The 144,179-nt window shown below is 40.4% G+C and overlaps 3 protein-coding genes and 2 long non-coding RNA genes across 15 annotated transcripts; 3 read left to right on the top strand and 2 right to left on the bottom strand.

The window, feature by feature from the left end:
* Positions 1 to 11,502: 11,502 nt before the first annotated feature.
* On the bottom strand, positions 11,503 to 45,728 carry LOC111769097 (uncharacterized). Its single transcript, XR_002801862.2, has 5 exons — positions 45,007 to 45,728; positions 17,428 to 17,658; positions 17,294 to 17,336; positions 15,885 to 15,971; positions 11,503 to 12,973 (listed from the first exon to the last, which is right to left on the bottom strand). It is a non-coding gene; the product is annotated as an uncharacterized lncRNA (long non-coding RNA).
* LOC138919267 (uncharacterized) lies at positions 12,611 to 44,921 on the top strand. The gene is made up of 3 exons (XR_011429302.1): positions 12,611 to 12,998; positions 31,027 to 31,126; positions 42,711 to 44,921. It is a non-coding gene; the product is annotated as an uncharacterized lncRNA (long non-coding RNA).
* Positions 45,729 to 47,932: 2,204 nt separating the features above from the next.
* CCDC80 (coiled-coil domain containing 80) lies at positions 47,933 to 83,225 on the top strand. Of its 4 annotated transcripts, none has more exons than XM_005601991.4 (8): positions 47,933 to 48,892; positions 49,544 to 51,447; positions 59,419 to 59,575; positions 70,848 to 70,984; positions 72,224 to 72,372; positions 78,813 to 78,916; positions 81,571 to 81,651; positions 82,722 to 83,225. In XM_005601991.4, exons 2-8 carry the CDS (start codon positions 49,555 to 49,557, stop codon positions 83,066 to 83,068), a joined length of 2,868 nt encoding a protein of 955 aa, XP_005602048.1. In that variant the 5' UTR covers positions 47,933 to 48,892; positions 49,544 to 49,554; the 3' UTR covers positions 83,069 to 83,225. The 4 variants fall into 4 exon arrangements, with proteins under 4 accessions (XP_005602048.1, XP_005602045.1, XP_005602046.1 ...); XM_005601988.4 differs by having other exon boundaries at positions 47,972 to 49,131; XM_005601989.4 differs by having other exon boundaries at positions 47,972 to 48,941.
* A 10,470-nt stretch (positions 83,226 to 93,695) lies between these two features.
* SLC35A5 (solute carrier family 35 member A5) lies at positions 93,696 to 113,176 on the bottom strand. Of its 6 annotated transcripts, none has more exons than XM_070243839.1 (8): positions 112,924 to 113,063; positions 111,867 to 112,015; positions 109,103 to 109,204; positions 107,495 to 107,593; positions 106,033 to 106,163; positions 103,443 to 103,510; positions 96,576 to 97,356; positions 93,696 to 95,209 (listed from the first exon to the last, which is right to left on the bottom strand). In XM_070243839.1, the coding sequence occupies exons 5-8, from the start codon at positions 106,108 to 106,110 to the stop codon at positions 95,141 to 95,143; spliced, it is 996 nt and encodes a 331-aa protein (XP_070099940.1). In that variant the 5' UTR covers positions 106,111 to 106,163; positions 107,495 to 107,593; positions 109,103 to 109,204; positions 111,867 to 112,015; positions 112,924 to 113,063; the 3' UTR covers positions 93,696 to 95,140. The 6 variants fall into 6 exon arrangements, with proteins under 6 accessions (XP_070099940.1, XP_070099939.1, XP_005602050.2 ...); XM_070243838.1 differs by having other exon boundaries at positions 106,033 to 106,166; XM_005601993.4 differs by lacking the exon at positions 109,103 to 109,204 and having other exon boundaries at positions 106,033 to 106,166; positions 112,924 to 113,176.
* On the top strand, positions 112,936 to 140,044 carry ATG3 (autophagy related 3). Of its 3 annotated transcripts, XM_005601995.4 has the most exons (13): positions 113,493 to 113,744; positions 116,485 to 116,526; positions 120,927 to 120,976; positions 123,757 to 123,827; positions 125,175 to 125,282; positions 128,602 to 128,651; positions 130,918 to 130,999; positions 134,687 to 134,721; positions 134,958 to 135,113; positions 135,689 to 135,772; positions 135,900 to 136,027; positions 138,079 to 138,147; positions 139,772 to 140,044. In XM_005601995.4, exons 1-13 carry the CDS (start codon positions 113,673 to 113,675, stop codon positions 139,851 to 139,853), a joined length of 1,029 nt encoding a protein of 342 aa, XP_005602052.1. In that variant the 5' UTR covers positions 113,493 to 113,672; the 3' UTR covers positions 139,854 to 140,044. The 3 variants fall into 3 exon arrangements, with proteins under 3 accessions (XP_001503039.1, XP_005602052.1, XP_070099941.1); XM_001502989.6 differs by lacking the exon at positions 135,689 to 135,772 and having other exon boundaries at positions 112,936 to 113,744; XM_070243840.1 differs by lacking the exon at positions 123,757 to 123,827.
* Positions 140,045 to 144,179: the final 4,135 nt, after the last annotated feature.

The following is a 144,179-nucleotide window of genomic DNA, read 5'->3' on the forward strand; positions in this document are numbered from 1 at the left end:
ATTTATTACCTACTCTGTGCCAAGAGCTGGGACTTTAGTGGTCCATGAGATAGTCACCAGCTGAGCTTTAAAAAACTTACTCATATGTGCTTGGGTTCCACTTAATACCACACGCAGATAACATCTTATTGCATGCTAGACACTGTGCAAAGAGCTTCATCCTATGAAATACCCACAGCAGCACCATAAGGAGTAAATTTGTCGGTTTTATTTTGTAAGTTGAAACTCCAGAGGTTGAGTAACTTACCCAGGCTCATAGAACCAGTAATGGGTGAAGCTAGGATTTTACCAAGCTCGAACTCTTGCCCAATGCCCTTAATTTCTACACTGCATTCTGCTAGTTTGGGATCACAGATACTTGCACAGTGCCACACTTAAATGTCTGTGGATTTGGCCTATTCTTTCAGGGCAGTGCTGCAGGGTTGGCCTTGTGAGTGAGGAGAAGATAGTGACATAGGTGATGATAATATGATGGATTACACATGGCCTGAAATTCTGCCTTTGGGATTTACTGTGGGAGGTGTCTAATTATCCTATTTTTCTTTTCTCTTTCAAAGAATGCATAACTCTAGGGTACGGATGGAGGTTCACTCAGGGCCGAACATCTTAATGATAATTGTTTTTATCAGTCTTTTTTCCTCTCTGGAGATAATGAGTGTACTAGGAGAAGGGAATTTGGAAGAGTGCTTGGAATGCTTGAGGTCCGATGAGTCTCCCATTGCCATTCAATCCCAGGGCTGTCCCCAGGACTGTTAGATGAGTGTCTTACTTGAAAGCCATTAGACTCCTGTGGACCTTATGTTTGGCGAGGCATCTGTCTCAGATCACAGCATATCCTCTGGCCATTACTCAGCATTTCTGGGAAACTCTCCACCCATCTGAGTTTGCAATAATCTTGTTTGGCTGAATCGCCAATCAAAACAACATCACCCTCCCTGGTCCAGCATGTTTTTCTTAGCCTGGTAGAGTCAGTTCCTACTGATGTCACACAGGGGATTTGGAGGGTTGCAATTATAGTCGTTCAAGCTATACGAGGGACTATGACAGGGAACCTACTTTCTCCCCATGTTGGGAATTCTCTACTGTCAAGGGAAAGGCACATCCCAGTAAAGCAGAGACCAGGGGATTGGTTTCAAAGACACAGCCATTTTATTGTTCAGGTCTGCAAAACATAAGCATCGTCTCTTCTGGGACACTGCCCTTGTAATTCAACTATTGTCTAAACTCTAAAGCCCTGGAAGTTTTGTTTGGTTTGTGGCTCAGCAATTACACTGTTGCTGTCAATCCCCGGGCAGACACAACTCTGTCTGGTTGGCAGGACAAAGCCCATCTTCACTGGGAAATGGAATAGTTTCACTATTTGAGCCAGTGAAGCTCCATAAGAGAAGGAAAATGTTAATTTCAGACTATAGGTTGCTTTCTTTCTGGAGCAGACCCAAGGATAGAAAAGGAGAGGCACCTTCTGGATAGCGACCATTTGTTTTGAGTCTGAGAACTATTTGCATTTTTTTAATCTGTAAAGAAGCAGAAGGCAGAATCAGATAAAGTCCAGGTGGTAAAAGGATTAAGAATTCTCCAATAAAATAAATTCTAAATCCGACAATCTTTCAATCTATCCAAGAAATTTTATATCTTACCCACTAATTTTCCTTCCCGAAGGTTAGCATAATAATAACTGATATTTACATAGTGCTTACTCTGTGCCAGGCATTAGTCTAAGTGGTTTTCTTTTTCTTTCTTCTTCGTCTTCTTTTTTTACACACATTGAGTTTTTAAATTCTCGCAGCAACTCTATGAAGTAGGTACTATTTTATTCCCATTTTTCAAATGAGGCAACTAAGGCACAGAGAAGATCAGTAACTCACCCAAGTTTCACAGTGAGTAGGGGCAGAGTCAGGAGAGGAATTCAGGCAGTCTAGCTCCAGAGGCTTAAGATATTCCAAACATTCTCACCAGAAAAAAAGGGAGAATTTAAAGGCAGATAAAGTAGCATCAGTCATTTCTTTCCTTTGATCTAGGTGGCCATGTTTCATATTTGAGTGACAAGAACTAATCCACAAAGTTCCACACAGCATGAATACTCTCTGGCTCTGGAATCCAGTTCTCCATCCCTTTGTTCTGACCCCTCCCTCCCTGGCCTGCAGACTACTCCAGAGACAGCTGGTATCTACGGGCTGTTTATGTTTGAAATGATGCTGGGGAACATGGCATGCGTCCACTCGTAAGAAAAGACACCCGAGAGTGGAGCCCTCAGTCAGGGTTTCTGGGTGGATTGGATCAAGTCATCATTTCAGATCTGTTATAGGAACCCACACGTGGACGCTGGTTAGACAGTATGTCATTTTCCAGAACTCAGCACATGATTGCCAAATTTCTATTCAAAGGTGACATTCTATGAAACACCAGATGTTCTTTGGTGTCTGACTAAAGTTAAGCACAAAAACAGCCACGGATCCATAAGAATAAAACAATATTCTCCCCAGGAAAGTTTTCTGTCTCAGATCACGCACTAATAACTGAGTTAACCAATTCAGCTAGATCACAGCGTTGCAAAGTGAAGACAACCGGCTATAATGGAAAGAGATGCTAGTTAGCTGAGCTCATCCAGGTTACAAAATACATCTTTGTCATTAATTTGTTTTATTTTGTGTTTTACTTTATGACTCTGTTTTCCCTATGGACTATTTTAAGAGCTTTTAATTTATATTCATTATTTAATATTTCACATCATAGATTCAGGGTGATTGCTTCCAGTTCCAAGATCCCTGAGTCTAAGAGCGTGGACACACGTTAGGACACCCCCGGGCCAGTCATCTTGTTTTGTGAATGAAAAGGCAGAGACTCAGTCAGGTTAAGGGACTTCGTACGGTCGAGTAGTGAATGAGACGGTGGGAGATGATGCCTCACAGCTCTCCTGGTGGTTAGAGCTCAGCTTCCTCCAACCAAAATTGGTGATGGGGAGAGACAGTGGAGGGCAGGAGCTCTTCAACACTAGCTTCATCCCTCCTCCAATCCTAGAGGTAGGCTACCCTGTTGTGAACACCAGGAGCCATATTGATGACTTGGGAAGTAGAAGGGTGAGACAGGGTGGGACATGGGGTATTCATCGTACAGGGACTGCTTCCAGGTCCTGTCTGCCTCGTGGTGGATTTCAGTCCTCAACTTCAAGTCACTTTTCCCCTAAAGCTTTCAGCCTTTGGGATACCTGCATTCTGTCCTTCTCAAGGACAGGAGATAGTTTTGGGGCCTATAATTACAAAGGCTTCACAGTCTTGGTCACAGGCAAAATAGATTTTTACTTTTTTCTTGATTGTTTTTGATAGGAACAGATTGTTTTTTTTTACTTAAAAGCAGTTAAGGGGTCTAAATGGCATCTGTATTGCTTATATCCTGTAATTATCTTGTCCTATGTAGGAACCAGCCACAATGTGAGTGTGTATTTATTTATTTGTATTTATATATGTTTCTGAATCTAGGGTATCAGTTTCTGAATCTAGGAAAGAAGTTCGGGTGAGTCTTATTTTTATGTCTCAGAGTTTGAACTAGAGTCAGATTGAATTACATGGTGATCCAACAGTTGAATTTAATGATAAACCACAGTCCATGTGTCGATGTAGAGATTTGTTTCTTTGCAATCTTGTTCCATTTTATATGACTCTTTCTTATGCACAGCTTATAACTAGATACTGTTTCCCCTAACTTGATATTTAGTATGAAGTTAGGCTTTCAGAAAACATTTAATTTATGTTCTTTTCATTGAGGCAGAGTCATACTATGGGTCAAACATAATCGTAACTGAGATATCTTTCACTTGGTAGCAGCTGCTAAAGGAACACAACACAAGAAAAGTGGAATATTTTTATTTGTGGCAAATATCACAAGGTCCTCAGAAGCTGGGTTTACTTTTCCTGTTTCCAAGTGTTAAAAACAGAGCCTCTAACAGTTTCTTTGACCTGACACGATCATGTGGCCTGCCAAAGGAGGGACGTGCAGACTGTTCTGGAGGCCAACGTGTTCTCTTTACCTAGTTCACTTCCCTTCTATTTGCAGAACTCAATTTGGTCTCAACTTCACTGGCTCACATTTTTCCTCAGATAAATAGCCCAAAGTGGGCTCTGAATCATACTTGACTCAGAACGACTGAGCGCACTATTCTATGAACTCCTGTAGCTAAGGTCTTCAGAGAATAAGGAAAAAACACCCTGTTACGAGCGGGAATTTCACTGAGACTTCTGAGGGAAGGGAACGTTTGCTTGTCCTAATTTCCAGAGTCGGTGAAGGGGATGATGGCTAGATGCCAGATAAGGAAATGAAACCTGTCATGAAAAAACCCCACCATCAGAAATCCAACCACATCCATCCTAACACTCGTTTGAATTTTATAAAACAGCTCATACAAAGTAAGCTGATAAGTTTAAGCATGACATTCCTATCAACTTAGGGCACTAATATGCCCTTCAGCTCCACCAACCAGAGAAATAAGGGCATTCCTAACATTGTCCCAGCCAAATGATCTGTGTTCTGAGCCAGGAAGAAACCCAGACAGGAAAGTTGAGTCCATCCCTCGTTGACTACATGCCACCTGCAGAAGCCGACTGAGCTTCAAAAGAAACTCCAAACAGCCAAACAGCTTGACAACGCCAGACGGTTATCTCAGCAACCTTAACTTAGACTTGGCTTGGAGGGTGTGTCTAGATCAATAAATTTCAAATGATTGAAATCATACAAAATACGTTCTCTGACTGTAGTGGAATAAAATTAGAAATCAGTAACAGTAAGAAATCTGAGAAATGCATAAATATGTGGAAATTAAACAACATGCTCCTAAATAACCAAGTGGCCCAAAACCACCAAAACTGACTCAAAAAGAAACAGAAAATCTGAACAGATCTGTAACAAGTAAAGAAAAGTTCAGGACCAGATGGCTTCATTGGTGAACTCTACCAAATATTTAAAGAAAAAGTAACAGCAATCCTTCTCAAACCCTTCCCAAAAATAGAAGAGGACAAAAAACTTCTCAACTCATTCCATGAGGCCAGCATTACCCTGACACCAAAACCAAAGACATTACTAAAAAAAAGAAATCTATAGAATAACATTCCTCATGAATATAGATGCAAAAATTCAAAAAAAGGGCCAGCCCCATGGTCTGGTGGTTGGGTTCATGAATACAGATGCAAAAATTCAAAACACAGGGTCAGCCCCATGGCTAGGTGGTTGGGTTCAGCATGCTCTACTTTGGTGGCCAGGGTTCATGGGTTCAGATCCCAGTCCTGGACCTACAGCACTTGTCAGCCATGCTGTCACAGTGGCCCACATAGAAAGCAGAGGAGGTTGGCAAAGATGTTAGCTCGAGGCAAATCTTCCTCAGCAAAAAAATAAAAAATAAAAACAAAATGTTAGCCATACAAATCCAAAAATATAAAAGGGATAGTATGTCATGACCAAGTTGTGTTTATCTAATGTGTTAAGTGCTGACATAACATTAAAAAATCAATCAATGTAATTAACCATATTAACAAACTGAAAAAGAAAAACAAACCATGCTGGAACAATTGGATACCTTTAAGCAAAACAGAACAAAACAGAAAAAGAACTTTGATCCATATCTCACACCATATGAAAAAAATTTAACTCAAAATAGATCATATACCTAAATGTAAACCAAAACAATAAAACTTCTAGACAGAACATAGAAGAAAATCTCTGGGGCCTTGGGTTAGGCAAAAATTTCTTTTATCCAACATCAAAATCACTATCCATAAAAGAAAAAAAAGATATTTTAAACTTGAAAATTAAAAATTTCTGCTCTTTGAAAAACAGCATTAAGAGAATGGCAAGTCAAGTCACAAACTGGGATAAAAGATTTGCAAAGCACGTCTGAAAAAAAACTTGTGTCTGGACTACAGAGAGAATTCTCAAAAGTCAATAATATGAAAACCAACCACCCAATTTTAAAAAATGGACAAAATACTTGAATGGACACTTCATTTCATCGGAGAAGATAGATGACAAATAACAAGATACTCAGCATCGTTAGTCATTAATGAAATGTGAATTGAAATCACGAGATAACACTGCACACCAATTAGAATGGCTAACATTAAAAAAGATTGACCCTATCAAGTATAAATGTGGCTGTAGAGGACCTGCTGGTGGGAATGTAAAAATGATACCACTACTTCAGAAAACGGTTTGGCAGTTTCTTAAACAGTTAAAAATATGTGTACTCTATGATCTAGCCATTTCTCTCTTAGGTATTTACAGAAGAGAAACAAACACCTAAGTCTACACAAAGGCTTGTATACAAATACTCATAGCAGTTGTGTTTATAGTAGCCTGAGGTGGGAAACAACCCAAATATCTATCAACAGGCACATAGATACATTGTGGTATGTCCATACAATGGTATACTTCTTACTCAGCAATAAAAAGAAATGAACTACTGATACATGCAGCAACAGGGACGGATATTAAAATAATCACTCTGAGTGACAGAAGACAGACAACAAAGAGCATGTATTGTATGATTGGATTTATATAAAATTCTAGAAAATGCAAACTAATCTGTAGTGACAAAAAGCAAATCAGTAGTTTGCTGGTAACAGAGAGGAGAGGGGGGCGTGGAGCACTGGGAAGGAGGGATTACTGAGGAACACGAGGAAGCTTTTTGTTCATTTTGCCAATTTTGATGATGGCTCCGTGTGTATATATTTTTTTTTCTTAAAATTTACCAAATTGCATACTTTAAATGTGTGCAGTTCATTGTATGTCAATTATACCTTGGAAACAAAATTTTTCTTAAATAGAGAATTGTGACTGATTGAAATTTAAAAAGATAAATTCAGTGATCAAAAAAATGAAAGTTTTGACATTGCAGCTGAACTCCTTTATTCTTCCCATTATTAAGTAATAATAAACAGATATACTTAATGTAATCTTACCATGAACTAGGCATAATTTTAACTACTTTACTTGTATGAGCTTGTTTAAAACTCACAACATCCCTGTGAGCTAGGGAACCCCATTATACCATTTTATAGTTGGGGAAACTGAGGCATGGATAGACTTAACCAAGGACTCACCACTGAAACTAGCAAAGCCAGCATTCAAATTCAGACTACCGGGCTCTTTCGTGTTCACGCTTGCCGCCTGTGCTACACTGCCTTTCAGACAAAGCTCTCAAAGGGCTGCTGAATGAGCTTTCCGCTCCAAGGAGAAATACTGGGACTAGGAGAGAGATGTTCAGGGAGCCAGGGAGGAGGGCTGAATGAGGTCCAGAAAGAGTCACCCAGCATTGAGCTCTAAGTGTTAAGTAGTCCAGATCGGACTATACGCCTGTCCTGCAAGGGCCCACATGATTCCGTGCATGAAGGTCACCGTCTGTGTCAAACCGCCGAGACCTTGACTCTCCCTCATTTACGTGGGTCGACTGTTCCTGCCCCAGACCCACCTGATGCTCGAGGCCCTTCACCAGCTTTCACAAGAAATTCAACCACGCTAAGCACATCCAGAATTTTGTTTGCAGTTTTCATGAAGATCTGGGCATTTGTGAAAAAGGCTCATGGCATTTACTCCATTCTCCACCTCAGGCCACGATCTGCTTCTCTAAGCCTCTCCACCCTCCCTTTCCCAGCCAGCCTCCTGGCCGTCACTCCTCATATTTGTCCGGCAGTGCTTGGTCTCAGTCTGCCTTTCATTTTCCTTGTCCACTTAAAACCTAGGCCACTGCTTTTACCCTCCTCACAAGCTATCAAAGCCATTTCTTCCTCAGGAAATTCTCACGTCAGCTGCTAAGAAGATAAACTTGTCTCCATATTCTGATAGGAGCTCTTGGTGGACTTCCCAAGGCAGCCCTGACTATGTCTTGCTGTTGTGAGCATATCCGAAAGAAATCCCTGGAGAACGGGCAAGGACCTTCCTCCCAGATAGACTCTCAGCCCTTGAGTACTGCAGAGAAGGCCAAGGCTCAGTGCCCCTCAGGAATCTGCTCGGAGTTTCCCCAGCTGATACTGGATATCCCCCGGTGGCTAGCTGGCTCTCCTGCTTCATGTGCGCAGTTCTGTTAGGGAGAAGATAAAAAGGCTTGCACACTTCTCCCGTCCCCACGAGCTTTGTACAGCTGCCTCACTTGGGCTTGCAAGGCGTAGTTTCCAATGTGAAGGCGGCATTGACAAGAGGGGGCATTTTTAACTCAGGATCTCAGGTCTCCAAGGGTGGGAAAGACAGAACTAGGATGATCTCAGCCACGGGTCTGGATTGCCCCGGCCACCCCCTCTCTGTGATTGCATGTGGGAGAGGATGGGGTGGAAAGGGAGCAAGAGAAAGCAGATGGGGCCTCCCTCCAACCCTCTGTGCAGTGTGAGGTGTGGGAGCAGAATAAACACTGCTCGGGAAGTGAATTCCCCCATGGGACGGTCTTCGCTACGCCTCTGCTTTGCTGGGTCGCCCCCTCACTCTGGCGATGACTAAGCTGATTCATTCGGGGCACATCCATTTTCAAAGGGAGAGAAAGAGCGAGGGCCTGAGACAGAAGGGGGAAGGCGCCGGCCACGGGGTGCCCTGCCACAGCAGCAGAGGTGGCGTTAGGGCGGAGGGACCTGTAGACATGTCTTTTGATTAGCAATCACAGTGTTTTGCAAAGGCCTGAATTCGTTGCCAACATGTTTTTTCTTCTTTTCAACGGGATTATTTTACGTAAAAAAATCAGAATTCATGAATATCAGCTGATCTGGCACCCTCACCTGTGTTATTTTAACGGCTTCCTAGCAGGTCTCCCGGCTTACAGTCTTTTTCAAACCCAGCAGCCCAAGGGGTCCTTTTACAATGTAAATCAAACCGTGTCACTCCATTGATCAAAATCTTCTCCTGAGGTGTGATCTCAACAAGAGTCCCAGAAATGCTCCGCAAACCCTAGGGGGAGAGTGCCACCCCGTTCCCCTTCCATCGCCTCCTCTTACTCTTCGTCGTCTTCCTCTTCCAGTAGTTGACACAGATTCAAATCCTGGCTGTTTTCTGTGTGTCTTTGGGTAAATAACTAACTGGTCTGTGTCTCACTTCCTCATCTGTAGAATGAAGCTCATAATCGTATCTTGCTCGTAGGGTCATTATGAGGAGAAAACAAGTTAATATTTTAAAAGTCATTAGAACAGCCTGACACAGGATCAGCTCCATGGCTGAGTGGTTAAGTCTGTGCTTACCCCTTTGGTGGCTAGTTCGCCAGTTCACATCCTGGAAGCAGACCTACACACCACTCATCAAGCCATGCTGTGACAGCGTCCCACATAGAAGAACTAGAATGACTTACAAGTAGGATATACAACTATGTACTGGGGCTTTGGAGAGGAAAAAAAAAGGAGGACGGTTGGCAACAGATGTTATCTCAGGGCCAATCTTCCTCACCAAAAAAAAAAAAAAAGCATGATACACAGTAGGAATGAGCCTGTGGTTCCCTGCTCCAGCCATGCTGCTTCCTTGATGTTCCTCAAACAAGCCAGGTCTGCACCTACCTGAGGGCCTTTGCAAATGTGCCTCTCTCTGCCCTGCCCTGACGACACCCGAGAGATCTGTTCCCTCACCTCCTTGAAACCTTGCTTGCCAGTATTTGGCATGAATCAAAAATTCAAAATTCAAAGCAAAAGTGGACCAACAAAATAAAAGCCAGTCAGGAAGAAATGAAATGAGTATTGATTGAATTCAGGAAAGAAATGGAAGAAAAAGACATAATTATCTCACAATGAAGATTCAGTTACAAGGTGGCTAAAGGAGAAGAGATTCAAATAAAAATTTAACAAGGAGCATTGAATAAAGACTAGAAAATAACTAAGAGACTTAAAATGTGTGGTAATTTTTTTTCTGGAAAATGATGAGGACACTTAAAAGTTGTCAACTAGATATGGATCAGTATTGTCTAGTTTAGGATTTACCAAATTATTGTTCTAGATATTTCTCTGAGCATCCAAGACGGGCTTGTCACCATCCCTGGCTATCAGAAAACCTTTCTGCCGGTACTTCTCTCTGCTTCTTCCCCCAGTCCAGGCTGAACTGTTCTGTCTGGCCCTGTGGCCGCCCAGGAAGCGGGACCCTCGCTCCCTGTCCTGGGTCTAAGCCAGGTGAGATGCACCCACCCCCAGGCTCCCAGACCTTCCAAGCAGCAACTCCTGCCACACACCCAGCTCTCCCACTCCCCCTCCATCCTCCTCCCCCCCCTCCAATCCCCAGGTCTCCTTTCCACCCTTCGCTGCTCCTGAGAATCACACTCCTTTAGTTCTGCTCTGCATGTCAGCAGTTACTACTTTCATTCATTCACAATAAGGTTTATTTTAAGCAATAAGTACTTAATATTTTTTTTGCCAGAGAATTCTGAACAATTTTAAGGATTTTTTTCTTATTTCCAGAGAACTCTAAACAATGATAAATGGAGACTTTAGTATGAACATTTTAAGTGATTACCACCTATTCAGAGACAAAGAGAGGATGCAGAGGACCACTCTCCACATTCCCGCTTTGCTCCCAGGGGAGATGGGCTACTTAAGAGGGTCCCTCTCGGTAGTTTGGAAGACTGTGCCTCCTGACCCATCCTGCCCTTGGCCGTGCCCATTCTGGGCTCCGTGGCACTGTGGGGCTGTGTAGGGAGGCCTGGTCCAAACTGTAAGAGACCTCTTATCTCACTCCTGGCATGAATGCCCTTCCCACTCCATCCTGAAGAAGTGAGGCTTAAGTCTGGGAGACCCAAGCTCACTAACGTGGACTCAGAAATATATAAGCTGTCAAGGGGGTGCAAAGGAGTGTCATGATTGAAAAGGTTTCAAAATACTAAAAATGTCCGAGTGGGAAAGGGGAGCAAAAATACAAGAAGAAAACAAAGTCTCAAAACATATATGAAGATTTTGTTTGATGTCCTTTGAATTAGAGCTGGAGGACGCCTGGAGAGGAGAGAGTTGTTGGCCTTCCCCCCCGCCCCCCACCGCCCCGCCTGCCCCCAGGAGCCCTTTTTTTAGGGAAAGGAGGAGGACTTGTAGGCCTCAGATGTTGACTAATTTTTCTTTTCTTTTCAGGAAGCTTGTCTGCTGGAGTCCTCCTCCAACCGTTCTCTGCTCCTTCCAATGAGATCATTGTTTTGCTAACAAGTTTTGGGGTGGAAAAGAGTTCTGTGAATTTGTTCCAGAATAGATAGTGTCAATTTAACTGAGGCTCGCTCTTTGATTATGGAGTTGTCCCTCAACCTGAAACAAAACCAACTTCCCCGTTCGACCATATCCCTCTTCTCGCCTCTCTTTTAACCAGAAGCAGGTTTCTGTGACCAGAGTTGGGGGGCGGGGGGGGGGCGGGGGAAGCGAGCTGGCTCAGTGTTGCCACTGAAATAGGACCCTAATGAGCCTGGAAAGACCCTGGTTAGGATGTTCATTGTCACCCCCTCTGTCTCTGACCTGTGGTGCAAGGAAGAAAGAGCAGGAAACATGGTGCAGGGGAGACGGACAAATTAAGAAGCCAAACACCAAGAACATTCAAGAATGTTTTTTCACTAAAATTGGAAGTGACACACACGTCGATTCTATAAATACAAATTCTAGGGAAATTCTAAATTTGTACATTTTCATAGTCAAAGGCCACGTTAGTATTCATTTTTGTAGTTATGCAATGTACCACTTCCCCCAGTCTCTGTTCAACCCTGATACTGCTGCAGCCTGAGAGCATTGAAGATTCTACTACTTGAGTTTTGACTTTTGAAATGAGGTATGTTTGTAAATATACAGTAAACTGCCTTTGAAAATCCAGAAGTGAATGGGTTTCAGTCTGTCACTTACATTGAGAATACCAGGGTTTCTGGGGCATTTCTGTATATGCCCCCGCTCCCTTCAGATTTCACCCTCTGCTCTGTGGACACACCTGCTCATCTCTACTCTCCCTGCTGCCCTTGCATGGAGCCTGGCTACTGTTCACACTTTCTAGGATGTGTAGCAGAATAGTGGTTAATAGCACATTCTGAAGGCTGACCACCTGAGATCACATTGCGGCTTTGCCACATCGTGGCTGTGTGACTTTGGGTAAGTCACTTAATCTCTCTGTGCCATATTTGCCCCATCTCTAACACTCTGGGGGATAATTTAGTACTTATCTCATAAGGATGTTATACTGAATAAAATAAATTTATATATGTGAAGTGTCTACAACAGTGCCTGGCAATGTTATGTGAATGTTAGATATTGTTACTTTCCAATCCTAGAGTTCACATTTTTCCTCTGTGAGCCCCTCTTGGGTTGTTCCTCTCTCTGATAATCGAAACCCTCCCTGTTCCTTTTAAGAACTAAAGCTCCTTTTCCCTAGGAAACCATTGTCTGTCCCATGTACTCAATACACAGCATATACTACGTTATTGTGTTACTTATTTTCCCTTTTGTACCCTTTATCTGCATCAACTCCAGGATAGTAACACTCTTTTATGTGTTATGTATCTCCTGTGTCCTATACAGCGTTTTGCACACAATAGGTCCTCAAGTAATTTTTGTTATGCAGACTAGTGAAAACAGTGACAATGCACAATTTGGAAAAAAGGACGTAGCAGGAAAATAGAGAAACTATTTTGGGTGTGTTGGCTTCTGTTCTAACACTGAAGAATTCAAACAATCTATGCAAGCAAGAAGGCAGAATTTTCATCCTTTCTGGGTCAGAGCTGGGATGATCACACTTTCCTTTGTTGATATTACGGGGGTTTTATTTGAAATGTTGCCTCCGCTGACCACATGGGGATTTTCACTTATCCTCAAATTTGTATGATAAGGGAAAGATGCTGAATGCTCCAGCCAGTGCAATCCCACTTTAGCATTTCTCCCACAATAGTCTGCAAGTCGTTCTCCAGAAAGCTCTGCAGGACTTCGGCATGGGGGTGGCTCAGGCCTTTGTCACCACACATGATTATCCAGAAGGCAGGGACTCTGCATGGACCAGTGTGACGGGTGTTCCTGCGGGGATTCTGGTAGCGAGATGGATACACAAAGGTAAGTGCAGAGAGAGGGCGGAGAGAGACATGTGTAAAGGTGGCCTCATGCTTTTCCTGCTCAGATGGAAGAGCCTGTCTAGTCTGGCTCACTGAACGGATGTGGGTTTGTCCTGGGGTGAACTTGATGGGAAGACCTTGCTCTAGTTTTGAACTCAGTTCTTGGAAACCCGTGCCAAATTAATGTCTGTTGAATAAGAAATGAGTCAGTGAGTGAGTGAGTGGCCTTAAAAAGTCCAGGTTTGGTTTTAGGCCTTCAACTTGAAAACGTGAAAAAGACTGCCTTGGTCTGTTTGTCTGTCTCAGTGGCTCCGGCCACACCTGCAGTGTCTCCTGAGTTTTAGAATAAAATGGCGTCATAAACTTATACAATCTCTCAACCCAGCGCTCTAAGCCTTATTACAATCCTCTAATCCATTTTTAAAGTTGTCTAAGACACAAACATGATCACGTTACACTCACTCCTTCAATGGTCTTTTGCCAATTACAGAGAAAGTCCTGTCCCTTAGCACGGCATGCAAAGTGCACCATGTTCTCCTTCTGCCTTTTCTTCCCATCTTGTCTCTTACTGCTCCTCCATACAACATTCAAAATTCCATTTTTTGTGCTCCAACTATGGAAAGCTGTTTGCTGTCCTCCAATGTGCCTGGTTCTCTCAAGCCTCCTCACCTTTGCATAAACGGTTCCTCTGCCAGGCATGTCCATTCAGCCTTTTCTCCCTGGCTAATGCCTAGTCATTCTCCAAGCATCAGCTCCAGAGTTTCCTCCTGTATGAAGCTTTCTCTGGTCCCCCTCTAGGCAGAGTTAGGGGCTCTGTTCTCTACCTTCTCCCAGCAAACTTTGCTAATTTCTACCGTCACATACTTTCTGTCTCTCCAAACACAGTGACCCAGTTGAGGAAAAATATTCCATCACAGCACTGAGCATGATTCTGGTAGAGACTACTATTGTCCATAACTATAATTGTGGATTTGTAATATAGTGTAGTGGTTATATTATGGATATTGAAGTTAGTCTTGCCTGAGTTTGCATCATAGAACTTCCATTTTCTGTTCTGTGCCAGAAACCTTTCTAAGCCTCAGTTTCTCCACCTGTAAAATGACGATAATAATCATGTCTACCCCTTAGCCTTGTGTGAATATTAAATGAAATGCTGACTGGAAATGTCTTAGCACAGTGCCTTGATCACAGTGTGTTGTCAACATTGTAGTACAGGCGAGATAGAATTGGTTTTTGTTTCCTCTGCTTCAACAAGAAAGGAGCTGGGAAAGCACTTTGAATTCACTGAAGCCAGACTTAGAAGGAGATGAGGTTAGAAGCCTGAAGGTTGAAATGAGGTATGTTCTTTAGAATCACTGTAGGTGGTTACCTATAGAAGGTGATGGCCTCATTATCTGGGGGAAAAGGGATGGAATAAGACTCTTTCTTTTGAAGCCCAAACCCGGAGCTAGAGGGGAGAAGAGGAGGACGGGGTTCTGAGTCCCTGCGTTGGCAGACCGCTGAGCTAAACCTAACTCTGCTCTAGGTATGACTTGCAGCTAGAGTGGGGTGTGACAGTAAAAAGGAAGAAACGCTGACGTAAAAGTGCTGGAATTGAGAATTGGCCCTGTGACTGGGTACTGGGCTCAAGTCTCGCAGCCAACTTCTCCTTAGCTCTCAGTGCCTCACCACCCAGAGGTAGAATGGCAAGGTGGAAAGGTGCTGGGCTGGAATCCACTTGCCAGCCCAAGCTATTCTTATGCTGGAACAAAATAGAGAGTCCAGGGTCTTGGACTGGCTCCCATTACTGGCAGGTAGAAGGATAGGCTTGTTCATCAGTTCTCTGGGTTGAACTGGGTCGTATTAGTCACACAAGAAAATTTTGAACATGTCTGGGGGACCCCCTTGTTATGATATTGCCATTAGTGTTGAATGAGTGGATGCTATAAAGTGGGGTTGGTTTGGGATTCCCTAGTAGTGTCCAAAACGGGTTGGATGCACCACAGGGGTATGCAAGACAATCTACTGACGTGGGAAGAAAATATTAGAACTTCTATTTGTAATTTTTTAATCTATATAAACAAGAGAATAGCTGTTCGTTACTATTTAGTGTACAGATTAACCTGGGCTCCCTCACTGAGCCTGATTGTCAGATGGTCACATGTCGTGGACTTATGCGAGCTATTTCAGGGGAATGGTGGAACCTCACTCTATAGGGGAATTCACTGATTTGCTTGCTTTCAGAGAATTATTACATATTGTGGTTTATGTATGCCTGGCTAGTGTCTTTAAAATATGTAGTGTTGGGGCAGGCCCCATGGCCGAATGGTTAAGTTTGCGCTCTCTGCTTTGGCGACCCGGGCTTCACCGGTTCAAATCCTGGGTGCAGACATGGCACCACTTATCAAGCTATGCTGAGGCGGCGCCCCACATGCCACAACTAGAAAGACCCACAACTAAAACTATACAACTATGTACCAGGGGGCTTTGAGGAGAAAAAGAAAAAATAAAATCTAAAAAAAATAATAATAAAATATGTAGTGTTTGGTTTAATCTAGACAAACCTCACAAGATAGAAAAGTGACATAAAAAAGATTTCCACAGAAAAACCCAAAAACCAAGAAACAAACAATCCACATCTTGAAAATAACACCAGCAGCACAAACACAAGGCAACAATAAAATGTGTCAAAACTGTCATTTTCTTATGTGTAGTTGTTAAAGATAAACTGAGGCATATTAAACATTTTGAGTTTTAGCAAAAACTCATTTGAATCAGGCAGCATCCAATCCATCAAACAGAAAGGAGCCTGAGGAGCTGCACGGAATGAAAGACTTTCACAGTCAGAAGGGAGTAGGAACAAGGAAGTTATACTCGGCAGAAAAGCAGTTGGTTATTGCAAGCTTACCTTCTTGTGGGAGATGGCAGAGGTCTGTCGGGCAGGAGACCTAACTAGTGTTCATCAGGTGATTCCTGATTGACTCTAAGATTCCTTCTGTGGAAGAGCCAGAACTGGAATTAGGTTAAGTCTTGGTTTGGTGACGTGGGGCTTAGTGACTCCATTTTGGGCCTGTTGTCTTGTTTTTAACATAGTATAAACTCTTTGTCAACCGTTAAATGATGTAAAAACAATGATGATTTAAGCAGATCTGACAGTATGCTACATTGCAGATATTTTTTGTAGAAGTTGACTTCAATAACTTCTTTCAAGGTAAAGAAAGTATTTTAACAGAGTGAGAAAATAATTGCTTTTCAAAAGAAACCCACACTCTGAAAAAGGCTTTATGAAATGACGCTTCCATTGATAAGTGATTTTGTTGCTGAAAATGATTTAATGTTATCAGGAGTTATTCTTTCTCTACTCACCTACAAAATTTGAAAACAGAATTTTCTGAACTATTTTTAAAACCTTCCAAAAAGATCCAGGGTAGTTTTGACCCATTTGCTTAAAATATATAAAAGTGCAACACCTTGGAATTCACATGCAAGAAGAATTGACATCAGGACAGATGGCAGTTTACTAGCTAATGTCATTAAAAGCTTTGGCATAATTTGTCATGATTTGATTATTTACTCAAACTCTGGCAGCAAAGAAGAGTGAATGGAGGTGTCCTTCTACCCCACTCTCCTCTCATTATTAGACATCTTTCAACAAGGCAAAACAGAGTCCATCTCTCAATCAGAAAAATGATTTTACTTCTTCATCTAATATTTTTTTCCTTTCCTTTTCTCCAAAACCTTATGTTTTTCTTCTCTTTTCTCTGACACCACAAGATATAAGCCACATAGGAAGTATGACCACAACCGGTCATATTGTTTGCTCCCAAACAAGAAGTTTCAGCCACAGCTGCGTGAGCGCTTTTCTTTCTGGGACTCCACGTTGCTGGGGAATTTGTTTTCAGAAATAAAAAACTGGCCAGAACTCTGTTAAAATTGAACACAGTTACAGGTGCTCAGATTTTAGGATTTTCTATCCGTTAACTACTTAAATGAAAAATATTAAAACTGAAATTTCGTTTAATCTTCATGAGAAAATCAGAATTGTAACATTCTCAGAATTACATACACGCACACACACACAACCCCCTCTTGGAATTAAGAGAAGAAAGGAAAAATTACATTGATATATTTTCCTATATCTTTTATTTAGCAGGGTAGCAAGGGCCAACCCAGCACGTAATCCAGAAACTCTTTCAGTTTCTAGAAAAGTTACTCCTTGTCTATCTTTTCTTTAGAGAATCATGCCTACAGGTTGCAGCTGCAATGAATGCCAAATCTTCTGACTTATGAGCTGTTCTCACTACTGCCCCCACTTACCTCCAACTTTCTCCCAAGCCCAGCACGACATCCAAGCAGAGTACTAGGAAGGGAAGTGGGGAATTTCTCATTTAGGATTAGGTTCTTCTGAGAATAACATGGACCACTCCTCTCTCCCCACCAACAAAAAGTACCTTCATAAAGAAGTGTCATTCTTTCACGTAAAATAATTTCAGAGACATTAAGTCCAGAAGCGACGGCAACCTCACAGTCATCAAGGAACTGGTCTTTCTCCAAAGTTCTGCTCCAACATGCTTAGGGAGTGGTCCTTCTTCTGGTACAAGACGGTTGCTGGAGTTCCAAATGTCACTTCAGCAGGGTGGAGGGCAGGCAAAGGAAGGCTTTTCAGTCTTTAAGGAGAACTCCTGAAATATCACACAACACTTCCACTTATACCACATGGGCCAAAATTAATCACAAAGTAGCCCTAACTGGAAGGCAGATTGAGTATATATATATATATATATATATATTTGCTATATTCCAAGCTAAAATGTGGGCTTCTCATGACTAAAGAAGAAGAGAATAAATATTGAAAGGTAACTATCATCTCTGTCATACCTCTCATTCCTCCCTTTAATTATTTTATATTTTATCAAAACAGAAAAACCCATCTCAATTATGTAAAGGGGACCCTTTTGTACTATGGAATCTAATTCCTTTTGTTCCATTTCCTGAAGAATTTTGAGTTAGTGGCCCAGAAACCAAACTCCAGAGGGCTAGACTTCCATGACAGTTCATTCTCAAGGCGACTCATCTTTGCTCCAATCCAAAAACCAATCATTCCTGCTACCATTCTGTTCATTAATGATTCCACCCTCCCATTTTGTTATTAACAGCCAGAGAAACTGGAAAATCTCGAACATGTACTCAGGAGGCTGGAATTCTAAGAAATGTTACTCAAAGTTTGAATTATTTTAAAAAAAAGAAATTATAGGGCCTAACCACCAAATATCCCAGTATTTCCAAATTTCCAAATTTCTAGATATTAAGGCATTGTGAGATTCCAGCTACTTGATAATTGACCAATTAGCTCTTTATATGGATGTTCTGGCCTCAGTTTTTAAAAAATGATACTCCCTTCTGGTCAAATTCCACATTTTGGAAAAATCATCTTCTTAGTATTTCAGATTCTTCTGTAAGGATTTTGTGAACTATGTAGAATGTCTGCCATCTCTCATTTAATACTTGTTAAATCTACTTCTTTATTGTTGCTAACTTCCTAATTTATCTTCTTAGTATTTTTAGCATTATCTAAAAATCACGGGACTTCTTCTCAACAAGTCTTAACATTTCTAGAAGAATTTTTTATAATAAAGACTATGTATGCATGCATAAATGCATATCTCCTGTTTTGATCCCCAAAAAAGATCTTTGTGCCAGGAAGAGATGGAAAGAGCATGAAGATCTGCAGGAAATCCCAATCCGAGGCTGTGCTCAAGTGTTTCCCTCACTTGTAGTTTGTACACAACATTTCTGTTGTGGCCAATTGATCAAAGAAATGTACAGTGCTCTGGGCATGGTCTTTGTGAGATGTTTCCTAAACCCGCATTTTAGTTATTGAAATAGTTAGAGGAGTTAAAATTAATTTATTATGTTTGTATAAGATTTATTTATAACTTTCAACTGGTCCTCAGGTATTTTCTGGCTTATTCCTCATCAGTTGAAGATATCAATATTTTTCCTGCAGTGTTTTCCTTGTGGTTTTATTTTTTCTCTTCTCTTTCCCTTATTCTGACTCATACCTCCATGTGAGAAGAAGAAGAATGTAGCACAGAAGAACGCCAGAAGCACATAGAGAGTAAGAGAGAATGCCAGAGGTTATAGGGAGTAAAGGCTGTCATGACGCTAGTTAGGCAACTAATTCCTTCAAAATCATCTCCATTCGTTATATTATGCACTCACTGGGTATATCTTGCCAAAACCTGAAAGGTGAACTTCCTGTAGGTCGACCAGCTCTGAGGTTATGCCTGCTTAGAGCAGAAGGAGGCAGTAAATAGTTACTATGGAGGGAAATCCCAGTGGGAGAAGGGGACTAGAGGAGATCACAGATGGGCATTATTGACTGGAAGTAGGCAGAGCTCTACCAAGACCAGAACCAGACAACCAGCAGAATGATGTTAAACCTGATGACCAAGAAATGACAGTTAACATCAAGGTCCATGACAGTTGTAAATTCATAGAGGTCAGGACTAAGGACTACAGCAAAGAAAGGAAACTGCTCGTCACATGCAGGCAGAGGTGGCAGGGAGATGGATAGAGCTTTAGAAGCATTTGCAAGGACTGCTTCTCTTGCCTTGTGGTTCTTGAAGGATATTGATCTGTTTGGACCTGGGAACTCTGCAAAACCAATTGAAAGTGTGGCTATGGGGGCCCATCAAAGAAAAGACTACTTATTTCCTTATCTTCAGAAAAGGAACTTCTGTTCCTCTTTAAATTGATGCAACTACTTAGAAAACTCTATTTTGAAGGTACACCTTTAAATTTTTTACAGTTGGCGTTTCAATGGCCCAAACTCCCTTCGCAGATGTTTCTTTCAAGAGGGCCCTTGCTGTAAAAGTGCCTGACAAATTTGAAGTGAGACATAAAGACAGTAGTCAGAAGACAGGAGATGATGCCCTTTCAACAGTCATGGTTTTTTGTGAAAAATTTGGGTTCACATAAATATTTTGCATTGCAAGAGTAGCCACAGGAACAGAAATTTCTACAAAAGATTCTTTATGATGTCAGTTTTGGATTACATTTTGAGAGTAATTTTTCCATCCACGGACAATTAGATTTTGCTAATTTGCCATGTTTTTAAAAGCTTTCTTTAAATCCATATCACAATGACAGGAACATGCTATGGATATCAAGCAGGGCTCATGGGAATGGCATTAGAGCGCAAAGGTTTGGTCTTAAGGTGTTTAGTTTTGATCCAATACACTTTGTGAATGACTTCTCACCAGTAGTTTAGTAATTGGGATCTGCACAGAAAGAAAAATATGCTGTGACTAAAGGCACAGTAAGTATTAAAGATGCAAATTAGATCATGGATTGTAACGGCAGATTGAGGTAGATTTGTAAAGTATGAATAAACTGGACTCCCTCTTAGAAATGATGTTGAAACACACTATCTTTCAAAGGAAGTAGTTTCAGAACTGGCTTCCCAAATGTATGTTGAAAAGGAGAAGTAACATTTTGGTCTTGTGACAAAAATAAACCAAATACATTAAATAATAATCAGACACTATTCAATTCTCACCTTTGCATGCTTGTGTTAGCCAAACACAAAATTTCAAGCCCAATGACTTGACCACCAACCACAGTATAAACACTATGAAAGAAGATTTAGAAAAGTCCAGAGCTAAAGTTTCCCCTTTTGATTTTAGGAATGAAGAATGTTGTTAAATCAGAAGACAATCTTTTCCCAAATTTCACATAAAGAGAAAGGAGAATATTTGGGCAATTCAACGATAAATTTTTCATTTGAATTTTAATAGATATAAAAGTAACTCATGCTTAGAAATGAAAGCAATGATGTCTTCTTTTGCAAAATAGAGGTGATAATAATTCCTATATCATCAGGTGATTCACCTAAATAAAGTCCTTGAGTGAGGAGATTGCTCAATATAGGTTCATTTCCTCAATTCAAAGACACTGGTCAAAATATAACTATGAATATTCCTTTGGATCACTTAGGATAAAGTAAATCATGATGAAAATTTAATTATTTTTCACTCTTAGATCAAAATAGTTCTTTCTTTTCAAAGAAAGCAGAGAACTGCAGTAAAAGTAGAGAAATCTTTAGAAAATTACTTCCTCCCTTCCAAGAGTGCACCCCCATACACCCTCACACAAGGACACTACAGGACTTGGCTATAGTGACTAATACACTAACTACTATTTTGTAACTCTGATGTCTGCAATTAACAGAGATAAATATTTAAGAGTTAAAATAACTCTTAAAAATTTCTTTTTATAGAATCATAAAGGAGTTAAGGGTAAAAACAGCAACAACAGCAACAGAAAGACAACTTAAAGGCTCTTCATGGGAAGCTGGTGGTGTAATGGAAAATACCTGATATGTATAATCACAAGTTTGAGTTTTAATTCCAGTTACCCACATAAGCTCTTTGTGCCCTGGAGATTACATTTTCTTGCCCGGGAAATGGAGATGATACCTGGTGTGAGATTCAAATAATGAAATTTAGAACATTCAGCCCACTGCTGTCTCATAGTATTCACTCAGTCACTCATTTAGCAGAGGTTTTATGAGTTTTTACACTGTGTCTGACAGTGTGTTAGGCACTGAAAATAAAGCAGTGAAAAAATAGACATGGTTTCTGCTCTCTAGCTTAACAATATGGCAGAAGAGGCAGGCATTAAGAATGACACAAATCCGAGTGATGTCAGCAATGTGGCAGAGTGAGCTGTTCCCTTTAGCTCATCCCCTTTGAACTACAACTAAATAGACATCCATTGATCAATGAAGGATACCCACACAGCACAACAGGACACCTGAGAGACCCACACAGCTATACATCTGAAGGTGGCTTGACTACTCCCGGGGAGGTGGTAGAGACAGGCCCCCTTGGGGCCATATGCATGTGTGCAATGGCTCTCCCAGCTGGAGCACCATAGCACTGCTCTGGCCCCAAGGGTGGAAGCGTGCCTCAGTGTGACTGTGGGAACAGGTGATGGCATCTCTGAGTGCCTATGTGATTGCTTTTCCAGCTGGTGGGAGAGCCCACAGTGCTGCCATGATCCTCAGGGAGTGGCCCAGGCTTGAAACCAGTAAGGAGTCCCTGCCCATCAAGCATAATGGCTGGTGAGACCTAGAAGGAGATGGCAGCAGATCTGTGTGCCCAGGTGAATGAGGTCCTGACTTCCACAAATGCCCATAGTACCACTGTGGCCTCAAAGTGGGGAGCACATCTCAGTGGGACTGTGGGAGCAGATGGCAGCAGCCCCGAGCCCCCATGTGATCACTTTCCCATCCAGTGGGAGAGCCCAGAGGGCTGCTGTGGTCCCAAGGAGTGGCCCAGTCTTGGACAGGCACAGCTGACAGGTATCACAGTGGACTCAGAATACACAGCTCCTGCTTCCCTCTATCCCCAGTGGCAGCAGGTGGAATCTATGACCAGATACTATCACTATGTGAAGGCACAAATCCACCCCATCAAATAGTATGAGAAGTTATATTAATACTCCAGACCAGAAGGAAAAAGACAAACACCTAGAAATCAATCCTGAAGGCACAGAAATTTACAATCTAAATTACAGATAATTCAAAATAGCTATCATAAAATAACTCAACTAGTTACAAGAGAACTCAGAAAGACAGCTCAATGAAATCAGGAATAAAATTAATGAACAGAAGGAATTCTTCACAAACGAGATTGAAATTATAAAGAAAACCAATCAGAAATGTTGGAGATGAAAAACACAATGAGTGAGATACAGAAAAATCTGGAGTCCTTAAATAATAGAGCTGATATTATGGAGGACAGAATTAGCAATAAAGAGGATAGGAATATAGAAATGCATCAGATGGAGGAGGAGAGAGAACTAAGACTAAAAAGAAATGAAGAAACTCTCTGAGAAATATGACTCAGTTAGGAAACGCAACATAAAGATTATAGGTATTCAGAGGGACAAGAGTGGGAGAAAGGAGCAGAGAGCTTGTTCAAAGTCATAATAGCTGAGAACTTCCCAAACCTGGGGAAGGAGCTGGAATTACAACTAAAAGAAAATAATAGAACTCCTAATTACATCAATGTAAAAAGACCTTCTCCAAGGCATATATTAGTAAAACTGGCAAAAGTCAATGACAAAGAAAAAATATTAAGGGCAGTAAGGCAGAAGAAAATAACCTACAAAGGAACCCCTCACAGGCTTTCAGTGGATTTCTCAGCAGAAATCTTACAGGCTGGGAGAGAGTGAATGATATATTCAAAGTTCTGAAAGACAAAAACCTACAGCCAAGAATACTCAATCCAGCGAAAATATCCTTCAGATATGATGTAGAAATAAAAACTTTCCCAGATAAACAAAAGCTGAGGGAGTTCATCACCACAAGATGCTCGTCCCCCCAAGAAATGATCAAGAATGCCCTCATACCTGAAGAAAAAAGAAAGGGGTACAAAACCGTGAGCAAGAAATAAATAGGCAGACAAAATCAGAAAATTGCAGCTCTCTATCAGAACAGATTAGCAAATACTTAATTATGACATTAAAGATAAAGGGAAGGAAAACATCAAGAATACATATAATCACTTCATTTTAACCACAAACTCACAACACAAAATGGAATAAGTTGTGACAACAATAATGTAGATGGGAAAGAGGAAAGGGATGGAACCTGCTTAGACTAAGGAAATAAGAGGATATCAGAAAGTGGACAATCTCGTCTACAAGATCTTTTATACACACCTCATGGTAACCACTAAACAAAAAAACAGAACAGAGACATAAATGATAAATAAAGAGAAAACTGAGAAAACCATCATAGAGAGCCAAACTGAAATGACAGTCTGAAATACATAGAATGAGAAAAAGCGAAATATAGAACAAAGGGAAAACAAGTGATAAAACGGCAACATTTAGCCCTTATATATCAATAATCACTCTAGGGGCCCACTCAGTGTCACAGCAGTTATGTTTATGCACTGCTTTGGTGGCCCAGGGTTCACCAGTTCTGATCCCTAGCACGGACCTATGCACTGCTTATCAAGCCATGCTATAGCAGGCGTCCCACATATAAAATAGAGGAAGATGGGCTCAGATGTTAGCTCAGGGCTAATCTTCCTTAGAAAAAAAAATCACTCTAAATGTAAATGGATTGAATCCTCCAATGAAAAGATACAGAGTGGCTGGATGAATTAAAAAACAGGACCCAAAAATATGCTGCCTCCAGGAAACACATCTCAGTTTTACAGACAAATACAAGCTTAGAGTAAAGGGATGGAAGATGATACTCTAAGCTAATGACAAAGAAAGAAAGCAGGTGTTGCCATACTTATATCAGATAAAGTAGACTTCAAGATAAAAAAGGCAATGAGAGACAAAGAGGGGCAATATATAATGATAACAGGGACATTCCACCAAGAGGACGTAACACTATAAATATATGCACCTAACACAGGAGCACCAAAATACATAAAGCAACTGTTAATTGACCTAAAAGGAGATATTAACAGCAACCCAATAATAGTAGGGGACCTTAACACCCCACTTACATCAATGGGTAGATCATTCAGACAGAAAGTCAACAAAGAAATAGTGGAACTAAATGAAAACCAGACCAGATGGTCTTAGTAGATATATACAGAACACTCCATCCAAAATCAGCAGAATACACATTCTTCTCAAGTGCACATGGAACATTCTCAAGGACAGACCATACATTGAGAAATAAGGCAAACGTCAATAAATTTAAGAAGATTAAAGTCATATCAAGCATCTTTTCTGACCATAATGCTATGAAACTAGAAAACAACTACAAGAAAAAAGCTAGGAAAGTCACAAACATGTGGAAACTAAACAACATGCTACTGAACAACCATTGGATCAATGAAGAAATTAAAGAAGAAATCAAAAAATATCTGGAGACTAATGAAAATGAAAATACACCATACCAACTCATATGGAATGCAGCAAAAGCTTTCCTGAGAGAGAAGTTCTTAGCAATACAGGCCCACCTTAACAAACAAGAAAAGTCTCAAAAAAAAAGCAATCTTAAACTACACGGACATAGCTAGGAAAAGAAGAACAAACAAAGCCCAAAGTCATCAGGAGGAGAGAAATAATAAAAATTAGAGCAGAAATAAATGAAATTGAAACCAAAAAAACCGCTGAAAGGATCAGTGAAACTAAGAGCTGGTTCTTTGAGGAGATAAACAAAATTGACAAACCCTTAGCCTAACTCACTAAGAAAAAAAGAGAGAAGCCTCAAATAAATAAAATTAGAAATGAAAGAGGAGAGATTACTATGGATACCACAGAAATACAAAGGATTATAAGAGAATACTATGAAAAACTATATGCCAACAAATTGGACAATCTAAAAGAAATGGATAAATTCTTAGACTCATACAACCCCCCAAAATTAAACCAGGAAGAAATAGAGAATCCGAATAGACCAATTACAAGTAAAGAGATTGAAACAGTAATCAAAAATCTCCCAAAAAATAAAAGCCCAGGAACAGATGGCTCCTCTGGAGAATTCTACCAAACACTCAAAGATTTAATACCTATCCTTCTCAAACTATTCCAAAAAATGGAAGATGACAGAACACTTTCTAACACATTCTACAAGACCAACATCACCCTGATCCAAAAGCAAGACTAGGACAACATAAAGAAGGAAAATTACAGGCCAATATCACTGATGAACATAGATGCAAATATCCTCAACAAAATATTGGCAAACTGAATACAGCAATACATTAAAAGGGTCATACACCATGATCAAGTGGGATTTATACCAGGGATGCAGGCATGGTTCAACATCCACAAATCAATCAAAGTGATACACCACATTAACAAAGTGAGGAATAAAAACCACATGATCATCTCAATAGACACAGAGAAAGCATTTGACAAAATCCAACATCCACTTATGATAAAAACTCTCAATAAAATGGGTATAGAAGGAAAGTACCCCAACATAATAAAAGCCATATATCATAAACCCACAGCCAACATCATACTCAATGGGGAAAAGCTGAAAACCATCCCTCTAAGAATAGGAACAAGACAAAGGTGCCCACTCTCACCATTCTCATTCAACATTGTGCTGGAGATTTTGGCCAGAGAAATTAGGTAAGAAAAAGAAATAAAAGGAATCCAAAGAGGAAACAAAGAAGTGAAACTCTCACGGTTTGCAGATGACATGATTTTATATACAGAAAACCCTAAAGAATCCATCAGAAAACTATTAGAAATAATCAACAACTACAACAAAGTTGCAGGGTACAAAGTCAATTTACAAAAATCAGTTGCATTTCTATACTCTAATAGAACTCAAGAATACAATCCTATTTACAATTGCAACAAGAGGATTAAAATATCTAGGAATAAATTTAACCAAAGAGGTGAAAGATCTATACAATGAAAACTATAAGATATTATTGAAAAAAAAAAATCAAAGATGACATAAAGAAATGGAAAGATATTCCATGCACATGGATTAGAAGAATAAACATAGTTAAAATGTCCAGTATTTAAGTAGTAACCTAAAGCAATCTACAGATTCAATGCAATCTCAATCAGAATCCCAATGACATTCTTCACAGAAATAGAACAAAGAATCCTAAAATTCACATGGGGCAAGAAAAGACTCCAAATAGCTAAAGCAATCCTGAGAACAAAGAACAGAGCTGGAGGCATCACAATCCCTGACTTCAGAATATACTACAAAGCTACAGTAATCAAAACAGCATTATATGGTACAAAAACAGACACACAGATCAATGGAACAAAACTGAAATCCCAGAATTAAAACCACACATCTACGGACAGCTAATCTTTGACAAAGGAGCTAAGAACATGCATTGGAGAAAGGAAATTCTCTTCAAAAAACAGTGTTGGGAAAACTGGTCAACCACATGCAAAAGACTGAAAGTAGACCATTATCTTTCACCACACACAAAAATTAACCCAAAATGGATGGAAGACTTGAAGAGAAGATGTGAAACCATAAAACTCTGAGAAGAAAATATAGGCAGTACATTCTTTGACATTGGTCTTAGAAGGATCTTTTTGAGTACCATGTCTTCTCAGGCAAGGGAAACAAAGGAAAAAATGAAAAAATGGAACTGCATCAGACAAAAGAACTTCTACAAGGCAAAGGAAACCATGAACAAATGAAAAGACAACCCACCAAATGGGAGGAAATATTTGCAAATCATATATCCAACAAGTGGTAATCTCCAAAATATATAAAGAACTCACACATCTCGACAACAAAAGAACAAACAACCCAATCCAAAAATGGGCAGAGGATATGAATAGACATTTTTCAAAAGAAGATATATAGATGGCCAACAGGTAAATGAAAAGATGTTCCACATCACTAATCATTAGGGAAATGCAAATTAAAACTACAATGAGATATCATCTTACACCAGTCAGAATGGCTAGAATTGCCAAGACAGAAAAACACAAACGTTGGAGAGGATGCATACACTGCTGGTGGGAATGCAAATTGGTGCAGTCTCTATGGAAAGCAGTATGGAGATTTCTCAAAAGATTGAAAATAGAAATATCACAAGACCCAGCTATCCTACTACTCGGTATTTTTCCAGAGAACTTGAAGTCAGCAATTCAAAAAGACTTATGCACCCTTATGTTCATTGCAGCATTATTTTCAATAGCCAAGATGTGGAAGCAACCCAAGTACCCAACAAACAATGATTGGATAAGGGTGTGGTGTACGTATATACACACAATGGAATACTATTCACCCATAAAAAAGACAAAAATCGCTTCAGTTGCAACAACATGGATGGAACTTGAGGGTATTATGCTAAGCAAAATAAGCCAAATAGAGAAAGACAAACAATGTATGATTTCACTCATATGTGAAGATAAACAAACACATGGACAAAGAGAACAGCTTAGTGGTTACCAGAGGGGAAGGGGGTTGAGGGTTGAGTGTAAGGGGTAAAGGGGCACATATATTTGGTGACTGACAAATAATATTGTACAACTGAAATTTCACAACATTATAACCTGTTATGACCTCAATAAACTAAATAAATAAAAAGAATGACACAAATAATAGTTCGATAAATAAGTAAAAGTTAATTGCGACTAAAAGTTAGTTCCCTTTCCCTTCTCTTCATTTGTAATAAGGAGAAGATTTGTTCTTTCTATTTTCACTTGTGAGAATTGTATGAATTAATGAATGTGAATCCCTTTTGGAAATTCCAAAGTTCTCTACAAATGTCCATTGCTATATTTGTAACAAAAATTTAACAAGCACATGCTAATTGCAAGACGCAGGCTCTAGGGAAAATATAAAGATTAACTGGACACAGGTCTGTCTGCTCTTCTGAGAGAAGGTCAGACAACTGGGCACAGTGAAGTATAACTGCAGGCAGAAAGTGCTTTGAGACAGAGGGGGGAAAGTAATTGGCTATTTGGAGGAGGCAGAGATGGGCTCAGTTGGGAGGGCTCAGGGACGACTTTATGGAGCAGATGCATTAGAACTGGCCTGGACAGTTAGGGGGCAGCTGGACTTGGGGAGATGAGGAAACAGAATAAGCAAAAATACAGAAGTGGAAGAAGAAGGGAGAACAAAGAAATAGTAGGTGGTGCACGTTGGCTAGACTGAAGGAGGCATTAATGGCAGCAGTTGGCAATAGGAGTTTGGACAAGTAGTTTGAGGTCAGATCATAAAGGACTTTAAGCGCCAAGATAAAGAGTGTGATCTGTATTTTTGACAGCTGCAAGCTATTATAGGAATTTGAGCAAGACAATAACACAACGAGCTGTGAGTCAGGAAGAGTAATCATCCTACAACAGTGTGTCAGACGGATCACTATGACTGTTGATATAATTTTGCTGAAGGATTTGGAGATAGAGCTTTTCAAGTCTTGCATTTTGTTCTCTTGAAATCCAGGGTCCTGAAGCCATTAGAGTTGGAGTCGTCTAGGGAACTTGAAGCATTTTTGTTTTTGGTGGTACTGAGTCATGTAGAAGATAAACTTCCTCCTCTGAATAATATAGAACTCATAATATAAGTCCATAGAGCATATTTCTTTGGTGAAAATAAAGCACTCTTTGTAACCATATCTCTCATTTGCCTTAGCACGGGCCACATTATCTAAAATCCCCTATCATAGAAATAGGGAAGAGAGACACCAGGAAGTAAAAACAATTGTTCTAAAAACTAATCTGCTCTGACTCACCATTCTCAAAGGTACACACCAGACCCTCTGCCTGCTTCACACTCACTCAGGTCTGTGACTTTAGAATTCAGCAATGGCTGATCAAAGCAGTTTAATGAAACATCCCTGCTTCTGGAACTCCCATGGGCTGTGTGCACAGAACAAGCTGACCCTGACCCCATCTCTCCCTCCCCACCCACGAGCCTCTCAGAGCCAAAACAGCTGTGGGAGATGAGTGGCAGCTGGTCAGCCAATCAACAGGCAGCTGATGGATGACAGGCTCTATTTGCAACTGAACAGAGGTGCTGGAGGAAGCCAAGTTGCCCCACCCAGCTGGGTTCAGAACCTCTAGACTGAAAGAGAATAACAGATGTTCATTTAAAAACACCAACTACAAACCCCAAACAGAATTTTACTACACAAATACATGCCAGTGAATATTTGGAGAATAAGAACATTTTTTGCCAGCCCTCACAGGGCGTCTAGAAGACAGGCACAGAGAAAGGCCTACATATTTCTGATCTCTGTCACATTTCCACGAGGAACTCCAGAGACTGTGAGACACTGTCTTGGTATGTCCCTCGGAGGAGCTCCTGGGGCTTGTGCTGGGTTTGTTTAGAGCCAGGGGCCAACCTGGGACTGGGCTTCCTCTTCCTAAGACAAGGAGAACTAATTAAGTAGGAGCAAGATAGGCAGCTGAAGACTTTGTCCTATTACTTCATGGAAAATGTATCACATTCAATAAACACATTTAGCATGAATTTGCCAACATAGAGGAAAATGACGTTAAGCCATCAGATAAGCTTTTACAGAATTCAAAGTCTAGAACTTAAAATTATCTTCCTCCAAATAAGCAACCAGCAACTAGGGTTGGGCCCTCACTGAGGAGCAGATTATGTAATAAAGGGAGGCAGCCAGAGGTTAAGCCCTTTCTCCCAAGGATGAGCGAGTAAGTGAAAAACTCCCATAAAGGAGAAGGCTACCTCAGGGTCTGCTCTTCAAAAGCGACACCTTGCTGCCTTGGCCAAAAGGCCAGTGTGTTTATGGCCAAGGTGGGAGGTTATAAGCTCTACAAATGGTGAGGGAGGTGCCAGAAAGGTCTTGAAAGGTTTTTTGGTCTGGTCTTTGGGCTCTAGTCTACAGTTGTGGCTCTGTTTTATCTGAAACTGCCTTCAAAGTGTTCCTAGCTCAATTCCGAGAACACCTAAACCTCCACATCAGTACCAGGATTTCCTGACCGCTCAGATCTCTTCTGGGGCATTACTCTGTATTTAGGGAAGGACAAAATTGTTTTCCAGTAAACTGGACATTGTGCCTGTCCAGGGCAGTCTTTCTTGGTAACTTACTGTGAAGGCGGAGCCTTGGGTAGAGTTCAATTTACTTTAAGAAGCCTAGGTGATTCCTGTGAGGATTATGGGAGTAGAAATGGACTCCAAGAGGCATTCAGACTGATGTGCTGGACCCCAAAACACTAGAGGTGGGTCAAGAGGCTATAGCAGGGTTCATGGAGCAGAGGTCACAGGCAGAGCTGGGACAGACCTAGTTCTGGAGTAAATACCTGAGTCTAGGTATCCTGCATCGTTTAAAAATAAGACTCATCGTCACCCACAATTGCATTCAGTGAGTGACATCCCAGGGGATGCTTCCCACCTTGCATAAACTGTTCTCAGTATAATTAACTAATGGAAATATTTTAGATTTCTAAAGAAGCTTCGGACACAAGAGGCTTAGACTTTTCTCTTTTAGGTTGACATACATCTGCTATTTCTGCTGTGGATTTGTGTAGGGTGGGAAAGTTTAAATAATTTCTTAAAAATTATTAATACAATGCATCTCATTTTATGTGTTTGTTTTCAGATTATTTTAAGGAGCTCCCTTTGGAAGTACAGGAGGTCCTTGTTACTCAATAAAAATTTTATCTTGAGAGAAGGCCACCAAAATCAATCCATCTCAACAGGTACCAAATGTCATAGCAAATAGTTTAAAGTTTGTTTGCAACCTTATCTTGAAATCTGAGAGAAAAACATGAAGTTTATTTTATTTTAGATTTAACAAATTGAGTTGTAATTGCAAATGTGCACTAAATTCTTAGGATGATGAAAGACAGACTCAGCTGTTGATTTGGGGGAAAGTAAAATTTTCCTAAGAAAATTGCATAACATGACCTAGTATCCTTCGCTCACAGTTACATTCTTATAGCACAGTCCCAATGAGGATCACATTTTCAAGCTTATTCAATGTCTTTTCAATAGCTTAATTGATTTTCCAAAAGAAGTACTTTAATCTGTTGATATCCAAATAATTTTCATTTGAAGAACCAAGCATTTTTTCATTCTTGTTGATTTTCTCTTCTGCCAGATCCATTTGTCACTATCTTTGCATGTAATTTCAGCAGTTCCTCACCATTTCTTATCAGATGAAGGTGCTAATTGATGGGCAAAGTTGCTACATGGAAAACAATGTTCAGGAACTAACTTTGTAAGGAAACGGTCCATTATTTTTGCGTTACAAGGACACTTGCTTCTCTACCTTGTGCCTTTAGATGACAACTCCGATAACAGGTATTTCATGCAATTTTTTTTCCTTGAAAGGAAGCCAGGGCAATTATTGCATCAATTCATACATAGAAATTATAGAAACCGTAGACTCCCAGAACCTTCAAGTCTAAACATTCACCTGGCTTAGCCACCTAAGGTTTAAATTCTCTGCTAAGGAACTCCCATTTTAACACCTTCTTCAACAGGGAACTTACTGCCTTCCAAGGCACCCGTTTGAACAGCTTCATCTTTGAACAGCTCTGATATTTATAATATTTTCCTTATCGTAACCTGAAATGTTATCTAATGTTTGGGCATACAAAAGTACAGCTGTCAGGATGATGGAAAAACACTGTGGAGAAAAGGGAGGAAAAAATCAACTGGATTATTTTTTCCATTGAGGTAAATTGAGTTTGAATAGTTGGGTGAACCTTTAACTGGCTCTATTGCAGTTGAAAACACAAGAAAGAAATTGGTTCTTTTCAGCTTGAGTCAGATTGTCACGCTCTGAATATTTATAGAACAAATAGTTTCAAATCTCTCTCTAAATACTTGTGTCTTTCAGTAAACTGGGTGGATATTATTCATTTGACATCATAAAATATTTGTTTTCCAAAAATCTCTTAAAAATAACCTCTGGATTTGAAATATTGTTTTATGCAATATTTCTATCTATAATTACTCACTCATACAGAAATTGTGATTATTTAGACACACCAGCTCACCATGAATGGGTGTTCATGTGTCACGTTTTAATATCCATCTATTTTGAGACAACATTAAATGAAAAATAAAATTAAGCACAGTCTTTTCAAAATAATTACTTTATTTCTAAAAATAAAATTAAAACTATAATCTTCTTCTTGCTTTTTTTTCTTTTTTTAAGTTTTAAGTATAGCCAGGTTAATTTAGGTCCGACATGGTAAAAACAAATTCTTTCCATCTTATTCCAAGTTTATACTCGGGAAACTTTTTTACAACAAAGTCATTAAAACCCTTAATTAACTGACTCATTGCTCCTCAGTTTCCAAATCATGCAATTGTGCTTCTCTTTAACTGGAAGCAGAGGTTGTGGGGCTCTGCTTTCCCTTCATATGTGGGGATGTTTACTGTTTGATGTACCTGTGAGATGTGTGGAGGGTGTTTCATAGCTCTGGTGCATCTCGTGTAGCTCACGCCCACTATCGAGGGTTTTCTCCCTGAGGCCATCCATCCCCCTGGCTCCTCCAGGGCATCCTCCACATCACACTCATCTGTTGGCTAGAGTTCAAAACCTGCTTTGCAGAAGGAAATCTCAGAGTGCCAAGCTCCACTCAGGTATTATATTACAGGCATACAGTCTCATTACTCCTTTCAGCTTAATCCAACCTTACACGATCATCAGGTTTCCATGGTTACCGACAGGATCAGTGTCTATTTCCCAGCTCACTTCCAGGCCAGGGGAGCCTTGAGTTTTCTCCCTGAAGTTCTCTGCTCACTGTTGAGGAATTGGCAGCAGCAGAAATGAAGCATTGATGTTTTCTGAAAATTATAGTGACGGCCATTTCGGGGGTGGATTGGAGAGGATGAGTTTGGTGGTGAGAAGACAACTGGAAGACTTTCGAAGCCATAGAGGCAAAAGCCCAAATGAGACGAGAAGTGTAAATACTGCTTTGGCTTCTGATTTCATGCCAGATTGGCACGAAATACTTAAGAAGTGAATCTCCTTCCAATGTTTAATCACTTCTCTTTGTGTTTGGGGCTTAGCACCTCTCTGACTCTTCAGCTCCCTCCTATGTTGTTTCATGAACCTTTTGCCTTCAGCTGGAAGTCTGAGTTTATGATTGCTCTTCTCTTGTACAGGCACCATTTCCCCACTACTGGCTGAATATTAGCACTGCGATAGGCACGCTCATACATTAAAAATAACCATTCACAGTCCCTCATAGAGACAGAAAGTAGAAGAGTGGTTAGCAGGCACTGAGGAAAGAGGGGAACACGAGTTACTATTTGATGGGTACATAGTTTCAATTTGGGATGATGAAAAAGTTCTGGCGATGGTTGGTGGTGGTTTCACAACAATGTGAACGCACTTAATGCCACTGAACTATATACTTAAAATTCGTTAAAGTGGTAAGTGTTATGTTATGAATATTTTACCACAGTAAACAAAAAAAAGAGGGAGAACTTCTGGCGCAAACCAACCCAGAAGCTTGCCCCACTTCAGAACATTTTATTTGTGTGAGCTGACAAATTCCCTGTTGTTTACAGCAATTAGCTGTAGATTTTCTGCTATTTGAACCATGAAACACTCTAATAAAAGTCATCATTAGAAAAAAAATTAACCCTGTTATTGATATTAAAAAAATTCACATTTTTATAGATGAAGAAACTCAGTTCAGGGAGGATGAAAATTTGCCTGTTACACAACTAGTGAGCAGTGAACCTGGGATTCCAGTCTAAGGTTTGTTTGTGTGGAAATTTTGTGCTGCCTTCTCATAAGCAAAACAAATCTTATCCAATGGACAAAATCTCCAAATATGGGAAGTGTTCTCCAACCAGAATTTCTTTTTTCAATCTAAGTTGTTTCCCTTGTTTTTGATGCAGTCACTTACTCACATTTATTTGTACTGACTCTGAATTTTCCTGATAGTTAATGCCAAGGATCCTGCCAAAATCCACCATCACAAATTATTTATAAAGGGATCACATGCCTTTATCTTCCACACTTAACTTTTAAATAAAAATAACATTTACAACTTTGGAATGTCACCTGTTAACAGATTCAGACAAATTCTGCTTTGAACTTTCTAACTCACTTTGGAGACCACATTGTATTTGATCTTTATTCTGGAATTTTTGCAACAGACTTTGGTTAAAAGTATTTAAGTTCTAACAATACAGTTTTTAAACAGAGCTTTCTGAGATGTGGTTACAAACAAATGTGACTGTTTTATTAAAAAACAGCAGAGTTCAAATTAATATTACTGACTTCAGAGCAGACATCTTGGGAAAGTGTAGATAGGGATGTTTCAATTACTCATTCATTGAAACACATAACACGTACTTATTCTATGCCAGACACTCAGAGAATTTTTGAAAATCCATTATTATATTTCCTCCAAAGCCAGTTAATGAACCACGCAGGAAATATTACTTTATAGTCATCTACTATTTTGACCCCAACCAGAATTATACAATTTGATCATCTACTTCATTCAAGAGACTTGGCTCCTAAAGACTTAAGACTATGACAAAAATTCGACTCTAACTTCAAAGGTTGAAGAATCACAAAGTTGATGGACAACATGCCAGAGATTCCTGTACATGCAGCATATAACACCTTGACAGGGGTAGCACTTGGCGATGTCTGATCGCCCCATCTTAAATAGCACTTTTCTTCCTTCATTCCCTGTTACCTCTCCCTGCAGTGTTTCTCTTTAGGGTGCTTGCCTCTCACCATCTGAGAATAACAAGTTCCATGAGAGCAGAGACATTTGTCTGTTGCTGTGTTCCCAAAACTAGATAGCGTCCAACACATAAAAGGCGCTCCATAAACAGTTTTTGAATGACTAAAAGGAAGCTTTTTATTCATTCGAATAAAAGGAAGCTTTATATCACTTTACGTAAAATGTTTTGCCTCAAGTTCGCAATTCCATAATTCAATGCAAGTATAAGATTTAATTTGATGATTTATAGTGCTATATCTTCTGTTTCTACTTCTATTATTATATAAATAGAGATCAGGAGACCTTCTGGTTCATTAGGAGTGTAGATTTTTTCCTTCTGTTCTTTCCTTTAAAGTGATGTCATGGTGAGCACATGGAGCCAAGATGGCGCCGTGAGTAGTCCTCTTTGTCTCTCGCCCTTCGAGTCTACAATTATTTGGACACTGATCGCTTGACAAAGGATATCCAGACAGCATCTCAGGACGTCTGAGACACCCACGTGACTATACATCGGAAGGCGGATGGACTTTCCTCCGGGAGGATGTGGAAATAGGTGAAAACTCTCCGACCCCGACGGGCAGCCTAGTACCCGCAAGCGGCTTTCTTCCAACAGATGCCCCCAGAGGATCCACACACATCTAGGGCAGGAGCGAGAACACAACAGAGGAGCGACGGTGGAAACAGGTGACCAGAACCCTACCTAGAACCCCTGCAATTACTCCTAAACGCAGAGGGAAACTTTGGAGTTGCACACCTGAGCCCGTGGGGAGAGTCTCTCCCCGCCATTGGCGGGGAGACCCAGCCTGGTGCTCGGGGCGCCCGGAGGGTCCCAGAGAGAGACACGGAGGGCACGGATGTCTCCCAGCTGCCGTTGCCTGCCCCGTGGGACTAGGGATTGCCGGAGATCTCGGAGAGGACTGGGGCGGGGGAACTTTCAAAGGCCGGTTCTGCGACCCGGAGGGGAAGCGCCGGAGCTCCGCCAGGCAGCAGACAAAACTCTCTGTCTGCCATTAGCAGAGGGGCCACGCCCAGCATTCAGGGCTCCCGGCAGAGGCCCGGAGAGAAGCCCAGAGGGCGGGGCGACCCCCAGCTGCCGTTGCCCGCCCCGTGGGACTAGGGATTGCCGGAGATCTCGGAGAGGACCGGGGCTGGGGGAACTTTCAAAGGCCGGTTCTGCGACCCGGAGGGGAAGCGCCGGAGCTCCGCCCGGGCAGCAGACAAAACTCTCTGTGTGCCGTTAGCAGAGGGGCCACGCTGAGCATTCACAGCTCCGGGAGAGGCCCGGAGAGAACCCCAGAGGGCAGGGCGACCCCCAGCTGCCGTTGCCCGCCCCGTGGGGCTAGGGATTGCCAGAGATCTCGGAGAGGACCGGGGCGGGGGGAACTTTCAAAGGCCGGTTCTGCGACCCGGAGGGGAAGCGCCGGAGCTCCGCCAGGCAGCAGACAAAACTCTCTGTCTGCCATTAGCAGAGGGGCCACGCCCAGCATTCAGGGCTCCCGGCAGAGGCCCGGAGAGAAGCCCAGAGGGCGGGGCGACCCCCAGCTGCCGTTGCCCGCCCCGTGGGACTAGGGATTGCCGGAGATCTCGGAGAGGAGAGGACCGGGGCTGGGGGAACTTTCAAAGGCCGGTTCTGCGACCCGGAGGGGAAGCGCCGGAGCTCCGCCCGGGCAGCAGACAAAACTCTCTGTGTGCCGTTAGCAGAGGGGCCACGCTGAGCATTCACGGCTCCGGGAGAGGCCCGGAGAGAATCCCAGAGGGCGGGGCGACCCCCAGCTGCCATTGCCCACCCCGTGAGGCTAGGGATTGCTGGAGATCTTGGAGAGGACTGGGGCTGGAGAGAGTTCCAGAGACCCAGCTTAGTAGCCTAGGGGGAAACCCTACAGGCTCACAGCAGCCTTAGGGAAAGCCTCTGCACAGCACCAGTAGAAGGCACCCAGCCGCCAGCCACAAGGCTGGAAGACCCCAGGGCAAAAGCAGCATAGCTAGGTGTACTAACCACAGACTGTAGAAGATGCCAATAGCTCTCCTGCGACCCATAGAGGACAAGTGAGATTTGGTGGGTGCCGACAGCAACGGAGCGACAAATATAAGTGATCCCACCCCTGGCCGCTGGAAAAGCCCATAACACCGTTGCAGACCCCAAGGAGAGAGCGCATCTAGGTGGTCAACAACAGTAGGCACCTGCAGCCTGAAGCCCCCCTGTGACGGCCCCCACGGCAGAGGAGGGAATCCAAAGGGCCACTGTGGCTACGAAGAGGGGCCCAGGCCCAGTTAGCAACTACGGACAGGGTTCCTGGTTGGTGAAGTATAAACAGCTGCTCCCCCCACCGCAGCAGCTGAAACAAGTGAAAGGAGCAACTAAACTCTATCTCCATGCGGAGGCACAAATCAACAACATCAAGCAATATGAAAAAATACATTAAATCTCCAGAACAGAAAGAAAGTAACAAATACACAGAAAACAATCCCAAAGAAAATGAGATATATAACCTAAATGATGATGACTTCAAAACAGCCATCATTAAGATTCTCAATGAGTTAAGAGAGAATTCTGACCGACAACTCAACGAGTTCAGGAGCTATGTCACAAAAGAGTTTGATACGATAAAGAAGAACCAAACAGAAATATTGGAAATGAAGAACACAATAGAGGAGATTAAGAAAAATCTAGATGCTCTGAACAGTAGGGCCGATAATATGGAGGAAAGAATTAGCAATTTGGAAGATGGCAATATAGAATTGTTGCAGGCAGAGGAGGAGAGAGAAGCAAGACTTAAAATAAATGAAGAAACTCTCCGAGAATTATCAGACACAATTAGGAGATGCAACGTAAGGATTATAGGTATACCAGAGGGAGAAGAGAAGGAGAAAGGGGCAGAAAACCTATTCAAAGAAATAATGGCTGAGAACTTCCCAAATCTGGTGAGGGAGATGGATCTTCAGGTGACAGAAGCCAATAGATCTCCAAACTTTATCAATGCAAGAAGACCAACTCCACGGCATATAGTAGTGAAGCTAGCAAAAGTCAACGACAAGGAGAAAATATTAAGGACAGCCAGGCAAAAGAAACTAACCTACAAAGGAACCCCCATCAGGCTATCAGCAGATTTCTCAGCAGAAACTTTACAGGCTAGAAGAGAGTGGAATGATATATTCAAAAATCTGAAGGACAAAAATCTACAGCCGAGAATTCTCTACCCAGCGAAAATATCCTTCAAATACGATGGAGAAATAAAAACTTTCCCAGATAAACAAAAATTAAGGGAGTTCATTGCCACAAAACCTCCTCTTCAGGAAATCCTCAGGAAAACTCTCATTCCTGAAAAATCCAAAAAAGGAAAGGGGCTACAAAACCAAGAGCAGAGGAGATAAGTAGAAGGACAACAACAGAGAGTAGCAGCTCTACATCAGAACAGATTAAACCATGGGACGAGAAACAAAGGAAACTGAACAAAACCAGAAAACAAGACACAAAATGGTAGTGGTAGGCCCCCACGTCTCAATAATCACTCTAAATGTAAATGGATTGAACTCCCCAATCAAAAGACACAGAGTGGCAGGATGGATCAAAGAACAAGTTCCAACAATATGCTGCCTCCAGGAAACACACCTCAGCCCCAAAGACAAACACAGACTCAGAGTGAAGGGATGGAGAACAATACTCCAAGCTAATAATGAACAAAAGAAAGCAGGTGTCGCTATACTAATATCAGACAAGGTAGATTTCAAAGCAAAACAGATAAAGAAAGACAAAGAGGGACAGTATATAATGATAAAAGGGACTCTCCACCAAGAAGACATAACACTTATAAATATATACGCACCCAACACAGGAGCACCAAAATTTGTAAAGCAACTCTTAATAGAACTACAAGAAGACATCAACAACAATACAATAATAGTAGGGGACCTCAACACACCATTAACACCAATGGACAGAACATCCAGACAGAAAATCAACAAGGAAATAATAGAATTAAATGAAAAATTAGACCAGATGGACTTAATAGATATATATAGAACACTTCATCCAAAAACAGCAGGTTACACATTCTTCTCAAGTGCACATGGAACATTCTCAAGGATTGACCATATTTTGGGAACCAAAGCAAACATCAATAAATACAAGAGAGTTGAAATAATATCAAGCATCTTTTCTGATCATAACGCTATTAAACTAGAAATCAACTACAAGAAAAAAGCAGAGAAAGGTGCAAAAATGTGGAGACTAAACAACACGCTTCTCAACAAACAATGGATCATTGAAGAAATTAAAGAAGAAACCAAATATTATCTGGAGACAAATGAAAATGAGAACACGACATACCAAATCATTTGGGATGCAGCAAAAGCAGTCCTAAGAGGGAAATTCATCGCAATACAGGCTCACCTCACTAAACAAGAAAAAGCTCACGTAAGCAACCTCAAACGACACCTAACAGAACTAGAAAAAGAAGAACAAACAAAGCCCAGAGTCAGTAGAAGGAGGGAAATAATAAAAATAAGAGCAGAAATAAACGATATTGAAACAAAAAAGACAATAGAAAGGATCAATGAAACAAAGAGTTGGTTCTTCGAAAGAATTAACAAAATTGACAAACCCCTAGCCAGACTCACCAAGAAAAGAAGAGAGAAATCGCAAATTAATAAAATCAGGAATGACAGAGGAGAAATCACAACAGATACCAATGAAATACAAGAGATCATAAGAGAATACTATGAAAAACTATATGCCAACAAATTAAACAACCTGGAAGAAATGGACAAATTCCTAGACTCCTACAATCTCCCCAAACTGAATCAGGAAGAAATGGAGAATCTGAATAGACCAATCACAAGTAAGGAAATAGAAACGGTAATCAAAAACCTCCCCAAAAACAAGAGTCCAGGACCAGACGGCTTCTCTGGAGAATTCTACCAAACATTCAAAGAAGACTTAATACCTATTCTCCTCAAACTGTTCCAGAAAATTGAGAAAGATGGAGAACTCCCTAACACATTCTATGAAGCCAACATCACTCTGATCCCCAAACCTGACAAGGACAACACAAAGAAGGAGAACTACAGGCCGATATCACTGATGAACATAGATGCAAAAATCCTCAACAAAATTTTGGCAAACCGATTACAGCAATACATCAAAAAGATTATACACCATGATCAAGTGGGATTTATACCAGGGACACAGGGATGGTTCAACATCCGCAAGTCAATCAACGTGATACACTACATCAACAAAATGAAAAACAAAAACCACATGATCATCTCAATAGATGCAGAGAAAGCATTCGACAAGATCCAACACCCATTTATGATAAAAACCCTCAGTAAAATGGGTATAGAAGGAAAGTACCTCAACATAATAAAGGCCATATATGATAGACCCACAGCCAACATCATACTCAATGGACAAAAGCTGAAAGCCATCCCTCTGAGGACAGGAACAAGACAAGGGTGCCCACTTTCACCACTCCTATTCAACATAGTACTGGAGGTGCTGGCCAGAGCAATTCGGCAGGAAAAAGAAATAAAAGGAATCCAAATAGGTAACGAAGAAGTAAAACTCTCGTTGTTTGCAGACGACATGATCTTATACATAGAAAACCCCAAAGAATCCACAGAAAAACTATTAGAAATAATCAACAACTACAGCAAAGTAGCAGGGTATAAAATTAACGTGCATAAATCAGTAGCATTTCTATACACTAACAATAAACTAACAGAAAAAGAACTCAAGAACTCTATCCCATTCACAATCGCAACGAAAAGAATAAAATACCTTGGGATAAACTTAACCAAGGAAGTGAAGGATCTATACAATGAAAACTACAAGACTTTCTTGAAAGAAATAGGCGATGACATAAAGAGATGGAAAAACATTCCTTGTACATGGATTGGAAGAATAAACATAGTTAAAATGTCCATACTACCTAAAGCAATATACAGATTCAATGCTATCCCAATCAGAATCCCAAGAACATTCTTCACAGAAATTGAACAAACAATCCTAAAATTCATATGGGGCAACAAAAGACCGCGAATTGCTAAAGCAATCCTGAGCAAGAAAAACAAAGCCGGCCGAATCACAATCCCCGATTTCAAAACTTACTACAAAGCCACAGTGATCAAAACAGCATGGTACTGGTACAAAAACAGGTCCACAGATCAATGGAACAGAATTGAAAGCCCAGAGATAAAACCACACATCTATGGACAGCTAATCTTCGACAAAGGAGCAGAGGGCCTACAATGGAGAAAAGAAAGTCTCTTCAACAAATGGTGCTGGGAAAACTGGACAGCCACATGCAAAAGATTGAAAATTGACCATTCTTTTTCACCACACACCAAAATAAACTCAAAATGGATCAAAGACCTAAAGATTAGGCCTGAGACAATAAGTCTTTTGGAAGAGAATATAGGCAGTACACTCTTTGACATCAGTTTCAAAAGAATCTTTTTGGACACTGTAACTCCTCAGTTGAGGGAAACAATAGAAAGAATAAACAAATGGGACTTCATCAGACTAAAGAGCTTCTTCAAGGCAAGGGAAAACAGAATGGAAACAAAAAAACAGCTCACTAATTGGGAAAAAATATTTACAAGCCACTTATCCGACAAAGGGTTAATCTCCATAATATACAAAGAACTCACACTGCTTAACAACAAAAAAACAAACAACCCGATCAAAAAATGGGCAGAGGACATGAACAGACATTTCTCAAAAGAAGATATGAATATGGCCAATAGACACATGAAAAGATGTTCATCATCGCTAATCATCAGGGAAATGCAAATCAAAACTACACTAAGATATCACCTTACCCCCGTTAGATTGGCAAAAACATCCAAAACCAAGAACGACAAATGTTGGAGAGGTTGTGGAGAAAGAGGAACCCTCATACACTGTTGGTGGGAATGCAAACTGGTACAGCCACTATGGAAAACAGTATGGAGATTTCTCAAAAAGTTAAAAATAGAAATACCCTATGACCCAGCCATCCCATTACTGGGTATCTATCCTAAGAACCTGATAACAGATATCTCAAGAGTCCGTTGCACCCCTATGTTCATTGCAGCATTATTTACAATAGCCAAGACATGGAACCAGCCTACATGCCCACAAACTGATGATTGGATAAAGAAGATGTGGTATATATACACAATGGAATACTACTCAGCCATAAAAAAAGACGAAATTGGCCCATTCACAACAACGTGGATGGACCTCGAGGGCATTATGTTAAGCGAAATAAGTCAGTCAGAGAAAGACGATCTCTATATGACTCCACTCATAGGTGGAAATTAGTATATTGAGAAGGAGATCTGATCGGTGGTTACCAGGGAAAAGGGGGGGGTGGGGGGAGGGTACGGAGGGGGAAGTGGTGTACCCACAACATGACTAACAAAAATGTACAACTGAAATCTCACAAGCTTGTAATCTATCATAACATTAATAAAAAAATAAATAAATAAAGTGATGTCATGGTTAGGTTACCTTCTGGGGTTTTGCCATCTCTCCTTTTAACAGTATTTGCTTGGTACGCACTTACAATTTTTGTATTTTAACTATATGCAGGTGCTAAGAAGGATGCCAAATAAATGTAAGACTACTCCATGTTCTCAGAAGCTTAAAAATCTTCTTGGAAGAACAAGAACCATATTTGAAATAAAAAAGGATCAAAATAGAGATGCTTTACAGAATACCTCTCAGAAAGAGGAGAGCGGTTCACATTGAAGCTTCTGGGGAAACTCTATGGAAGAAATAGGACAGAGCGCAGACGTTGAAGAATGAGCTGAATGTGGACACATGCAGTGAGGACCTGCAGAGAAAGGGTCAGAGGTAACAGGTGGTTCAATCTGTGGGCGAGTGAAAACCACCATGTGCTCCTGCCTTCGTCCTGCGCACCAGCTGCTCTGCCCTATCCTGTACTCTTGTCATCTCCTAAACATTGTACGCCGGGCCCAGCACCACTCATCTCACCTATACTCACTCCTTAAGTGATTTCTCCCAGTCTCATGCTTTAGATAGCCTTCCAAATTTATAATTTCGGGCCCAGCCCTCCTTGAAGTCCAGACTCATGTACCAACAGCCTGCTCAGCCTCTGTACCAGGGGGTCTAAAGGAACTTCAAACAAAGCACGTGGTTGTCTTGCCACAACTACTCCTATCAGCTCTATCCAAAATATACACCAAAGAGGATGGCTTCTCTGCACCTACACTGCTCCTGGCACCCTGATCCCAGCTACGCGCCTTTCCCTTGCACTAGCACGTGATCTCCCTAAGTGACCTCCCTGCTGCCATTCTTGCTCCAGACTCTACTCTCCACGTAGCACCCACAGCCATCCCCTTAAATCATGTATCAGGTCTCGCTGCATCCTTGCTTAAAACCAGTCAACACAGCTCTTCTGGGACACGTGTGAAACAATTCCTGCTTCAATGCCTACGTACTTGCTGTTCCCTCTGCTTAGAATGTTCTTCCTCTCCTCCAATATTGAGTGACTTTCTTCCCTCACTTCACTTAGGATCCTTATCCTTGACCCAAATCTAAAATGGCCTCCTTTCGTCCATCACCTTTAACTCCCTTCCCTTTTAAAAAATCTCTTCCAAGCACATATCTAGGTACAGGTATATTTATTGGTCTATATTCTTATTGCCTATTTCCAACCACTGGAATTCAAGGTCTGCCAGGTAAGGGAGTGCTCACTGATATACCCCCAGTGACTAGAACAATGCCTGGCCGTGAAGAAATATTTCTTGAATGAATGAACTGCCATCCTGTTGGTTAACCTCTCCTTATGTAAGGTGATATCCTGAGTGATGTCATCAAAACCTGGGAGTGAAGAGTCTATACAGAGAATCCACAAGAGAAAGACTGGGCAATCGTAGCAGGGCAGGTGCAGGAGATGGAGCCAAGATGGGGACTGGGAAAATGAGGATGAAAGGACAGCCAGGCAATCCAGCACATCCTGCCAGACAGAGGATCTTGGACTCATGCAGACTCTAGCGGACTCTAGAGCCAAGAGAACATACCAAGCAAGATTTTCCAGGTGTCACACAGTGGCTGCCACGGGAAGCCTCTTTCTGGGGAGGGCCTGATCCAACAAAGAGAGAGTCTCCGACGCAAATGGACTCTGTGCAAATTGGCTACAAAATCAGCACTGGAGTTTTACATGAAGAGAAAGTCAGCAGCAGTGCTGTGGAGAGTATAACTGACTGATGCTTGTTTATCTTTTCCAATGGACCGTGAGCTTCTAAGGGGAAGAGACTGCCTGGTTCTCTATCATTCCTGGTACAAAGTCTGCACTTTCAGGGAACATTTGAGAGATGAGCTGAAAGAAGGGAGAAGAATTGGATCATTAGTCTCTTTTTGGCTTTACCTAATGGCCCGGAGAGCAGCAGCAGCAGCAGGATTTTCCCCTGCAAATCTGATTGATATACATCTTTTGTACGCCTTAAATTGCCAATGGCTAAGACTTTGAACCCAGTACTGTTCCCCTCTTCCCACCCTAGAACTAACTCCCAAAAGCAGCAAATTGATATGCCCACAAGTTTTACAATTCTCACAGAATAGCAACCAATAAAGATATGAACTTTGTTAAAAAGTTTAAATAAGCCATTAGGTCATTCACATATCTCCTTAACCTCTGCTAAGGCAAGATCCTTCAATTTGCTGGAATTAGGAGTTTGACATTTTCTTAATTAAACAACTTTCCATCTGGAAAAAAGTACCTTGAAGATTCCCCCCAATAAACTTTAATGTAATTAAAAATAAATAAATTAAAAAGAACATTGAAATTGTTCTTAATAGTTTTGGCCACTATCCTATCAGGTAAGTTTTATTTTTATGTATTTATTTTCTAAAGTATACTTACCTTTCAATTTTCAGTTAAACACGTGACCTTGTTGACACTTCAGGGCCAATTTCAGAGTGTTTCTTTTGGGGGATTACCCTTTCTCAGAGGCTCTCTGGGCTACAGCAGCATGCTGAGTTCACAGCCATCGCGGGCTTTCCCCTTGACCTTGCTGTTTATGTCTTTAGTTTGTCCTACATTGTGAATCCTGAGAAGGAGGAGAATTCTTTTTCACACTGAAGAACATATAAACATAGCTTAAGACTGAACGTTGATTAGAGTCTGAAAATGGAAAGGAAAAGCACATAGCCGTGTCCTCAATGTGAGTATTGTTTGTGTCTCTGCCACACAGGTGTGAGAAAATGGCTCTGCGATTTTTCCTGCTGGGGGAACAGGTCATGACAGAGCAGGAGAGGTGGTTTCCCGCCAAGACCACACCGAAGAGCTTGTAGTTTTCCCCCCTTTTCTTTTTTTCTGGTTTCCTCTTGAGCAAATGATTTTCTCAGGCCATAGAACGTTTTGAATCCAGTTCAGTAACATCCACTGAGTGTGACTCTGTGCAAGGGAACCAACTACACGTGACAGAAACTATGGTTTCTCCAGAGTGCCCGGGACAGCAGATTTCCCTGAGTCTTGGTCCCAGGTTGCTGAAGCCTTGGGTGAGTGTGGGTCTGGTCAGCTAGCACACCCCTTTCTGGATGCCTCCTTACAGTCACTTGGATGTTCATCAGATGACTACTCCCCAGCCCAGCGCCTCTAAAGCAATTCTATTTTGCACATTCTTTCCTTTCCTCCCTCCAAATTACTATGCAGACCAATGGCAGACACTTTCTCATCAGTGAATTCCTAAATTAGCATTTCTAAAATCTACTTTTGAATTTTGCTCCTTTTACCTTTCTCTGACTCAACATCAATCTCTCAAATCTCTCTCTCTCTCTCTCTCTCTCTCTCTCTCTCTCTCTCTCTCTCTCTCTCTCTCGTCTCTGCTAATCAGTTCTGTTTCTTTCTTAGGCGACAGAAAGAAATGGAAAGATCTAAGTGGGAGCTTCTTAATGCAGGGAGCTTTTTCAATCACGCACGAGAAATTGAGAATCATTACAAACCACGTATCATGATGGGCTTCTCCAGAAAGGGGTGGATGCTGACTTGCTTCCTAATTGCCCTTATCTAGCATGTACTCCCTGGACTTCCGTGCAGGGCGGGGGCGCTTTTCTCAGGTTCCAGGGACGGGTTCAGGCTCTGAGGTTGAAAAATCCTGAGCAGGGACGAGAAGCCCCCCTTTGCCCGCGTCTGGGTGTGTGCGCGTCTGTGTGTGCGCGCGCGCGGGTGAGAGGGGCGGCGGAGCTTAGGGAAGACGCGGAGGGGGGTTTGTTAGGTCGTCTCCCGCTTATGTGTTTAGCACGCCATCTAGTGGCTGAAGCTCACAGAAGGGAAGAAAGCCTGAGGCTCCCGGAAAGACATCCAGCTCAGGGATGAGCTGGCTTCCCCTCTGGGTGAAATCCCCTTCGCATAAGTGGCTGTATTCCAACTTTACCAGTACACAGGCGACGAATATTGTGTACATCGTTGAGAGGTTGGTGGAAGCCATGAAAAAGGATAAAAGACTTTAAGGACCTATTCAGAAAGGCAAAAAGTATAGCTACACAATTATTCCAGAAAGTAGGGCTCTGGTTGACCAAATAAATGAGACTCTTCTATGAATATGGGAGACACAAAAAGGAGTTGAAGAAAGAGAAGAGAGAGAAGGCGTGGGAAGGAAATGAAGGGGGAGGTAGGGTAACACAATACTGCGTAGACAGTTCTGAATCCAGGTTCAAATTGCAGCTCTCCCACTTCCCATCTGTGCCACAGTAGGCAATTATTTAAACTCATTAAGCCTCAGTTTGTCCATTTGTAAAATGGGGATCATCCCACCTATCTCCTAGGGATGCTGAGGGTTAGACCAAAGAATACATCAATGTGCCAAGCCCAGAGACTCCCATGAAAATGCTCGATAAATGGTAGTTGTTATTAGTAGGGAGAAGACTAACGGAAAAGAAAAGAAGGAGAGGAGGAGGCCTGGTAAGGGATAGGGTGGGAAATGTTATGATGTGAGGAAGGAAATAACATTGAGGACTGTCCAACTTGGCACAAGGCATTTGGCCAACTTAACAGACGAATCCCATGAGAGGGGAAATCTTCTCTGACTCCGGTGGGCAGAGGGTCTCTGTCTGAAGCCCGCTTTGTTACTGTATCTGTAAGTGTCTGAGAGGGCTCCGCAGGAGGGCTTTCCTTCTCGGCACCCCTTGGTCTTCAAGCTGTGGGCTGAGAGCCCAAGACTCAACTCCTTAGAGGTCTTCAATTCAGTCCTGATAGCTTGAGTGAAGGAAAGGCAGATGACCAGTCGGAGACAGGGCTGATCAAGGGGTAGCAGCTAGGGCCCAGGTTTTATTCAGTGGGGGAAGCTAGTAGCGTGGCCTAGCTTGCAAGGAGCCTTCTGGCAACACTGGCTCATCACTGTCTGTGGCAGTTAATACTGGCTGCATTCTCTTGGAGAGCCTAGAAGAAACACCTGTAGAACCTGAGGCATCTTCCCTCCCTGCTAAAGGCTGAATCCCCACGGCAGAGCCAGGAGGGAGATGCACAGAGCTGCCTCCGTCTCTCCTTTGGAACCTGATACGGCTCCTTCTAACGATTGCCGAAAGTCTCAACTGAAGCCTCTGGAGGGCAAAATATTGCAACACTTACAAACACTCATACACACTCATGCCCTCTGAAGAAGCTCTTAGCCTACCATCTCTAGCCAGAGCCCAGAACTGGAGACTACGATGCCCTTTCTCTGATGTAATGGCCGACCTCAATCTCAGGGGGAAAGAGGCCATCGCCTGCATTTCTAACCTTTTACCAGCTTCCTTCCATGCCAAGGAGAAACTAAGAACAAGAACACAGTACTGTAATCTGATCCCCAATTAGCATAAAATAAAAACAACCCAGTCATGTTTTCCACGGGCTTTTCCAACCTCAAACTAAACGCATGAAGCAGGGAGAAAGAGATAAAAATATACACGTGGAACTATAAATATATATACTGTCTGTGTATGTGCCACCAAGAACTCTCACTCAAATGAGAATCTGTCTCTAGGAAAACCAAGCAGCCAGATGCAGAAATCTGAGAATTTTCCCTTTCCGAAGTGCAGTGTGAGTACAGAAAGGAAGGAAAAGTATCCTGGTTACTGGGTATGGAAGGGGTTAAATCCTCAGCCATCCTATTCTAAAGTGATTTATGATGATGTGTAGTGTTTCAAAACTTTCCCCCACCCCGGAGAACAGCCCTCCCCCCATCCACCCCGCCATCACCATCGAGTCCACTCTCAACGTGTTGAAATGGGAAGGAGGCGGTGTTTTGCTGATCTGTTAAATTCTTAGTGAAGTTTCCTTGATTTCCAGTGGCTGCTGTTGTTTGAGTTTGGTTTGGATCAAAACTGAGGTTGTCCTGGCATTTCTGGGACTGAATCCAGGCAAGAGGAAGAAGAAAAAGAAGGAGAAGGAAAAGAGGAGAAAAAAAGGTGGGGAAAAATAAAGGGAGGAGAGAAGTGTAGGAAGAGGAAAAAAAGTCCTTTTTAACATCACATTCCTGTGTTTTCCCTCAGTCTGGAAAACATATTAATCCCAGTGCTTTTACGCTCGGAAACAAAGGGACTAAGCCAGACTGTAGGGGAAAGGGTGATAAGAAGGATCCTGGAACTCTAAAGAGAGAAAGAGCGAGATTCAGAACTAGCTGGGGCTCCACTGTAAGGGACGTCCTGTGTCTGTCGGCACAGGAGATTGGCACACACAGACACACGAGACCGCGCAGAGCCTACAGACAAATGGAGATGCAAAGCCTCAAAAGGACAGCTCCTTTCACTTCATCCTACTTGTCAAGAAGGTAAAAAGACACAGCCAGAAAGAAAAGAAGAAAGCAGCTCAGCCCTCAGGTCAGGACAGGCGGTGGGTCTGTGGTGCGATTTTGGGAGCTGGAGCTGCGGCTCACCCCCTTTGTATCGCTCAGCCTCTCAAAGGAGAGAGAGGGTTGGGAGGAAAAGTGTTTCATCTGGGAAACTGTCCTGGGACCACACTTCAGATTGCTTTTTAAACCCTCTGCATTCCATCTCCATGAGCCACAATGTAAGTGTGTAATCCTTCTGTCTTCGGTGTGTTTGTTTGTTTCTTTGTTGCTTATTGAAGAAATGAAATGGGAATGTAGTCGTAATTAATATGCTCAGTGTGCATTTTCTCTGGAGCATCAGTCAGTTGAAACAGTGCAAGCATGCTGAGTGCAGACCCGAGTTGGGTTTCCTGCTTAATGTAACTGTCTCTGCTAAGCACTGACAAATTACAGGGGTTTAAAAGCAACAGGATCTCATCCTATTTTCCATTCCCTGACCTCTTTCCTTCTGCTTTAACCACCCCTTCCCCCTCCCCTAGGCCAACAGAGAGAGAGAGAGAAAAAAAATGCCCAGCTCTGTTTGCAGTTAAATGATTTTCTTTCTTTTTCCCCCCTCCCCTTTCTGTCTTTTGACCCTGCTGCCTCCCAAAGAGGATTGCACAATGACATGGAGAATGGGACCCAGTTTTACCATGCTGTTGGCACTGTGGCTGGTGTGTGGATCAGAACCCCACCCCCAAGCCATGAATAGAGGGAGCCATGGAGGGCGGAAAGTGCCTCTGGTCTCCCCAGTCAACAGAAGGCCAGCCCGGTTTCTGAGGCACACGGGGAGGTCTCAGGGAATTGCGAGAAGCACTCTGGAAGAACCAAACCTCCAGCCTCTCCAAAGAAGGAGGAGTGTGCCGGTGTTGAGAGTAGCTCAGGCAACCGCACTGCCGGCCCCTTTGGGCATCAATGGAGCCTTGGTGAGACCTGAGCAGAGACCAACAGCCCGGAGCTCTCCGCGTGAGATGGTCCGAGATGAGGGGTCCTTAGCTCGGTCAAGAATGTTGCGCTTCCCCTCGGGGTCCAGCAATCCCAACATCCTTGCCAGCTTTGCAGGGAAGAACAGGGTGTGGGTCATCTCAGCCCCCCACGCCTCGGATAGCTACTACCGCCTCATGATGAGCCTCCTGAAGGACGATGTGTACTGCGAGCTGGCGGAACGGCACATTCAGCAGATTGTGCTGTTCCACCAGGCAGGCGAGGAAGGAGGCAAGGTGCGGAGGATCACCAGTGAGGGCCGCGTCCTGGAGCAGCCCCTAGATCCCAACCTCATCCCAAAGCTAATGAGCTTCTTGAAGCTGGAGAAGGGAAAGTTTGGCATGGTGCTGTTGAAGAAGACGCTGCAGGTAGAAGAGCGCTACCCTTACCCGGTCAGGCTGGAGGCCATGTATGAGATCATCGACCAGAGCCCCATCCGCAGGATAGAGAAGATCAGGCAGAAGGGTTTTGTCCAAAAATGTAAGGCCTCTGGAGTAGAGGGCCAGGTGGTGGCGGAGGGGAACAACGGTGGTGGAGCAGGGAGGCCAGGCCTGAGCAGTGAGAAGAGGAAAGAAGACCAGAGGAGAGCACACGTCCCGCCAACCCGAGAGAGTCGGGTGAAGGTGATGCGAAAACCCGCCACCACTACGGGGGCTCCCCCCTCACCTCCTCCAACCCCAAGGGCCACCACCCTGTCTCCTGCTTCAGTCACAACAGTGACTCGGGCCACCTCTCGGGTGGCAACTGTAGCTGTAAGACCTACAACCACTACAGCCTTTCCGACCACCCAAAGGCCCTGGACCCCTCGGGCGCCTCCCTTCTCAGACGCCCACAGGCCCCCAGCAACAGCGGAGGTGACCACTGCCAGGGCCCCTGTGGCCTCAGAAAATCTCTACCCTCCACCCAGGAAGGAGCAGCACAGGGAGAGGCCACAGACCACCAGGAGGCCCAGCAAGGCCACCAGCTTCGAGAGCTTCACGGCTGCCCCTCCCACCACCGTTGCAGAGCACAGCACAAGGGCTGGCGCGGGGCGGGTCCGGGACAACCGCACAGACAGGCGGGAGCATGGCCCCCGGGACCCAAACGTGGTTCCAGGACCTCACAAGCCAGCAAAGGGGAAGCCTCCCAAAAAGAAGGCCCAGGACAAAATTCTTAGCAATGAGTATGAGGATAAGTATGAGCTCAGCCGGCCTACTGCCTCTCAGCTGGAGGAGGAGCTGCAGGTGGGGAATATTCCCCCCCAGAAAGCAAAGGAGTCGAAAAAGCATGAGAAGCTGGAGAAACCCGAGAAGGAGAAGAAAAAAAAGATGAAGAATGAGAAAGCAGACAAGTTACTCAAGAGTGAAAAGCAGCTGAAGAAGGACAAGGCTGAGAAAAAGAGCAGGCAGGACAGAGAGAAGAGCAAGAAGAAAAAAGCGGGGAGGACAGAGCAGGAAGGCTTCCTGAAACCCACCACCAAACACCTCGCTCCCAGCCCCCGGAAGTCGGCCACTGACCTGCTGGGCTCCTTCGAAGGCAAACGAAGGCTCCTCGTAAGTAATCTTCTGCTTGGCATTGTTCTGTGGGCTGAGGCAGGGCGTGTTAACGTTCGGTTTGTTGTTTTTCTAAAATCACGTTGCTGGATGGCACACTGTGGCTGAACCTGTACCATGTCTAGAAGATCCAAGGAAGAGCAGCCAGGCCAGCAGCTCCTTTTGGTTAAGATGCTCTGAGAACCTCTCTCCACACAGACTCACAGCCCTAAGGGACAGGCAGTGACAGGGGACCTGAAACATGAGCCCAGGGAAGCACCTGTAGTCAGTTTCTTCCAAACCCGTCACTACCACCCCCTATCCTTACTCCTCTCTTTTAAGGGATAGTTCTGGATACAACTTCCTTTTACCAAGTTCAAAGGACAAAGGAAGGAGGAAGGAGTTCCTAAAATGGCATGCATTGACTCCAGTCACAACTTAGGAAAAGGGTTTCTCTCTGCGTGAACTTAGGAACTTAGAAGCATGTGGATGGGGAAATGGCAAGATTCCTTCTTCCCCCCTGATTAGGTCCATATCAAAGATAGGAAGCAGAAAGTAAGGCAGCCTGGGTGGGAGTGGGTATGACCGGGAGTGGGGAAGGGTCCTTATTGGTGTGACCCTCACAAATACTTTTAAAACCGCTTGGCTAAAATCTTCTCCCTTAAAGGCTGCCTCCTCCATCACTGCCCAACTACCAGTAAGAAGCCAGAAGGATGGAGAGTGGGGCACTGGCTTAATTGCTCCCATTTCCAACACCCTAGAGACATTGCTGAATTTGGAGGCAAGATGTCATGTCAGTTTCTCCTGTGCCTCTATAAAATGAGCATGTCTGTGTGTGTGTGTGTGTGTGTGTGTATGAAAAAGGAGACAAGCAGTCCTTACTTCTGCTTTGCCTGGTTCTGAGTACCACATGTGTTGAGCATGTCACATGTCCATCTCAGTAACTCTCTCTTTGGGCCACTACTCGCCACCATTCGAAGAATGATGATAACAGAATCTAGTCAAACCCAAGGAAGACTCTGGACAGGAATAAGCTCCATCCTAAATGTAAGGGCACTTCCTCAGTGATATGACAATGGCTCTTTCTCCTCTCCATGTCCCCTTGCACCTCTTTTAGTGCCCCTCCAAGATTTTACACCTAGCTTCTTAAGGCTCTCATTTACTCCAGACTGTCCAGGAGGAGAAACGTCTGATCCAATTACTTCAGAGAAAAAGGTCAGGAAATTAATGTTGCGTAATGTGAGTCAGGAAGGATTTTCTCAGATACCTGGGTGGTATGAAGCCATCTTGCACCGTTAAGGACAGCATCTATCCTACTGAACGGACAGGGTGATTCCTGGCCCTGCATTCCTGCCACCAAAAGAGACAGGCACTCTTCTCTCAAGGCATCTTTCAGAAGGTCTTTTACTTTTTCCAGTTTGGCCTAAATGTGGGTTAATGATGTAAACAGAGCAACTCTGGTGTCCATTTATCTGGTTTCAAAAAGTTTAAATGTGCATTTGAATGTTATTCAGAGCAGAGTCCCTTGTGGTGTTCATCACGGGAGGGGCATGTCCCCAAATTCTCTTAGCTGTTCCATCCATCATGTATGTAGGTCTTAGAACCAAACCTAAGTTTTGGTTGATTCTAGAGGTTGTGTGTGTGTGTGTGTGTGTCTTGTTATATACTTTTTGTATGTTGTTACTCATTTTTAACCAGAGCCTTAAAGTAACTATATAAACTTAGGTTAGCAGAGGATAGGCTGGCTGGTAGAGTAGTTTAACAGCTGCTTGGTTACTCCCAGAGGACATAAATTTAAGTGGGAATGTTCCAGTCAGAACCAAAAAGCATCACTGATTTCAGAGAAGAACTCTACCTGGTACTGGAATGTTTGGTAGACAAGCCGTGGGGGCAAACTGCCCTCTTTAGGGTGTGGGAAAGCATCGGAGACGTGCTCTCCTCTTGCATACCTGGGACTTTGTCCTGCCTGCTAAAACACATCACCCAACCTGGCCGTTTCACCAGCAAGGCAGGCCAAGGGCTCCTCATGGACAGCCTTTAACCAGGGGAAAAATAAGCTTGGGTAAAATGTCGGGATTGTAATTGTGCTCCCATCTGGCGAATACTTCCATTGCCCCTAGTTCGTGAGTGAAAAGAAAGGGTTTTCCTACTATCTCCCTGATATTAGTCATGCTTTTCATTTCTCCCTCTGTCTTTCCACTCCCTCAGTCAGGGGTTTGAAAGCCCAGCTGGGTCTTTTTTGCTTTTAACAGCATCCCTGATCATAAATTTCTAGCAAATGAAACTCCAATGACAGCTTCTACTGATGTCACGTGAGGCAAAACAGAAACCAGCTGGGATTGCTCATGGCAGTGTTGTTCTTTGGGGCTGGCAAGAGAGCCAGGTTTGTTATTAGAAAGAAAGTACAAACAGGAGCGTTTCAGTCTTGCAATCCCACGTGTGCCCAGCTCATGATCATATCAGAAATGTGTTTTCTGAAGAGCTAGTCATGTCTAAAACAACAATAGATTAGAAAAGACGCGATGAAATAAACATGATATAAAATCAAAAGACGGAGAGAAAAGAATCTGTTTCACTAGGCAGCGAAGAGACTAGTGTTTCTGATGAGAGACTGCTGGTGCCGTTTATCTTTCTTCCACTCATTTTTCCTGTCAGACATGGCTGATGTTATTCAGGAAGTTCAGTGATTCAATTAGTAATCACTAAGGCTTAGCGCCCTCCAAGCTGTATGGCTGACGCACACCTCCAACTGGCCTCAGCCTAACCAGTGTGCTCAAACTGAAATGGGGTTTGCGTTCCAAGAAATCGTGCAGGTCTTTTAACTCATTTTCCCAGTTTTTCAGTGACCTACTGCCCAACTACAACTTATCTTATATGCCTAGTGCTTTGCATTTATTTATATCATTATTTAGATGTGAAAACCTCACGTAACTGCTACCTAACCAATTTCATAGAGAAACATAGGCAGCAAGGTTTTAGGTTGTAACTGGGTGAACAGCATCCTAGAGCCTTCAACGGAGTTGCCTGTGCATCCTGGTGTCCTATTCATACTCCTATTCTCAGGCCGGAGGTCAGTCCTTCAAACCCCCACCTCTCAGCCTGTCAACAGAAAGGGGCACATCCTGCAGGGCACTTGGCCGAGACCGTGTGCTTTAATTTTCACTGCAATCCCATGAAGAAGGATTTATTAACTCCATTTACAGAGGAGGAAACGGAAGCTCAGAGAGGCTGAGAAGTTTCCCAAGCTGTAGAGCTAATATGAGGCAAAGCCAGAATTAGAACTCAGGTCTGTTTGGTTTTAAAGTTCATGCTCAAGCTGCTCCCCGATTCTGCCTTCCTGTGGGTGTGAGCTTCCCGTGGGCACATGCCATAAACTCAAGGGGAAACTGAGAAATTATCCTGCCAGTTAATCAATGCAGATGTTTTAAAATTCATTTTCAACCTTGAATTACCCAGCTAAATGGTAAGATGTAGCAGTTGTCAACATTTTGTGCTAAGCACAAATGTAGAGGTTTTGCCTTTAGTTATTTAAGATTAGCACCTGAGCAACAATCTGTTGCAAATCTTTTTTTTTCTTCTTCTTCTCCTCCCCAAAGCCCCCCAGTATGTCGTTGTATATTCCAGTTGTAGGTCCTTCTGGTTCTGCTATGTGGCATGCCGCCTCAGCATGGCCTGATGAGCGGTGCTAGGTCTGTGCCCAGGATCTGAACCGGCCAAACCCTGCGCCATCAAAGCAGAGTGCATGAACTTAACCACTCAGCCACGGAGCCAGCTCCAAGTTTTTCCTTTAATACCTAGCTAGTTCTCTGTACCTCAGCTCTCTGGCTTTCCTGGCAGTCAGTCAAGAACAATAGATTGTATCCCAGTTAACCTTATCCCTCAAACTGGTTGGTGCCTGTTTGGGGTGACAACAGTGAGAATATAGATAAGATGTTTGTCACTAAAACATTGGACTATGTGGAGTACAGCTGACAAGCTGTCACTTTGTGCCCTGAGATTTACCTGCTTGTCAATTAACAAGAGGCCTCATAGTGTTGAATTGCAGTGATTCAAGTTCAAGTGTAAGCATTCTTTGGAGACTGAGTCTCCTGTAATTCAAGTGGGTTAGTTCTTTCAACCTTACCTCAGGAATCTGGATATTGCGATAATAATCTACCTATTTGGTTTAATTTTAGAAAAGGACATAAAGCTCTGCTTTACTAAGGCAGACTACTAGCTTGAATGTTATTTTTTCAGAATCCTGTAAAGATCTAGTGTTTTGAGCCTAACCCAGTATTTAGAATAATCTGAGCCTTACAATACCTTCCCCTAGCATCTTCCCATTCCTGTTTGCTCCCTTTAGTTATGCAAACTGGCTTCATTACACTCTGAGGCTCCTTGTGCCAACACACAGTTAGAACAGAAAAGTGAAAAAGAATCACAACACAATTCTAAATTCATGATACATGCCCTGATTTATCACCACCCAACGGGAAAGAGGCCAAGTGCCAACAATAGTGTTTACTGAGAAGCTCTAGGATGCTCTTTTTAGGAAGAGGGGATTGGAAATAGTTACCATTTTAAATACTGTTTGAAATACTGCCAAGCTAGAAAATGAATGGGATGGAGCCATCAATACACGGGGAAAGAGTGTCAGAACTTGTGCTGAGCATCAGCCTGCTCTGCTTTCCCTGATGCAAACTCGACAGGCAGATTCAACGTAACGGAGAGAGTCTTTACCAACTGCATCTAGGCGTTCATAATCCGGGGACCATGTTCCTGAGTCCCTCCCCTCTCCTCTGACTGGATTATCTGTATAACCTGAGGGAGGGGGCCAGCATGTGTGCTCCTACCACCTGCACGGCACTGACAGGGCTGGGGCTTCAGAACCTTGAAGAACTTATACTCTAGTCGGGGAGGTGTGACATAAATATGAAATAAAATAATAAATTGAGGAAATATATAAATTCCAAGTGAGCAGTGCAGACTGTAAGAACAGTAATTAAAAGAAGAAAGTGGTGATTGTGGGCTAGAAAGACTTTAAGGAGGATGCTACACTTGAAGAATGGCTCAGGTTCAGATATGGTAGAGGGGAGGGGAGTGGATTTGACCTTTCTAGGTGGGAAGGGTAATAGGGCCAAGGCTAGAAAGGAATGTGGGTGAACTATTCAGAGGCAACATACATGTATGGTGCTCCGGTGCACACAGCCTGTACACATGTATAGTTTTTTTTTTCTTTTCTGCTCAATTCTCACTACTTAATGAGGTTGGCGGGGAGTTATTCCATTGTAAAGATGAGAAAGCTAAGGTTCATAAGATTAAGTGGCTTTGTTAAGGCTACAGGATAGCCAGGGGTTGAACCAGGACTAAAATGCAGGCCCTCCAACTTTGGCTACAGTCACTCTTTCTCTTTGCCACTCTGCCAAGAGTCCTTTCATATCATAATTTAGACAGTCTGGCTACGGGGTGAAGAGGTCACGTAAGGGAGGAACAAGAGGAAAGGTTAGCAAGAGAGAACCTGGACCCAGGTTGTGGAGGGCAGGAAGATAGGAAATGAGTCATGCAAAATAAATGTCACCTCAACAGTGGGTTCAGCCATCCTTGGGCGAAGGTCCTGAGGTGAAAATAAACATCAGAGCTCTTTATTTATTTAAGTGCGATTCCCACTGGGTATCCATGGCCTAGGGTCACTGTGTTCAGAGAAAAGGGGGAGAAGCTGCCAGGCATGGGAGGATGAGTTTCTGTATGATTATGTATTGTCCGAAATCCTCAATTATGCACAAGGGGAAGAAAAAGACCAAATGGAGCTTTGAGGACTCTTGAAATCCTGCCATATCAAGGGCTGTCAACAGACTTTAAGGGTCCAAGGCAGAGTACGAGATGAATGAAATGGAGTCTCCGTACAGATTTGAAGTTACAGAGGCAGGTAATTATCAGTCATCTAGTGTCTGGGCATCTGTGCCCTGAGACACCTCTAAATGTATTCTAAATCTGGGCTTATCCTTGGTTTAGAATAAGGAGTCTCAAATCACTATCAGTAAATCTCTTTCTCTCACCTTTGTTTTTGACTATTTTGTGTTGTCACTTAACCATTCATTTTATTTATTTCAAAATAGTGTGTAGGTGAGCAAATAATAACCAGAAAGAAAAACCTAAAACATAGCAACTAAAACTAAAACTCCACGATTTGGGCTACCATCAAAACCTGAAGAAATATTTCCAAATGTCATCTAGCTAATTAAAAACTAGCAAACAAAGCAAAAATACCATCACCATATCTTTTTATAGCCACCTTAAAATTTTTTTTAAGGCTAAGGATGAATCAGCGAATAAATTTTTGGAAATTTTCTCTTTTTCCTCTTGGGAAATTACACTTCTAAAACAGGCCCTTCTTACCCACTCTGTTCCTCTGAACGGGCATATAAATACAAGATCAAAAATAAACTCAATCAGGTCTACTTAAAATAAATAATGATCTGAGAAAAAAATAACTTCATCCCTGAAAACCTTTGTTAATGTTACACTCAATGAGTAATAGAAGTTTGTCAAGCAGAGAGACCTCTTAGAAGGGAAAGCTTCAGGCAGCAATGAGTACATCTCTGACAGAAAAATCAACAGCAGGATCAAGCTGGGACCAGATTCATTCACCATTTTGATAAAGTATTTGGAGAAGGTTAGCGACATGGTGACTTCCCCTCTGAAAAATGCCAGGCTAATAACTACAAACTTCAGAAATATTTTATAAGGTTAGATGAGTAAGTAAAGAAGTGGCTGATAAATTTAAATGTGGTCTGATGCAAGAAAGTGTATGGAGGCTGACCTCTGAGCTCGGCGATGGGTGAGCAAAGCGTGAATAGACAGTGTTCATTGTAGACATCAGCCTAGTGAGCTATTTGAGGTCAAAGAGATTGACAGAGACCTGGTCATCATCAGAATAAAATTTTACATCCTCTCACCTCCAGGTGAACAGCACTGTGCCCACCGACTTGTGGAGTATGGTACACAGTTCTGGTTTCTGTTCAGGAAAAGCCTGATAAAATTGGAGAAGGCTCCGGAAAAGGCAACAAAAATAATCAAGGGAGTAGATAGACTTTTATATAGGGCTAGATGAAAACATTGAGGCATTCGTAGAGAGAGGGTTCAAGAGGAGCTCTAAAATATAGGGCTATCCTCTTTTATCTAAAATAATGCAATATATGTTTTTCCAGATGGCTGGTGGCTAAATCATCTCTTTCTGTTGTTCTTTCTTTCCTCTTTTTCCCCAGAAGAAGTCAGGGGTTCACAGTGAGCGTGAAGGACACAGGGGCTAGATAAAAAATACCAGGTCTGAACTGGAGAGAAGGCAGAACTGAAAGCGTGAAAGCCATACGGTTGGAGGCCTCCAAGATCAAAGATGTCCACCTCGGGGTCTGTACAGGCCCCCTGTGACAAGGGATATATTCTATGTGACAAAACATAGGCCAAAAGGCCATGGTAGAAACTTTCTACAAGATATCCTAATAAAAATCCTAAATCATAGAATGTTCCATTGTGCCCAAGACCTGGTTATGAAACCCCCTCAACCCTGTGGGACATGAAATAATCATAGAAATCACTAAATTCATGAAGGTCTGAGCAGCCAATTAGGAATAATGAAGATCAAATGAGGGAGGGGAGATAGCATTTATTGAACAATTATTACATGCCAAATATTCATGCGATGCTCACAACAGCCTTGCAAAATAAGTATTCCTGTGCAGAGTTTGCAAATGAGAAAACCAAGCTGCATGGAGACTAGTAAAGAAGGTAAACAATGGAAGCATGCAGAAAATTCTAAGCTGTTTGGAGCCATTTAAAAAACCCTTCCAAATGGTCTTTTTTGGTCATAATTATGCTAACTGTCCTACAGAACAGTATAGTTTTGTTTAGGTGAAATCACTACCGGTGCTCTATGACAAATCATCCCTTTGGGTTTTTCCTCAGTATGAAACTATCACTATGAATTAATATTTGCTTGCCTTCACCCACCTCCAGCTGATCACCACTCCTAAGGCTGAGAACAACATGTATGTGCAGCAGCGAGATGAGTATCTGGAAAGTTTCTGCAAGATGGCCACCAGGAAAATCTCCGTGATCACCATCTTCGGCCCTATCAACAACAGCACCATGAAAATCGACCACTTCCAGCTAGGTTCTCTTAAACATTTTAATTATATTATTGTTTTTCTCATGGTTAAGGTGGGACAAACTTTATGGGAGAGGTCAGTGGGGAATCAAAAGGAAGGGCTCACTCTTTGTGATAACAAGGTCAGATTGCCTAGGTATTTACATCACTGTTCCAGATGGTTCTAGTTTAAGGTTTGACACTTCAAAATGAAAAATATGCAAGCACGCGGTGGTTTGAAAGTCAGTAAGGTGGAGAAAAATGAGAGAAGTAATACAGTGCGGGGAGAACCAGAGAGGTATTCACAGGCTCTCTTCTGGATCCTGAGTCTTCTCGCCTGTGAGCAACACCATCTGATCTTCTTGCAGCCTTGATGCTGCAGGCGACTCACTCACAGACGGGGACCTGCCAGACCCTTGCAAGTACTTGATTCTGGCAAGGCTGGGGAGGGAATTAACCAGGGCTGAGAGAAGCTGTTAAGCTAAACGAAAAGTCACTGAAAATATGGACTGAACTGCACCCAAGTCCTTTTGGAGAGCACAAGAATTTGGCTAGATGTAGAGTTTTCACAATTTTTCATATTAATGATGCATGTGAGACTCGCGAGGCGCACAGCTCAGCGACGGGCAGCTGAGAGCCAACTCGCTGCCGCTCTCATGGGAACAGTGCAAGACTCACTGTGAGTGGTTCAGCCTCATAGTCAGAAGCCCCAGATGTGCCCCACCCAGTTTGTTTTATAATTACTGTTGTCTCTAGGGCTTTATTTTTTAAGAAATTTTTTTTCTTATGTGCGTTCTCTACTTTTAAAAATTCTCTTTTTAACTATAGTGAAAATCCTTCATATTCCACTATTTGCATATTCTGCCTATTTTTCATAAACTATATTTCATCTGAAAACATCTGAAAGAATATAAAACATATTTTCCCTATTAGTTAACAGTTAACTTCAATACATGTAACACGTTATCTCACAGATTTTTCTGTCATGTGATCTTGGTATAATTGAACACATAACAGTGATAACTATGTCATGATAATGTCAATTGGATTTTAATATGGTCTAGCTTTCTAAATCATATTTTTTTTATTGTGGTAACAAGCCTTAACATGAGATCTACCCACCAACTAATTTTTAGGTGCACAATATAGTATTGTTGACCGTAGACACAGTGCTGTACAGCAGGTCTCCAGAACTTATCAGGTAGAAGTTTCAGTTACAGAGTCTCTGTCTTTGTTAGCTCGCTGCCCCCTGAGATAGCTCCGAAGGAAAATCAACAGCGCTTTTCCTAACGTCATATCATAAATCAGTGTGGCTCAGTGATTGGTTTGTGGACCTTTATCCCTGTGCTGTGTGTATGTTTGGGAGGGAGAATGGGAAAAAAAAGGAGTGTCCTTACCTTAACTAAAATAACAATAATCCTACAAATAAAAGACACAAAAGAAGTTCTGGAGTCAAACCAACGGGTTCAAATCCACAGTCACAACTTATTTGTTGTGTGACCTTGGGCAAGTCACTTCCTAAGTCTCAGCTTAGAACTTAGTTCTGTCTATTTCACAGGCTATGCTGGAGATATAATAAGATAATGTAGGTAAATACCTGTCACATAATAAGTACTATTATTGTGTTCCTCATCAGCACCATTTGTTCTGACAGGCATGTGGAGATCAGTGAGCTGTCGCAGGGACTAGAGCAGCCATAAGTGAAAAAGACTTGTAATTGCTTCCTACTAATTAGAGAATGTTGACAGCGAACCCTCACAACTGCTCTTCAAGGTCAGGCTGCCTTACTACTCCTGATGATAAAACTGAAGCCTCAGGGACTAACACTACAAAGCCATATATTCAGTGGTTAACTGGGATTCAAGCACTTGCTTCTGAATTTTCAAATGGTAGCCTGAGCCAGTGAGTTTAATTATAATCCAGATGTCTAGAGAGGAAGTAGGTATTCAGTCCAGTACAGAAACTGGTGCTGGCTGGTGATGAAAGCCTTCCTCCACCAGGTGTTCCCACTGTCAAATGTGTGATCCACCAACTCTTATGCAAAGAATTCTCATTCCTTATTTCAGAGAAGTTTGGAAAAAATCATTATATCTTTCACCTCAATCTCTATATGGTCCTAACTGTTATAAGCATCTGGTGCTGCCTTGGCAAATTGTTAGCATTAATCTTGCTGTTTTTTAGACATCTGGATTGAATATGAACTGTAGAGGGACTGAAGTTGTCTTTTGTGCCTTATTGGAAGTCAGGTATTGTGATTTGGGTGTTTGCCTCTCACTGAATGGCAGCTTGGACATGATTTGGGGGGCCTTTTATTTTGTTTCTCAACTAATTCCTGGAAGGCCTTTCTCTCCTTGTGTCATGTCCCAGGTTACCCTTATGGAAAGGCTGTAGTATTTTCAGCCAGGACTGGGAGTCAGCCATGGGAAAATATGAATTGCCAAGCACCGTGGTCTCAGTGAACCAAACTCCAGCCTTGACCGATTTTCAGCTGGAAATATATCAGATGGCTTTACTTTCCTTAAAAATAAATCAAGTACTCTCTACTCTTCCAGACTTTTCCTGGGCCTTGAAAGCAGAGGCCCACATCCAATTACAGTGTGGGCTGTGCTCACCAGCTGGTCCATATTGCTAAATGTATTTGAACTATAGATGATGGACCTACAGATGCCAGGAAACTTGCCTTAAGATTTCAGGTATTACCCTAACAGAAGTTATTTATGCTTGGCCAAATTCCTGGTTTTGCCAGTCCAGAGTATATTATACACAAGAGTTTAGAACGACCTAACACGTAAAGACATTCTTAATTGTTAGTGGTATTTAAAATACTGGTCTGAAATAGGAATATTGGTGTATGTGTTAAGAGGATGGATTACAGACAAAGTTCGTCAGATAGGAAGAAGTTGCTGGCAAAGACACTTTATTGAAGAATGAAGAAAGTGAGGAAAAAATGTAGCAAACATGTTTCTTTCTTAGCAAAATACAGGGACAAAAAATATTTTGAGACTGATATTCAATTACCAAATTTTAAGGGCTAGAATGCACCAGACATTTTTATGGGGCAAAGGAAGTTCTTTGACAGCTTCTTTTGAAACAAGAAGAGTCCGAGGGTGTTGACCTTAAACAGATAGACAGCCAGTTATGTCTCCAGTGAAAATGGGTTTATTTGGGATCAGCAAAGAATTGCAATTCCAGATCTGCAACCAGGGCGAGCCACCTGCAAATCCTCCAGCAGAAAGGGAGGAGAAACTCTTATAGGGAGGAAGAGGAGGTTGGGAAGGCTATTGTAAACCAGGAGTCCATTGCAGGAACTGGGAGTTCAATATGTAGTGACTTTTCATTGGCTCAGTTCTGACAGTCTCTCATTGGCTGAGCTTCTCGCCAGTCAAGAAGAGGAAGTCTTTCTTCTTCCTGTTGGGCTGGCAGAGGGCATAGGAACACCCTCTTTTGGCCTCTGACTCAGATTAAATGAGGTTTCTGTTTATTAATTTCCACAAGGGTAATGGATAAAAAGGGAGATGGAAAAGTTGATGGAGGTGGAATGTGGCAACAAGGAGAGAAAGTGTTGATTCCTTATTCATATGAGTAAGGAATTCATAGCTGAATTTCTAAAATAACTTTTAAATGATAGAACAGTTTTCAGCCTAAAATGCTCTTTCTGTCTTTGATCCTGTTGAAGAGAATTGTTCTTTATGAACAAGCTTCACAACTATCAGGATCCGGATCCGTAACAATGCAAAAATGCTCCTTTTCCTCAGGAGCACCTGAAAAATGGACCCTTTGCCCCAATTCCTCCTTTCATCGCTGGTGACACTGCCTGGCAGCTGCCTTCTCTACCCTGCCACCCTGAGCTGGGAGGCAAGGCTGGGTGACTGATCAGATTTCCAGACACTGGCTGTCCCTCTCTGCTTATTCAGTCTTTGATTATCAATCATTCTGTGCCCTAGAGGCTAGAGAGCCTGTCCCCTAACTTGTTCAGCCATCCTATTCCACTGTCTTTGCTGCCTCTGACATCAAGTGTATGAGTGTCAAGATCAGCCCTTGACAATCAAGTAGCAAAAAGCACCTGATAAAACAATTGTTTGAAGAACATGGTGGAGGGATGTGCTCTTTCAATTGCAGTCATCAGAGGAGATATTGTAAATATCAGAGGATTTTGAAAATTGGGTGGATTTAATGGAGGGGCCTTGAACCTGAGTAGATTATTCAATAGATGATGGCTCTATCAAGGTACTTTTTGTTTTATTTAATTTTTTAAAGAAACGATACTTTTTTTGGATTCCAAAGTCAAAGCTACATTAAAAAGTATAAAGAGACAAGTCTTCCAGCCATTCCTGACTCCTTTACCCTGTTACTCTCTGCCCCCCCATAGGTACTTTTATGATTCCTTATTTATTAATTTAGTGCTTCTTTATACAAACACAAATAAATGTAATAACCCATATTTCCCTTCTTTTTACTCTTTTCACTTAAATGTATTTCCTGGAAATCTTTCCTTATGAGTGTATAGAGATCTTCCTCCTTCTTTATGAGGCCATTGTGAGCTTCTGCCACAGTTTATTTAACCAGTCCCCTTGTTGACGAACACTTGGATTGTTTTCAGCATTTCGTTACTATAAACAACTTCACAATTAATAACCCTGTATGTATATCACTTTATGTATGTAGATGTATCTTTATGATAGATTCTGAGAAGTAGGACTGTTGGGCCAAATGGAAAATGTATCTAGTTTTGGACGTATCTCCAGATTTCTCTCCATACAAGTTGTATCATATTGCAATCTGACCAGCAATGTGTAAGAGTGTCTATTTCCCCAAACCTCTCCATTGAGTGTGTAATCAAACTTATGGGTGTTTTTAGCCAATGTGATATGTGAAAAGTAGTATTTTAGTGTAGTGTATTGTCGGGCAGCATTTCTTTTTTTATGAGTATGATTGAACATCTTTTTATATGTTTAAGGAGAATTTATATTTTGTTTTTAGTGTTCTTTGCTCGTTTTTCTGTTGGGTTGTTCATCTTTTTAATCTCAATTTGTAGGTACTCTTTATAAATTAGAATGAAAATTCAGACTCCCAAGTCCCCTTCCCACTCCAAGATACTGACCCAGTTTGGAGACGTGGTCGAGGGATCTTTTTTTAAAATGTTGCTTGAGTGATTCTGATTTGCAACCAGGTTTGGTCTTGAGCAGAGGGTTGGGCGTAGGATAGAAGGAAGAGAGGACTAGAAATGTAGATTGGCACTTAATTTTAGAGAATTTCTCATACCATGACAAAGAATTCGAACTTTATTTGGTAAACCATGTAAAGATTTCTGAATATATTTTTCAAATAAATTTTAAATAATGTTTAAGTTTTGGTAGAGTCAGTCTGTAGGACAGAGAAATACCTGGCAGGACTCATTCTTCAGATAGGATAAATTGCTCTTTCTAGGGACAAATGAGAGCAGCAGCTTTGTGATCAGGAGTGGCCATGCTAGTCCCAGCTATCAATTTCATCCAGTGGCTCATCCCACCGAGTGGTAGAAGGTAGGCAAACGACTTACTCAGAGAGTAAAATAGGAGCCAGTGGATCAACTACAAAGCCATTTAAATTCATGTTCCAATCAAAAGGAAGTAAATCCCATAGCTGGAGGCCAAGGTTATCCTAACTGAAACAATCTACTACAGACTGCTCAGCAATCCTGGGAATATTCTTGAGATAAAAGCAATTCAGCCTCTGCTGGAGTTTTTGCTTCCATATTTATCCAATGCACAACCTAGAGATTTTTGTCCTGTGTTGACTCCTTGAATAGGACAGTTATATTTTAAGTGCATTATAAATACGTTTTATTTATGTTGTACATTACTCCAGAACAGGGTATATTAAGGTCCTGGGTGAATGGTGCAGTTTGGTAAATGACACGTAAGAGACCAGGATGCCAAAGGAAAATAGAATTTATTACTCACAGGTCCCAGGGAGGAAGCTAGTGTGCCTCGCAAGGCCATAGGAAGAACATCAAGTTTTGGTCAGGAAGCAGAAGCAAGAATGAGGGGAGAGCTAGACCACTGCCTTTATTGGGGTTTCCATGGGAAAGGCAAAGCAGGGCAGGGTGAACAGCTTTGGATTGGCTAGTTTGAACAATTTCAGCAGGGTTTGGGCTATGGGCTGGTCCCTAGCTGCCTGACAACGGGCCCTGAGACGATTAAAGCAGAGGAATATTGTCTCCCAGGGTGGGTGCCTGGGCGGGCTAGAGGAGGTAAGGCTCTGGATTGGTTAGTTTGCATTTCAAAGACATGCTCTGGGCTGGGCCCTTTGCTCTCTAAGAATTGGCTAGCCTGGAGTGGGGCAGTCTCTCCTCAGCCAGAAGGGTTTTTTAAGATATCAAAACATCATAATATATAGAAAATAAAAAATATGATTAATACAATTTGAGACCTCATATATGAAAAACCAAATTTACAAAATAAATGTATATGATATACTTTCTCAAATTACGCTTAGACTAGCTGTGTTTCAGGCTCACAAGATCAAAGGAAAATGTAAGAGTTTGATGGTGGGTTTTCTACACAGACCCAGAATTGCTTATCTTCTTTACTCTATCCCTCCCTACACTCTTCATTTGATATCTTTCTTAGGGGAGAGTATTCATATTACCAAATTGGTACCGAGTGCTAATTGTGTGCCAAGCTGTAAAGATATAAAAGATAACCAAGACTCAGTCCCTATTGATGAGTTGTTCTTATCTGGTAGGAAGATAAACATGTAAACAATTGGTTGCGATGCAAAGTGATAATTATTATTACAGAAGAATGTAAAAATGTCGTGAGTGCACAGGTGAGGTAATGACAGGTTGCACCGGTAATTAGGAGTTCCCTTGCGGACAAGGGCAGGGATAGCATTCCAGAAAGATAAAGCATGTTCCTAGAAACTGAAAATAGACGGCTGGAGCATAACCTATGGAAGAAGAGTTCAGGGATGAGCTAGTTAAGGTAGGCTCAGTCCAGGACATAAATGGCCTTGTATGCTATGCCAAGGATTTGGATTATCCTGTGGCACAGGGGCTCTCTGGCCTTAGAGTACATAACCATCACCCAGGAAACTTGTTAAAATGCAGATTCCTGGGCCTCACCAGTAATGATTCTGATCTAAGTGGTCTGAATCCAAGGACCGCAATTTTAACATGTGCTCCAGAGGATCAGACTTTGAAAAATTGCCAGAAGAGATAGGGAATTTCTGAAGCAACGAGAGAGGCCGAAGAGGTCCAGGGACATTGGTGGAATGACCTCAACTTAGAGAAGGAGGGATGGGAAGAGGAGAAACCCTGGATATCACAGAGAAGAAGCAGTCATAGGTGGAAACTTCAAACGTAATGCCTGGCACACAGTTGGTATTTAATAAGTTGCAACTGAAGCTGAATTTTTCTGCAGTGTCATTGCTGTCTATCCTCAGACATGGAAAAGCAAATACATGAAGAAATTTACTACTACCTGAATTTGACCACTGACTTTGGAAGCTGGAGTTCTTAAAATGTGGGAAACTGGGCAAATGTCATGCTTGTAGGGCCAGTCCTTACCAGCACCCAACAGAGTTCACCCTCCCTCTCGTCCCTCTTCAGAAATCTTAGGTCTAGGGGGAGGCTGTGTGGAATGACCAAATCTCACTAAATGGACGTGGATCTGTGAATCATTTTAGCTGGATCCGGACCATGTGGACAGTTTATATATACAACGTGTCCTAAAGAATGTTTGTTTCTAAGCCCTGGAACCCTTGACAAGGGCTAGAGAGCTTTGGCAGAACTTGAATACACTTAATAAGAAGCTGCTGAATTTATGTTGCTTTTCCAAGCTAAAGAGAACCTCTTGCTTACCCAGCCCTGATTTAGACAGAATGCAGAGTGTAACAGAGACCTGTGGCAGGAGCAGGCAGCTGGAGACGAGAGCTGGCCTCACATGCACCTTCTTCAGAATTTGGCCAGAGATGGACTCTGTCTTACTGTAGAATTACCCTCAACCTAGTTGGATCCAGTGTTGATCAATGTTTTCATTCTTTTTCTTTGGCAGATTCTCTCTGCACAAACATTCATTTGGGATGTACATATTTCTGAAGGCTGGGAGTGCAAACTGTTTCATTTCTAATGTTCAGTCAAAACATTTCAGAAAATATTTTAGTTGAAAGAAGAAACCAGACCATGAAATTGGTTTCTTGCCATCTGCTAGTAGAACAAAGTTTGGCTTGAATCTTGGTCCTAGGTCCTCTCTGTCCTTGAATGTGATGTATTTTGGTTAAGTAGACAGAGTACTGGATTGGAGTGAGGCCGTATTACCTGAGTCCTAACCCTCACTCTGTTATTAAGTAGCAATGTGACCTTGAGCAAGTTGCTACCTTCCTGGGGTCTGTGTTAGGTTGGTTCCCTGGAAAACAGACTTTGAGACTCTGAAATTTGCATGCAGAGGTGAATGGGGAATATTCTCAAGAATAATGCCTATGAGGGGTGAGGAATACAAGAAGACAGAGGGTGAATTTAAATTGTAATGCAACTGACCCTTCAGAGTTGGTACTTTGACGCAAGGGGAACAGCTTTTATATCTACTCCCTCCCGCACTGCATCAACCATCGAATGTGGGCTGTCTCCTAGTAAGAGTGTGACTAGGGGAAAGGCAGCTCTTTTCTAAGGAGAGCAATTTTCAGAGAGGAATTCGGCTGCTAACACTTGCAGAAGCCTTAGTTCTGAAGGTAGGATCCGGATAGCACACCTCAGTGTTCACTACAGTTCCTTATTTCATCCTCAAAAATGTGACTGGGTTGGGCCAGATGATGTCCTTATCAGTTATCTACTGCCACCATAAGGCTATGTAATAAAGACACACATACCTCAATGGCATACAACATTAAACATTTGTTTAGTCACAGGTCTGTAGTGTTCAGCTGATCTGGGCTGGGCTGGGCTAGGTTTGTTCATGTATTTGCAGTCAGCTGCCTGTTGGCTAGGGGATTCTGCTGATCTTAGCTGAGCTTGCACACATGTTAGGGGTCAACTGGCTGTCAGTTGATCTGGAACAGTCCTGGCTGGGAAGAGTCAGAGTAATTTGGCTTGACTTATCCTCCAGAAGACTAGTGTAAACAGGTTCTCATGGCGATGGCGGAGTCAAGAGCAATCTCAAATATGCAGGCCCATTTCTAGCCTCTGTTTATTAATTTATTCTAGCGTCATTTGTGCTAACATTGTCTAACCCGGCCAAAGAGAGTTGTACAGATGAGCTCAGAATCAAGAGGTAGTACAGCTCAACCCATTCACTGTAACAGGGAGCCGCAGTTACCAGTAAAGTGTAGGTATAGGGACGGTGGAGAATTGGGACCATTTTTGAAATCTACTACAATCTCCAGCTTCCTTCCATCTCAGCCGTTCAGTGGTTTTTGTGACTTTATCTGTTAGGTAGATGTTAATAGTCTAATTTTGATTCCAATTAGAAACTTGAACACTGTCCAAGTTACTTTTCTCTGAATCCAGTACCCAGCACAAAATTAGCTCAGGACATTGGTGACGAATATTTTGTTGAATGAACAAAAGCAAAAATGAGTGTATGTTGAGAATGAAAAATGGGAAATCCTAGGTTCAAGACAAAATCTGGTCTATAAAGTCTTAGAATCAGGACATTAGTTGTTAAGGACATTTCAAAATCAGTTTTTAAATGATTTCCTTTATTATTGTTATTATTATTATTAATCACAAAGTAACATTTGCTCCTTGTTAAAATTTAAATAACATAGACATGCATAGAGTAAACAGTGAAAGCTTCCACCTCACCTTTCCCCACTACCCAGCAGCAACCACTGTTATCAGCTGTGTGTCCTCCTGGACGTTTTCCTGTGATATTCCCATGTGGGTGTATTTTCTTTTGCTTTATTTCCTTTTAACCAAGAATAAAGTCATACTGTACATTTTATTCTGCAACTTGCTATTTTTATTCAGTGAGATATACTAAAAACCAACAGCATGAATCTAGCAATTCATTCAAAAAGGTACATTAAAAATAGTTTGTGTTTATGAGGCATGTCATTTTTCATTTCATTGACAGTGCTCGGTTCTCATATAGGCTCTCAGCTCTCATGCCGTTGGACCACCTCCAGCAAGAACTGTTGTGATTTTGGGGAGAAAAACAGGTTCTTTCTCCTCTCACTTTAATCTGCTTGGGAGAATCAGGCTCTGTGTTTATATACTTTCAATGGTCCTAATCAAATAAACCACAGTAATAGTTAAATTGTAATTGTCTTCCTTTTATCAATAAAAGAGTAACAGTCTACTGTACCCAAGATACATAACCTCTGTATCTGCAAAATTGTGGTTGTTTCTACTGCGGTACTGTTTTTTGGGTAGCAATGTTGAGAATAACTGATAGACTCTCTTCCCTAGTATATCCATTAGCATCATTTGTTAACTTTAACTTTTTCATGTTTTTCTTAAATACAGGGAATTATTTTGCAGATAAAAATTTTAGAGGGTTGAGGGAAACTGTGACTGAGTGGGAGGGAAGAAGCAAATAAAGCTGTCCTATCATTTCAAAATACTTTCCAGACACAGTAGTCGCCATGTTCAACCTCCCAGTAACCGTGTGAGACCTTCAGGAACCATTCTGAATGAATTATAATAATCTATTTTTAGGGCATGATGTTTGGAAAAATACATAATTGTTAAAACTTCCGTAAATTTAGTAACACTGCTTGAAATTGTATTCACTGACGAAACTTGTATTATGCATATCTTTACTTTTGGGGGGCCAAAATGACCAGATTTGAACTTAGACTTACTTTTCTCCATAGCAATGATGTGGTTCACTGAGTCCCAAAGTGATTCTATAATAAAAGGGAGGAACAGACACAGATTTTGAACTTAGCTAACTCAATCATTAAAACTAAAATGAATTTCCAAAATGAAATAAAACTTGAGAGTATCTGGGTCCAGTTCCCTGGTGAGTGAGGGTGATGACTCATCCGGGGGTGGGGTAGCAGTCTTTTTTTTTCCAGGGATGACTCGGCAGCCTTCGCTCTCACTTTGCTTCTTCTGATTCACCACTACCAGGGTGGGCAGAGATGGGGTTTGATGATCTTTAGAAGAGTGACTTTCACAATGACTTTATTCATTTGTTTCTATATTTATTTATTCACTTTGCAAACTTTTGTTCAAAGGAAATGTTAGTTGAATATGTGCAACTAACAAAAGCTGTTGTAATTAACTCGGACAAAGGCTCAGAGCCTCCATCCATTCGTTTCCCACTGCTTTCTGCCTTGTCGTACCCGTATTTATTCACATTTCATTTGTCTTAAGATAATGAGAAACCCATGCGAGTGGTGGATGACGAGGACTTGGTGGACCAGCATCTCATCAGCGAGCTGAGGAAAGAGTACGGAATGACCTACAATGACTTCTTCATGGTGCTCACAGATGTGGACCTGAGAGTCAAGGTACAGGGTCCTGTTTCAGATGATGTAGTGTCATTCCTTAGAATAGCGACTGCATTTTTTTGTCAATGAGTCTATTAGGTATATAAATAAGCACAAATTATTTCATAAATGGGAAGCTTTTGAAATAGCCCAAATATTCCTTGTGGTCCTATAGAATTTGTATCTAGAAATGACTGGATTGGATGACCTCCAATGGCCCAGATACTTGAGTCAGACTAAATTCTTCTGTAACATCATTGTCATGCATTCATTAGACACTTATCGAACATCTATCATGAGCCAGGACCAGAGGATAAAAGGTTAAGAATATTTGGACTCTGCCTTCAGGAAACCCAGATTTAACATAGACTTACTTTGGAAGGGCCTAGAAGTTTACCTCCTGATCCAATATGGACAAGACAGTAGGGTTTTATACCTACTTTCTCCCTAGAGGGAGATCTTTTCATTAATTCATTCCATGCTGTGTTACCCCACCTCTAATGTCAGAGGTTGGACAAATGATCCCTAAGTCTCTGATAGCTTTCACAGTCTGTGATTTACTGAACTCCCATTGAGGGCATAGCTCCAAGCCATGTCAAGACTTCTCTCTAACTTATGCTGGTTATGTTCGGCCAGCCCTCAAATCCATCTCAGTTTGCTGTTGTAAGTCCAGACAGCTATGAGCCAGGAAGCAATTTCATTATCCTTAAGTTGAATCTCAACTTTTTTCTGAGAATACATAAGCAAACATGACCTGATTTTAAGTGATGCTCACTCAATAAAATAGTCTCTGGGAATCATAAAAAGAATTTATGTAGATTCCTGATGACCACAGACAGCCTCCTTCTGGTGGAAAATTACCCCTAGTGCTCAGGTCAGATATTCTACCATGTTATCCCATTTGGTTTCCTGTGTTAATTCCAGTGTTTCTCACTTTCTCTCCAGTTGTGGAGTGAACAGGAGCCAACTCAGACCCAGAGGTAGGGAAGTGAGCCGAGGGTATGTGTGGTGAGGAGGGCGTGGACCCTTTCCAATAAAAGGAGTGTAGTCAAGAAGAAAACTGCATAAAAGGTAAAGGGCAATTGTTTCACGGATTCTGAACCTCAAAACATCAGCAGAGGAACTACTACAGGAGAGAGTTTCTAGATCAATGATCCCTCCAGGCTCTGATTTCCCCAGCGCTCCTCTGAATTCCCCCAGGCTCTCTATCCCCTGAACACCGTCATCCATTATATATACATTCTGTTCTTTCTTCAACAGCAATACTATGAGGTGCCCATAGCAATGAAGTCTGTGTTCGATTTGATCGATACTTTCCAGTCCCGAATCAAAGACATGGAAAAGCAGAAGAAGGAGGGCATTGTTTGCAAGGAAGACAAGAAGCAGTCGCTGGAGAACTTCCTATCCAGGTACACCACCTTTGGAGTCCCCCATGCAGGCGGGCATGTGTCCTGCATGAGCTAATGAAAACACCGAAGAAACACAAAGCAACACGAGTGTGTGCAGAGAGTGACCCTCCCTGGTGAGGAGTCTGTCTGCTTCATGCCGCTCGCCACTGGGCTTGGTCTCGTCCCGTTGGAAGTGGCTCTGGTCACAAGGCTGACTGGGGTCAGCTCCAAGCTTGAATGCTGATTTGGTGGCTTTGGATAGGTCTTTTCTCTCTTTTCTGTTCCTTTTTTTGGCCCAGAATGTGCAGAATTTGGACCTGTGAGGCTTAATTTATTCCGTCAGTAAATTTGGAGGGCTTTGTATACAGCATTTTTATTTTACGTATTTAGTTATTAGGCCCCTTCCAGTTCCAAACAGGCACACTGTGTTTGATTTTTTGCTTCCCTGCAACTCCACAGCGAACAACAAATGTCCCACTAGGACCCCAAAAGGAGAAATCCTCTTGACCTAGCTCCCTGATTCCTCTGGGCGTGCAGTCTATTGAAAACCATTGTATGGAAACTCCACTACTTAGCAGAGAAGGGTGAAAAAAAAAAAATGACCCTACTTCCTCTGTTCTCCATTCTTTCCCCCATGTTGGATCAAAATTCTACAGGGCCTTTGGGGCCCTAAGAAGTGCAAAGCTACAGAGATTCTACCCACAACAAATAAACTCACAGAGACCTCAGTCTAATACCCCGCAATATGTGGTTGTAATATGCCCACCTGTGTGGCTGAGGGGCTCCAGAAATGGAGTGAGGATTTTCTTGGAGGCTCAGTGTTAACTGTGTATCACTATGGGCAGAACTTCCTTCCTAAGTAGATAATCTGAATTCTTCTAGATTCAGGAGGCATGGGCTTCTTAGGAGACAACATCATGATGTGTAAAGAGCATAGGATTTATCATTCATTCAAATTGCAGGTCTGCAACTTATTAGCTATGTTGACCCTACACTTCTCAACCTGCCTGAAAAATCTCTCCCTCATAAATAAGAATGATAGCAAATAGCCCAATCTCCGTCCCAGGGATACCATGGTCACTTTTTGTGGGCTCACTTCTGTGCCAAGCAACTCATCTTCCTTCCCAAATTTAATCTTCACAAGAATCCCATGATCTAAGTACTGTAACTGTTGTCGTGTTGCCGAGGAGACAACTGAGGCTAATGGAGATTAAGCAACTTTCTCTCATCCCTGAGCTAGTGTCCATTCTAGGATTTAGTGGCCCCAGGCTAATCTGGCTCTCAAAGTCCACATTCTTATCTAATACTTCTTTTGAAAATATAACATGAATTCTTTTTAGTCTTGGACCCAGATACCCAGAGTTTGAAGCGAAGGAAGATACTCCTAAAACCACAGGATCTCAGAGCTGAAAGGAACCTGAGGTTCTTCCTTTATCCAAAATTCCAGTGCAGTGCAAGTATCTGCAATGGCGATGGAAGGCACATGTCTCCACAGGGACTTGAAGCTCAGCTTAGTCTTCAGGCTGCTCTCTTGGCTGAGCAAGGGCTCTAGGACTCCAGGGGGCAGATGGCTCTTCGTGTGGTCCTGGGGGCATTGAAACACCACCTTCTGATCCAAGGTTATCCCTCTAGATAGAGATGATTTAGAAGATGATGATAAGAGCTTGTTGTTGCCCTTGAGGTGTTTTCTTTTCTTTTCTTTTTTTGTTTGAGGAAGATTAGCCGAGCTAACTGCTGCCAAATCCTCCTCTTTTTGCTGAGGAAGACTGGCCCTGAGCTAACATCCGTGCCCATCTTCCTCTACTTTATATGTGGGATGCCTACCACAACATGGCTTACCAAGCAGTGCCATGTCCGCACCTGGGATCCGAACCGGTGAACCCCAGGCCGCCAAAGCAGAACCTGCGCACTTCAGTGCTGCGCCACGGGGCCGGCCCCGAGGTGTTTTCTTTTCTCTTTCTTTTCTTTTTTTTTTTTTTAAGGCAGAAAAGCTTTTTTAGAAGTTTACCTTTTTTTTTTTTTTGAGGAAGATTAGCTCTGAGCTAACATCCCCTGTCAATCTTCCTCTTTTTTGTTGAGGAAGACTGGCCCTGAGCTAACTTCCATGCCCATCTTCTTCTACTTTATATGTGGGACACCTGCCACAGCATGGCTTGACAAGCGGTGCAATGTCCACACCTGGGATCCAAACCGGCGAACCCTGGGCAGCTGGAGCAGAACATGCAAACGTAACCGCTGCACTACTGGGCTGCCCCAGAAGTTTACTTTTGATTTTAACAATTAGTGTTAAATATATCCAAGTTATGAATTCAAGACCTTAGCTCTCTCTTAAACTTTTAAGTTAGGCTTCTAAATCTTATTATTCTATTTGTAACCTAGCATTTTAGCTGTCACTTTTAAGGGGCTTTGAATAATGTTAGATCTTGCCTACTAACTCAGTAATTAAACAACTTCATTATTTCAAACAGTCATTGTATATTTAATATATTTCTTTCAGTTGCTTGAAGTGAACAAAACCTTTCTGAGTACTTAAATGATCCATAAGTTTAACAAATTAATCTTGTAAATACAATGACTCTAAAGTTTTCTCAGATGTTCCAGTAACTGAATACAATTAGTAAGACTTCAACTTAAAACCATACTTCTAAACCAATTACTCAACTATATGTTCTAATTGGAATTTCAAGGTTGTCATTTTATTAAGCAAAATTCTCTTAAGTTTCTTAAGAACATAAATTATTTAAAGAAAACCAGTGGGGCCAGCCCCATGGCGGACTGGTGAAGTTTGCATGCTCCGCTTCGGCAGCCTGGGGTTTCGTGGGTTCAGATCCTGGGCGCGGACATGGTACTGCTCATCAGGCCATGTTGGGGAGGCGTCCCACATGCCACAACTAGAAGGACCCACAACTAAGATATACAACTATGTACCGGGCAGATTTGGGGAGATAAAGCAGAAAGAAAAAAAAAAAGAAGACCAGGATCCTTCTTAGAAATATAGATTGTTACTATGATTTTGATTCTTTGAAAACTTTCTCTCCATAATTCCAAATTTTGCAGGACTGAAAGATGCATGCTTGCTGACCCATCTCAGTAAAATCAGGTCGTCCAACCTCTAAAACAGACAGTTACCATCCAGTTCATTGCTGTTATGTATAACCAAGGACTTGGGCAGCTGTGCGACCTGCCACAGGCATCCTGAGGGAGTCTTCTCACCATCTCCAGGCAGAGTGTCCTTTTATAATCACCATGTCTTGGGTTTCAAAACTTGAAAGGGAAAGCTGATGTTATGTCAGTTTTGTTCACTCACGAAGCTTGGAATGCTCATTCATGTTGATCACTGATTTGAATTTGGCATTTTTTTGATTCTTAAGACATGTACACACATGTTGCATCTAAAGTCTTTTGAATGGGATAGCACCCTATGTATTTTCCTTCAAATGTAAGAGCCTTATGGGCTCTTATATTCATTACTATTTCAGGAACATCTTTAATGGATATTCAGAATGGTATATGATTATAATTTGAGTGTCCTATGACTGTGCATGACTTGTAGTTACAACTCACAAAATCACTGTGCTGATTATTATAATTGATCTTAAAAATTAAAGTGGAATAGTGTAATACTTAAAAGCATAGGTAAGACAGCTTTGAATTTGATTCTTGGTTTCTACACATATTAGCTGTGTGAACTTGGGCTGATCACGTAACCTCTCTGGGGTTTAGTTTTCTCATTTGCAAAATGGGGATAAGAGTATCTATTCTTAAGGTTGTTGTGAAAGGCAAATTCAGCACTAAAGGTAATGATGTCTGAGAACATAGCACTAAGTAAGTAATCAATAAATGCTGGTTATTAGTAGTATTAGGGCCAGTTACTCAGGTCCTAGTTAGAGAACCTTGTCATCAAGAAAGAGATTTAGTCAACACCTCAGAATTGAAACCTAAGTGAAGAAAACTGAAAAAGAATTTTTCTTCTTAAATAAGCATTCTATAAATAAACCAGTATCCAAATGGGAATTTTCCTTCAAATTTGCTGAGTTGTTGTTGGGTCTATACGGCTTGGTTTCAGCTCACCAGACTCTGAAGTCGGTCTAGTCTTTAGCAACATTCATCTGGTCCAGGCTATAATTACCTTTCTCTGAGACAGAAGCCCCAAATAGCGGGCAAATGCAAACTAATTTGGGAATGCCGGTTAAGAGAAGCAAACACATGCGTAGCTGTAGGATTTTTATTTACTGAGGAGCCAAAGTGACAGAGAAACAATTTGTCTAAAATAAGGATCTGGGCCACATTCATCTCTCTTGTTACATCCTATGGAAGTGAGTTCCTTCAGTTTCATGAGCTGAGGGTTGTATCTTAATGTGAAGGTCTCTAGGAGAAAGAAGCATTTCTTAGGGGAAGTGACCCTCTCTTGGTCATGACTGTGATAGGGAGTCTCAGATCCCACCCCTCTCTAATCAGGACAGCATTCAGTGCTGCGCACAGGTAAATAAGCCAAAATAGACCTTGCCCAAAATAGCTTCCTCCAGGACCCCCTCCAGCTCTGTGTGAGGCCAGGAAGGCTGGCCTTGTTGGGATGCTGGCTGGGGGCGGCCAGTGCTGGTCTGGCACGCCTCCTAAGGAAGCAGGGAAAGTGCGGGAGACGGTGTGTGATCCGACGGCAGCCACTGTTCCCTTTCCCAGGAAACCTCGGACAGCCTTAGACACTCCTCTCGCCTCCTCTGTGCCAAACACATTCATCTCCCTATCCTCAGTGGAGATTTTCGTTTTTCTTTCCCTTTGAAGAAAAACAAGCAGAGGAAGCGAATGTAATGTCACAGCAAGCAATTCTTGGCGAGCCTTGCTACAGGCGTCCATTCAGAGGTTGTATTTCATCAGACTATCATTTTCTCTCATTCACCCAAACCACGATTCCCCCAAGAGGCCATTTTCTTTGGGGTTGAAAACTCTCATGTTCACTCTGAAGCTAGAGGGGGCACAGGGAGAGAAGTCGTGAATAAAATCAACTGACTTCCAGCTCAGCGGGTGCACTGACACCCTGCTGTTGTCTGCACAAAAGGTAGAAAGGAAAATCCCCTCTCCAGGGAAGGTGGAATTTGAGACAAGTCCATACAGTTGCCCTTGGATGTATTCCCTCTCTCCTTCATACCCTCCTAGGGACCCTGAGAGTACCAGCCAAGCATCAGCACCTCTGAGGGTGGCAGACTAGAGAATCCACTGGCCTGGGAGTCAGAGAAATCTATATTTTGGTGCCACCTCTTAGATTTACTAATTAGGCAAGTTACTTCACTTCTCTAAATCTCATTTTGTCATCTGTAAAATGAGGACAATAAGCCATGCCTTCACTGAGCTGTAGTGAGGAACACATATTGTGTAGGTGAAAGGGACAATAAAATGATAAGGATTCAATACGATTCATGAGGATTCAATCGTTTATCATATAGCATTTTGATACATAATGTCCACGGTCTGTTAATGGACAAAGTTCGACATCCAGAAGCCTGAAGATTAAGACGCGATCTATCTCCATGCCATCACATAGATAACTTCATTGGTGGGTCTTAGTTTAATTCTTATAACACCTCTTTGAAGCAGATGGAATTTTTGATTCTAGAGCTAAGGAAAAACTGAGACTCCGTGAATTGACTGACATGCTCAAGGAATCCAAAAAGTAGCAGTAGTAGACAAAACGTGAACTTGAGTTTCCCGGCTACATGCCAAGAGCTCTTTCCACTGCCCTACCGTGATGGAGCTGTAAGAGCAGAAACTAGTTTACCACAAAGTCTAAAATCCTGTGGCTCTAGGTGAGCCCCCTTCCACTTCAGAGGGTGCTCTCTACGTGCTGGTTCTTACTAATTATAATAAGGTACATTTTAGATCTTGCATTTGCCTCTGGAAGAACCACTGGCTACTGAGGAAGGTACATGGGGCTTCGTTTTTTCAGGAATCCTCCATGACTCTTTGAGCCACTTTCCCATTTTCCTTCTTCCTGTCCGTGTCATCTATTTAAAGTTCAGTTCTCTTTTTCTACTCTATTTCTCATCCATATATTCACTTCTCAACCCTCTCCAAACCCTAGAGGGAACTCAGCTAGAACTTGATTTGTCTTCAGTTCTCTTATGAATTCCTTATTTTCGTTGCTACAATTTAACCTACGATTTTGGCCTCATTGCCTCTGAGAGCTTCTTCTCTCCCTAAGTGACCTCATCGGGCATGGTGACCAGACTCATGCCTGATACATCACACAAATGCCACAGTAGGCAGACTGGGAAGTTACAACAGAAAAGTACAAAAAAATGTGGTAATGCAGTTAATGGTTTTGAGGAGCTATGAGACATTTCTAAGGGTTGCTGTTTTTTCTTAGTCTGGGCACAGGAAAAAACCGACAGCCAAAGTGCCTCTGCTTCCTGACACTAGCCTCCATTGTTTGAAGCAGTAATTGTGGCCTTCTGCTTCTCTTCCAGGTTCCGATGGAGGAGGCGGTTGCTGGTGATCTCCGCTCCTAGTGATGAAGACTGGGCCTATTCACAGCAGCTCGCTGCCCTCAGTGGTCAGGCATGCAATTTTGGTGAGTGGGAAGCCGAGTCACCACAGCTTTCTCGTACCACCCTCTTCCTGGTCAATTCTAAAATGGAACATAGGAGCTTAGATCATCCAAATATTCCCCAGTCCAGACTGCAGATTCCCAGACAGTTACTCAATTATACTGAGTATAAAGTTGCTTTCAGACTGGAGCCTTAGGCAATTGGGGTCTATCTTTTTTTCTCAATATTCTCCCCTCTCGGGATCTTCATCGGAGTGTTTGAAAATACCTGCTGTTTTACTTTCAATGATCTGTACTATGTGTCTTCTTGTTTGTTTTTTTTTAAACGTCTCTAAGATCATAAAACTCAGGTATCATCATTTCCCTAGGTAATACTTAGGTACCAACACTGGATACTTCTCCATAGACTAAATGTCTTTTGTAAAACAGGAATGGCTTTGGGAATTAATATCTTAATTGAAGCGCACTGTACCATATTGCCATTCCCTTAAAAAGGGTTTGATCTATAACTGGGTGTCAAGAAGACAGCCAGATTTGTTAAACAGCACCTGATTTTTAAGACAAGCAGGTCAAAGAGAAATATAGTTTATAATTTTTTTTTTTTAGTGAATTGCCCAGTGTTTTGAAAACTAACGTATGCTTTCTTTACCAAACATTATTATCCCAGTGGCCTGAAAGAGCTAATATCATTTTGAATGTGGATATACAGAAAGGAAAATGCATAGTACATAGAATGTATTACTAAGTTCAGTGATGAACCAAGGAGATAATGGCAATTTCAAAAATGAAAATCACAACTGAAATTTCATTTAAGATGTGTCTCTGAGGGCCAGCCCTGTGGCCGAGTGGTTAAGTTCCCGCGCTGCTCTTCGACAGCCCAGGGTTTCGTCAGTTCGAATCCTGGGCATGGACATGGCACCGCTCGTCAGGCCACGTTGAGGCGGCATCCCACATGACACAAATAGAAGGACCCACAACTAAAAATTCACAACTGTGTACTGGGGGGCTTTGGGGAGAAAAAGGAAAAATAAAATCTTTAAAAAAAAAAGATTTGTCTCTGAAGAGGAAGAATTTTGAGAGAGTCATTAAAGGAGGGAAAAAATAGTGAAGGGCCACAGATTTAAAAATTCATAATTGGATCATAGATGAATCAGCATTATTTGGATACTTCTATTAGGAAGAAGAATCATTTGTTATAAAATCGTGATTGATTTGTAAAAGGAGGGGGTGGGGGTGTGAGTTTTGTAAAGCATTAACAGAGCTGGGTCGTTGTTACGGTCCAGTACCTGTACATTAAAAATACATTTCAGCTTTATGATGTGAATTAATAACTCAAAAGAAAGCAGAAAACAAGCTCGTAACAGTAAGAACAATTAGAAATTCAGAACTTTTATTTATACTCCTATTATCAAGGTTAATAATTTAAGACTTCGTATCAACATACATAAGATTTGATCGTGCCAGTATTCTTCAGCATATTTTAAATTATTTATAGCCACCAATGGTGCTAGGTAAGACAGAAGTTCTTAGTGCAGTTAATGACCCTTCACAGATAGAATACAAATAAAATCATAGCTTTTTGATTTTCTAAAGTTGTCTTTTCAGCAGCTTTTGGGTGGTGTTTTATTTCTGATCTCTGCACACAGAGCCTAAGTCGCATTAGTGTAAGCAAACCCTTTTGTAATATACAGGAAATGTGAACAAGTCATGTTTTCCAGGAATAATTAAATTCATGATCTTCCCTTTTGAAAACATGACTAACAACACGTAGAACAGAATGCTTCACTTCTCTGGGAGAAGAGTAAAGGCTACAAAAAATTTATTTGGAGTAGCTTTTTGCCTGGATTTAAGCTCCTCCTTTAAAGAGCCCTCCCCGGGCAGCTTTCAATTTTCTCTCCCAGACAATAAACACCATCAATATTCATATTCCAGCCATTACCCAGACCAGGCTGGGATTTTATCTAAAACAGGAAACCTTGATAGGATGAATCGACAGCCCCATGTGCTCCTATGCTCTTTCTTCTGAATCCCTTCATGGGCGCTTCATCTTCAAAAGAATTCCAACAAGCCACCAAGGCATGACCTGCTCTCTTTTCTTGAAACTTTAGCTTTAGGAGGGTGGGAAGCCAGCATCCTGCCTAACTGCTTCTCCTCTGAGTCCTCTAAGTAAGTGATAAGAACGGGCCCTTTAAGCCACAAACTTTTGTGCGAGGAAGCCAGAATTATTTCTTTAACAATCACGATTGGATGGGCTCCGCAGTCTTTTCTCCGAGAGAAAGCCATTTTCCATGTAAGCTGTTTTAGAACTTCAGGCGTGACCTTTTTTCAGAACACTAATCAGCTTAGATCATCTCAGACACTTTAATGTTCCCATGGCATCATTTTTGTTTTGTCATTTAATAGAGTGAGAATCACAGTTTAAGAGCGAATTATTCAATTTCAGCGTACAAACAAAACAAAACGAAACCACCTCTGATCCTGTTAATCCGAAAATCTGCAACTGGTCTTTTTCAACGTTTTAAAAGTATTTAATTACTTTTTTATGGAAAAATTTAAAAATGGATTGCTTTACTTAATCTATATACTTTTTAAGCGTAGAGATTTCTAATTTGTCAGACATCCAGTCTTTGGAAGTAAACGATGACTTACTAACTCTGTGGCTTTCTTTTTTCTCTCAGGTCTGCGCCACATAACCATTCTGAAGCTTTTGGGTGTCGGGGAGGAAGTTGGGGGAGTTTTAGAGCTGTTCCCGATTAATGGTAAAGTGTTGTCGTTTTAAAGCAGTATGAACTACTGTCAAGTTCAGTTAGATTATATTAAGCTGTATGCAAGCAGTGGGAGTACCTCCAAGGTGACCAGAGTTCACTGAATCCTCCCCACCTCGTGGTGTGTGCCCGCACGTGTGTGTGCGTGTGTGTGTGTGTGTGTGTGTGTGCACAGTATGTGTGTAGAGGAAGGGGAAGTGGAGCACAAGCACTAATATTGTTTTTAAAATAAAATCATTCATAAGTGACAGTGAAAATATCCATTTTCTTAATTAAAGGAATGCTTTTTTCTGCAGAGGGCTTTATGGTTTACAGAGCATCTCTATCTATGTGACTCATTTAATTCTCACAACAGTTTTATGAGGCGCATAGGCCGTATCTCATTGATTCCCTTTCAACAGATGAAGACACACACTAAAAAGTTCAGAGATGCTGAAATAAAATGACTAGCGACTAAAGGTTTCAGAACAAACCCAGTCTTTTCTTCCAAGATCAAGCTCTTAATGTGTATCAACTCTCTGGCACAATGCTGGGCAGAGCAGACACCCAGAAAGTGTCAGTGCCCCGTCCCTGCCCCTTTCTTTTGTTCTAATCATAATAAGTTAAATACATTTATCCAGCTCTTCCATAATTAGTTTTTTTCACCTTTGACAATGAAATAAGCTTTTTATTATGAAGACAACAGTATCAAAAGGAAAGCGATAATTGCAAAGAAATAACTAAGCTGAATCAGAAATAAACTTAGAAATAGAAATCTTTGTGACAAATTTTAAAGAAGTTGATCTTGCCAGGATTAAATTAAGGGACTGGTTTTATATTTTGTAACATTCCTATAAAGAGACAGCACGTGCCCCAAAGTTTGACACTAATAATGTTGTAGGCCAGCAGGGACATTTAATTTCCAGTAGGAAAAAACAGCAAACTTCTTTAACTGGACTTTGAGCTAAAGGGAACAGACTTGTGGGTCCTCTCTCTATTCTTACAGTGATTTCTTCTCTCTTTGATGTTTTCCTGAGCACTGACTCTTTAATCCACTAACAACAACTTTTCAAATCCGATTCTAGGGAGCTCTGTTGTGGAGCGAGAAGACATCCCAGCCCATTTGGTGAAAGACATCCGTAACTATTTTCAAGTGAGCCCGGAGTACTTCTCCATGCTTCTAGTTGGAAAAGATGGAAATGTAAAATCCTGGTATCCTTCCCCAATGTGGTCCATGGTGATCGTGTACGATTTAATTGATTCGATGCAACTGCGGAGACAGGAAATGGCCATTCAGCAGTCACTGGGGATGCGCTGCCCGGAAGATGAGTACGCAGGCTACGGCTACCATAGTTACCACCAAGGATACCAGGATGGTTACCAGGATGACTACCGTCATCATGAGAGTTACCACCATGGATACCCTTACTGAACAGAAATATGTAACCTTAGCCCCAGTCAGTTTCCCCTGCAGCTGTTAAAGCCACGTGTGGCCAGCTATGTAAAGGAGTGCTTTCACACTGCCTACATTCCCTGCCTTTTTCTTTCAGTGTTCTTCCAAGATTAAATAAATAGCAAACTTTTGCCTACTCATGAGTTGTTATTGAAGGCTTAAATCATAAAGACGTTTAAAAGAACTGTTTGTTTTTCTAACTGGAGGGGATCTGGTGCTGAATAATGGTAATGAAAATGGATATTTTCCTTCTGTTACATGATGGACGTGATCTGGAATACAAAGTTCTATAGAATGTGTATTTATACCTCTTTTTGACTTTTTTTTTAGTATTAATTTGTAAGTAAAAACTACGATTGTTAAAGAAAATTAAAGATCACACCACATGCTTTCAAGAAACATCTGAACAGATGGAATAGCTTCTTAACACTTTTCAAAATGTCAGTCTAAAAATGATTAAGATGGCCCTGCTTTATGTTGTGAGCTTCCTTCATGAAGCTTGATCCCACAGGAGTACAGTGATAATGGCTACCAAAACCAGGGAAACACCAAACCTGGCTTTGCCATCGTAGCCGCTCCCTGCCCTGTTTCTGTTATCTTTAGTGTCATTTCAGACACAGATCAGGGAAAAGGAATCCCTAAATCATCACCAGAATCTGGCACTGCGGCCAGGGGTGATACTTTCAGAGTTGTAGCAGGTGCCATGGATTTCCTGGCATGGAAAACTTGGACCCTCACACTTGACCTCCTGTATTAACTTGCTAATGGACCCATTACCATCCTGGCATCTTTTAAAAGAAAATTCCCAAGAATGAGATTATATCCAAGGGTTCTTTTTGTTTTAAAGACAAATGTTAATAAGTTACAGTGGATAAATTTGTAGCCAGAGTGCAAAATAAAATCCTTATCTTTGAAAAAGAGCATTTATTTTTTACATTTGGCATGTCAAACTAAATATCTTCCCTTCCTCCCTCCCTCTTTCCTTTCTTTCATTGTTTCCTACTTTTCAACAAACAATATCAAGTAATATTACCAACTAATACCCGTGAATTTGCCCTTAGGTAGGCAGTCAGATCCCCAGGCATTTGGCGTCCTGACAGTGCCAGCCTCCCTCAATAATGGGGAGGTTTATTTTTTGCCACGGTTATTAATAACTAATTCTCCAAATCATCTTGGTATTGATTATTAACTCTAATGAGCACAGATACTAATAACTGCATTCAAGCCACATGTGAATATTATCTATTATCTGTGCCTATTGGCACAAATTTGTTTTACATCATCTGAACTTTCTTATAATTATAGTGAAAGTGGAATTTGTAGCTCAAGGAACTTGAGAAATTGCTCGTTTTGTCCTTCATTCTCCACGAAGACCATTCATTCTTACCTGTGTAACAGGCAACTGAGGTCCAGAAAGTTCAAGTGACTTGAGAACACAGTTCTCTTATGTAAATTATGCTCCCATCCCACCCCTCTCCTTCTCTCCTTCTCCCTCCTTCTAGAACAGTCTGTACCAGCTGCTTGAGGTGTGCAGGTGGGAGACAGATTGATGCGTATTGCTCATAAACTTTTGCCAACGTAAAGAACAGCTTAAAATTGCCAGTAAAAATGGTTTTCTTTACCATCGCTTCTGAAATTACGTAGGGACAATTTCTAAGTAAGGGGCCCAAAAAGTCTCAATTTCAGGAAATATAACAATGAGGGAGTCTCATCTCCCAAGGAAACTAATTAGACAGGAATAATAGGAAATTTACTTATAGAATAATATTAATAAGGTCCTCCAACCAAAGACAGACAACACTTTTTCATAACCTGACTGAGATTACTTCTTCAAGCATACTTCTGGTTTCACTGGCACTGAGGCAATAATTATCAAAGCATCTGAACTGTCCCTTCTCTAGTGAGTGGGCCGAGAAGTCACGGGTCATCATTTGGAGCGCTACAGAATAAGCCATAGCTCGACAACAGACCGAAACAATCCGAGCAAGATGCTATTAGTAAGTGTCCTCGAATCCTAGGATCTGGAAAAATACAAAGTATATCTCCGTAAATGGGAGGCTTGGAGACAGGTAACCTGTATCTCTGTCTTCTAAGGGGTATAATCAGGTGGTTTGAAACCTAGGTATCATTTTTACATAAAAGCACTTCCTTCCAAACAGCAACAAAAAAGGTAAGAAACAAAGAAAATAGTCTTTGAGAAAGATTATGGAATTATGGTATTTAGAAGAAAAAGCCCTCAGTTGAGTTAGGGAAATCTGGCAGACTCTGAGGACACAGCATTGCCAAAGTTGCTGGTTGTCACAATTCCCTTCCATGAATTTCCGAGAATTGCTTTTTCCAAGAGAAATCTTGGGGCTCTGAGGTGAATATTAATTCAGCAGAGACCCTTCCTCTGCTTCAGAGGCAGGCAGTCCAGACGCGGTGGGGGTGGTAGAGCCCAGCTGGTCTCATTGTCTGGGTTAGTTAATAATGAAGCTCATACCTTCTCAACTTCTAGAGCCTTGAGGATGAAAACAGCTCAAGACTATGGTGAATGATGGCCTCATTGGGCCCTGATTGATGATCTCAGGACTCAGTAATGTATGGAGTCTAGAAAAAGAAGCCTCTTAAAAAGTACCTTTGTGCATTTCTCTGCCTCCACCAACTCCCCTTTGCCTGCAGAATGTTTTCCTTTCCTCTTTTCTCCCCCTTGGCTGCTCTTACTTAATGGTTTGGAGTGTGCAGATAGTGGCGTATGGCTGGTGAGCACTCTTGACTTCATGACAAGGTGAAGCACAATTAAAACACCAACTATTTCTCTTCCATTCTCTCAGAGTTGGCGCAGAGCATCCAATGCCAGACTTTCTTTTAGTTTTGTAAAAGGGCCACTGGGCTTGGGAAAACGGCTGGTTCTTGCCCTGCCATGTACTTACCTGTGTGACCCAAGGTGAGTCACTTTCCCTTTGGGACTCAGTTTCTCAAGTACAAAATGAGAGAGCAGGAGTAGACATCTAAGTTCCTGTCTAACTCCATGACACTTAGGAATCTTGCTTGGAATTCATATTCCTTTAGGGAACAGAATGCTAAGCTCAGAGGTTTCCTACAAAACAATTGATGTTAAATTTTCGGAGAACCTAGACTTCATAGTTCAGAATCCAGCTGCAAGTTTTTACGGGAGTGGGGAAAGGTATTAAATAACTTCACTGAACTCTTCCCAGCATATTGCAATGCTGTGGCTGAGACCCAGTGAGGTCCTGGCCGCTAACACACAGAAACCCTCATCATCTCCTTACAGGCAGACTGCGGCTTCCAAAAACGTTCAGGTTGGCAAGGACTGTTTACATCCTGAACATTTCAGTCCCTCCAACAAGGCATATGCTTGTTCTTCAATACAATTTCCTGATTTGGTGACCACATGTATCACCTCTCTGATATCCTGAAGCTTGGACAAACTGGGCAGTCCCTTGGCAGATTGCAGAGACCTTAAATATTCGTACTGTCCTTCTAGAAAGCAAAAGAATTGTCCTCCATTCTCCAATCCATGTGATGATCTATGTGCCAAGGGGGTTGGGTGAAGGGCTGGGGTGATTTCAAATAGCTAAAACTGACCCTGGGCAAAGTTTTCTTTGGTTTTCCTCCTCCATAAGCATCCTTTTCCTCTCTCTTAGACATTTCCTCTTTCCCAGCCCCTCTCCCATGATCCATTCTGGCTCAGAGATGGTTACAAGTGATTAGGTATAATCGATAGGCTGAAAGTGCCACCCTTTCCAAGGATATCTACGATGCAAAAGGAGCTCCTCGAAGGAGGGCAGTAGGGAACAGCTTGGCAAACTGTCTGGAAGATTGCCAATCCCTGCAATCAAGCCTTACTTTCCTTCCCAAAAACATCAGAGAAAGAGTAGATTCCTCCTGCAGACTTCACCATCATTCCATTTGGCTTCTTTAGTCCTCTTTTCTATCTTTCACTTGCTTCTTGTCATGAGTACTCTTCAGGGAGCCAAATTAGAACAGGGTATGCAAAGGCAGGAATATGCCCCAATTTGGCAAGACCTGATCAGGAATACCTGAAACCCTTGATGTGTGCAAAGAACCACCTTGTCATTCCAGTTTTTAATCCAAGATACTAACTTGCAGGTTAGAGTCAAGTTACATTCAAACATTTATTGTATTTATACTATCTTTTCTGTAGTCTGCTAGAAACCAAGAATACAAAACTCAAAAAGACACTCCTTGTACAGAAGCTCACAGATTAGTGGAGATGAGTCATGTACACAGTCACTTATAAGACAGTATGCATAATCAATGATGGGTCCTTTCGGGGGTGGGGGTGAGTCAGGAGGAAGGGACCAGGGAGAGATAAGTGATGACAGTTCTTCAGTCTTCGGAGGTAAGAATTATTATATTGCACTTCCTGTCAGTCTCCATATGATTTGAGCAAGTACCTCATACTGACTCCATCGTCACCATGGTCAATGGGTTTTGGATGCTCACAGGGCAGGTGCTACTTCTCCAGGGAACTTCTTACGTACCCTAGATTGAAGAAGTTGTCTGGATGTCCATGAAAGATGGTGGCACTAGTATTAATTCATTCATAAACACCACCCCCTCCCTGAAATAAACGAAAATGAACAAAAAGTAGTAAATTTGTAGAAGAAAACTTCATCAAGATTGAAACTATGGAATAGCCTTATTCTTATAGCATAAACTTTGAGACGTGCCTATCCCCAACTTGGGTAAACTGGGCACTAGAAAAGATAGGTAATACACCTTAGTCTATTGCCTGTGCAAGGATCAGATGTGGCTGAGAGGCCAAAGACAGGTGAAATGGCTATGCCCTTTTTCCCCCACTGCTGACCCACCCTGCTTCCTAAGTGGAGACAGGTTTGGAGGTGAGGGTATACAGAGGACAGAGCTGTTTACAGCTAGACTGGAAAAGCTCTAGCTTTATCCCTGGGGACATGAGGATGTCTGGTGTTTGACTCTTAGCCAAGACAAGGGCAGTAGGATTTATGATGTGCTATTTAAAGTCTGAAATTACCCTGGGCATCCCCAGGGTCAGTTTCTTTAATGATGGTTTCCAACTGGCCTAATAAGATTAAGTAAACCTGGTTGGTTACATGGCCAGATATGCATAAATATCCCGGGAAATTCTATGAGCTTTCTCAAAGTCAAGATTCCTCACACAGATCTTTGTGTTTTAAGCTGGAGACAGTGGTTTGTGTGTACAAATAAGGACCCTCGGAGCTTAGGCGTGGGATCTCTCTTGGCCCGCCAGTGTCTGCACTCTCCTTCCCTTGCTGCACTGTGTCCCTTCACCTTTAAATAAGTCTTACGTGAGTGTGTCCTGTGGTGTCTGGTGAGTTCATTCAAATACATGAACTTGAAATCTTTGCAGGGTGGTATGTGTGTACATACATATATGTTATTTTACATATAAAAGTTTACAAATGTGAAATATTAAAGTATTCTATATAGCATATTAAGTGTATAGAACATATTGAATACATAAAACATTATCTGAGTTTATCTAAGTATACAATATGAAAATCCTAGTAGCAAATTTCACAACTCCAGATAAAGCTTGTGGGCTGCTTTCGTGGCGCTGCACTGAATCTGACTTCTTAGCAGAGCAAGGGCTCACTCTAAGACAGAGGAAGACACCCCCTCCTCACAGAGACAGCATTACCCCAATTTTATGGAGCTGGCCCTCAAAGCAGGAGTTTCCACCGATAGAGAGGAAAAGGACACCCCCTAAAACTTCCCTCATCGCAATTTTCTATGGTCCCTGCTTCCCTTCCACCTCCTTGAGGCAGCTGCCAGCCCTTTAGCAGAGCTTTAAAGATGGCATTCAGTGTCCAGGAAAAGAGTGATTAGGTAATGGGGAGCCTACCTACACCATTTTGTGGCAAACATTGGGCTCAATTAAAATGTTAAACTTTGTTTACAGATGAGTACAGAGAAAGGACCTAAACAAAAGGCACCTAGGCTTCAAACACAGCTCAACTACAAAGGGGGAAAAATGTGTGTATGTATATATATATATAGACACACATACATACACACACACATGCATACATACACACATATATATGTAATGTAGCAAGAAACATTTAACTTCTTGGCAACACTAAACGATAAAGAAGAGATTTCTGACGGGAAAAAAAGGGTGACTTGAGAATTATTTCCCATACAAGCTGTCATTTATATTACCTAGCTATAGAAAGCAATCAAAAATGCAAAACCTCTTTGAGCAATAATGACTAGAAAAAAACTTGCAGTTAGTAGTTAGTAGATGCTAAAAAAATATACAAAACCTCAGGAAGTGTATCAGCCAAAAACCCTTTCAGAAGAGAAAAATCTATTTTAATAAAGACAGCTCCCAGCAGAGAGATGAATTAGCATTAAAAAGTTATGAATGAGGAATTTATGTCATGAACAAATTAAGTTTAATTAGCTGTGATAATTGGGATTACAAACTAAAAGGCAAACTATTAATTCTTGAAAGAAATGCATATAAAATTTTTTTTTTAAAAACTTCCAAATTTCATATTTATGACAGCATCAGTTCTAAGAGGCACCACCATTTTAGATCTAAGAAAGCACACAGTCAATTAAACATATTACTTTTTATCACAGGATTTTTATTTTATATTTGTTTAAAGAGCTTTTAAAGACTTTATCACGTAGCATTCTCTGATTACACAAAAAGGGAAACTGTAAGTTAAATAAGTTAAGCAGTTTGTAAAACATCTCCCCATTTCAAGCCAGAATCTTCTGAATCACTCTCTGAGGCAGAGCTGTAGGTGTCTCCCACACACAATGTTCTCTGCGCCACTGAGAGAACTGACACTGCTGCCGCTCTTGTGAAGAGAGTTTCCCTGCTGTCTCCAGGGTTTCCTTCCAAGCTGCTGACACTCATTCTGTAAAAGTGACGTAGCATGTTCTTATCTTCCCAGGAGGTATCAACGAAAGGTTTTCAGACAACAACCAGGACTCTCATCTTCTCCTCAAATGGTCCGTAAGTGGTTTGCTGACTGAAATGTCAAGAAGTTGTAACTGCAGTTATCCAGTCATGCCAAACGCCTGCTTGTGTAAGCAAAGACAGCTCATCATCACTGCCACGGGGCAGCAGCCCTCTCAACATGTCACTGCTTAAAAGATCCCAATTTCAGAGATGCTAATGTGAAAACATGAGTCTTAGAAGAGATGAAATACAACATAGCAGACCTGAATAAAACTCTCAGAGCTTATTAAGAAAAACTGGGAGTTGGGAGGAAACATAATACCCTAAGTTCCTCATCTTTCAGTGAAAGGAGTCAATGACTACATTTTAATTTTTGAGGTTGATACATTTATAAAGTTCTAAATTTGCTTTTAAAAATGTGAAAGTAACTATTAGTGATGAAACAGACTAGAAACATAAGTGGAATAAATCTGAAATACTACAAGAAACTTTTAGACTGGTTCAAAACATCAAACCAATACCAACTTTCTCAAAAAAAGTTATTGCGTACCAAAGGACGTGCAAAAATACACCTAATAAGTGAATAAAAATAAGAAAATAACAATCGAGAGAGCACAGGTCTCATTTTCTAAGTGTATGAAAACTGGAAAATACCAAAAGTATGAATAAAAACCTCAGTCACACTACCCTTGACTCAAAACAGCATAATTAGAAAATAATGATGTGATAATGCTATTATTTTAGTCTTCGGGGATTGGCCTAAGGTGTACTTATTCCAAGAAATTTCTTTACTAGTTATAAACATGTTCATTAACAAACAAGAAAGAAAATAAATGCATTTGAAGTAGATAAGATGGAAAAAGAACAAACTTTAGAAAAACATAAACTTCAATGAAGTAAAAATTAACTAGAAACTGCTCATTAACCTATTTAAAAAAAAAAAACCAATACAGAAACCACTCATACACACAATTAAAAATGAGAAAGAAAATAGAACTATAAGAGGAAATCAAAAGAATTATGAGAATGATTCATAAATTCCTATGCAAATAAATTTGAAAATCTGGATGGTTAAATTTTTCAGCAAAATATAAATGATCAAGAGTGAGCCAAGAAGAGTATGAGGAAGAAAGAGAATGTTGTGGGGGAAAAAAGTACTCTTCAAAAATGTGTCAAGCCTAGGCAATTCTATTGGTGAGTTCTTTCAAAACTGCAGAGAACGCATAAAGCTGACATTTTAAAAATCTTTCCAGGGCACCGAGGCCAATGGGAGTTGGCAGCTTGACCCACGCCACATCCGTATCGGATTGTTAGGGACATGAGTTGGTAAATCCCGGCAGGATTAAATGCATTACTGGCAATGTCAGCAGGTTTCAGTTATCTTGGCAGACAGAGGACGGTGCTTGGAGCAAGTAAAATAGGAAGTGAGGACAGAAGTTCTGCAGGTCTCTCAGGGGATTTATTGTGACTCTATTTAAGCAAAATACCACCTTCTCACTAAATTCATATTTGAATTGAAAATTTCTTGGTTTTATAGCTTTGTTTGTATTTTATTTGTAAATCTGTTTTGGTTTTCAAAAACTATGAGCAAAAAGTTTACACTTCATATTACGTTTGTGCGTATTTACATAAAAGTAGAAAAAAGGTCCATACTGAGATCTGTGAGAATTCTTTCTCCTTTAAAGGAGGGATACACATTAGTCAAGTTCAGAAAGTCTGCTCTAGGCTTTAGAGAAGGAGAACAACTCTCTTTCCTCTGAGTTTGACTTTCTCTGCCTCTTCTCCACACTAGGACAGTAAGAGTCCACAGGAAAAATCAGGACGTAAGTCAAAGGGAAAGTTCCCAAGGACGACTTGGGCTGTGTTTGGTCCAGCCTGTTGGGCCTGTACAAGAGCAAAAGGATTCCCTGCAGCTCTACAGAGTCCAGTCCAGCTCCCAAGCTTCCTCATGAGGATTCAGAGGCAAAACGCCTTAGAGTTACAAAATAATTCTGAGCATCTCCTCTGCACACAGACCTTGAAAATCTATGGCAGCAGGATGTAGCTGGCCAAGGATTAGGATGCTGGGTGTAAGCCATCTTTCCCTCTATAACCAACAGCCACGTCCTGCTTCCCCTCAGGATTAGGCAGACTGCTGGACAGAAGTTTGGTCCTAGGACCAATGACAGAGCTGGAACCAGATCACTGTATGCCACATTTGTGGTCCGACTAAAGGCTATTCAGAAACTATGAAGGGAGTAGACTGAGTGCACTAGTTGTAGGTCATAACTACTTAGAAGAGAATCTAAAAGTAGGATGGACCTTTATGAGTCACTTAGTTCAAGTTCTGTACCAAAGAAGGAATCTCTTTTAAAACATCCTGATGATACAATCTCTCTCTGAAAACTTCAGTGATAGAGAATTACCACTACTCTCTACTACTCTTCAGGAAGGCCTTTTCTACTGTCGAAAAGTATCACGTGGGGCCAGCCCCATGGCCTAGTGGTTAAGTACGCGTGCTCCTGCTTCAGTAGCCCTGGTTTGGTTCCCAGGTGCAGACCTATACTACTCGTTGGCAGCCATGCTGTGGTGGCGACTCACTACAAAATAGAGGAAGACTGGCACAGTTGTTAGCTCAGGGAGAATCTTCCTCAAGCAAAAAGAGGAAGATTGGCAACAGATGTTAGCTCAGGGTGAAATCTCCTTCAGCAAAATAAATAAAGCAAAACAAAAACAAAAACAAAAGTATCACGTTAGGAGAGTCTTCCTTATAAAGAAAGAATAGCCATCACCCCACAACTTTCACTGTAGTTTGCTTTTTTATTTATTTATTTATTTTGGAAGATTAGCCCTGAGCTAACTACTGCCAATCCTCTTTTTGCTGAGGAAGCATGGCCCTGAGCTGACAACCGTGCCCATCTTCCTCTACTTTATATGTGGGACGCCTAACACAGCACGGGTTGCCAAGTGGTGCTATGTCTGCACCCAGGATCTGAACAGGTGAACCCCGGGCCACTGAGAAGCAGAATGTGCGAACTTAACTGCTGAGCCACCAGGCCGGCCCCTGTTTTTTTAGAAAAGGAAAGAAGTCTACCTTTTCTATATGACAATTGTTCTTCTCCCCTGGTTATATAATTGATTCCAAGCGCACCCAAGGTGATAAGATATGGTTTCTAGACCTCTCATGTTCCCAGTACTCTCCTTTCAAAACAGAAGTGCCCACAAAGTACTCCAGTGTATCCACATCAGAACTTTACATTTCAGTTCCAGCTCTTTCTCTCTCTCACTAACCGGTGAGTTAACAAAAGTAACAAATGCTTTCCAAAAAGGAGGATGAAAAAAAGTAATTGTAAATAAGAAAATCAATTTTCATGAACTAGTAGAATCTACTGTTTCATCTGTTCTGTAAGACAAAGGTTTCGTATGCTATATTTTCTAAAAGTGAGATCCTCCCATACCTGATTTTCCTTACCTTTAAAATAAATTGCCCTAATAATGTAATCTTCGTGTTTCACGTAACTGATGGAAATGCCTATAAAGTGAACAGTTTTGGCTATCCTCAGAAGTCAAGATCTATTGAAAGAGGAAGTTTTAAATGTTGTTTTGGTTTTTGCTGCACTCCATTTTTTGAAATTAAAAGCACTCTGTATTCCACCTTACATGATAGAGTGGTAACATAAGATATAGGTTTAATAATTATTTTATTTATAAATTTCCACCAACTCTTACCAGTCATATTATTCTGGATATTACAGATGGATTATATAACAGTATTATGTTCTTCTGTACAAAAATTAGGGGAAAGAAGAGAAAAAATGAATAGACAGCATCAGGATGACGTCTTAAAGTGCAGTGTACACATTTGCAGTGTGATACTCTGTAAGCACACAGGCCGACTAGCTAAAGCTGACTCTTGTCCAATCGCCATCCAGCTGCATGACCTTGGGCAAGTCACTTCCGTTTTCTCACTTTTAAATTACCTATCACCTGACAGAATTCTCTACCTCATGGAGTCAATTGGCTGCATGCAAAAATACCTTGAAAAAGACCATGCACTTGAAGTGTGAAATGTCATTATTGTAAAGGGCTTTATTTATTAATGGCCTTCCTCTTTGTAGAGTTATACTATTCGTATTTCAGTAAATGTCATTTGTTTGCAAAATGATCCTTTTAAAAGGAATCTTAGGCATAAATCTTACTGACAATCTGGTATGATTCTCAAGCCACTGTCTCAACTCGTAGCAACAGGATATGACAAACATACATATAATCACCCTAAGTTCTAATTAATAACTAATAAAATGAAATGGCTTATTACTTCTTCAAAATATAATAATCCAAGAGTAATGAGGTCAAACTGAGAAAAAACCCAGCGCAGCTTGCGTAAGTGATTTAAAATACAAGTGATAAGTGTAGTGACTTACAACCAGTTTTCACCTAAACTAAAGCTTATTTCTGTAGAAAAACATCAAGAGACAATCACTAAAAATCAAATTCCCTATGATTTCCTAGAAATTAAATTTCTGAGATTTTGTTTCTGAAAAATTGCTTCTTTAGCAAAACATTTAGCACAGACTATCTAAACCTCAAATCAGTGTTGCAGCTAGACAGTAAGGTCCTTCCACCAAATTTTTTAGAAAGAGTCATGTTGCTTTTAATTGCAAAATGTGTATCTCCAGGGCCTCAAAATTCAAGGGACAACCTAGGTGATATTTATAACGATAAAAAGGGAAGACCTCGGCATGCAGAGTAGAACTACAAAATCACGACTATCTGGCAAACCGATCTCTATTTGTATATTTATAGGGTCCAGCTCACATGATTACTACAAGTTTTTTGGAACCTTGGAGGACGAGGAAAATCATCTGCGAATATTTCTTCCTGACTTATCAAGCACAGGACCATTAACGCAGCCTCCATGCTATTACTCCTCTGTCAGTTCCTTAGAACTTCTTAGCCTTTGGGGACTCTAAGTCTTGGACGGAACTGTTCAGGGAGTGGTTAGATATATGCAGAGAGGATTATGCTTTATAAATGTTCTCGGTTTATCGAAGTGAAAAGACAAGTATTACACATGCTGAAAACGGGAGCATAAGGTTTGTGAGAGATGCCAACTATTTGGGTACCAATTAGAAAGTATCTTCATCTGACTCAATATCACTCTTGGGTTTGGTAAGTCTTTCCAGTTCTTCTCCATCCTAAAAGGAAACACGAAATCAGTAATTAATTAAAACAAAACTAGAAATGTAGCATTTTTAATGATTACTAACAAATTATAGGTTTTATTTCATTAAACTATAATTTGGTCAAGTGAAATTAAATAAACACAAGTTCTTGAAAGTTAATTTTAGATGTATAATGAGATGGTGAAAACTTGAAATGCTCCTCAGCACTTCAATTTCAAACTTATCATGAGCACAGTAAGCAGCACCCTCTGCTGGTCTTGACAGGAAATGATTAAAGATTGGAGAGAGAGGTATCAACTAGGCCTTGTTGCCTAAATTAATTTTCTTTTACCTAAGAAGTAGGGCAAGCAGTGTTATCAGACCACTAAAAAAGAACACAGGACTTTTGAATTTATACTGTGGCTGAGATCAGGGCATTTGGGACCCAAGGCTCTAATTTTTTCATCTTAAGAACCTGTTGCACCACCATTTCCGAAGTATTACCAAGGGAAGCTCTGTCATGAACTCTAACAAGAAACAGATTAATTTTCCCAAAGAGTGAAATATTCATTGTGTGAAGTATTTCATATTTTGTGTGTTCTTGAAAACTGTAAATCTAAAGCTAATAGAGGTGTCTATTTCATCTTTTATAACATATATCTTACTCCTGACTTCAATCTCCAAAAGACCATTATTAATTTGCTAATAAGATGACTGATGGACCCTCCTAAAACAATTATAAGCAAACTCGCACAAAACTACTTATTCAGACTAACCGCATAAGTATTCTTCTAGAAAATGTTCTTCTCTTACGTTTAGAGATCCTTTTGAAAATCACCTTCTTAGCGAGATAAACAAGGCCTGCACTTCTGGTACACTGTGGTTTATGAATAACTATGGGAAAACTAAGGAGCCAGGCATTCTACTTACATTTAACAAGACTTCCTAATGTTGAAGACCAACTTTTCTGACAAATGAGGCTTATTTTCCCAACTATGGTGGGTTGGAAAGAGTAATGGACTAGAAGTCAGACCTCACGGGTTTAGCACCAGTTCCTCCACTTACTGTCCGTAGACCATTTACCTCTCCAAGTCTGTTCCTTCACTTGTGAAATGTGGGAGACTGGGCCAGACAACCTGAGGCACCCTCCAGCTCAGTAACTCCATAATGTTCTGATACCTTCAATGCATGACATTGTTGAGACTTGGATTTATAGTTTTTCTTGACACCTGACAGCATTATCATGAGCCCTTGCTCACATAAGAAGTCCAATGAATGTTTGTTGGATGACTTTTAAAAGTCACAGAGATCTGATACCTCCTTTGATAAATCAGCACTTGTATAACCATGCTTTGAATTTGGGAAGAACAGGCAAAAAGCAGCATCCTCACAAACTTACCCCACTGGAGCGCTCCCAAAGACTGCTACTTAGATCTCGGATCCTTTCTTGCCTAGGTGCATATTCCAGACCTTGAGGCTTGCTGGCTTTATAAATAAATATGGACAGAAGAACAGATGGGGCTTCTAAGAAAAACTCCAGGGAGGGCCTGAAGTCAAAGACCAGGACGGACACTGTTGTGATGATGACAGTGGTGACCTGGGCCATCAAAACATGGAACATGTTATCCAAGAACTTCAGAATAAAGGCCACTGAGAGGCCCTGGAATGCAGTTACAAAAATAAGGGCTACTGAAAATGCATTGTGCCCATAAAAAAACCCACAGTTCTTAATCTGATCACGGTTACTGCTCTGGAGGCCCAGGGTCAGTCCATTAAAAAGAACACCAAAGAAATAGAGTTTGCTGTTCTGTATGAAGATGCTTTCAGTGAGCTGGTTCCCCTCCTTCAATATCTTTTCATTATAGATATTGGCCATTGAAGAAACAAAACACTGCACTATAATAAGCACATGGCCCAAGCCAAGACGGATGTGACTGAAAACCCTGGCTGTGGTGTTCCACTTAGCTTCAGAAAAAGTCCACTTCTTTGCTGTGCAATTGTCTTTTCTGGGACACTCACTTCTGAAAAGAAGGCAGGAATTGGATGGGCTGAAGAAGGCATCGTGATGGAATCCATGTCCTGCCAGGTTATGCTGTGAAGTTTTAGTCCCGGCGGTCAGGGCCACAATAGACAGAAACAGAATCAGGAGGGAAGCCCACTGTATCCAGGTTACATGCCTCCTGTTCAAAGATGAAAAACAAGACTTTACTACTGTTTTTCTTCCCTCCTCCCATATCAACTGTTTCTCCTGAAAACTCAGGTTCTTGAGTACTTGGTTGAATGAACTGCAGCCAGTTTTTGCTAGTGTTTCCAATTCAAGCTCAAAATCCATTGGTGCTTCTGCTCCTTAAACTTGACATTTTTATTTACTTTTATAGTAACTGTCCCGTAAGGCCATTCAGTCATTTCTCCTCACAGTAAGTTTCCTTTTAACCTGGAGGTTTAACTAAGCCCCCTTTCTACCTCCAGAGCTGATCTTTTTATCTCACTACAAAGTAAGTATTCTCAACCTGGTTCCCATGAACCAGAATGTGATGAGCTTCAGAAATCTGCGAATCCTTGCAGTGGGTGCCACATCTTCTATAGAGGTAATTCCTGGCCTTTCCCCAACCACCAGGGCACCCTTCAAAGCTTTGTCAAATTTCAAATGTATTTATGACCCAAAAAAGATAAGGAGGAAGCTGGTTCCTGGATTAGAGCCTAATCATAAAGCATTTTACAGCAATCCACTGTTTGATAAGGCAAGGAAAAGTTATTTTTAGTGTTTCGGTCTACAAAGTCCTAACAATTCCTTATTTTGTCAAACAACAAACTTGTGAGATATAGAAGACATTATTATTATTCCATTTTGCAGATTCATTCAGTTCAATAGCCATCTCATAAACAGCTAATATGTGCCAGGCAATCTGGGGAGATAAAAAAGACTTGATCTCCATCCTCAAGGAATTTACACTTTAACAGAGAGAGCACCACGAAACTAAATGATGACAATATAATGTGTGACAAGTGATACAGGGAACAACTGACATACACTGAAGAAGAAACACTAGAGTCTGTAAACAATCAGGTATCGCTTCAAAGAAATGATACGAGCTCAAAGATGAAAAATAAACTGGAGTTTGCCATGTGAAAAGGAAGCTGGTGACATACCTAGGCAGAGGGGAGAGTATGCAAACGCAACGAGAATGTACAATGTTGACTAACGAAAGAGCAGCTGCTGACTCAGGCTGGGCTAGACAGAGAGGCCTCTCAGGGGAACAGAATCTTCAAGCCTGCAGATCAATTAGTCAGGCGAAGAAGAGGGACACCACGAAGAGAATAATACAAGCAATGGCAGAAGTGTAATGCAACAGGAGAGAATCAGAACTTACAAGAATTTTGGAGCATTTACTGAGCACCTACTAATGGGTTAGGCAATTCCTGTTCTCATGGAGGAAATAGTGTTCTGAGAGGTTAACTGACTTCCCTAGGTCATGCATTTATGAAAGAGCAAGGAAGGGATCTGAGCCATGGTTTTACACGTCTTCCTTCTGGACCACTGCACCACTTAAGTGTAATTCTGAGTTCCCAGCATGCACATAGAAAGATGTGTCTGATTGCACCAATGCTTCCATGGAGTTTCACACTACGAAACTGCTACATGCACAGACCAGCCTAGATAGTAGACACCTGTGCACACTATCATATGCTTATCGCGTAGATACTTTCAAATAACCAGATCTAGCACAGAGTGATGGGGCTAGCATAGCCATGTGCCATGAGGTCAGGAACCGTGAACTAGTCACGTAAATTTCCGATGGTGCAGCTGGTATACATCAGGTGGTAGGGAGCAAAGTGAATGGAAGCAGAAAAGACAGAGATGAAGAACGGGTGCCCAATTTATAAAGATCATTATATAACCAATTACTGCATATCAACACAAACGAGGCAACGATATAATCTCTAGTTCCTTAGAAGTTTTCAATTCTCACAGCTATAGATTTTCCACTAATACTGACGTTGAGAAAAAAGCATCCAAGGAAACAAAGCCTTAAACAAGCTACATAGTACCTATTGCAAATAATTACTCATTCAAGGTAATGTTCTAGGGAAGGTAAAAATTATTAAGGATTAGGCTGAAAATAGTAGATGTTTGGCCAAAAAAACCCCCAAAAACCAAAAAAAAGCATAACAAATTATCCTGTGAGGTTAGGATCTGAACTCTTACAAATGTTGACGGATTGTACATGGAAGAGTTTGCTCCTCAGTTTGGTGAATGCAACAGTAGAAATTCACTTAACTGATGTCCATGGCCCCAGGAAAACATTCACATTCATGCTCAGAGCTGAACACCTGCAGCTAGAAGGCGGCCCCACCGGCAGGCCTCTGCTCCTAGTGAACTGTCTGCTCACAGAGTCTATGTTTCTAAACGGGTTTTCACAAGGTAATCTCATTATTGGAATCAAATGTTTTAATAATTACATAAATGATAACTTACGAATGAAAGAAAAGGATTGCTATTTTTATGAAAACTAAGTTGAATGCTTAGGAAGACTAGTTAAAGGCAAATCACTCACAAGATAAAAAACTGCCTTTGAATCAGGTATAGGTGAGCTAATTTTAACATTAGAGAATGAATAATAAAAATCTAGGAGAAGCTACTTTAAAAGTATTTTTCAAGGACTTACTCTACTTTAAAGAAAGTGAACCCAGAAATCACGGATGATGTATAATCAATGTAACTTCAAGCAAGAAAGAAGCCAAAGAACTCCAATCAGCAAATTTTATACCTACTCAAGGAAAAGGCCTCAGCTCTTCATCAAAAGAATGCTGCAGAGGTGATGTCGGCATCGTGGTGGAGTGAATTGTTCCCTTTGCCACTTCCCTTTAAGTTACAACCAAGCAGACATCCACTGACCAACAAGGGACTCTGCACAGCACACCAGGACCCCTGAGAGATCCATGCATCTATACATCCGAAGGGGGGCAGACCGGCCCTCCTGGAGGCAGTGGAACTAGGAAGCACTGCTGGGTGGGAATGTAAATTGGTGTAGCCACTATGGAAAACAATATGGAGATTTCTCAGAAAATTAAAAATAGAAATACTGTATGATCCAGCTATTCCACTTCTGGGTTTTATCCAAAGAACACAGAAACACTAATTCAAAAAGATATATACACCCCTATGTTCATTGCAGCATTATTTACAATAGCCAAGACTTGGAAGCAACCTAGGTATCCCTCAACATATGAATGGATAAGGATAAAGAAGATGTGTATGTGTTTGTGAGTGTGTGTACATATATATATGGAATACTACTCAGCCATAACAGCAAACCAGTAAGGCTTTGACGCAGAACGTCTGCCATCAGTTTCCACTTTGAACCAGTGGCTATATCTCAAAGAACATATCTATACATTCACATGGGGTTTCTCTAGGAAAGAGAAGAAGACATATGGATGGTGACATTTTTCTTTTTCCCACTTTCAAATTCTTCTAAGTAATTCTTGCATTAGTCACTGGACTATTTTATTGCCACGAGCAAAAAAATCATCAAATGATTTGCAGAAAGTAGATTACTTAAATAGGGAAAAACAGACAAGCAACATACACTACCAACAACAAAAAGATCAAAGGAGAACAAAATTAAATTCACTTTAAAATGTAATAGATAACTCTTAAAAGATTCTCATAAAAGACAGTATTAGATTTATTATATTATTTTAGTTCTATGAAGAGTAGCTTCGGTGTTGATTTGTGAATCAGTCAAATTAAGACTCGCTCTGGGAGCTAAGTTAGTGCTTGAGGAAATAATAAAAATGGAGTGATTTTACCGTCTTTTTAACATAACTAACTTCCAAAGATTCAAAACAGTGAGATATCAACAACAAAGCAAACATATGTCTTAGAATCAATATTACTGTTCTGAATATTGAGGTAAAATACGTGAAAAAGTTTTGAACTTTAGTTCATAACAATGTTAATTATTATTAAAACTAGCAATAGGGGCCAGCACAGTGGCGTAGTGGTTAGGTTCTCGCACTCTGCTTTGGTGGCCTGGGGTTCACAGGTTGGGACCTACATACCACTCATCAAGCCATGCTGTGGTGACATCCTACATACCAAGTGGAAGAAAACTGGCAACAGATGTTAGCTCAGGGCCAATCTTCCTCAACAAAAGTAAAAAAGCAGAAAACCCTAGCAATAATACAATTAATATTGCAATTAATAGTATTACAAGCAAACATTTAAAGTTTACAGTATAAATAGATTTGGATTTGGTTACACTAAGAATTAACTTTCTTAATCTGAACAGTTTAAATGCTTAAAAATTTTACAGTCATCTTTGCCCAAGGCATTGGCATGCTCAGCTGGACAGGGGCAGCTCATTTTGAGTTGGTCCCTCTGCCCCTAGGCCTGCCCACCCCAGACATCCCTCCTTTCCAGTCAAGGGAGCCACCCAAAAATGCAAAATGCTCAGAGGCTGTGGGATGCGGGCACGTATCGGCTTGGGACAAATCTATTGATGAATGGGGACAATAACTGCACCTGCCTCCCGGAGTCACTGTGGGTTAAGCTGAAAGAGTGGAGAAAGGCCCTCAGCTTGCGCTTGGCCCTGAGGAGTCCTTAGTGTTTTCCTGTCCCTGCCTGGTGAAGAACCTCCCCTGCCCTGTTGCCTACGAGCACTCAGGCCAGCACTGGGCAGGGCCTTGCTGAGTGGCCCCTCACCTCGGCCGCACAGGCATGGCTCATGCTCTGGAGTGAGTTAAAGGAAAAGCAAAGAAACAACTACAGGCACAACCAGAGCTACTGGCCAATTTTAAGTCAGGCAATACATACTTTCTAGCTTCTCTTTGGTAAATTCAGTTTTAAATTGATGTAATTTTGTCATAATACTTATGTATTATATAACTTAAGCATAATACCATGTGTGCTCATAAACCGCCATTTCACAGGAAAAAAATTTACTTAAGAAAATATGTTTCTGAGACTCTTTTTTGAAACTCCCTTATTAAATAGCCTTTTATTGTGTGTGAGAGCCAATTTTTTCCTTCATGGAAGTGCATCTCTAATTTTATCACAAAAATCAACATAAAGATATTATTGCTTACATGTATTTTCTCAGAAGCCAACTTTTTATCCTACAAAGTGACTTTCATGCTGATTTTAAAGACTTCACAATGTTTTGGAACAGCATTCTTTAAGTTGCTAGTTGAATTATTTTCACAATTCATAAATAAAATGAAGAATATGATACAAAAGCAAATTCCAGTGCACTCTAACATTTCAACTGGACGAGATGTAATGTTCATTTTTTCCCATCTCTCACATCAGCCATTAAATTAAAGTTTTCTCGTGGTAGAGAAAATCTTTCAAGAATTCTATATAATTTATGTACTGAATGCATCATGTATGCAACAAATATTTACTGAGTGCCTATGTACCAAACCATTCATCCTTTTGTACACACAAATCATCGAAGAACACGCTATGACATAGCACATTGAGAAATAAGAAATTAAAAAGAGAAAGTGAATGTAAAATTAAAAAAAAAAACCAATCACAACAAATAAAACAAGAAGTTAATTTTATTTTTATCATCATCATCATTACGAAAAGTTAAACTGGAGTTAAGCACCCAGATCCCATATCAGCTCAGGACACCATGGCCTCTGCTTTGCAGCACAGCCTGTCTACTTCAAAATGTTTATTTTACTCAAAGGTCGTCCTGGAGATAGGAAAGACTGGTGATAGCTTTGGAAAAGTTTAAAAGTCTATCATTCTGATTAATTGTAATATTGACTAGATTCCTTATGCAAATCCTCTGCCAGTTAGAGCTTACATCACGTATTTATCTCAAGTAGTTTAATAAAGAATTTGCCACTCTTTACCATCTCCAAACTCCAAACAGCAAACGTATTAATCTTAGGAACTTCTTGGTTCCCTGTTAGTGTACAGAGATTATGCAAAAAAAAAAAAAAAGCCTCATGAATTCTTTATTGAAAACCTGGCACTAAAAATTAGAATAATAATAACCCAGGCAATTATATTTCTTTATTGAGCTGCTAAGAAAAAACATTTCAAATATCAAATTGCAGAGGGTTTAGACAGGCTAGCACTGGAGCTGCCTTCCAGATAGGTAAACAACTCGCCCAATACATAGAGCCAGCTAGGAATCAAATCCTGGCCTTGGGACTCGGAGCGTTCGGTGCTCTGGGCATATCACCTGAAACAAGGCTGTGCCGTTCTCAAGTATGATATACGCTTTCATAACGAGTTACTTACTTCAGCACTATCCTGAATAGAAGAGCTGTTGTTATAATGCTAAAATTTGAGAAGATAACAGCCATGGCCTAGAAAGAAAAAGAAGATAGTGTTACAATCCAAACAAAGACTGACCTCAGAAATCTCCCAGCTTCGTGGTTTATCTGACAAAAAAGGCTTTTTGGTCAAAAACCAGAGGGGTTATTAGGGCAGCTATTTCACTAAAGTATTATTAAATTCCATTTTTATTGCTTGTTGAATTTATGCAGATATGATCAAATTATTGTACAGCCTTTGAAAAATGTGTTGAAATTCAGCAAATGCCTGTGTAAATAATCTGTGTGTGCAGATCTGGAAATATTTACAAACTCTAAAGGATTAGGTCTAGAAATAACGTTTACCATGCTTTTAAAATATACTTTTTCAAGCTCTCACAGTGCTTTACAGCCTTTTAATACTGCTTCTATGGGTAGAGAGAAGACACGTATTGCCAGGCCCATTTACATACTAAGAAAGCTGAGGCGCAGGTTTCTAGGCATCTTTACCATTCCAGGAATGGAATCAATTTTCCTGGTTGAACCATAGTGACTCAATACCAGTGATTCCCTTCTAAACTCATGTTTGACAGCTCTTTATTCACATTGCTCTAAACACTTAGAAGGGTGTCAGCCAGATTTTTATACAGGTTTGTTTTTGTGAATTCAGTCAGATTTCACATGAGAGTAGTACTCTGAACGTGTGTATGTATGTTCTGGCCCAGAAAGTAGGAAATTTTATCAGAGCTCCCCATAACTGGATCTGACAACATTAATAATTTTTAAAAACAAATCCTACTGATTTAGTTCACCCTGCCCTTCTTTTTGCTGTCACTTTAAGCTGATTAAATCCCAAAGATTACCAACAGTCTATTATAACCAGCAAATATGGCTAATCTGCAGCTGAATTAAAGAAATAAGAGTAAATCCAATAAAAACTAGCAAAAATTCCAAGAACACAACATTGCTGTTTTTCTATTCAATTTTTATGGGAACCACTATTTTAAGGTTTTCTCAGCGTCCTTCTCTGTAACTCCCAGTTAGGAAACAAAGAGTAGGGAAGTGGTAGGTCTGTCAGTCACCACAATGACAGGGCAAACGCACCTAACCAGGCGGCCTGGATGGCCTGATGGATTCTGAAAACTCTTTCCATGCAACAGTATAGAGCAAACAAAATACCAGAGCTGTGCCCCAAAACTTCCATGCATCGTTATTTCCAACTAGACCTGGGCACAGCAATACACGGAAAATGCCATGTAATTTATTTGGTAATATATGTGGTTGTACACAATCAGGAAGGAAGAGCAGAGCAATAAGCTGGAAGAACAGGAAATTGCAGTCTTGCTTTGGCACAGAGGATGTAGAAAAGGGATACAAATTTAGAGCTGATTTGTTGGATACCAATAAAATACAACAAATATATACTTATTGAACATGATAATTATGTCATTGGGTACAGGAATTCTCAGATCTGAAAAACAAAGTGGAAGCAAGAATTTAGGCGAGAACACATTTTAGATGGGATGAATATTACTAACAGCACAGATCACAGAGCTGAAAGGAACCTCAGGTAATCACCTGGCCCAGGCCTCTGCCTTCAGGCTGGTATGGTAACATGATTCTATCTTACAGATGGGCAACTGACACTTAGAGCAGTTGGGGCTTGCTAGTTACACAGCTTCTGAATGAGGCAAAAGAATCAAACTCCTGTTTTCTCCCATACTGCTCTAGTGATCCCTTCTTTCCATCCCACGCTCAAACTGATTTGGCTATATTTAAGAGGTTTCAGATACACTAAACCAATAAAATCCTATTTATAATCAAAACGCCTGAATTTATTCTTTAAAGAAACTTAAAACACATTTTGGCAACAATGGCAACAGAAATCTTCATTTTACAGAATATTAGGGAAAAATACACACGTGACCCAAACTGAGTAATAGGTAAAAGCAGAAGGCCAAATTTTAATTCTGATTATTACTGGCTCTCTAAGCTGGCATGGAGGATGCCAAGAGAGATGAGAAATATTGCTCATATTATCAGCTATAGATAACATTTAAAGTTGGGAGGATATAATCTCCATCCTTGAAGAACTTGTTAGTTAAATGATAGGACTAACAAAAAAAAAAAATCATACAAATAGAATACATACAAACTACATTAAAGTGAGTGTAAGAAAGAGTGGTGCACTGAGTAATAATTTTCTGAGTTATTCATGGAACTCTGCTTAGAGGTCCTGGGTGCTGAGATTAATATTAGAGGTTGGTGACCATAGGATGGCTCAGAAAATAGACTGATGAAGGTTACACAAAGAGAGATGGCTCCAGATTCGCTGCCCAGGGAGCAACTCCCGCAGAACAGTCCACACAGTTTAATACAGTGATCTATAGCAGTGAGAGAATCTGGCAAGCAGATTGGTCAGTAGGCAGATGATCTGGTCAAACCTTGGGAAGGCCAGGAAGGGCACTCAGAAACTAACGACGCCAAGGAAAACGATAAAAAAAAGAGAAAGATTAGTTCTGAGATTCATTTCTCTGTGTTTTTCCAATGCTATTTTCTTTGTCATATTTACTTACAGGCTGAAGATAGGAAAGAACATAGAAGACAATCAAATTATCCAGGAAATAAAGAAAGGCAGGAACGGACCACTTCATGAAATTGGAGAACTCCTTCCAGGAAGCACATCTCAAGCTTCTACTTTGATGATCTTCTAAGGAAAGAAATACACCAGTAAACAAATGATCTTCATGAGAATCACCATACTTTTAGAGAAAGTAAATTGTGTCTGACTTCTGATACAATTCTTTAAAAGACGCTTTATGAACTTGCTTCCATAAGTGATTATTAGCCTTAAGAAATCAAAGACAATACAGGATTTCATTACTGTCTTTCTTCAATCGACCACTGTGCCTCATCACTGACAATCAGCAACACCTTAGGAATAGAGATTTTCCTAATTCCTGTTAACTTGAGATAGAAGTGTCACTTAAGGCAACTCAGGATACTTACCGTTTTTCTTACTACTTGGAGAGCCTAATGCCAAGGGAGAGATCAACAAGCTAAAATACGTAGAAAAAAATCAAGCGTTCATGCTGGGATGTTTTTCCTCCCGGGGAGGGATCAGGAAAGGGAGATACTAGGTGAAAATTTATATACATGTCAGAGTAGAGAAAATTAACTTTTACTAATCCTAATATGAGTTAATACTCCATCTCTAGACTTCCAAAAACTTGGGAGGTACCATAACAGACAGAATACAAAATAAAAAAGAAAAGACAGAAAATGATTTAAGCCCTATAAATAACGCATGAATTTCATGAGATTAAGAAATGTATTCCACTAACTAGAAACGGCACAGATTGAAACACTTGAGTATGAAAAGACATCTTCTTGGGCAAACCTTTAATACTCTAAATTCTGTTTACCTCATGTGGGGAGGCAGGTCAAAGGAGCAGAGAGCTAAGGCTCAATAAATGGGAAACTAAGGTGGAGAATTAATAAATACGAAGAGCCACAAAGGCTAGATACTTCAGATGTGAGGGAGGATTAGTATCCCTATTTGACAATTAATGAAACTGGAGCTTAGAAACGTTAAAATGATCTGCCCCAGAATTCAGTCTCTCTGTATTACTGTCTCGATTGCATTATGCTGCCTCCCCTGAAGGAAATGGGGACTGTTCTGCAATATGCTACATATCAAGTCAGACAGTGGTAATTAAGAAAATCCTGAATGTGAATAAAAACTCACTGCGCGACCCATTGCAAAAACAAGTCATGAGACAGAGCAACAGACAGGAGGCTAAGAGACATGGGCTGGAGTCCCGGCTCTGCCCCCTCCCATCAGCCTGCAGAGCACTTTCTCTTTGAGCCTGCTTCTCCAACTGTAGAATATGGCTAATCACACTTCTGTTTGCATCTTAGCGTCCTCACGTATAAAATTAATAGGCTAGACTAAGTGATATAAAACGTTCATTCCAGTTCTAACAGTTTTTGATTCTGTGACTTTTATCAAGTATATAGTACCATTTCAAGACTCACCGTTCTTGATAACCCAGAATGACACAATTGCACAGAAAACTAGCTTTACCAGCTCCGAACACACATTGACAGTAGTTGGAAGATAATCGTATTTGTTCTCTGAAATGTAAGAGAAACGTTTCTTTACTATAAGTTTTGTTCCATTTAATGCTTATACATAGCTAGCCCTGATGGTCTAGTGGTTAACATAAATTGTTCTCATCACCGCAGCCCAGGTTCATTTCCTGGTCAGGGAACCACATCACTCATCTGTTGGTTGTCACATTGTGGTAGCTGCATGTTGCTGTGATGCTGAAAGCTATGCCACCAGTACTTCAAATACCGGCAGGGTCACCCATGGTGGGCAGGTTTCAGTGGAGCTTTCAGACTCAGACCAGGAAGAAGGACCTGGCTACCCACTTCCGGAAAAACTGGCCATGAAAACCCTATGAATAGCAGCAGAGCACTGTCTGATATGGCACCGCAAGTTGAGAGGATGGTGCAGAAAGATTGGGCAGGGTTCCGCTCTGATTTGCACAGGGTCGCCAGAGTAGAATTGACTCAATGGCAATAACAACGATCAACACTTACATACAGTTAATAATTTACAGCTGTTTTTAAACTTAAAAGCTGGATTTTAATACTGGTTTTATTAAACTTCATCGTGTTGGCTTTGCTATTTTGCACTTTTGAATCAATTCACCTAATGTATTAGCTTTCCCTACCCCATTCAGCATTTTATTCTCCTTGAATTTGATAAACATGCCTCTCATGTTTTCATCCAAGCTGCTGGTACATATGTTGAGGTGCCTAGGGTTATGGGCAAAGAAAGCTTTGTGGCATGGCATAAGAGACGCCTTCTACATTGATCATTAATTACCACTCAGAGCCTGACTCATTAAAAAGCTATGAATTTACCTGGCTGAACTATTACCTAGCTCATGGTTCCTCTTGTGTGACTTGTTTGCCTTGTTAAAATGAAGGTACTCCCTGCCTGCGATGTTTCCTTAACTCAGAGCTTTCCTGTCTGCTTCACACCATCGCATGCATAGAAACAATATTTGTTTGGCACTCCGGGATAAATGGTACATCAGGGTAAAAGAAGGCCACTTGAGGCAAGAGGTAAGTGGCCCAGGGCCCTGGCTACCTCTAGGGCCAAGAGAAAATACGCTGACACATCCAAACGCATTGACAAGTTGGCAAGCTACATCCTAACTCACAAGTCAATCTAATTAGGCAGTGAGGTTTGCTGAGCACACCTTGGTCTTAGCTGTTACCTGTTTCCTAAATGCTTACAAACAACTTACTCCATATTTTTGCCAAGGACAAACATAAACTTGATTAGGTTCTATTCTGAGGAGTGCCTTTTTCCCTCCTTTTGAAAATATTTGCTTGTTTCCCTTGGTCATCATATTAAAAACCAAAACTGGCCAAGTACAGACGAAAAATGCCAACTCAACATTCTTTCTACCCAGAACACCCTTCCTCTTTTCTGTGGTTTCCCCTGACCTTCTCAACTGAAGCACAATCAATTGTTTATTCATCTCTGATCCTGTAACACTACCTATAAACCTCTGTAACAGTACTTGTCACAGTGTATTACAGTTCTTTTTCACACGTATGTCTTACCTTAGAATGTAAGCTCCTTACGAGAAAGGGATCATGTCAGTCATCTTCACAGACCCAGCAGGTAAGTGTTCTGCATGCAGTAGGCACTTAATAAACGTCTACCTGAATTCAATTATTTGCCTGTTAAACTTTCTCCATCATTCGAAGCCCAGCTAAAATGTCTCCTTCTTCGTTTTCTGAGCTTAAAGCTAGACTGAAATCACACTCTGTTAACTTCCAATAATATTTTGCATTGATCTCTACCATGATACACACATGAGTGAACAAGCACACACAAGAACTGGGGTAGGGGCCTTCAGATTACAACTCTCAACCTCTTGTCACTGCTCTTTAACTCATTCTTGCTTTTATTGTTTTTCCTCATATTTCCGTCATGGGTGATCCCAAACTGTGTCTCAGCATCATGTGGGACCTCCTTCCACTCACCTTCTACCCAGACACACACCCCTTATCTACATCACATCCATCCTTACTGGGTCCCCTTTAGTCCCAAAGAAAGGGGCCACGGCCCCAGTATTCACCCATTCTCCCCTTTAAAGCCCACCCTTCTCTTCAGGGACTTTGTTCCAGTAAGTATTTTCTCTAGCTTCAGCAGATCACCATTATCTTTCACTATATAAACTGGCTTCCTCTCCTTGGCCTATAAATACGCTTAAAACTTTCCCATCTGAAAAATAAAATATAAGATCCTACCCCTCCAACTACCACACCTTCTCCTTCTCTCCTTAAAACAGTGTCAACATTCATTATCTCCATTTTACCCACTTTCCCTTCAAGTCTTGTCCCCAAGCAATCTGGTTTCTGCAATCAACACTGTACTCAACCTACCTACTCTGACATTAACAAATATCTCCTAATTACTAATTCCAAAAGGCATGTATTAATCCTTATCTTATAACGCTGCAATTCCCTCTCAGTCTTCAAACTCATTCTTTCTCTTCTACAAGTGACATACATTTAGTTCCCTCATCTAACAACCCTTCTTGGAGTCCTTCTGAGCGTCAGCATGACTATGAAATCTTGGCATTCCTCAGAGTCCTGATCTTGGCTTGTTTTCTCATTCTGTGTGCTTACCCTGATTAGCCCTCTGCTCCTAGGGTTTCAAATGTCAATTTAATATTAACGTCTCCAAATCTGTACTCTGGAACATTTAATGCTCACTAAACACACCCTTATGAATAACTACCTCCTATTCATTCATTTAATTGGCATTTCCCTCACATATGTGATGTGCTAGACACTGCAGGACATTGCACTGAACAAGGGGACAGCTCCTGGCCTCATGGAAGGTATGTAGCTAAAACTGCAATCTCTCTGAACTCTATCTAACCTGCTCTTCCTCCTAAGTCTCCATCTCAGCTGAGAACATCATCAATCCACTTCTTACTCCAAACCAGAAACCTCTGAACTATCCAATATTTCATCTCCTTTTTAATCTCTACATTCAATATAGTCTCCAAGTCCTATCTTTTCTATGTTTATTTCTTGAATCTACCCTTCTTCTCTATTTCTACTTCCAGAGCCTTGGTTAGTCTTCATCATCTGTGGCTTGAATTTGCAATAAGCCCCTAACTAGCTACCCTGCTTCCAGTCTCTTCCCCTTTAGTCCATCCTCCATCCAGCTATCATAAAAGTCTTTCTCATTTTACCCTCCTGTTCATAATCCTTCAAGTATTCCTTATCCCCCAGACTCTAGGCCCAGAGAATAAAGTCCCAGCTCCTCAGATGGCATATGAAGTCCTTAACTATCAGTATTACCTCCCTCTCCTCCAAGCCCTTCAGCTTTGTGCCAATTCTGAACTATATGGTCTCACAATCCATCCTGCTTTTTTATGCATCTCTTCATTTTTATAGGTTGTTGCCTCTGTTTTGAAAAGCCTGCCCATCTTGTCTTCTTGTGCATCAACCGTCACCTCATCAGGGAAGTGTTCCCTGATCCCTTCCCACTCCACATCATCCTCTGCCAGACAGAATATATCACATTCTACTCTCAACAATCTCTGCACCTTTGGTGTAGAACTGCATTTATTATACTGTTATTTTCGTGATGTACTTACATGTATGTTTCTCCTAATAACCTGTGAGTTCTTGAGAACAAAGTCTATGTCTTTTGCACTTTGAATCCTGTTACAAACACTTAGTCTAGTGCCTGGCAGAAAAACGTTAACTGAAGTAGAGACTTATATACACATCTGAGCCCCAAGCAGACCATTAAGGGTCATGCCGTGAAGATCTTATGTGACCTCAATAACTAGTGAGAAGTTCTCAGTACAGTTTTGTTGAATTAAATCGTTTAAATACAAATTCTTACATTAAAGAAAAACAAGATTTCTTGAGCACATATTTATAGCTAATAATCTGTACTGTCACATTGATACAGCAATTAAGATATGACCTCATAAATGCCAGGTGACCAAATATATCCTCCTGTCTCCTTCAAAATAAGTTATAATTATACATATTGCTATGGGCCCAGAAACACTGTTGTGTTGTGCTGTTGACTGAAGCAATAGTCAGATGTTATGATCTGTTCTATAAAGGGTTTGATTCTGTACTTGACTGACCCAAATTTCACTCAGCACGAAAATTTTTTCTTGCTAAGGATCAAAGGTTGAAGAATCAAATTTAAACATTCTTTATCATTCCCATGAAGCCAGTGCTTAAAGGGTATTATCACCATTTTATACACAAGGAAACCAAAAACAGGAGAGAGAATGTGTGATTAGATGGAAATGCTGCATACATATTCCAAGTCTTAACTTACCTTCATTGGCTGAATATTTTACCAGCAGGATGCGACTTGAGCTTAAAGCAATGAATACGGCCCCTAGCAGGAATGTATACATCGTTGACAGGGAGCTTAATAGGGGATGACCACAGCACTTACTTTCCATTCCACTGCTTTTTAATTGCCTTAAAGAGAAGAACAGTTCATGAGCAAACCTGCTGGCAGATTAAGCATAATGCAAATACCATTGATTTCTGAAGAAGACAAAAAGGAATTTTTAGAAGTCTGGCTATGGCTATATCAGAACCAAGAAAGTTGAGAAGTAAAGAGAAGCTATGGGGAAAGGAAACGAAAGGAGTCAAAATTTGATAGGAAGGGAAATTCCAATGGCAGAAAAGGAAAGGCCAGATTAGAACTGCTGCCAAAGGCAGCAAGTGAGCCACTGACACTTTGGGACAGCAGAATTCTGCAAAAAAGCAATTCTTTAACTTTCACTCTTATTAGCAACTTAACTCTAGAAGAAGAGAATTTCAGATTTGTATTGTTCTCCTCAGTGGCAGCTCTTCCCTAAGAAGAGGAAAAACAGCTTACTGGGAAAGATTTCCTTACAATAATGACCTAAATGGAAATATCTGCAACAATGCTGTTAATTTATACTGAACTAGTGTTAGAAGTAGACGAGAATTTAGAAATCAATGACCCTAAGGCCCTCTTTTGATGTGTTGAAGACACTACACAGTGCTCACGATTATTTTGCCGGTAAGATGCGACTTGAGCTTAAAGCAATGAATATGGCCCCTAGCAGAAATGCATATTATTCATAGTCTAGGCCGGGTAAGTAACTTGCCCAAAGCTTCTCAGTGCAGGAATAGCGCACAGGAGTGCCTGGAAGATCGGTGAGAGATGGGCTTGAAAGGCCAACACCGACTGCCGAACCGGGCAAGCGCACAGAGGCCAAAGCCACACCTCCCCTACAAGGCAGCGTTCCCTCCACCTGCAGGGAAAGCCTTCTTGTCACACATGCGCAGTGGGGCTCTCTGGCACGCCCTCGCCTCACACGCACGCGCACTCCTTTGCCAGCGGGCACGGTTACCTCACTCCCTCCGTAGAGCTTCTAAAGGAAGAGCGTACATCCTAGAGCTGAGACAGTAGCCGTCTAGCTCCGCAGCAGCAGCAGTAGTAGCTTTTAGGGTCCATAGGCGGGAAGGCTATGGGAAGGAGAGAAAAGCGAAAAAGCCTCCGTCCCGGAGCCTTCTATTCCAGAACAAAAAGCACACTAAGAACCCGACTGGGAGAGAGAGCGGGCGTGGTGCCCATTGCGCAGCCGCACTCAGTGTTACACTTCCGGAGGGAGGGGCGAAGCGGCCTGATCCCGCCCCTTCGCGGCCTTTCTCGCGTCACGTGTTGGGAGAGTCCTGTGTCACGTGAGGCCCAGGTGGCGGCCGAGCTACGGCAAGAGAGTGAGAGAAGGAAGGGGAAGCCGGAAGGGGCGCGAGTGCGGCAAGAGGGAGAAGACAGCTCCGGAGAGGGCGAGAGCTGCGCGTGCGCCCGCTTCTCCGCCAGCCCTCCCCTCGGCCTCGCCGCCTCCCTCGCGGCCAGGTGACAGCTGGGCCCGGGCCGCCGCGCGCTGCCGGGGGCGCGAGGAGCGCGCTCTGCCCTCGCGCGCGGCGCCGGCCGCCCCTCCCCCTCGTCCCATCCGTCCCGTCGCGTCCCGTCCCCTCGAGTCAACCGGCCGGGTGCCGATAAGAGTCGGCGGGAGCGGGGACATTTTCTGCCTCCCGGGCCCTGTCCCGGCTGCCCTTCCCACCCGGTCGCGGGGCCGGCCGCTCCTCCGGCCCCAGGATGCAGAATGTGATTAACACGGTGAAGGGAAAGGCACTGGAAGTGGCTGAGTACCTGACCCCGGTCCTCAAGGTAAGCCGGGCCGGGTTTGCCAGGGGCCGTCAGGCGCACCCTCCACTCGGCAGGGATGAACCGGCGCCGGGGAGGCTCGGTGTTCTCGGGCGGGGAGAGGTGGAGGAAGCGGGTGAGAGTGGGACGCAGGAAAGGTGCAGCCCCCACCTGAGGGCTCACCTGGCGGTTCTCAGGGCTTTCTGGCCCTTAGGGTAGACTTGAAGCGTCTTATGCGAACTCCTGTCTCCATCCGTCGGAACTCGGCGCATCTGGGTGCGTCGAGTTGAAAGGTGGTCCTCAGCTAAGTGGATTTGAGAAGGTGACATCCTAATATCGGAAGTCTTTTGAACTTTTTAAACAAGGATTTTATCTTTAAAAAAAATGAAATCAGTGTTTGGTACTAGAATGACATGTCACTTTTTTTCTTTCAGATTTCATAGTAAGTCCTTTATAATTAGGAGTTTGAAATTGTAACTTGTGATTGAGGTCCCAGCTTGTTAGATTTCAGAGGAACAAGGTGAAACTTGCGTCATCATCTCTATCAGTACCATTGAACCCAGCTAACAGGCAAAAACTCCCTTTCCCAAGTCCTTAAAATAGCCCAAACTAGTTGTTAAGCTTGGACTTCAGTGATAATAAGGAGCAGCTTGACCCTCCTAGATATAAATGGGTTTTTTACATTGTCAGTAATACAGCATTTTTAAAGTAAAAATCGTGACACATTAGCTGTTACAGCAGTGACTTTTTTCAAAGATGAGTTTCCAGAAGTGCATTCAAGTTTAATTTTATAGCTCGTTGAGAGTAAATTGTTTGTTGTCACTCTGTTTTTCCTTTCTGAAAAGCAAGCAGGGATAGTGAATACCGAGTTCTTGTTAGTGTTTTTTTAAGAGAAGAAATTAAAATTTTTTTTAAAGCTTTCAATTAAAGCTACAAATCTTAGTGTGGGGATGAAATATTCTTGGGAATGGTTGGTCCTCTGTATTCAAGAAGTTATTCTGGTGTGCCAAGAAGAATAGTGGACAGGTTTACTTTGCTCTCTTTCCATGACAAAGGGAAATATTAGTCCTCTGCTTTTTTAATGTTTATTTTTAAGACTGATCTTAAAATGATACTTTGTTGGGCCAAGTTAGGGAAAAAAGTCAGGCAGGTTTGTAAATGAGAATTCCAACTCTTGCTGTGCTTAAATTTGTTTATGGCGAAACCCATCTTAAGATTATTCAGTCGCTTTGAAATTGAAAATAATTTTGACATTTGATTCAAAGGATTCTTTTGCATATTATCTCATTTTTTCAGAAACATGTCTACCTAAAAATACAGGATTTAAATAATACATGATTGTTACAAGTTTTTTAGTTTTAGGGAGAGAGGAGCAAGAGAAAAAGAATTCCCAAATTAAATATAAAACTGCTATTTTATTGGCCAGTTATATTTTATTGAACTTACAGGATTATGTTTTGAGGGATCATTTTACTTGTTCACCAACTGAAAAGAAAGTGTTAGCTTCTCCATATGCATTTGTCACTGTGTATTTTTAGTAATAAGGAAAGCAGAATTAATGACCCTTCCTGCGCCTCTCTGTGCACACTGTTGGTTTACAGAGAGAATCCTTGTGGTTTCCTACGAGACATGAGAAGGCAAGGAGAAAAAACTTAAGTCCCTGGGAGAGAAATAGTGACTTCTCCCAACAAGTGAAAGTTAAGAAAAATCATGGTTTGGGAGATTTATGTACAGTAAAGCTGAAGTCCTTATGATGGATGGCCTTCAAGCCTCTACTTGATTGGCTCAGGGCTCTATCTCATCTACTCTGTCCCTTGCTCTCTTTTGCTTAAGCCAGTCTGACCTCTTTGTTATCCCATGAAGTGCTTTCTTGCCTCGGGTTTTTGCCTTTGCCCTTCTCTCTGCCTGAAATGCTCTCCCCCCAGACAGCCTTGTGGCTGGTTCCTCTCCTTGAGGTCTCTGCTCTAGTCACCTGTTGATGCAGTCTTTGTTCTCTTACCATCCTGTTTGAAATAGCCCTCTCTCCTCCACCACTGACCAGTCTCCTCTCTGCTTCATTTTTCTTCCTGGTATTCATTACCATTTGGCTTTTCTCCCTCCACTACAGTTTAACTATGAGGACAAGGATGAGTTTGGTCTATTTTGTTCACTCTTATCCTCATTACCTCAAATAGTGCCTGGCACATAGTAATTATTTGGTAAATATTTGTTGAATGAATAATATTCATAAATGAATTTACCAAAAAGTCTTACATACAACTTAAAATTTATAAAAATTTGGTAAATAACATCTTTGCTTTAGAGAAGAGAATATTGTACCAATATCTTATTGGAGATGAGAATAATGGGAAAGTATTAAATGATTGATGACTTCTAGATTTGATTTCTAATATTGATTTAAATGAGACATAGGCTGAATTGTAAGGTCTAAACAGCTTTAAGACATTTTTACTATTCTGTAAGATAAAGGTATTTGGTCATTCCACAGAATCATTGTAAAGCCTAATGTTTGTATAAACCTTTGAGTGTTTTTCCAGAGAGTTTTGTTCTTTTATAGCACTGACCAAAGTGCATTGTAATTATTTTCATGTCAGTTTCCTCCATTAGACTTGTATATTTCTTGAGGTTCAGGTACCAGTGATAAATTGTTTTTCTACATGTGTTCTGTTGCCTAGAAAGGTGACAGGCAAATAGTTACCCACAAACATTTTTTAAATGAAAGTGAAAGACAGTATAATAGTGTTACTCTTTTTAATCTCTTTAGGAATCAAAGTTTAAGGAAACAGGTGTTATCACCCCAGAAGAGGTGAGTGTTGAAGATACTCTGAAGCTATTATGTTTTACAATTATCTTAAACAGAGTGGCTTTTTTGCTTTTTAAGAAAACATCTTGAATTTCAATCTTGATTTGGGTAAAATTAGATTCTGTTGACTATATTAGCAATTTTATGGGGATTTCTTCTTCCCATAGAATAGAAGAAAATGTAACTTCCTCTCGATTTGCCACTTCTCTTATTTCTCTGTAGTTCCTCTTGGTTTCGAAATGAGGGTGGGAGAGGGAATGGAAAAGATGTCAGTGGTCATAAGATTTCCCTCATATTTGAGCTGCACAGTGGGCTCTGAGGTGTTTGCTGGGTTTTGCCTCTGTGTACACCAAACATGAATCTTCACGGCTTTCCGTTTGGAAACTTCAGCTCACTGTTTTCTCTCAGTGTTCAGCTTCAATATTTTATTGCTACATACTACTTAACACTGATTTTTTTCACCATTCTTTCACTTCTCCTGTTAACCAAGTAATGTTGAATCTGCTTAATGCTGAAAATAATGGCTGTTTTATAGGCCAGTTGTGTTTTATTGAACTTTTAACATAGAATTATGTTTTGAGGAATCATTTTACTTGTTCACCAAATCTATATAATGGAAGTGTTCTCTGTCCTTTAGATAGTTTATTTAGTTATCCTTTGAGAAATAAATACTAGTCCAAAAATCTTTTTAGACTGCAGTTTTATGAATAGTTATGGTTGCATCAGGATTATTTTTTTCATTTTAATAAATGGCAAATAATTTATTTATGTTTCACTTTAACTCTTATTAAAAGCATCACTCATTGGCAGTAAAACTTTTACTCATTGTTTTGAAAGAAACATTTTGAAATGAGCCATATTGTATGATCTGGCTGTTACTGTAAATTCCAAGACCTCAAGCCAGAGAAGTAACTGATCTTTCACTTTTCAGTTGTGATGGAATCTCTTCAGTCCCGAATCCTTGTGAGTTCTAAGAATGATGTACCGAACTGATCTTTTTCTCTAAAATTGTCTTTATTTTTACTAAAGACACATGGTGGTGTCAGTGCAAATAATCCATAATCAATCTATAAATCAAAATAGGGGTGAGTTTATTATGAGCCAGATCTGAGGATTATCCCGGGGCCTGCCTTCCCCAAGGAAGGAAGGGCATCAAAGAAGTGGAGTGTACAGTGTGGTTATATACCATCTTGGAACAAAGAGCATACGTTACATATGACAGGAGCGTCCCTTTTAGAATTGTCACAAGATGCTTAGCTGGCACAGCAGGTCAGTGGTCTGCAGGTCAGTGGTCACAAGGTGAGCACAGTGGGTCACTAGTTAATCCTTAGTTTCCAGGAAGAGATGCTTATCCTCAAAGAAATGCTGATATAGGGGGAAGCTACATCCCTATCTTTAGGGGTATCTTTCTTGACTTTGGGACATAGGAAATGTTTAAAGCAGATGTACAATGCATGCTCAGTAGGCAATGTCAGGCCCTTTTGGAAAAACAAGATTGCGCTCAATTAGTTTTAAACTAAATGGCTTCCTCATGTACTCCAGTACATCCTATTGCTTTTCATTTCTTTATCAGTGGTATGGAAAGAACCTAGAAGACCAGCCTTCTAAACCCATTTCTTTAACTTCTTTTATTCTGTTGCGGGCAAATCGATGAAGCTCTTTAGGCATAGACCTCGTGTTTCCTCATCTATAAAATGACAGATTTTGGCTTGACATTCTCTAAAGAACCCATTCTACCTTAGACATCATGAGTTTAATACTGTGAATGCCAAATAAAACTAAGTTTTGATCTTAAGGATATCATTAATGTTCTTGCCAACTGAAGGTGTAATTTAGACATGGCTCTTGAAACAGTATCTGAAATCAAGAGTAGAGATGAAAGTTTACTGTTCTTCTTGTGCTCTTTGGCTTTATCTCTCTATGTGAAGATGACTAATTGGTAAATAGATAGTTGGAGTTAGAGATGCAAGTCTGTGGTCATTGGATAGAATTAAGCTAACTGTTTTAAAACAGCTACTAATCCTAGAATGAATAACTGTTACACTTAATTGCGTCATGAAGTGGTTTATGAATTTTCCCCCTTTGTAAACAACGCAAGGTGAAACTAGCTCAGCTGGATACTAACCACATAATGCTGGATTGGGATAGAGCACAATTACAGGATTAAGTTAGATTAGAATGAGTCTGGAGGAGGAAAATGAGAAGACATAATTTGCTTTGGATAAATATTATGCTGAGTTCATCAGTTCATTAGTTTTATGTTACTGTTTCTGGGCTTCTGGCTGTCAGCCCCCCAGGTATCTTTTTGTTTTCCTTGAGCGGTGTGGAAGTATTATGTTTAAAAAGAGGGACAGGCATTACCTAATGTAGTATTGTCTGACTAAAAATACTTTGGTGTACAATGTGTGTGACTTGATTAAGTAGAGTACTAGTAATAGAGGGTAGTTTGAGGGATAAATCTATTCACTAAAATATTAATATTTGAGGCTGGCCCCTGGCCTGGTGATTAAGTGTGGCACGCTCCGCTTTTGTGGCCCAGGTTTGGTTTCTGGGTGCGGACCTGCAGCACTCATCAGCAGCCATGCCATGGTGGTGGCCCACATAGAAAATAGAGAAAGATTGGCACAAACATTAGCTCAGGGCAAATTTTCCTCAAGCCAAAAGAAGAGGAAAGATTGGCAACAGATGTTAGCTTAGGGTGAGTCTTCCTCAGCAAAAAAAATGTATGTATGTATATTGATTTTATCTTGGAGTTATTCAGTATTACTTAATATTTAATCACTAAGAGAAAGCTACTGCAAGCAATATTGAGAATTTAGAAATTTGAAACTTAGATTTTATTTCATTTGAGCATATGAAGCATGTAACGATGCCATTGCGAATGAGGGCAGATGTACACATGTACTGATTATCAGTGCAGTTTATGTTCTTTTATAGTTTTCCTTACCTTCTAGTGTTTTTGTTATTTTTTTAATAGATGCCACCAGAGGTGCCATGGAATAAAATATCACAGTCTTATAACCTCAAGGCAATATCATTAAAGAATTTTTTAATTTTTATTGTTTTGCTTGCATTTGATTAAATTAATACTCGTGTGGTGGTGATGAATTAGTTCCTGAGAGCCACATAGTTAAATGTAAGCACCTGGTTGCAGTGACCCAAAATGCTTAAACCTTGAGGAAGAGAGTATTGTTTTCATTTGGGTTTTTTGTCTTTACCTGACCAGTTTAAATAATAAAAAGATTTGTTGAAATAAAAGAACAGAAACATTCATGAAGTTGCTATTGGGGGGAATATGCTGCCAAATCTTATCTCGTTAATGTATCTTAAAAGAAGTTACTCTCAGAATTCTTATTTTAGAGAGTTTTACTCAAATTAGAGTATTGTGTATAGACCTCCTTCTCTCAGAAAGACCTTGGAAGATGGAAGACGTTGTAATTTTTTGCTGTGTAGTCAACCCTTGTTGGTGATTTGAAGTTGGAGCTGTTGTGAAATAGAGTCCTTGGGAAAGTATGTGCAGACAGTGCTCCAGTCGGGACGCTGCGGTTGTGCGGAACAGACTTTCATTTTCTGCTCTAAGAATAAGCAGGATTGCCGTCTTGCAGTAAGATCAGCTCGTGTTCATGGGTGATGGAAATTCTCAGAAGCTTAAACTGTTTCTCCTGAGTCTGTTTTTTATTTCTGAAGAAAACCGAAACCTTGTACAGTGTTCAGCTTGCCTAGAAAGTCCAAGGTTTGTTAGAGGAGGCACTTTCTTAATTGTCTTGATGTTTTCCAAAAAAATCAAAAGTTTCTAAGTTTTCCCCATTCATTGTTTTGGCACTACATTTCTCACTTTTGTTAATGATTCCTTTAAGAGCATGAAAAAGCTTTCAAAATTGGCTCTTACCTAAATTTAAAAAGAAAAAAAAAAAGAGGAAGAAGAAATGTGCACTGTGATGTAATAAACTATGCTTGCATCATAGACCTGTATCTGTTTAGTAATTTTTTCAAAGATTTTCATTGAGTTTTCAGCTGCTAGCAAGAATCTCTCTACATTTTATTTATCCATAAAATGATTTTTGAAATTTGAAATGCTGTAGTGTTACCCTTATTTATTTCATGATTCTGTATGCTTTTGGCATTATTTAATCCAGTGATTAAAATTGAATTAAAAAATAAATAACACTCAATATTTTTTTCTTCCAAAATTAATTTGAATTTTTATGGATGTTAAAAATTTTGCATAGTATTCAAAAATAAGTTCTGGCTGAGAGAGCAAGTTTGGGGCTGTTTGCAGTTTAATTGATTTTTGCGTGTAAAGGTTACATGGGATGATCACTTTGGTATTTTGCCACCTTAAATTCAGTGATGTTCAATTTTTCTTTTTCCTTTTTTTCATATTCTTTTTAAATCCTGAATAGTTTGTGGCAGCTGGAGATCACTTAGTCCATCACTGTCCAACATGGCAATGGTAAGTTATCTTGAGTGCGAAAGAGAAAATTTGTAAAAGGTATCACTTGATAGTTATGGCAGTTTACAAAATAGGTTAGTGCATGAAAATTAGAACTACTGGTTTAACCCTCTTCTAGTAGATTTTTCTATTAAACTTTGCGCCAGTGATATTCAAAGTAAAATAAAGGAAGAAAAATTGGGCATTATACCTATTTTGTTTTGCTCTGTTAGCACAAAAGATGGACATTTTTGAGATAAATGCCTTTACTGCTTTTACTTGTATTCCCTTTCTTTATAGTGTCTAGGTCTGAGCTTGTGGTGGATCTTTAAAAGATACTGTTGAAGAGTTTAAGAAGTTTGATCAGCTCACTTTTTTCAAATTAAGTATTTATTGAATATTTTTTATGACATTCATAAATCCAGAGATTTTGCAGAGTCTTGTGTTCTTTAAGGCATTATTAAGACATTTATTAAGGTTCAAAAATATCCTCCGCTTTTGGGAGTTAGCTCCAGTTGAGGTTCATGGTACCAAATAAGGTCTCAGTTGGACATCGGCCCACAGCAGACTTTTTAACTTTGTATTTTCTTCATTAACTTTTCTTCTAATTATAAAAGTAATTTTAACAGTTCTCGTAACATATATTTTAAATATTCTGAATAATAACAGAATGTTCTAAAACAATTTTAGTTTCATTACTTTCAAGTACTTATGGTAAAACCACCTGACAATAGCTAAAAAAATGATCCTAGTACTGGAAAAACTATTTTAATTAGGCTAAAATTGTTTGGAATTATCATCTCATTTGGATATAAGTGGCTCGGCTTGTTAGATCCTTTTTTGTTTTCCTCAATGACACTTTTCCAATTATAGTTGAAAGGTGCAGTTTTGATTTGGGAGTGGGGGTTCTGGAATTAACAAGGTTCTAATTGGTAATTTTTTTTTAATATTTAAAGAGCCTAAATAATTAAACTGTTTTAAACCAGAGTTAGAACTCTCTTTCGTCTGTGGCCTATTCTGTTCCCCTTAATTTTTATATTTAACACATATCCAAAATGGTTCTTACTGCTTTGTGTCGATGGCTCTTTATCTTTTAGAGCATTGTTTTTTATGTACCAAGAAAGATCATGATGTCAGGTTCATTTATTTTTATGTCGTTGTCTTTCCTACGTGTATTTCTGTTTCATATTTAAAATTGAGTTCATATCAATCGTAGAAGCTCTCTGATTTTTTTCTCTTAGATTGTTAAAACTATATTTACTAGGTTCTAGTCTATTATTTATATATATTTCAAGTCAAATAGGTATATAAAATTTAAAATAATAGTTATTTTTAAAAAGAACTAATTTAGGATTTTCTTCAATATGATATACACATTTTTGTTAGTCAGATTTTTTTTCATAGCCCTTAATTGTCTGCTTACTTTGGACATAGGATTTAGAGTATTGTTATAGGGGTTTGTATTTATGGACAGGATCTTCTTTTAGCAGGTGGGAGTTTATAGTTTCACTTTATGAATTGTGATGGTTGAAATAATTTACTTGTAACTTAGAACTCAGTTATACCCTAATATACCCCACTCCAGTGTCCACTCTTCTGGCTGAACTGTTGGGGCCAAAGGAACAATTCATTTTAAATTATTGCTAAAAACAGATTATTTCTATGCTATACTTTAATGTCTACAGATGCTCTCATGACCTTCTTCTATCTTCTTCCCTCAGAACCTCAGGCATTGCCATGACATTATTGAATTTGACACTTGGGAATGGTCTAAAGCCGCCTAGAAGGCTGCCAAATGATATTAGCATATTTCCTGGCTTTATCTTGTGCTCAAATCTATGGTTTGAACTTTAGGCTGAAGCTTGACAAGGCAGCGGAACTCCAAAGTTATGCTCATTTTTGTGACAGACACCTCATGACACCACAGCTCTGGCCAATTCCAGTAGGTAGCCCACAGAAGAATCTTTGAACAAATTCTTATGTATTCCAGAGTCACTCAAAAAATCAGAAATGTTATACCTGGTTCTGACCCACAGAGGGAGTAGCATTTAAGAGCAGGAGTTCTCGAGACACTTGGCTTGACCCTGGCTCTTCCATCTTCTGGTTTTTGTGATCGTGGGCAACCTGACTTCTTTCAGCTTTTGTTTACTTACCTATAAAATGAGGGTATTAATATTACCTCTTACAGTTCTGAGGATTATATGAAAATAATGTGTGTTAGAGTTTAAAGAAGTCCTATGCTTAATAAGTACTCAATAAAGTTTTATTTGTTTTCCATTATTATTGTTCTCAACATTATCATCTTGTGATTCAAAGCATCTTTTACCTCTTACTTCCAATTTTAATACAGTAGTTGGAACAGGGACCTTGTCAGCCACTTACTTGTTATGTAATGTCATGTAGCTATTCTTCTGCCTTCTCTTGGTTTCAAGGTGAGCTCTACTTTAGGGTTAAAAATCTTAATGAGATTATACTCACTAAAGAACAGCATTTTCTTTTTGCTTAGAGGCAAGCATAATAGTTGCTTAGTAGTTCTACATTATCCTACATTTTTTGTCTAGTATTTAATCCAAATGCTCTTGGATCTGTCTGCATCTCTTAGCATGTTTCACTTAAAATATCGCTGTGCTCTTCCATGCCCTGGCATATATCACTTAATGGTATTCTTCCCAAACCGTCCTAAAACAGTTTTATCAGGGGTGTGGATTGTGTGGTTTTGAGATTTACATGTGATATCTTCTGTTCTGTCTTTGCCTTTTAAAATATTTTTTTGTATTTGGCACTTTTCACTCTTTTTAAAGGGCTACAGGGGAAGAATTGAAAGTGAAGGCATACCTACCAACAGGCAAACAATTTTTGGTTACCAAAAATGGTAAGAATTATGTTGCATATATTAGTAAATTTTGCACAAAGAGTTATATTTTTAAGAAAAACCTTAGCACTTACTAATCTTAATTTGTTCTTACAGTTTCTCTCAGACAGAAATTTGGACTCTTAATGAAGCTCTGGCTTTTCTATTGCTAAAGTATTTTTTTCCCTATTTGGTTTTTATCTCCTTCCTTTTTTTAAATTTCTTTTTGCCAAAAGTCTAGTTTTTAAGATATGGAGGAAAAGGGCCCGAAGCAAAGTTGAACTACTTCTAATTAGATTTTTTTTAAGTTGACTTCATAATCATCATCTTTTTAGCTATTTAATTTTAATCTTTAGACTTAAGTTTTTCTTGGAAAGTGAAATTGATACTACTTTTGACATCTAAAAGCTCAACTCTTAAAGATTTTATTGTTCATTGTGGCATTGAAAGATTGCCTATAGGCACATAAAATGTTTTTGAAACAGGTAGTATCTTATTTGTGAAGTTATTTTGAAAACAACATCAAAAGATTGTTATAGTACCTATCCAAGACTCTCATTTACCCATTATAGGAAAGGGAAAATATATACGAAACAGCAGGGTTTTTTTTTTTTTCCTACAACATGTGTTTTATTACGATTGATCACTTATATACTGCTTGTTTTAAAAAAATCAGGAGATAGTAACTTGTTGACTCTACATCATAATGTTTTTACCTTCTAATTGTTCAACTTTATAATTCAGTGTTAATTGAATATAATTTTTCAATTATATGAATAATAATACCTGTTAATTGACACGTTAGCTGTATGAAAAACTTGACACCAATATTGCATAAGAGAGTAAAATTTAGTTTAGCGAATTTTACACTGGTTTATCCATTATGAATAGCTGGAACTTAAATATGAATTATGAAATTCATATTGAAAGTTACTTAGCATTGCAAACCAGAGGTCACCTCTACCACCTCTGAGTATGACAGGTGTTGGTGCCTCCATGTTCTGAGATCAAAGCCATTAAAATAAGGTGGTGTTATTCATTAGCTTGAAGTTGAACAATGTCATCTCTGGCTTCAGCCTGCTGTTCTTCACAGACCATCACAGTAAAGAATACATAGAACACTCCCATTAGAGCATTTCTCCTTGTCTTCTGACAAAGCTATTTAGGGAAAGATAAATGTGGTCAAATAATTGTGTGTCTGTGGGATGAATGTAACTCTGAAATTAATCACTTTGATTAGAAGTGAAATATACTCACTTCATATTTTGGTGGTAGAAAGATATTTTATGGAATAAACCTTATCTTTTTCTAATGGATTTATAGGAAGCAGATTATGTGCTAGTAACTAAACTTGCCACTTTTTTATAGTGCCATGCTACAAGCGTTGCAAACAGATGGAATATTCCGATGAGTTGGAAGCTATCATTGAAGAAGATGATGGCGATGGGGGATGGGTAGATACTTATCATAATACAGGTAAGAGGAGAACAGAATGGCGTATATTTGGTTTAAGTTGTTTTAAACTCTTACAATCTTTTATAGCAGCCTTGATTTTAAAAAAAAGAGAGTACATAAGGCACAGTAGACTTTTAAGTGAAAAGAAGGAGGACAAATTGGAAAAAAAAGAGAAAAATGCCCTTAGAGTCTACCACATTTCTATAATACTCTTACTTCAGTAGCAGTTTGAAAATATGATATTATTTTATTTATTTCCAAAGGAAGAAAGCAAACCAGTTAGAAATACTGAGTATGCATACTACTTTGCTTTACAATCCGTTATTTACATGTCATTCCATTGCTGGATGATGAGCTTTATTGTACTCATATTTTACTTGGACCTGGCATTTAAAAATATTTAATTATTTGTTGAATGACTACTAAAAGGATTGTAAGCACTGTAGGCTCCATGAAGGTAGAGATTCATTGTTGGGTCCTTAGTATCTGCCAAAGTATTTGATAGAGAAATTGTTCAGTAAGTTTTTGTTAAAGGAATTGACTAAATTTAAGCCTTTCATAAGTGTATGTTTGCATAAGTTGTTTGGGACTCTGAATAGGATTTTTTATTCCAAGTCCTAAAAAATCTATTTTGCCACTGTATTTATGTAACTAGGTAAATGTATGTAATTATATGCTGCTATAGCTAACTACCTTTTATGACTTAGTTTTAATGAAGAAAATATGTTCTGGGTTTAAATCTAGGATACTAAAAACAGGTTTCCTCCCTCTAAATTGTAGAGAGTAGGAGGTACATCAAAAGTAGTGGTAGAGCAGGGTTTTTCAACTGTAGCACTATTAACATTTTGGGCTGGATAATTCTTTCTTGTAGCATTTCTTGTGCGTTGCAGAACATTTAGTGATATCTCTGGGCTCTACCCATTAGACGCCAGTAGCATTCCCCAAGTTGTGACAACCAAAAATGCCTCCAGACATTGCCAAATATTCCATGAGGGGGGAAATTGCTGCCTTCGGTTGAGACCCTCTGCAATAGAGGGCTGAGTAACCTGCACGGGAAACAGGTGGTCCCATCAGTTTCTCCTCTTCTCTGAATAGGAGAAACACTGCTATCTCTTTCCTGCTGGTGATGTTGGCATAGATTCAGGACTTGGGCTTCCTGATTTGAAACTGATTTGTTTCTTAATGCATTGAGTGTTGTTATATCAAGGCCTGGAGAAAAGAGCAGATTGAACAACTTTTTAAAATAATTTTAAAGATCATCGTTTTTTCCCCCACTGAGGAGAGCTGTTAGACTTCTGCTCTACTTTAGTTTTCCCATGACTGGAAGATGTGGGTAGCACATCTGTTGGAAATTCTGTTAACTGACTAGAGCCATTGGTTATTGCACTATGTTTGTGATGTCAAGTTAATGAGTTACTCTGTCGTCTGGTTGTATTCTGTTCCGTAATCACTATCCCAAAGTCCAGGTGCTTATTTGTAAGTCAGTATGATTGGATTGACAAAAATCTATTACAGAAAGTCAGCAACTAAAAAGAATGTTTGCCCTACTGACAGGGCACAAGTAACATCATTTTCATCTATGGAAACCACAGAGTATTATGCTGCAGTTAATTTGATGTACATAATGCATTCTAACTAATGTTTATGAGAGAGAACCCGTAGAATTTTAGGTTTAAAGTGTATCCTGATGGGATTAAAGCAGTGCTTCCGACTGACTCCCAAGACCAGGTGCCTAGTCCCTTTCCTTCATCCCTGCTTCTCTTCTCTCGGCTTTCTTTTATTTCTGTTAGCCCTTGTATTAGTCAATGGTTCTGTAGAGAAACAATCAATAGAATGTAGGTATAGATACAGGTACAGGTATAGATAGATTTATTTTGAGGATTTGGCTTACGTGATCGTGGAAGCTAGCGAGGCTCACATTTATAGGGCAGGCTGGCCAGCAAGCCGAAGACTCAGGGAAGGGTTGATTACTGCAGCTCCAGTCTGGAGGCAGAATTCCTTCTTCTGGAGGACCTCTTTTAATCACATCTAAAAAAGACCTTCACAGCAACATCTGGACTGGTGTTTGACCAACACTTGGACACAATAACCTACAAGTTGACATAGAATTAACCATTACAGCACTTGAGAGTGTTACCCTTCTTAGAGTCATTAGAGCTTTCTCTTTCTTTGCCAGTAAGTCCTGCTTCTAGAAGAGTGGGTTAATGGCATACTGCTACATTATTATATTTAGACAGGTTGAGAAGGTTTGTTTTCTTTGTTTCTATGTACTGGATTCAGTGAATTGTTTTGTAATACCAATTCAATATGTTAATATTTGAGTTTTACTGTTATGAAATAATCATACGTAATATATAGTAATTTCTAGAAAAACTACTGTGAGGTAAAAGCTTTATGGTAGAGCTGTGGATTGTGACATTTTCCATTTGTGAAAGTAAGTCATTTTTTGCTTTGGACATGTTGAACAGATATATCAGAGTTTTAGAAGATTAACAAAGGAGCAAAGCATGTTTAGCGTTTAGAGTTTTTTTTTTAATATTTCCCATCCTTGTTGAACTAATTGAGAACACTGACAGATATTTTGAATTAGAAATGTTATTTAGCTGACTTGTGGTGCTGCCATCTGCTTAATGCCACCTTCACTGAGACGTGTAGGTTCCGAGGTGGTTGCTTAAAAGGTGTGCTGGAAGAGCCTTGAACCCAAAGTCACCCTGTGTGGATTTGCATCCCAGCTTCTTCACTAACAGGCTGTGAGACTCAAGTTAATTTACCTCTTAGAGACTATTTCTTCTTTGGGAGGACTTATTACCCTACCTACCTCACAGGATAGTGTTTGTAAGGATTAAATAAGATGTGAAAACAGAAAAATAGAAAGTCTCACATACTAATTGTCACGTGATATTGCTACCTCTGGATGGCCTAGATTTCTGAAGCAAATAGCATATTTAGTGTATCCAATATCTTATTGAGAAAATTGTGATGCAGATTTACATAAAATCTAAATACGACTCCTGTAATATCTTAATATATTCACTCTCTGGGAATGAATATGTATTTTGCTAGATTCACACAAGGAAAGTAAATGAGGAATGATAGAGTAGGATAATTCTGGTGAAATATTATATTGGTATTTTTAAATTTTATGTTTAATTTGAGAGGTGACTTTGAGATTATTCCTATTAGAGTTCATTTGTAAAAATGCTGTAACGTTGCCTTCTCATTTCAAAGAACTTGTGAGAATTTAGATAATTTTAAGTGTTTTTATATTACTTGAATCAGGTAGGTGGGGGATGTTTACAACTTAATTTTGGTTACTCTTTTCTGCTGAATTTGACCACAGGTATTGCAGGAATAACCGAAGCAGTTAAGGAGATTACACTGGAAAGCAAGGTACTGTTTGATCAGTTCTATTTCTCAATTCAGTGACCTAGCTATTTCCCTATATATATATATTTTAAGATTACTCATATTATTCTTATGCAGCCAAGCTCTTTTAAATTCCAGTTATTTTTTCCCTTCTCATTTTCTTACCTCAGTATACCAAAACACTCCTGTTTCCCAGTGCTGCTCTTATTTTCCTTAATCTGTCGAATGGTTAAGAAAGACATGTTTTTGGATTATAACTGGTTAAAAACTACTAATTTTCACTAATTGGAAAGACTTCTAGGCTAGTTTAAAAGGAATGGCTTTTTATTTTTAAGTACCAAATGTTCTGTAAGTGGAGGTTTTTGAGGGGGTTTATTTACTTGCTGATTAGTAGATGCTAATGATATATTAAATTTTGTAGTTTAAACCTTGTCTTAAGTTCATTCATTCCTTCTGTAGTTTATTAATTTATTGCTAATTTGAGTGGGGTTTTTTGCTTTTGAGAATTTAAAGGTAAATTGTAGTTTATATCATCCAAAATCATGACATTTTGAGTGAGTGGAAGCTAAATCAATTAGATTTTATTGTATGACTTATTTTAGGGGGAGGGTGAAAATACGTAATTGAGTGGAATTTTTCTGCTTGAAAGTTTTCAGTTAATTCAGACTGTCTGTATTCTATTAGCTTTTCATTTCTAAAGAGAGAATGACCACAATTGTCTTCATATTTTTTATAGTTGCTTGAAATGATATGAAAAAATAATGCAAAATGCCTTTACCCCTCTCTTTTCTTAATTATTTTGTTAACAGTCAAGTCTCTTGGAGGGTAGAATATTTGGGCAGGATAATTGTGTTCCTTTGGTCCTTCTGAAACATTCAACTACAACATTTGCTAGTTTTGGATATTCTTCTTTGTTTTTGTCATTTGGATCTTTTGGGATTTGTAACTGAGGCTTAACAGAAAGTGTTAGAAACTAAAACAAATTTTATTTTTTTCAGTGTACAATTTTATGCTTAGTAGGGATTAAGGTTCACTTCATTGGCCTGAGAATTTTGAAATTCTACTTTTTGGAGAGTTTGAATGACTAAGGAGAAATTGCACACTGGCTTTGCTGCTTCAGAAGATCTTGTTTACTCCAGCCATTAGTGTATGTGCTTCAGACTCTGGAAATGATAGATGGCAGAGTAGTGTGCATAGCATTGTTTTGATAGGTTTATGGTAATTCTTTTAAGAATTTTTAATAAATGTAATAATGGTTAATATGGTGCTTGGTATCCCATTTAACATCCTTATATCCTACTAAAGGATGGATACTTAGAATAATTTACAACTAGAATATACCTTTCCTGTCATTTCCTATTTAATATACAATTTGTTATCTTTTATAATTTAGTGCTTAGAATACTTCCCATGTGGAACCAAGTATTAACCTTTGTTGTTGATTTCTGCCATACCCTGCTGTATTAAGTATGAACATCACCAACATGATTAAAATTTCCCTTAATGATCAGATTGTCAGATATTGGCTCATCTAATAATTACGCAGATTCTGACGATCTTTCTTCTGTGGTTTCACATTTTTAGTGTAATAATGATACATACGATTTAAGTTTATAGTGGTAAATAAAATCATCGCTAAGTAAAATTGTAAATTAGGTGAAAGTAATGTTCAAATTTTTGGCTTAGTACAATAATTTCAGATTTTTAGAATATTAATTTTATGAAAATAATTGTATATCAGGCTTGTCTTTGGTTAGCATCATTCTTCCATTCTAGTGCTAATATAGTTAAGAAACTGAACTGAAATCTTATGTGTTGAAATAACTGTAATTGCTTAATTCAGCCAGGATATTGTTAACAAATTAGAATATAATAGTTTGATTTATAATAATAAATTTATCTTATGGATGTATTGCGATTTATAAATATATACCTTTTTCCACGTTTAAATTAAATACGTAAGTTAACGTAATTTTGAACTGGTTTTCTAATACCAATGAATTGGTTACCCAAAAATATTATTTTATTGGGAATGCAACTGGCAGCTCTTGTTAAATGGGTAGCTCAGGTGACTCGTGGTGCTTCGGTGATGCCTTTTGTGTATTTCTCAGTCACAGCACTTAGCTGGTTTATGGGTTTGTCATCTCCACTGGAGGAAGAGTTTCTTGAGGATGAGAACTGGCATATCACTCTTATTTTCACAGTGATTAGCACTGTGCTGACATGCGGGTGCTCAGTAGTTGAACTAGTGAACATATTTAATTGACTTCACATATAATTAATTTCAAAGGACAGTATAAAACTCCAAGATTGCTCAGCATTATGTGAGGAGGAAGAAGAGGAAGATGAAGGAGAAGCTGCAGATATGGAAGGTATTTGTGTCCTACATTTGCTTTAGTCGCGCTAGAATATTGATTTTGGAATATTTGTAATTCATGTGGATTAAGAATTCTAATCCATTGAGTTCTAAATTTTAACATTTAACAGCCTAGGGAGGATTTTGTATGGTTTAAATTTAATCAGTGCAGAACTTACCTCTTCTACTTTACCTAGAGCATAATCTTGACAGCGTTATTTCTACTGGGATAAATATTAGTCATAAATGTTTAATGCTGGGTACAGCTGTAAGATACAGATTCTTAAGCTAATTCTTAAACTCTTTCAGAGCAGAACGAAGTTTGCTTGTGCATTCTGTATTTTCTTTTTCCTTTCTGATAACATCTTACTATAAAAACTTTACAATATGATTCTTAATGGGGCCTTGTGAACTATACAGAATCCCCTCACTGTTCCCTGAGATTCTGAAATGCCTTCCTAGGGTTGCCAGCTGAGAATCGCTGCATTAGTGGATCATTGTTAGAAGAGATTGAAAGCCACGGTACTAACAGAGCAGAGTAATACATGTCTAATAGTATATGGCTCTTCAAAAAGCTTCATATTTCATTAGCATGATCATCTTTAATGCACATGAAACCTCAGATATTTAAAAATAGATGAAGAAATTGCTGTCACCAGGGCAACCTCTCTGTTAAATCCAATCTGTATACTTATCTTCTCTGCATTATTTGATTCTGCTAACCATTTCCTCCTCTTTTTTTTCCTCCTCCGTTTTTTTGTGGCACTGGGTTTTCCTCTTCCTTCCTTGACTTTTTCTTCTAAGTCTTCTTCTGGGGTTCTTCTACTTCTGCCCAGCTGTTAAAGGTTACCATTTCATGGGATTTCACTGTTTTTTTTCTGCTCACTCCTTGCACTCCTGGGTAGATTTTTATCTATTCTTAAGGTTTGTGTAATGGCATACTGTGGTCTGGCATGGAAATTTGTATGACAGGAAAAATGATGTATAAAGTATATTAGGTTCTCTGTGAGAGTTTTAAGTATAAATATATGAATGTATAGAGAGAGAGCAGTTGAAAAAGGAAGAGAATATGAAAAAAAAAGAGTAGACGTTTTGGAGGCTGAATCCCAAAAGTATGTAGAATTTACTGTGAGGTAGAGATGTCTTGTAGCATGCCGAAGGAGAAGACGGTGCCACGTAGAGGTGAAGCACCATAACGGCAAGTGGTGTTTGCTGATGAGGAAGTGACAGCATAGCCTGCTTGCCAGGGTAGCCTCGACTGAAAAGTATCTTTCAGTTTTGTTTTCTAAATTACTTTTGAGTCCCCATGAAGCCTAGCTGTGTATCTGTTCCTGAATTCTAGTGAGAGTCTTGTCCTTATTTCCATGGTAAACTCCCATTCTTTGAGGAAATAAATGAGTTACTTGTAACCAGAATTGCTCACAGCAATCTCAAATATTGTCTCTATGCTCAAGGCTTCCATATCTAAACCTCCAACCCAGATCTCTTTCAGTTCCACTCATTTAGTTTCATTTCCACCTGGATGTCTCATAATTGTCAGAACTACCTTCCTGCAAAAATACTCTCTCTGGATTCCTTCTGTCTCTGAAGGGTATCCAGTCGTCCATGCTGGAGTGGAGGGGTAGGAAGAACCTTATGAGTAAAGCGCAGTTTCGAGTACAAGCTGTGGGACTGCCTTAGATATCTGACAGGCTTTTAGTATGTTTGTTACATTTCCTGAGCATAGAGTTATGGAAAGAATTGCTGTATATGGAATTTTGCTTAGAAAACCATGTTGATGGTATCTAAAAAGCAGTTAATTTTCATTCGTTGTTCAATAAATATCTATTGAGCAATACAGTATCTATGTATCAGATAATTGTTTTTGGTGCTGGAGATAAAGAAGTAGACATGATCTCATGGAGTTTATGTTCTGTTTAGGGGAGACAAACGAAAAAGAAGAGATAAGCAAAGCGTATAATGTATTTGATGGTTATAAGTGTTAGGGAGAGAAATAAAGGAGGGAGGGGATGAGAAGTCTTGGGGTGGGATGAGTGTTGTAATTTTTAAATAAGTTGGTCAAGAAAAACCAAGTTAGGGTCTGGCCTGGTGGCACAGCAGTTAAGTGCGCACATTCCGCTTCAGTGGCCAGGGGTTCACCAGTTTGGATCCTGGGTGTGGACCTGGCACCGCTTGGCACGCCATGCTGTGGTAGGCGTCCCACATGTAAAAGGTAGAAGAAGGTGGGCATGGATGTTAACTCAGGGCCAGCCTTCCTCGGCAACAAGAGGAGGATTAGTAGAAGTTAACTCAGGGCTAATCTTCCTCAAAAAAAAAGAAAAACCAAGTTGAAAATAGGCCTTTTGAGTAAAGCCTGGCATGAAGTGAGTGAACAAGCTATTTGGATATCTGAGGGAGAATGCAAAGGCCCTGTGGTGGGAGCATGTGTGGCTTATATAAAATCCTTCCAGGAGGCTCCTATGTCCAGAGAAGAATGAGGGGAGAGTAATAAGGTGTGGAGTCAGAGAGGAAACTCCGAACCAGATCATGTAGGGCACTGGCTATAACTCAGAGTGAGATGAGAAGCCACTGAGGGGTTTTTCTAGGTAGGAGAGAAACTTAGAATGAGATTTAACATTTTAACAGAATCACTGTGACTGCAGTGTTAGAATAGACTGAGGGGGTATAGAAACAACAGTTAGGAGGCTATTTTGATAATCTAGGCAAGAAATGATGGTGGCTGGGCTCAAGCGGCAACATTGGAAGTGATGAGAAACAGTAGAATTCTGGACATAGTTTGAGGGTGGGGCCAAGAGGATTTGCTGCTGGATTAGATGTGGCATGAGAGAGACACAGTAGTCAAGTGTGACTCCAAGGTTTTTGACCTGAGGATATGGAAAGATATCATTAACTTAGATGGGGAAAATTATAGGACTGAATGGCTTTAGAGGGGGATTTAGGAGCTCACTTTTGGACATGTGATATTAATGATGCCCCTTCATTGGAGCCATAAGTAAACAAGTAGGTATCCAGGTCTGCAGTCAGGGAATAAATTTGACAGTCCTCAGTGTTTAAAGTCCTTGAGACTAGATGAAATCATCAAGGGAGTAAGTGTGAGTGGAGAAGAGACAAGGTCTAAAACCTGAGCCCTTGGTTACTGCAGGTTGTTTTTCTTTTCTTAAAAAAAGGTGGAGATGATGAAGAGGAACCAGCATAGGAGATAGTGAAGGAGAAACTCATGAGAGGGAGGAAAGCCCGGAAAACAGAGTATCTTAAAAGCAGAGGAAAGAAAGTATTTGAAGGAGGAGGGAATAAATCATGCCATATGTTCCTGAGAGGTCAATTAAGATGAAAACTGGGAATTTACCACTGGATTCAGCGAAGTGGAAGTCACTGATGACTTTAGTAGCACATTTTATGCAGTTATGTGAGCAGCCTTGTGTACCCTATGGAGTCACTAATTACGGTATTCTTATGCCAATTAGTATTATTATTAGACTGTGGCGCAGACCAAGCCTTAAGCGTGCTTTCTCTGGCTCTCTCAGGTAAAGTATCCACTGCTTTGTAAGTATAGAGTTAGCTCAGTCATGTATTCAGTATCTTCTCTTCAATATCAGAAACAAAAGCAAAAACCTGGTCTTTGAATGATACTCTGAAGTAATACATAATTTGGTTTAGGAAATTGTTTTGAACTTAATTAATCTTTTGTTGCTTTTTATAACAGAATATGAAGAGAGTGGATTGTTGGAAACAGATGAGGTTTGTAAATTGAGTTTTCTTTGGTTAATTTTTAATGAGTAAACTTGGAGATTAGTGTTATTAATTGTATCTTGATCTTTCAAATAAGTTTTTATTTATATGTGTACATTTTAACTTTGAGTTTTAAGTTATATCTGCTTTTGAAAAAAAATATATAGGGTGGGAAAAATAGATTTTCTAAAATATCACATTTATGCTGATTTTAATGGTTGTAAAATTTTCTCCATTATTACCAGGCTACCCTAGACACAAGGAAAATAGTAGAAGCTTGTAAAGCTAAAACTGATGCTGGAGGTGAAGATGCTATTTTGCAAACCAGAACTTACGACCTTTACATCACTTACGATAAATATTACCAGACACCACGACTATGGTTGTTTGGCTATGATGAGGTAAAAATAAAGAAAAAGTTATTTTAATGCAAATTTTTTAAATTGTCGTGTTTAATTCCTTTGCCATTAGGTCCATGAGTATATATTGTGGCCTTTCAAATTTGGTAAATCATTTGTTTTATAATTTTATGATTAATATTGAACTTGATTCTTATTTTGAAGAAACTGTGCATTATTCACCATGACAACAGTCCTACTAAGAATTAAGCAGAAATAGTCTGTTACATATTTATTGCTTGTTCCCTGAGCTTATTCCTTCAAAATGTGAGGGAAATTGAACTTGGTTTGTTGTGTTAAATTGTGTTTGAGATTACATCTATTAGATATATAGGCATTTACAGAATATTCGTGTCACATGTCTTTTTTTCCCTTAAGACAGAAAACCTTCCTTTACTCACCCACTTAATTGAATTAAAGGATAATTGAAATAAAATTAACTTGTGTAACCTGTCTTTCCAAAAACTATAAATGGGAAAGAAGAAATAAACAAAATAGACCTAAAAGACGAGATATAAAGTTTTAAAATGTTTTGATAGCCATGAACCTGACTTTTTGTGGGATCTTTATTGCATTAGGTGGTGGCTGATATCACAAAGCCTTGTTGGACAGACTTCTTCCTTCCTCCCCTCCTTGGTGTAAACTTTCCCCCAAATAATCCGGTAATTCTAAATAGTCTAGAATTCTAAATTGTAAGCGATGTGGGAGGTGGGAATAAATACATTATAGACATTTAAGTTTAGGCCTTAAAGTTTTTAAACAGTAATTTCAAAGCCTTTTTTGTTTTAGCAACGGCAGCCTTTAACAGTTGAGCACATGTATGAAGACATCAGTCAAGATCATGTGAAGAAAACAGTGACCATTGAAAATCACCCTCATCTCCCACCACCACCTATGTGTTCAGTTCACCCATGCAGGTCTGTGTGTGTGTGTGTGTGTGTGTGTGTGTGTATGTATGTATGTGGGGAGGGGGGGTGTCTTTATAATTCATGAATTTATTACTTGGGAGTCTATAAACATTGGTGCCCTAACAGAAAAAATTTACTTAATAAGCAAATAAAATTCTCTTTTGTCTTCCTTAGAAGTGTTCTTGTGCTTAGTTAAATATATAAGAAAAAGGAAAAAACTTCACCAATTTAAGTTTAATTCATTTTTTTTTGTTCCCTGTATATGTTTGATTATAGTATCAATCTTTGTGATTTCACTCCTGTTTTTAGCTTCAAGAATAGTTTGGAAGATCTATTTTAGATTAAAGAAATATGCCTCATTTAGACATGGTGTGCTCCATTGTGATGTATCTTTCTGTGAATGTGGAGTATAAAGTTAATCTGTTGCTTTTTCTAGGTGACATGTTTCTCTCCTTTTTTTGGTTAGCGAAGGGAGATACATGCAGACTTTCTGTTCTGCTTTACTCTTCTGTTAAGAAGTTTTCAGCCCTATCAAACCAAGTGCATTTCGTAATTCGAGATTTTCTTTGTGTCATTGTGTATTCACAGGGCCAAATAAGTGAACCTGAGTCTATATACATGATTTGTTCAGAATTTTCCTTAAAAAATATATATATATATTACATGCTAGTTTCTTTCATTTAGTTATTTCTAATGGGTAACTTTCACAAATCCTTGAGAAATTCTACTAACAATATTTTTCATATGAAAACTCTGGTATTCTATTGACTAATTAGATGCAACATTCTAGTGTTTAAAATTTTGCAACCTCTTTATTCCCAAACTTTATCCCATAGAAAGCCTAGATCATTTTTCCAGTTTATTTACATCAAGAGCTGTTAATATTGCGAACTGTGAAAAGTAATTTGAGTCATTAGTTTCAGTTTTGAATTATCTAATCTAAAAGGTTTTCATTTTGAGAGTTATTCTCTTTGTTCCTTGGTTTGAGGTTGTAGGGCATGCTTGTGAAACTGAGGCATGTGTCTTGCTGAGGTGAAATTTTACTCAGCTGGGAAAAGAGAGAAGTAGTTTAACTGGTAATTAATGTTACACTGCATAATACAGTCATTTATTAAAATGTTTATGGTAACGTGGCAAAAAAGTTGGGGGCCTGTAAAATGAGACTTCAGGGATGTTTTAGGCCTTGCCATGGGCCACCTCAGACTGTACCTTCATGTTTTCAGGACCAGTGTGTTTACTCTGACCTTCTAAGTTGACTGTCTCTGTCCTGAAGGTTATAGTCGTAAAATCTGAAGCAGCATTATTTAAGTCAGGGTTTGTATAAAAGATAGTTCATTTCTTTTGTACTTTGCCCTTTTGTCAGTTTATGTGCCCAGGCAGTCACCTTGATATCACTCTTTTCTGTACCACAGGAGAGACAGCAGTTGGCCGTGAAGAGATCAGTGGATAGGACAAAAACTTCAGATAAATATCTATCTTTATTTAAAAACAAAAGAAATTTCTAAATAGAATCAGATAAATTTTACAATGTGGATTAAAGAAAAAATATATAAACTTCTTGACGAATTAGCTTTTCTTTACCTCAGTTTTGGCTTATTCTCAGCTAAATATTTAAACAGTCAAAATCACAGCATTATTTCTTTTTTTTTTTTTTTTTTTACCAACTGTTACCATGTAGCTTTTTGGAATTTGCCTGGTCTGATTTGTTTTTGTTTCTCAGAGCGGACAACCCTCGCTCTGCAATTATGCCCTGGCGTGATTTCCCTTTCTCTGGTGTTCTGCCCACTGCCTCCATTGTAGGAAAGCTAACTAGTGCCATTGTGTTCATTGTTGACTCCCGTAGCTTTTTAAAATTATCCCCTCCCCCAGGACCACAGTCTGGGTGACTCAACAATCTGACCCATTGGGGAGTAGGGAGGAGAGTATTTTACAATGTAACTATTATATGTTAAATTTGTTAACCAACAATAATAAGGTAGATTGCTTCACAAACAAAAACTTGCTTTTCTTGTTTTTGTCTAATTGATCTATGCTAATAAGATTTGTTCTTTTGCTTTTAGGCATGCTGAGGTGATGAAGAAGATCATTGAGACTGTTGCAGAAGGAGGGGGAGAACTTGGTGTTCATATGTATCCTTACCTGTGTATGTGATTAGTGGCAAATTGGCTCCTAGGATTTATTTTTCCTTTTTGGGAAAATTAGTGTAACCTTAATGACACAGTACCTGTAGCTTGTTTTAGTCCCTCATATCTGGAAATCTTAGTGCGAGTCTTTAGAAAACATTGGATTGTGATAGCTCTGCCTTGTTCAGTTGATGCCACATGGCCCCTTTGTGCACCAGTTTGCTCTGCCTTGTTGCAGAGCCTCAGATCAAGGTGTGCTTCTAGGCAGCAGCTTGCCAAATGCTTTTGTTTGTCAAAGAGGAAATGGCTAAGAGAATGTGAATACAAAACCATGGCTCTTAATGTTTGAAAAGAAACTCAATGGATTTGATTCATTGTTGAAAGATGAGTAATGTACTAGTTTAGAGGGTAAAACATGAGTATCTTTTCCTTCCTTATTTCCAATTTAACACGTTCTCAAAAATGTGCTTTCCTGGCACGTAAGAGTAGATTTAGGTTGTGTCAGTCTGAGGTCTCTTTGAGGCAAAAAACTCAACTTGAATAGGTTAATTAAAACGTAAAGCACGTGAAGTATATTTCAGATATTCTTAAAATATAGTATTTTCATTTTTCTCCAGATAAGAGCGCCCTTCTTATATCTTACTATGGTTTTCTTACTCAGTTCTCTGGGATTGAGAAGAGGAATAAATCAAGTAAACCGCTCCATCCTGAAAGACATATGCCCATAGCCTGGATTCATCAAAAGCAGCCGAAGTCAATGGTTTAGATGCCACATAGCTTGAATTAGTTTGGTGCTAGGTTGATATTAGACTTGGTGACTCATGCCACTCAGTGTTATAGACTGAGGAGCCACCGCACTCTTAGAACTACGGATAACCTAAGCCTTGCTAATAAAGTGTGTCCCTCAGAGGAACATTGGGCTGATTGGATATTGAAAAAGCAAGAACTTTTGATCCAAACCAGATTTACTCCTGAAATCATATTATGCAGAATTTGACATTCATCTCTATGGTGGAAGCTAGGTAGCAACTTGGAAGACTCTATATAATATAAATTCGTAATTGAGTCATCCGTTCCCTCAATAAAATTCAGCTCTTGATGTTTTCACATGCAGTGGAACATAGGAAAAATTTCAAGATTTTAGTAAAGACTGTTCAATATAGCAGATTCTGTGACAAGTCGTATACTAACCTAGATCAGTCCTTATGGAAGATTTCCACTTAATGGTGTTTTTCTCTTTTGCTTCAGTGCTTTTATATTTTTTACCCTGTCTTATTTTCTAAAATATTCTAGCAAACATAGTCAGTAGTGGGACCATTTCCCACTCCTTTAAACATGGACAGCCTTGTCCTTATTTTTATATCAGAGTAGCTGGGCTTATATGAACTTGTACTCATTAAGAAGTTTCACATTCAGATATGAAATGGAAGTGGATCAGGCAGCCTTAGAGTTACAGAGAGCCTCATTGAATAGACACAAACTTGCATGAGTGAACTTTTCAAGATACTTGATTTACGATTTTGTCTTATATATTTTTTTTGAGAAATTATTGCTTAAAATGGGTAATTGCAATGTTAGCTTAAATCATGAACTATTTACCGGTTTATTTTCCTTAGCTGAAGATCTTTAGGTATCTTCTAATTTTCTTGAAATTTGTACAAGCTGTCATTCCAACAATAGAATATGACTACACAAGACACTTCACAATGTAACAAAGCAAGCATAGAATCTATCCTAATATTAATTGGTTCTGATTTTTAAAGAATTAACCCATAGATGTGACCATTGACCATATTCACCAATATGTACAATTTCTCTAATAAAGAGACTTACATGTTTATGCATTAAATAAAAAAAAGTTCCACTACCAGCCTTATTTGTTTAATAAAAATGTGTAAAGAGACTGTTTCTCTTGCTTCTTGTCAAAAGGTGAGAATAGTATTTTCCTTAAGTAACTACTCTTTAAGAAGTGAAGAAATGTGTCATACAGAATGATGATGCCTGGTTTGGGTTCTCATTTATGAGGAAAGTACTTAAATGTGTAATAGTGTGAGAGTTAGGACTAGAAAATCCTGTGTACCAGACTTCCTGCCGTCTTTCTCTTCTTTGTTCCTTTTGTTTTTCTTCTTACTTCCTCCCCAAGTCTCCTCTGCTAACAGTGAATATTTATGAAGCATTTACTGTATGCCAGGAAATATGCTAAGTGCTATTAGTTATCGTGTTTCCTGATTGTTTTATTAAGGTGATACCACCACAGTTATTTTTATCAAAGATTCAGGAGTGTTTCTCCTCTTGTGATTGCCTGGCAGAATTTAGAGACCTTTTGTTTTATCACACGAGTTTATAGGTCGGGGTAGAGGAATTCAGAAAGGCTGAGTGTGTGCTACTCTGGGACATACGCTGAGAGGCAAGGAACAGAACCCAGGCCTTTTGAAGACTCGTTTTACCTTCTTCTCTTCCTACATTGCCTCTCATCCCTCTTCTTCTCATTCTGCACATAATGGAGTGGCTAACCCTGCCTCTAAGGAACCTTAGTTTTTTTTTTCCTCATCATTCAAGAATATTCTTTTTACTTCAATGCCCCTTTATTTTTCTCCTTTTTGCAATTGCAGTCCAATTCTTGTATTGCAAGGAAATGTCCACAGTGAAGATAGTGACGAGGTAAGGTGATGTTTGATATAGTATAACATGGAAAGATAAACATGGGTGTCGTCTTCTAATACACTTCAGATATCCTGCTTGCTCATGTGGCCAGCAAGCTATTCTCCCTTCTTAATTTAATCTTCCAAACTGATTGTACTGAAATATTCTATTTTCGAATACCTTTAATCTAAATGATATACAATATTAGATATTATCACATTGTCAACATTTTTCTCCCAGTTAAATCTTATTTATCAAAAGTACAGGTTAGCCTCAAAACTTTTTCTTGTCAGAAGTCATGTTTATCTCACTCACCACTAGGTGGCACAAATAATTTTGTTGGTCAAACCTTTTAGTTTCAGATCTTTTTTCCAATTGAAATCTTTATATGGATCCCTAATAACATAAAACAAAAGTGAATATATTAATAGTATAAATGTGTTTTTATGAGTTCAGATTTATAGCACTCATTGAGAAAAGTGGGTTATTTTGGTGAACAATGAAGTGGTTTTGAAGAACTTGAAATTCAGATTATGGATGACAACCTCACAAGTCTTCACATCCAGTTTATTTTTTATATCTATATTAGCCTCACGGTATTTTTAAATGTCTGATTTGCATTAGTAGTAGCAAATGGTAATAGGTGTTTTTTTTAAACTTTTTATGTGGCCTTGCTGATTGGTGTCTTCCCAGCAGCCTGCATTTGGCCTTGAAGGCTGAATTTCTTTTCTCTTGACTGTCTGGACTTGTCTGTTTAGTTTTCATCTTCAGCCTCCATTTGGCCTGGTGAGGCTGAGTTTTGATGTCTAGACCTTGACTTCCTGCGAAGGGCAGCTCACTCATATACTAAAGAGGGGTGGAAAGACCTGGTTAGTTTTAAACAATAGTCGATTATGTTGAGTCTGCACAGCTGCAGTTAACAAAGCTTATCTCAAAGTTTTTCTCTTCTTCTGGCCCAGGAAAGATTTTTAACTTCGTTCCTCGTTTCAATTCCCACTATCTTATCATTGCTCAGTCTTGGGGAACAGAGGCTACGTCCTGTGGTAGAAGGGCAAAGATCAGGGTTAGAGGAATGAAATTGGCTTGCTTTTATTTTAAAATATTCTTGGGTACCAGCGAGATATGCTTTGCATGGCTAATATCTTAGTGCTCTGATCAATGGCTTCAGAACGACACTTTAGTCTACAGTTTATAATTACATAGATGACATACGTATTAGTAAAATAACCCAAATTTTAGTATGCCCCACAAACAGATAACCTGAGGGAGCACAAAGAACAACAGACAAATTGAAAACATTTAACTGACTACCCTGGGTAAGACCCTTGAGGATGGAGTCAAACCAGGGGTCTGTCTTGGCAAATTTCCAATGCTTGGGGGCTCCTGTAATTCTGTGGGGGTCAGAGACAGGAATGACAACTGGGGTAACATTAATATTTCAGGCTCCTAAAGATGCATAAAAGAGGGAATGAGGTCCTCATCGTTTGATGGAATGAGGCCGAAAAGCTTTGCAAAAGGGAAGGGCTTTATTCTGCCCTGAGCAAAACTGTGAGATGTTTCCAGGAGACGGGCTCCCCAAAGGCATGAAACTCTGTCATGCAATAGTGTTCTGTCTCAGACCACCAGGTGACAGGAATTCCAACCAATTTGGAGGCCAATGTTGCATTTGCTGGGTAGTCTCACTCTGCTATTTCAGCGTAAGAATTAGCCCATCTTTCGGCAATAGGCAGAGTCAGGAAGAAACAAGGGAGAGGAGACGTCGGTCCTCCAGTGAGTTCTTTAACTTGGTGAATTACATCTGAGGGTTTCTGATTATAAACCACAGTATAACTGGGTACTTTTGAAAAATCAACTACAGGAATGACTAAGGAGTCAGTGTAGTCATGCACTGAGTATGGCATATCCAACACTGAGACAAGTTTCCAGGTTCATTGAGGGTTTGTGATATTCTTATCGTAGCGTCATTTTTCTAGGCCAGACTAAAACCCAGGCTCAACAAACTCCAAATCCATATAATTTCTTTCGTTGTGTCTTTTGTCTAAATAATAGCTTTAAGTCACTCAGAGGTTCGCTAGTCCAAATGGGTTTGGGGGGGACTCAAGAGAAGGTGCAAGTTTTACCCACGTATGATGAACCCACAGCCTAATACCCTTTATGTTTACGGAAGAATGGGTCATCACCAACACTTCATAAGGTCCAATCCATTTAGGCTGAAGCTGATCCTCAGGGTGTTGATTTTTCCAGGTCGTTATCAGGACCTGGTTTCCTGGATGGATATTGTGTAGAGGCAAATCAGTCAGGTACTGCAACCTGTTGGAAGCAAACTCATGAACAGTGGTTAGTATCTTTCCTGGGGTTTGTACATACCTGATAGTTTCAAGTTCTCCATTTTTGTCTAAAGCATCTGTTGGGGCGGCAGCTTATAGGAAGGGGCTCCCATATAAGAGTTCTTAAGGGCTCAACCCAAGCCCACTTCAGGGTACCACTCATTCTAAGCAGGGAAATGGGCAAGGCCTTATCCCAAGTTAAGTTAGTTTCTTGACAAATCTTATCCACAGTTTTCTCTAAGGTGTGATTTACTTTTTCAGTTTTTCCAGTAGACTGGGGTCTCCAGGTTGCATGCAGCTTCCAACTAATTCCCAGAATCTGAGACACCTCTTGAGTTCCCTTTACCGCAAAGGCAGCCCTGCTATCACTTTGACTAGTAAGAGGCAGTCCAAACCTGGGAATAATCTCTTTTAATAGAGCCTTAGCCACTTCAGAAGCCTTTTCAGTCCTGCAGGGGAGAGCCTCAGTCCACCCGGTGAAGGTCTCCACGGACACCAAAAGTAACATTACCTTGGGCTCTTGGCATCACAGTAAAATCTATCTGCCAGTCTTTTCCCGATGTGGTCCCCCTCAAATGGGCTCCCCTCATTGGAGGAGGGCACTGGCCTTGGGGTTATATTTAACACTAGTCACACATTTCCCAATAATCTTTTGAATTGTTTTTTGTAGTTCAGGTCCAATGATACAATTCTGGATCCACTGGAAGGTTGCATCTCGCCCATAGTACTCTGATGTATCCGAGTGAGTGTGGGCTCCATCGGGTGCTTTGGTTGAGTATCTTTCCCTGAGCAGTCATTCTCCAACCTATGTAATCAGGACTGCTATAATCACAGCCCCACTCCTTTGCCCGATTTAAATCGTCCTCTGAATATTCTGGTTTTGTTGCCTGGTCTGCTTTATTATTCCCATGAGTTAGATAGTCTCTGCCCTTTTTGCATCCCTGGCAGTGTATGACAGCTACCTCTTTGGGTTCTGGCACAGCATCCAACAGCTGTAATATTTCAAGGGCATGTTTTATTTCCTTATTTCCAGAGGTTAGCAAGCCACAGTCCTTCCAGATGGCCCCG

The sequence above is a fragment of the Equus caballus genome, chromosome 19 (assembly GCF_041296265.1).
Source record: "Equus caballus isolate H_3958 breed thoroughbred chromosome 19, TB-T2T, whole genome shotgun sequence".
In the NCBI taxonomy this organism is placed as follows: Eukaryota; Metazoa; Chordata; class Mammalia; order Perissodactyla; family Equidae; genus Equus; species Equus caballus.

Bases quoted from the DNA above. Each gene is read 5' to 3' on its own strand.
- CCDC80 (XM_005601991.4), top strand. From the start codon at position 49,555: ATGACATGGAGAATGGGACCCAGTTTTACCATGCTGTTGGCACTGTGG. The intron at 59,576-70,847 runs GTTCTCTTAAAC...ATTTGTCTTAAG, and splicing joins AATCGACCACTTCCAGCTAG to ATAATGAGAAACCCATGCGA. The intron at 70,985-72,223 runs GTACAGGGTCCT...TTTCTTCAACAG, and splicing joins ATGTGGACCTGAGAGTCAAG to CAATACTATGAGGTGCCCAT.
- SLC35A5 (XM_005601993.4), bottom strand. From the start codon at position 111,996: ATGGAAAGTAAGTGCTGTGGTCATCCCCTATTAAGCTCCCTGTCAACG. The intron at 106,167-107,494 runs GTGAGTCTTGAA...TTCTTTCCTTAG, and splicing joins ATTCTGGGTTATCAAGAACG to AAGATCATCAAAGTAGAAGC. The intron at 95,210-96,575 runs GTAAGTTTGTGA...GTTTCCTTTTAG, and splicing joins TTTGGGAGCGCTCCAGTGGG to GATGGAGAAGAACTGGAAAG.
- ATG3 (XM_005601995.4), top strand. From the start codon at position 113,673: ATGCAGAATGTGATTAACACGGTGAAGGGAAAGGCACTGGAAGTGGCT. The intron at 123,828-125,174 runs GTAAGAATTATG...ACTTTTTTATAG, and splicing joins ATTTTTGGTTACCAAAAATG to TGCCATGCTACAAGCGTTGC. The intron at 125,283-128,601 runs GTAAGAGGAGAA...ATTTGACCACAG, and splicing joins AGATACTTATCATAATACAG to GTATTGCAGGAATAACCGAA.